At 34.1% G+C, this 129,812-nt stretch overlaps 7 protein-coding genes and 7 long non-coding RNA genes across 20 annotated transcripts; 8 read left to right on the top strand and 6 right to left on the bottom strand.

The window, feature by feature from the left end:
• Positions 1–929: 929 nt before the first annotated feature.
• Positions 930–3,200, bottom strand: LOC120329864 (uncharacterized). Of its 2 annotated transcripts, XM_039396655.2 has the most exons (7): positions 2,934–3,200; positions 2,714–2,853; positions 2,295–2,428; positions 2,029–2,102; positions 1,888–1,956; positions 1,729–1,809; positions 930–1,403 (listed from the first exon to the last, which is right to left on the bottom strand). In XM_039396655.2, exons 2-7 carry the CDS (start codon positions 2,831–2,833, stop codon positions 1,249–1,251), a joined length of 633 nt encoding a protein of 210 aa, XP_039252589.2. In that variant the 5' UTR covers positions 2,834–2,853; positions 2,934–3,200; the 3' UTR covers positions 930–1,248. The 2 variants fall into 2 exon arrangements, with proteins under 2 accessions (XP_039252589.2, XP_077974807.1); XM_078118681.1 differs by having other exon boundaries at positions 2,714–3,200.
• Positions 3,201–8,182: 4,982 nt separating this feature from the next.
• LOC144430581 (uncharacterized) lies at positions 8,183–11,359 on the top strand. Its single transcript, XR_013479618.1, has 2 exons — positions 8,183–9,480; positions 9,921–11,359. It is a non-coding gene; the product is annotated as an uncharacterized LOC144430581 (long non-coding RNA).
• A 5,844-nt stretch (positions 11,360–17,203) lies between these two features.
• On the bottom strand, positions 17,204–19,253 carry LOC144430717 (uncharacterized). Its single transcript, XM_078118758.1, has 7 exons — positions 19,128–19,253; positions 18,908–19,047; positions 18,488–18,621; positions 18,221–18,294; positions 18,080–18,148; positions 17,921–18,001; positions 17,204–17,595 (listed from the first exon to the last, which is right to left on the bottom strand). The coding sequence occupies exons 2-7, from the start codon at positions 19,025–19,027 to the stop codon at positions 17,441–17,443; spliced, it is 633 nt and encodes a 210-aa protein (XP_077974884.1). The 5' UTR covers positions 19,028–19,047; positions 19,128–19,253; the 3' UTR covers positions 17,204–17,440.
• A 2,996-nt stretch (positions 19,254–22,249) lies between these two features.
• Positions 22,250–24,798, top strand: LOC120330053 (uncharacterized). 3 transcript variants are annotated; one of them, XR_013479689.1, is made up of 3 exons: positions 22,250–22,323; positions 23,644–23,756; positions 24,197–24,798. It is a non-coding gene; the product is annotated as an uncharacterized LOC120330053 (long non-coding RNA). The 3 variants fall into 3 exon arrangements; XR_013479688.1 differs by lacking the exon at positions 22,250–22,323 and adding an exon at positions 22,332–22,571; XR_013479687.1 differs by lacking the exon at positions 22,250–22,323 and having other exon boundaries at positions 22,332–23,756.
• Positions 24,799–29,016: 4,218 nt separating this feature from the next.
• On the bottom strand, positions 29,017–30,904 carry LOC120329963 (uncharacterized). Its single transcript, XM_039396769.2, has 6 exons — positions 30,743–30,904; positions 30,325–30,458; positions 30,034–30,107; positions 29,893–29,961; positions 29,733–29,813; positions 29,017–29,408 (listed from the first exon to the last, which is right to left on the bottom strand). Exons 1-6 carry the CDS (start codon positions 30,860–30,862, stop codon positions 29,254–29,256), a joined length of 633 nt encoding a protein of 210 aa, XP_039252703.2. The 5' UTR covers positions 30,863–30,904; the 3' UTR covers positions 29,017–29,253.
• Positions 30,905–36,043: 5,139 nt separating this feature from the next.
• On the bottom strand, positions 36,044–37,909 carry LOC120330009 (uncharacterized). The gene is made up of 6 exons (XM_039396822.2): positions 37,770–37,909; positions 37,352–37,485; positions 37,061–37,134; positions 36,920–36,988; positions 36,760–36,840; positions 36,044–36,435 (listed from the first exon to the last, which is right to left on the bottom strand). The coding sequence occupies exons 1-6, from the start codon at positions 37,887–37,889 to the stop codon at positions 36,281–36,283; spliced, it is 633 nt and encodes a 210-aa protein (XP_039252756.2). The 5' UTR covers positions 37,890–37,909; the 3' UTR covers positions 36,044–36,280.
• A 5,299-nt stretch (positions 37,910–43,208) lies between these two features.
• Positions 43,209–45,833, bottom strand: LOC144430718 (uncharacterized). The gene is made up of 3 exons (XR_013479684.1): positions 45,736–45,833; positions 44,947–45,048; positions 43,209–44,583 (listed from the first exon to the last, which is right to left on the bottom strand). It is a non-coding gene; the product is annotated as an uncharacterized LOC144430718 (long non-coding RNA).
• A 729-nt stretch (positions 45,834–46,562) lies between these two features.
• LOC120330120 (uncharacterized) lies at positions 46,563–49,047 on the top strand. Its single transcript, XM_039396959.2, has 6 exons — positions 46,563–46,832; positions 47,008–47,127; positions 47,505–47,700; positions 47,811–47,999; positions 48,150–48,260; positions 48,602–49,047. Exons 1-6 carry the CDS (start codon positions 46,675–46,677, stop codon positions 48,818–48,820), a joined length of 993 nt encoding a protein of 330 aa, XP_039252893.2. The 5' UTR covers positions 46,563–46,674; the 3' UTR covers positions 48,821–49,047.
• A 5,097-nt stretch (positions 49,048–54,144) lies between these two features.
• Positions 54,145–59,451, bottom strand: LOC120330191 (uncharacterized). 3 transcript variants are annotated; one of them, XM_039397051.2, is made up of 8 exons: positions 59,054–59,443; positions 57,647–57,694; positions 57,077–57,303; positions 56,776–56,895; positions 56,191–56,386; positions 55,900–56,088; positions 55,635–55,745; positions 54,145–55,358 (listed from the first exon to the last, which is right to left on the bottom strand). In XM_039397051.2, the coding sequence occupies exons 3-8, from the start codon at positions 57,229–57,231 to the stop codon at positions 55,158–55,160; spliced, it is 972 nt and encodes a 323-aa protein (XP_039252985.2). In that variant the 5' UTR covers positions 57,232–57,303; positions 57,647–57,694; positions 59,054–59,443; the 3' UTR covers positions 54,145–55,157. The 3 variants fall into 3 exon arrangements, with proteins under 3 accessions (XP_039252985.2, XP_039252987.2, XP_039252986.2); XM_039397053.2 differs by lacking the exon at positions 55,900–56,088 and having other exon boundaries at positions 59,054–59,451; XM_039397052.2 differs by lacking the exon at positions 57,647–57,694.
• Positions 59,452–63,808: 4,357 nt separating this feature from the next.
• LOC144430699 (uncharacterized) lies at positions 63,809–64,933 on the top strand. Its single transcript, XR_013479674.1, has 3 exons — positions 63,809–63,967; positions 64,328–64,392; positions 64,763–64,933. It is a non-coding gene; the product is annotated as an uncharacterized LOC144430699 (long non-coding RNA).
• Positions 64,934–71,730: 6,797 nt separating this feature from the next.
• On the top strand, positions 71,731–72,779 carry LOC144430806 (uncharacterized). Its single transcript, XR_013479741.1, has 3 exons — positions 71,731–71,874; positions 72,130–72,194; positions 72,604–72,779. It is a non-coding gene; the product is annotated as an uncharacterized LOC144430806 (long non-coding RNA).
• A 3,188-nt stretch (positions 72,780–75,967) lies between these two features.
• On the top strand, positions 75,968–77,573 carry LOC144430825 (uncharacterized). The gene is made up of 4 exons (XR_013479745.1): positions 75,968–76,228; positions 76,452–76,516; positions 76,924–76,988; positions 77,398–77,573. It is a non-coding gene; the product is annotated as an uncharacterized LOC144430825 (long non-coding RNA).
• Positions 77,574–85,634: 8,061 nt separating this feature from the next.
• Positions 85,635–86,770, top strand: LOC144430720 (uncharacterized). The gene is made up of 3 exons (XR_013479685.1): positions 85,635–85,816; positions 86,040–86,104; positions 86,601–86,770. It is a non-coding gene; the product is annotated as an uncharacterized LOC144430720 (long non-coding RNA).
• Positions 86,771–94,479: 7,709 nt separating this feature from the next.
• LOC120329853 (uncharacterized) lies at positions 94,480–116,087 on the top strand. Of its 2 annotated transcripts, XM_078118513.1 has the most exons (18): positions 94,480–95,541; positions 95,620–98,769; positions 99,283–99,475; positions 103,763–103,860; positions 104,224–104,457; positions 105,144–105,231; positions 106,205–106,326; positions 107,262–107,442; positions 108,024–108,133; positions 108,367–108,713; positions 109,334–109,468; positions 109,594–110,321; positions 110,771–110,955; positions 111,410–111,636; positions 112,165–112,233; positions 112,621–112,699; positions 113,126–113,306; positions 113,766–116,087. In XM_078118513.1, exons 2-18 carry the CDS (start codon positions 97,862–97,864, stop codon positions 113,808–113,810), a joined length of 3,930 nt encoding a protein of 1,309 aa, XP_077974639.1. In that variant the 5' UTR covers positions 94,480–95,541; positions 95,620–97,861; the 3' UTR covers positions 113,811–116,087. The 2 variants fall into 2 exon arrangements, with proteins under 2 accessions (XP_077974639.1, XP_077974638.1); XM_078118512.1 differs by having other exon boundaries at positions 94,480–98,769.
• Positions 116,088–129,812: the final 13,725 nt, after the last annotated feature.

Below are 129,812 nucleotides of genomic sequence, written 5' to 3'. Positions count from 1 at the left end.
AATTTAGCTTTACCAAAAAAATTGTAAAAATTTCATTTAACTAAAACAGTGAATTTGACAATTTTCCTACTGATTTTCTACATTATTCACTACTCTTCAAGATAAATGCAAATTCTTCAATATTTCGTTATCAATGTAAACTTAATAAAATATAAGTATGAGTTTACTTAATAAAATATTTAAGAAAACTAAGAGAAGAGGCAATTGTTTTTTTAATATCTAAAATCCTTGATTTCAAGAAATTCATTGAAAGTAGAGTCGATGTCTTCATTGTTCTCTGGAATTATACATTTCTTTGCCTGGTTAATCTTGATGCTTATAACAAGCATCAAAAGTGAAATACACATGTTTTTAAGGTCTGCATTTTGTTTTACAATGGCTAAATCTTAGTTTTATCTTATTTAAACTACAAAATTAAGTCTTTTCATAACCCTGAAAACTTTTGAGAGTTTGTTGGCGAGTTATCCAAATTTACATCAATTTGTGACATTTCAGAATTATGTAATGAATAGTTGCAACGAAAAGTCTATAGATGCTGTAGCAATAATATTTCAATCGGAAGAGCGCGATTGATATCCTCACTTATCCAAGTCGCTTAATGATGCTATATTTTCTAAACAAGCTCTGTGAAATACGTAATTTTTTTTGTTCATACTGTCTGGCAATGAAGAACATACATTGTCTCCTGAAAGAAGAAAGGCAGAATGGGATCAATAGATTCACATTTTCAAGAACATGTTTATTCGTTTAGGTGCTTCATCCAATCCTATTTCTGTCCAAATATGGAAATTCTATCATATCCCAACGTTTGATGTTGTATCGTTGTAGTGCTATTTACACACACTGATACAATTACAAATATAAGCTTCAATGTATTTATAGGCGTACACTCTAATATGCTGTGATATCCACCCCAAGATACCAAACGGTAGTTTTCGATCAAATTTATTAATCATGAATTAATCTTTTTATCTTATCTCATCAAATTGTGGAAGATAAAGATGAATTCCTCTAGTTCAGAATTGCATTTAGAGTGTTAAAACATTTGCATCATGTCTTCATTGTATAATTTGCAACTTAAATATAGCACAACATAATTACGACAACAATGAAACTGAGAAAGACACGGCATAACGCCTAAAATTGCATAAAAAATGACTCCTGTAGTTTTCTTATTTATTCTAGAATATAGTAGTTGTACTAAATAGTATACTGTTCAGGGTTATAACTCAATATTGAAAAATCTCGTCAGTTCAAACTTTCCATCAACTCCGGATGTTCAACAATTTTAGAAGGATAAAGTTGTACAATGATTCCTTTCTCAATGAGCTTGTTCCACATTGAACTAATTTGATGAATAGTTGGATTTAGGGTTGGAAATGCCGACCAGACAACCCATTCACCTGAAAAGATATTGAGATTTGATATAAATCGCTCCAGAAATCTACATATATACAATTGGTTGATGTCCCTTTTTTAAAAAATTTTGTTGTCTTATGTTGCTTTTCCCCTATTCCCCACTTTACATGCAATGTGTAACTACCTCCACTAGTGAGTAGACATTACTTGTGAATGAACATCCTTGACTGGTTTTAAGTGATCAATTTTCATTACTCACTGAATATATTATTTACTCTTGAGTGAGTCTAATTCCGTTTATTGTGTGTTCTATCAATGCTGCTGAGAATAAATTGTCATTGAAACTAAATGAAAAGTGGCATAAAATACCTGAAAGACTGCAGAATGCATGGACTAAATAATTCTTTTTGTCGTATAGAATCAGATTATCACCATTGAACAAGGCATCATCTGAATATTAAAATGTTTCAACTATTGTTAATGTATTCACCATAACCATTTTAATCTGTAAATTCAATTATACATTACCTATTTTTTTAGCATTATTATTTGTTCCTCCGTCTTGTGTTAGAGTGTGTGAAGCCAAAACAGCTGGTTCTGTATCAAAATATTGAATTTCTTATTTATTATATTTCATTTTAACTATATAGTTATATCCAAAAATAATACTTTCGCTCTTTATCCCATAATAAACGCCGTCTATTCGTTTGGTCCGATCAATTGTAAAGGTTTGGGGAGGAGAACTGAAATAAAGTAAAATGTACAATTACATATCTTCTGTTTTCGAATGTATCTCTGATTTGGAGACTGAGTAGTTTGATCTGTCAATTCAAATGTAACAGAATTCGCTTATATACTTTAGTTTGAATATTGCAGTGTTTTAGTCATTTTTTCAGTTTTTTTTTAACTTTATTTGAAATAAAGTATAAACTTACTTTTCATGTAAATTAGTAACCACCATTTGCATTCCTTCATTTGTATTGGAGAAGTTCTGTAATTTTGTACCTATAACATCTTCATTCATGACCTCATCGTTGGTGTGTAGCACCAGATACCAGTCATTTTTAACCTGCACACAACAATATGGTTTGTAATTTCTACTGAATAATTTCATTATGCAAGAAGAGTTTTACTAAATCTCAATTGTTACCACCTGTGACACATTTGGAAAGTTGAGTGAAGTGAAGAGGTTGAAATCTCCAGATGTATTATTGTGAGATAATGTATCTTAAGTCCTAATGTTGTCTTAATCAAACTTTTGGAGAAAAGTGTAAGCGGAAACGACAAATCTTTTAAAAATATATATCAAAAACTGACTGGAAGTAAAGGTTTTACAATTAAATTATATACATACCTTATCCCAGTCAATGTCCTCATTGTTCTCTGAAATTTTACATTCTTTTGCCAGGTTAATCTCGATGCTTATAACAAGCATCAAAAGTGAAATACACAATATGTTTTTCAAGGTCAGCATTTTATTTTAAAGCAGCAAATCTTAAGTTTGAAAAAACACAAAATTAAGTCTTTCATAACCCGGGAAACTTTCTAGAGTTTAGTGAGTTATCCAAACTTACAGAAATCTGTGACATTTCAGAATTATATAATGATAGTTGCAGCGAAAATTCTATAGATATTGCAGCAATAATATTTCAATCGGAAGAGCGCAATTGACATCCTCACCTATCCAAGTCATAGTACAGACTGTTCGTTACAAGCATTGCATTCTGTACATATATTTGTGCGCTTGATGATGCTATATATTCTAAACAAGGCTGTGGGAAATGCGTAATGTTTTTGTTTATACTGTCTGGGAATGGCTGTGGGAAATTTTGTTTATACTGTCTGGGAATGTAGAACATACATCGTTTCATGGAAGAGGAGGCAGAAAGGGATCAATAGATTCACATTTTCAAGAACATGTTCTCCATCCAATCTTTTTTTTCTGTACAAATATGTAAATTCTATCATATCCTAATTTTTGATGTTTTATCATTGGAGTGCTATTTACACACACCTATACAGTAACAAATATAGGATGTAATGGATATATATATATACAGTACACTCTAATGTACTGTGATATCCACCCCCAAAACACCAAACCACTTTATATTTATTTAAATTTATTAACAATGAACTGATTTTTTTTTATCTTATCGTCAAATTTTGAAGGATAAGGATGAATTCCTCTAGTTCAAAATTCCAAACAAGAGCGTTGAAACATTTGTATCATGTCTTCATTGTATAATTTTCAACTTAATTCAAAATCGCCAGTCACATGTGTGAAATTGTTGACGCGACTCGGACAGGAAATCAATGATTATCAATCCTTAATAATGACTTATTATTGGTTTAGCATGTATTTCCAGTCATACATATCATCCCTGGCACTGTGATGTTTTGATAAATATGATTTTGACTGCACCACACTTGGCAGAGGTATCGAGATTTTTTAAACCTGAAAAAAACGTAAAATTAATGGTAATTTTCACGCGTAGCGGCGCGCATTAGAATGTTTACGTCTTTCTACGCGCATTTCCGTCGAAATAATTAACATTTTTTGCATTGAGGGGGGCGTGTGGACTAATAATTAGAGGTGTGACGTCATCAAAATTGCCAATTGAAGCCTTGAACTTAAAAATTCTGTAAATACAATCGTGGATTTTAGAATAACCATTTTTGCTATAATAGTGATTTTGGTGTTGTTCTGATGGAAAATAACACAAGAAAACATTGAAATAAAAATTAATTAATGAGGTATAATTATTAACCCTCTACTAGACACAAAATCTCGCAAGTTCAATAGAAATTTTGGAATTTTGACGTAAAAATTATTTTTTTTAGATGAATTCGTTTTACATATATTGCTGAATAGAGCTCTATCACACGCTAATAAAAAGCCACGAGTGAAGCTTTAGGGCCTAATGGCTGACAAAAAAATAACCAAAGTAAAATGGCACCAGAACGACCGGCTGGGGAGGGTTTTAAAATGCGCTGTTCGATTTTTAATTACGGGAATACTTTTTACGACATCGCGGCGGCAGTCCACTGCGGCAGATTGCCTCTACACGTGCTACGGCGTTTTGTACTTTGTGTGGATATATTTGAGCATTGCTCTCTTGTGGTAATTTATTTTCATGTTAATGACTTAATTTTAAATGAGTATTTTTATCAAATGCATTATATATCAAGTAATTTTATGATATCTGCTTATATTATTTAATTGGAAATGTTGTTTTACATAGACATTCCTGATGTATGTTATATTAGGGAACCTGAAAAATTGGGGGAATGTGGATTTCTGTATTGTAATGTGAATTATGATTATTACCTCAGTCATTCAGTTACCGTTACAATTATTTCACTCTGGCAGTGAGCGCTCAGCTGTGTAATTTAAATAGTTGTACTGAAATTCAACTAAACACTATCGAACACATTTATTATTTTATATTTTCCAAGTAGAGAATTTAAAATCCTACAATGGTTTTTTAAAGCATCATAAACAAAAATTATTAATTCCTAAATAATCATAATTCACATTACAATACAGAAATTCACATTCCCCCAATTTTCCAGGTTTCCTAATATAACATACATCAGGAATGTCTATGTAAAACAACATTTCCAATTAAATAATATAAGTAGATATCATAAAATTACTTGATATATAATGCATTTGATAAAAATACTCATTTAGAATTTGCAAGTCATTAACATGAAAATAAATTACCACAAGAGAGCAATGCTCAAATATATCTACACAAAGTACAAAACGCCGTAGCACGTGTAGAGGCAATCTGCCGCAGTGGACTGCCGCCACGATGTCATAAAAAGTATTCCCGTAATTAAAAATCGAACAGCGCATTTTAAATGAAATATCAGATCTCGCAAATAATTAAGGAATAAATAAAAGTCATAGCTTTATAGAAACAAAAACAATCTTTAATCACGGAAATTACAAAGTAATTGACACAGTAGTTAACGAGAAAATCGATTTGTTTCTCTACAAGAAGAAGAAATACAAACACCAAGAGGAACAAACAACAACAACATAATAACAAAACGATACATAGGTCTATTTCGTGTCCGAAAAAGCGTTTTACTGCATAACATTTTTACCTTTACGATTGTCTCATCATTCAAATATTAATTTTCTCATTTTAAACTCCGATTCAAGTAAGATATAATATTAATTTTTAAATTATAATCAAAGAATATTACGAATGATAATAATTCTTGCGGAAACCTATATTTTAAGTGAACAAATATTAAACCAAAATAGAGGGAACGCTGTATGAGGAACCAAGTTTTGCTTTACGGGGTAAAAATATGAATTTAAGATTTTTACATTCACATTAAATTAAAATTAAATGTCTTCAACATAATACTAAAACCATGATGAGCATCCATCTTTTTCGGGGTACAATGTAACGAAATTCTCCTGTTGAATGAACGTTTTCGGGCAAAAAAAAAATCACCCCACCGCAGTAAAAGAGAAATATTATAAAATTTCATCAGGACATTTTAAAACATAAATTAATGTCACTGCAAAAATTTCAAGTTGATCGTTGTTATAATAACTTATTCTACTCTTCTACTACACTTTTTTTTCAATTTCCGCTGTAAACCAACACAACGTAACTGATTTCGTTTATCTGTAGTTAGCGCCAATCACGTTGTGTGGAATACTCTTAACCCCAATGTTTAATGATTAGTAAATTTTCACAATAATGTACCGATGCAATGAAACACATACCAAGTAAATAAGTCCAACCCAGATTTTTCATCGAATGCTAATGAACAATGTTCCCCCTAATTTTTTGTAGTATGTGTGCGCAGAAATTTTGGTGTGTGCGCACTTATTTGGAAATGACTAATATTTGTGCAAAAACCAATGAAGAAATTTTGGCGTTCTAACCGGGTAATGGGTGGGCAACAACAAACTTTCTCAACCTGCCAACCGAGAACATTGTTACATTACATCGAAATACGTCTATGCACAGTAAATCTATGCGTGTGCGCAGCCTCTGAAAGTTGTGTGCGCGAGCACACGCGCACACCTTAGAGGGAACACTGCTAATGAATCATTCAATGTATAAACACCATGAAACATAACAAACAAATAATTCTATCTACTTATTGTATCAAACAAAATTGGTTAATTTTGTTATGATCTATATCACAAAAATAAAAATTAGTGTTTTTAACATACACACTTTAATCACAGGCTATTTTGCGACCCTATAACAGAGTAACAAATATCGCTAGGTGAATTTTGTAAACGTATTTTTAAGCGCATTGGAATTACAGAAAAACTACGGTTGCGCACAAGCAATAATGTAAAATTCAAATACACAGCTTGCAAAAAGAACTTCGCAAACTTGAAAAAAAATTACAAAATTATCAAAAACTCCGTACAGTACACTTCACGCAATACCTCCATACAGGTAAATTTTATAAAGTTATTTTTGAGCGCATTGGAATCACACGCAACAACATGTTTACCATCAAAAATCCACCAATTCCCATTATCTCTGTGCAACGCGAAATTATAGTACCGGTACGGTACCGGCACCTTAATCTAGCCCAGTATGTTCCCAAGCTTTTCCATTTAGGGGGGGTGTTTCGAAATTTAGGGGGTGGTAAATAATTTTCTATTTGAGATAAAACTAGGCTATTTGTATTCTTAAAAAAATGGTATGTATTTAAGAAACGATGTACAAGAGGGGCCCCCCAAGTTGATTGACGGCGAGCCAAAATCCACAGCAGAATAAAATTGTAGGGCCAGAAAAGGGCAGCGAGGAAAAGTGCGGGACGGCACGGCTGGGGTTCAGGGCGCGCCTAAGCGCCCTGAGAAAATTTTGAGAAATAGGCACCAAAATAGGCTCTAAGCTCGATTTTAGATACACCTAGCATCGCAGTTTGTTATGTAATGAAATCAATAATTATAATATTTAGCTGATAGAACTCCCGGGAAATAGATAATAAAGCAAGGCTTTCCACCGTAACTATATACTACTAGGTTTCAACAAGTAATTTGCAACTGATAGTGACTAATGAAGTTACTAGCTCATCTGGCATTGTATGAATGGCTACTTATGGCTTGTTTTGTTACACATTTCACATTTTTTTAACATGTTTGTTTGAACTTTGTATGAATTATGCAATGAATTAAATTTTGAAATACGCGCGTCAACTGATCATAATGTCGCATAATGTTGTATTCCTTCAGAACTGAAATATTTTGTTGGTAAGAAGACAAATCGCTGAAATTTGATTCTTTTCAATAAAAAAATAAAAACGCTATCATTCATCTAAAAAACGTCTGTTTTCGGTACCTAGTTTTCGTTTTGTGACATTATTAAGCTTTCCTAATATACGGCTGATATCTAAAATACTGCAGTGTGTAATCCTAATACCCATACGTATACATAAGATGCCGATATAATTCAATTGTTACGAAATAAACGTACTTAAACTGTGATAATGATGTAACAATAGACGGTATCTAAAACTCAAAATGTACCACATGAAGGGTTAAACTATTTCACTCAAGTTCGGCGGGCCATTTTAAATCGTCACGCGAGCCGTAATTGGCCCGCAGACTTCGGTTTGGAACCACTCATCTACACTGATGAATATGCCATAGGCGTTATATTTGAATACAATTATACTAGAGTTAGGAATTACAGTGTGGAATCTCACCTCAAAATTAGGGGGGGTGTTTGAAATTTTAGGGGGGGGGGTGTTCACCCCCTATAGGGGGGGTGTAGGGAAATCACTGATCTAGCCATAATTAAACAATCGATCAGTCAATCCACTACTACTATTACAGTGTTCATGTGGATTCAGATTGCGTTCAGCCAACGTTGCCAGTCAAGCAAACCAAAGCTTTGTTTGCTAATGTCAAGTGACCAGTACTAGATAAGACTAGGCTATAGCCTATAGCGGTAAATACAGAAATTTAACGTTATCAGTAACTTATATCGTGAGTCGTAAATTCTGAACTTCGTACAAGTAACGTGAGCTACGGTATTCTATCTCAACTAGATACTTTGGATTTGCCAAACTTCAGATCTTGTCAAGCTTTGTTTGCTAACGTTAAGTGACCAGTACTAGGCCTAGATAAGATGGGTCTCCTGCAGTACGCGCCGCAGATACTTATAGTTGGCCGGTCTCGACAATTTTTGCATATCTAATTTCTAACCCCCACATGACTACGTCATCCGGAAATTACATCACTGCATCACCATCGCGTCATAGAGCTTTCTAAATTCCTAAATATTCACACTTATTATATACCTGAGCTCTGGTTATTTTAGTGTGGAGGAGAATATATTTGTAATCGGTATTTTTTGGCACTTTAGCTTCAATTCCTTCCAGCTTTTTTACCCCCATAAAGGATTTTGGCCCATTCTGTTCTCAACAACTTCTGAATTTTTTGTATGGGATGCAAGGTGACTTAGGCCCAAGTTGCACTGAATAATTTTTTAGGGATGTAAGTTTCGGACATTTCATTTCTGATGTTCATGCTCATCATACTGGAACTTAGGACTCTTTTTTCAATATTTTGGGATTTTGAGCATTGGGGTTCTGACTTCTGAGCCATGCTCTACAATACATTCTACAAGGTGGTGGTCTTGAAATCCTGAATTTCTCAATAACAAAAATTTAAGCTGGACTTAGGCCCATTCTGTTCTTAACTTCTACAAAATATTATAGTCCTAAGTCCATCTGAAACTTTTATTATTTAGAAATTCAGGATTTCAAGACCATCCACCTTGTAGAGCATGGCTCAAAACCCCAAAATATTGAAAAAAGATGAATTTTCCAAAAATGTGACTTCGGTCCCTTCTGTTCTCATCCGGCGATATGCAATAATAATGGTAATAATAATGGTACATGTTTTTAAATCTAGTGCGTTGTATTTGGGTGTAAAATACAGTGCGAAATGAATAAAATAATGTCACCATTACAAACATATTGTTGAAAATAACTTTCTATTCAGGATGTTGATTTTCTTGAAAATGAAGATGATCACAGTATTGGAACTCACAAGTAGCTAATAGCAGAGGAACTAAATGGAAGAAATATAGCAGATGAGCAGTGAACAACTGATAGGTTGGTACATGTTTTTAAATCTAGGGCGTTGTATTTGGGTGTAAAATACAGTGTTGACTCTGTTGAGAATGAATGAAATAATGTCACCATTACAAACATATTGTTGAAATTTTTGATTCTATATAGCCTATATGTAGATGTATGATGATATCACTCTATGCTTTAAAATCATGAAGAGTTAGAACCAATACTTATGTATAGCCCATTTCTATTCAATAATTCGTCTATTTCAATATGACCTTGGTAAGAAGACAAACTGAAAAAATAGCTAGTCTGTGTTGTTCACCACTTTTATAAATTACTATCATAAAGTACTTGTCCAGTACAAGGACTCCAATTCAGTTGGAAACATTTTTATTGAATGTGTTCGAAGTTGACATGCGACCGTTTTTCTACTGCAAAAGACATACTCATCCAATCTTTTTTTTTTGTATTTTTAGATTGTAAGTCCATTCCAATGATGAACATTGGATCATCACTAGATCACAGTTCGAATGGAAGCTTCAATTACACAAAAGCAATTGCAGTGCTGGACTCTTGTTACAAGATTTTCAATCTACAAATACCATTACGTAGCAGAAAAGCTTGACATTCATCACAGCATGCCTGCTGCTTCTGCCCAATGAGCATATATACAATGAGTGGAAACTTGCAAAGATTTGCTCATTGTGGCATTGTCCCCCGCATTTTTACGTCGTCCAGCTAAATGGTTCGTTGCATATTAAGAAAACGCATTGCTCGCTGCCAAAATCCCTTGCTTCAGTCGAGTCGGGTGCGAAATTGGCCGTATTAACTTGACTTGAGGTCTTTAATTCTTCAATACATATTTGATTTTGGGTTTCGAAGTATGGTACGCTGAAAGCATACAACTATGAGCATATGCTTATTGGGAATGCATATCTATTAGACAGAAAACGTATCTACAGAACAGAATATGAACCAGTCGCCGAGAGGAGTGCGGTTATTTATGTATTTATTAATTGATATAACATGGGATTTACATATTTATCCAAGGGGAGAGGAAAGCCGAAAAGAAGGCCTAAATATATGGCGAACCACGGCCTCTCTCAATCATAGCTCTTTTTCCCATATGAATCACATGGTTCTGCGAGCTATTCGTTTACTTATTAAAAATACTGATTTTAACTATAAATTACTCTGGGATATCTTGCCATTGAAAACAAAAGCCAGAAATTGGAAGAAAAGCAGGGAATGAAATGTGTGTATTATGTAATGGAGAACCTGAGTTTTGATATTTATGAAGATTTTGTTTCAGATATATTAAAATTGATTAGAATACATTTTGTTATCAATATGATTCTTGCATATTATTTGATTTTAACGATCCTTTATATAGTCGTATAGATACTGTTGATTCGGATGCAATTATACTTTTGTAATCAATAGTGAGAAATATTTCATGACTGCTATTAACTATGTGAGCTATTTTTTCTGCAATGCAAAATATTTCCTTCGTCTGCTATTTACTATGTGAATTAATTTTTCTGTAATGTAAAGTATTTCCATAACTGCTTTTACTATGTGGGCTGTTTTTTCGGTACTCGTAGTATGTGTACCAGGTTAGGTTACGATTCTCCTTATTTTTGTTATATTAAAAGTTCGGGAATTGTCTGTGTTACACAAGTGAATATCCCCCTACCGATAGAATTTAGTCCATTTACACAACTTGATATAAAGTAGGCGAACAAAATTAGTTACCTTCATATTGGTACACATACTTCTGGAGCACCATTTTTTTTGTAATGTAAAATATTTAATATGTGAACTAATTTTTCTGTAATGCAAAATATTTTCCACAGCTTCTGTATTTTTTATATGTCACTTTTCATTTCATCGATAATACACATTGTTCATTCTTTGTGGAGTTTTTGGTAACTTTACAGATGGAATAAGACCGACATTCAGCTTTTTCCGTTTCACAACTGTAATACAAAAAGGTACTCTTGAAGTATGTAAACCCAGTTGGTAGACACCGGAACCATGTGTACCAGGTTAGGTTCTACTACATACAAACATTCCCAAACTTTTCAAGCCGCACCGCACCCCCTTTTTAGAATTGTGAAGTCTTGCGCCCCACCTCAAAAATAATTAGCTAACAATAATAAGCTACAAATAACAGTAGTAAGGCGTAAGTATGTTTTATTGGGAAAACATGTGGAAAAAAATAAATGACAAGTTTTGATATGCATAAAATTAGCCAAGTCCAGAAGTCAGTATTTTAAACTAATAGAGAGAGATAGTTTATTTCGTTCGTCAAACCATGAACATATATAAATTACAAGAGAGCTATGCTCAAATATATGGACACGTAGAGTCACATAATTTTGATGACGTCATAGCGAAAAAAAAAGTAATAGCCTTCTGGAGAAAATTTTTATCTTTAACCACTGAAAATTTCAAAGCAATTGGTCCAGTATTCGAAGAGAAAAGCGACTTTTTAAAAACGTGTCAAAGAACAAGAACAACATAATATTGAAACGATCGTTATGTCCACTACGTGTCCAACAAAGAGATGAGAGCTGAATTCACGGCGGTACCGGTACCTAACGTAGGTGCGGTACTGAGTTAGCAGTCAGCCAGCATCTTACCTGTACACTGTAGGCCATATACGGTAATTGATCACAGAACAGTTGTTCCCTTGCAAATTTTATGTTGTTTACACTTTAGGACAGATAATTGATCACAGAACAATTCTTCCCTTTCAAATTTTATGTTGTTTCCAGTAGACTCTCATCAAAACAAGAGAGCTATGCTCAAATATATGGACACGTAGGGTCACATAATTTTGATGACGTCATAGCGAAAAAAAAAGTAATAGCCTTCTGGAGAAAATTTTTATCTTTAACCACTGAAAATTTCAAAGCAATTGGTCCAGTATTCGAAGAGAAAAGCGACTTTTTAAAAACGTGTCAAAGAACAAGAACATAATATTGAAACGATCGTTATGTCCACTACGTGTCCAACAAAGAGATGAGAGCTGAATTTACGGCGGTACCGGTACCTAACGTAGGTGCGGTACTGAGTTAGCAGTCAGCCAGCATCTTACCTGTACACTGTAGGCCATATACGGTAATTGATCACAGAACAGTTGTTCCCTTGCAAATTTTATGTTGTTTACACTTTAGGACAGATAATTGATCACAGAACAATTCTTCCCTTTCAAATTTTATGTTGTTTCCAGTAGACTCTCATCAAAATAAACAAATATAGTAGGCTACAAGTGCTACAACGCTTGCATTACTGCACTGGTAGGACCGTGAAAGAATAAGTTACGGTAATTTCATTGTGGTAAGACACCGGTACCGGCACCAGTACCAGTATCGTACTTACGTACTGAGCTACCAGTACCGGTTAGCAGTCAGCCAGCATCTTACCTGTACACTGTAGGCCATATACGGTAATTGATCACAGAACAGTTGTTCCCTTGCAAATTTTATGTTGTTTACACTTTAGGACAGATAATTGATCACAGAACAATTCTTCCCTTTCAAATTTTATGTTGTTTCCAGTAGACTCTCATCAAAATAAACAAATATAGTAGGCTACAAGTGCTACAACGCTTGCATTACTGCACTGGTAGGACCGTGAAAGAATAAGTTACGGTAATTTCATTGTGGTAAGACACCGGCACCGGCACCAGTATCGTACTTACGTACTGAGCTACCAGTACCGGTACCAAACCTGTAGGTCTGATATTCCGTTCCGCATACGATAGGCTATAAAACTTGCACTGCAGCATTAGTAATACCGCGGAAGGAATAAGTCAATTTCACTGCGTTACGGTACCGGTATGGCAACTTACCAGTACCGACCTACAGTAGCTGTAGTACTGAGCAAGACAATCGATCGCGAAACCGCTTGAAATAAGTGTAAAACAGTGTTCCCATGAGTAAAAATAAATACCGCGAAATTTTGTATGAAATATCATATCTCATAGGATTCATATAAAATTTAAGAATAAATAAAAGTAATAGCCTTCTGGGGGAAAATATAATCTTTACTCACTGAAAATTTCAAAGCAATTGGTCCAGTAATCAACGAGAAAAGCGATTTTTTCATAACGATACCAAGAAGAAGACAAATAAGAACAAGAACAACAAAAATACCAAAACGATCGTTATGTCCACTAACGTGTCCAATAAACAAATATAGTAGGCTACAAGTGCTACAACGCTTGCATTACTGCACTGGTAGGACCGTGAAAGAATAAGTTACAGTAATTTTATTGTGGTAAGACACCGGCACCAGTACCAGTATCGTACTTACGTACTGAGCTACCAGTACCGGACCTGTAGGTCTGATATTCCGTTCCGCATACGATAGGCTATAAAACTTGCATTGCAGCATTAGTAATACCGCGGAAGGAATAAGTCAATTTCACTGCGTTACGGTACCGGTATGGCAACTTACCAGTACCGACCTACAGTAGCTGTAGTACTGAGCAAGACAATCGATCGCGAAACCGCTTGAAATAAGTGCAAAACAGTGTTCCCATGAGTAAAAATAAATACCGCGAAATTTTGTATGAAATATCATATCTCATAGGATTCATATAAAATTTAAGAATAAATAAAAGTAATAGCCTTCTGGGGAAAAATATAATCTTTACTCACTGAAAATTTCAAAGCAATTGGTCCAGTAATCAACGAGAAAAGCGATTTTTTCATAACGATACCAAGAAGAAGACAAATAAGAACAAGAACAACGAAAATACCAAAACGATCGTTATGTCCACTAACGTGTCCAATAATAAAAAAAAACAGATGCTCAGGTGTTTGACTGGGAGACAACGTTACAACATTTCGGGTCATTTAACAGGTTCGGTGTTAAATTCTTCAATACCTCTCATATACCTTATTCACTATATACATTATTCACAAGAATTTTTGATTTGGAAAGTACTAAATAATCATGTTTTGTCCTAAGATCATCATTTATTCAGCTGGTAAGTTGACATGTATTGCATATCAACTGCATAAAAATGGGTTAGCGAGGATACCTATTATTTGGAAAATTTGTCTACTAAAAATGAATGTAATAGGACATGGATTTTTTATAAGCAAAGATGGGGAAAATTCTATTATTATAGCACTTTAATTATAAACATTTGATAATAGTAATGAAATCATGAGTAGATTTCTTTATACACTATAATTTGAACACATCAAATTATAATACTTGATTATGACTGGCAAGTGATTTGGAGGATAGTAACACACAATAATACATGATCAGGATTTGACCCTTCTCCATCAGATATATATATATGAAATAAAGTGCTCATGTACATATCTATATTCGGCTACAGAGCACGTAACATAGAATGAATTTTAAGGCGAAATATTGATAATATACTGAAATAGCAATGATACCCAATAGGTTATTTTTAAATAAGTATTACCGGTACTAAAAAATAAATAAAGTGCTCATATACATATAGATATTTGGATACAGAGAAAGTATCATAGAATGAAATATAAGGCAAAAAACTGATAAAATACTAGAATAGCAATTATAATAAACATTATGATACTTTTAAATGAAGTATTACTAAAAAATAAATAATGTGGTCATGTACATAGATATTTGGATACAGAGAAAGTGTCATAGAATGGAATTTAGGGCGAAATATGGATGCAAGTATGATAAACAATTTGATATTTTTATAAAAAGTGTTACTAAAAATTAAAATAATAGATTATGGAGTTCCAGCAAGTGTGCTCATAAATAAAAAGATAGCAATTCATTTACCACAGTGAATTAAATTCATTACACATTACTACTTGCTATAACACAGCAGGCACATGATACTCATCGTGTTTTGAACATTTTTAAAGGTTTTGCTCGTTCTCCAGAACTCTCCATTTTTTATTTGTTTGTATTGTCAGATTGTGGACTTTTCAAAATAAACTATCTCTATCTATATCAATGAATACAATATCCCAGGTCCCCACTTGGCTGGTTCATATTCTGTTCTGTAGATAAGTTTTCTGCCTAATAGATGGTATGTATTCCCAATAAGCATTACAGTATGCTCATTCGTTCACTCAATGAGTGATTTTAATTACGGTAAATATAAAATAATATATATGATATAAATAAGTTCATATTCCATTTTGCCTCCATGATCCAGTATTTATTTTGTTCAATTCCAGTAGTAATTCATACCATAATTAGGTTATTTTAATAAATGCATTGATATAAAACAATAAAAATAAAATTAGTAAATATAAAATACATATCATAAACATATAATTTTCTTTTTAAATAAATTTTTCATAAATTTTTCAATTCCCTCTCAAATGGGTTGTTTATTCTATAATTCTCTATATTTTTCCACATATTATGGCCATTTTTATCTGCTTTTTGAGAAAGGCAAAATGTGGTGTTTTATTTTCGAATATAATAGAATTTCTCATGGTCAAAATTTTATATCTCACTATTGATTACAAAAGTATAATTGCATCCAAATCAACAGTATCTATATGACTATATAAAGGATCGTTAAAATTAAATAATATGCAAGAATCATATTGATAACAAAATGTATTCTAATCAATTTTAATATATCTAAAACAAAATCTTCATAAATATTTTTTGTAAATTTACAATACATGAAAATATGTGAAACAAACTCAGGTTCTCCATTACATAATACACACATTTCATTCCCTGCTATTTTTCCAATTTCTGGCTTTTGTTTTCAATGGCAAGATATCCCAGAGTAATTTATAGTTAAAATCAGTATTTTTAATAGGTAAACGAATAGCTCGCAGAGCCATGTGATTCATATGGAGCACAGAGCTATGATTGAGAAAGGCCGTGGTTTGCCATATATTTAGGCCTTCTTCTCCCCTTGGATAAATATGCAAATCCCATGTTATATCAATTAATAAATACATAAATAACCGCACTCCTCTCGGCGACTGGTTCATATTCTGTTCTGTAGATACGTTTTCTGTCTAATAGATATGCATTCCCAATAAGCATATGCTCATAGTTGTATGCTTTCAGCGTACCATACTTCGAAACCCAAAATCAAATATGTATTGAAGAATTAAAGACCTCAAGTCAAGTTAATACGGCCAATTTCGCACCCGACTCGGCTGAAGCAAGGGATTTTGGCAGCGAGCAATGCGTTTTCTTAATATGCAGCGAACCATTTAGCTGGACGACGTAAAAAATGCAGGGAACAATGCCACAATGAGCAAATCTTTGCAAGTTTCCACTCATTGTATATATGCTCATTGTTCTGCCAAATGAAGAATTTCCATTCAAAAAACAAAAAAGGCGTAACTTGACTTTCTCATTACGACTGTATTTATTTGCGACCTAATTTGGCCGAATATTTACTGTTTTAATAAATTGTTTAAATCTTGAAAACCTGTCGTGGTTTCATGCTTCCTTTGGGTGGTTATAGTACGTTTCCAGGCTTGCAAGAAGGTTGATCTTCTTATCGATTTGGGTGGGGTTGTTAGGGTGGAAATGTTAAACACCTACCCAAAGGGTGGAAGAAGTAGAAAACCTTGTGAACCAAATATTTCGGTGGGAATTCCCACTTTTTTCATTTAGAGTGTACGGTAGTTTTCGATTAAATTTATTAATCATGAATTAATCTTTTTATCTTTTCTCATCAAATTGTGGAAGATAAAGATGAATTCCTCTAGTTTAGAATTGCATTTAGAGTGTTAAAACATTTGCATCATGTCTTCATTGTATAATTTGCAACTTAAATATAGCACAACATAATTACGATTTACGATAACAATGAAACTGAGAAAGCCACGGCATAACGCCTAAAATTGCATAAAAAATGACTCCTGTAGTTTTCTTATTTATTCTAGAATATAGTAGTTGTACTAAATAGTATACTGCAGTGTTATAATTCCCATTAAATGAATTTCTGTTCAGGGTTATAACTCAATATTGAAAAATCTCGTCAGTTCAAACTTTCCATCAACTCCGGATGTTCAACAATTTTAGAAGGATAAAGTTGTACAATGATTCCTTTCTCAATGAGCTTGTTCCACATTGAACTAATTTGATGAATAGTTGGATTTAGGGTTGGAAATGCCGACCAGACAACCCATTCACCTGAAAAGATATTGAGATTTGATATAAATCGCTCCAGAAATCTACAGATATGCAATTGGTTGATGTCCCTTTTTTAAAAAATTTTGTTGTCTTATGTTGCTTTTCCCCTATTCCCCACCTTACATGCAATGTGTAACTACCTCCACTAGTGAGTAGACATTCCTTGTGAATGAACATCCTTGACTGGTTTTAAGTGATCAATTTTCATTACTCACTGAATATATTATTTACTCTTGAGTGAGTCTAATTCCTTTTATTGTGTGTTCTATCAATGCTGCTGAGAATAAATTGTCATTGAAACTAAATGAAAAGTGGCATAAAATACCTGAAAGACTGCAGAATGCATGGACTAAATAATTCTTTTTGTCGTATAGAATCAGATTATCACCATTGAACAAGGCATCATCTGAATATTAAAATGTTTTAACTATTGTTAATGTATTCACCATAACCATTTTAATCTGTAAATTCAATTATACATTACCTATTTTTTTAGCATTATTATTTGTTCCTCCGTCTTGTGTTAGAGTGTGTGAAGCCAAAACAGCTGGTTCTGTATCAAAATATTGAATTTCTTATTTATTATATTTCATTTTAACTATATAGTTATATCCAAAAATAATACTTTCGCTCTTTATCCCATAATAAACGCCGTCTATTCGTTTGGTCCGATCGATTGTAAAGGTTTGGGGAGGAGAACTGAAATAAAGTAAAATGTACAATTACATATCTTCTGTTTTCGAATGTATCTCTGATTTGGAGACTGAGTAGTTTGATCTGTCAATTCAAATGTAACAGAATTCGCTTATATACTTTAGTTTGAATATTGCAGTGTTTTAGTCATTTTTTCAGTTTTTTTTTTAACTTTATTTGAAATAAAGTATAAACTTACTTCTCATGTAAATTAGTAACCACCATTTGCATTCCTTCATTTGTATTGGAGAAGTTCTGTAATTTTGTACCTATAACATCTTCATTCATGACCTCATCGTTGGTGTGTAGCACCAGATACCAGTCATTTTTAACCTGCACACAACAATATGGTTTGTAATTTCTACTGAATAATTTCATTATGCAAGAAGAGTTTTACTAAATCTCAATTGTTAACACCTGTGACACATTTGGAAAGTTGAGTGAAGGGAAGAGGTTGAAATCTCCAGATGTATTATTGTGAGATAATGTATCTTAAGTCCTAATGTTGTCTTAATCAAACTTTTGGAGAAAAGTGTATGCGGAAAACGACAAATCTTTTAAAAATATATATCAAAAACTGACTGGAAGTAAAGGTTTTACAATTAAATTATATACATACCTTATCCCAGTCAATGTCCTCATTGTTCTCTGGAATTTTACATTCTTTTGCCAGGTTAATCTCGATGCTTATAACAAGCATCAAAAGTGAAATACACAATATGTTTTTCAAGGTCAGCATTTTATTTTAAAGCAGCAAATCTTAAGTTTGAAAAAACACAAAATTAAGTCTTTCATAACCCGGGAAACTTTCTAGAGGTTAGTGAGTTATCCAAACTTACAGAAATCTGTGACATTTCAGAATTATATAATGATAGCTGCAGCGAAAATTCTATAGATATTGCAGCAATAATATTTCAATCGGAAGAGCGCAATTGACATCCTCACCTATCCAAGTCATAGTACAGACTGTTCGTTACAAGCATTGCATTCTGTACATATATTTGTGCGCTTGATGATGCTATATATTCTAAACAAGGCTGTGGGAAATGCGTAATGTTTTTGTTTATACTGTCTGGGAATGGCTGTGGGAAATTTTGTTTATACTGTCTGGGAATGTAGAACATACATCGTTTCATGGAAGAGGAGGCAGAAAGGGATCAATAGATTCACATTTTCAAGAACATGTTCTCCATCCAATCTTTTTTTCTGTACAAATATGTAAATTCTATCATATCCTAATTTTTGATGTTTCATCATTGGAGTGCTATTTACACACACCTATACAGTAACAAATATAGGCTGTAATGGATATATATATATATACAGTACACTCTAATGTACTGTGATATCCACCCCCAAAACACCAAACCACTTTATATTTATTTAAATTTATTAACAATGAACTGATTTTTTTTTTTATCTTATCGTCAAATTTTGAAGGATAAGGATGAATTCCTCTAGTTCAAAATTCCAAACAAGAGCGTTGAAACATTTGTATCATGTCTTCATTGTATAATTTTCAACTTAATTCAAAATCGCCAGTCACATGTGTGAAATTGTTGACGCGACTCGGACTGGAAATCAATGATTATCAATCCTTAATAATGACTTATTATTGGTTTAGCATGTATTTCCAGTCATACATATCATCCCTGGCACTGTGATGTTTTGATAAATATGATTTTGACTGCACCATACTTGGCAGAGGTATCGAGATTTTTTAAACCTGAAAAAAACGTTAAATTAATGGTAATTTTCACGCGTAGCGGCGCGCATTAGAATGTTTACGTCTTTCTACGCGCATTTCCGTCGAAATAATTAACATTTTTTGCATTGAGGGGGGCGTGTGGACTAATAATTAGAGGTGTGACGTCATCAAAATTGCCAATTGAAGCCTTGAACTTAAAAATTCTGTAAATACAAGCGTGGATTTTAGAGTAACCATTCTTGCTATAATAGTGATTTTGGTGTTGTTCTGATGGAAAATAACACAAGAAAACGTTGAAATAAAAATTAATTAATGAGGAATAATTATTAACCCTCTACTAGACACAAAATCTCGCAAGTTCAATAGAAATTTTGGAATTTTGACGTAAAAATTTTTTTTTTTAGATGAATTCGTTTTACATATATTGCTGAATAGAGCTCTATCACACGCTAATAAAAAGCCACGAGTGAAGCTTTAGGGCCTAATGGCTGACAAAAAAATAACCAAAGTAAAATGGCACCAGAACGACCGGCTGGGGAGGGTTTTAAAATGCGCTGTTCGATTTTTAATTACGGGAATACTTTTTACGACATCGCGGCGGCAGTCCACTGCGGCAGATTGCCTCTACACGTGCTACGGCGTTTTGTACTTTGTGTGGATATATTTGAGCATTGCTCTCTTGTGGTAATTTATTTTCATGTTAATGACTTAATTTTAAATGAGTATTTTTATCAAATGCATTATATATCAAGTAATTTTATGATATCTGCTTATATTATTTAATTGGAAATGTTGTTTTACATAGACATTCCTGATGTATGTTATATTAGGGAACCTGAAAAATTGGGGGAATGCGAATTTCTGTATTGTAATGTGAATTATGATTATTACCTCAGTCATTCAGTTACTGTTACAATTATTTCACTCTGGCAGTGAGCGCTCAGCTGTGTAATTTAAATAGTTGTACTGAAATTCAACTAAACACTATCGAACACATTTATTATTTTATATTTTCCAAGTAGAGAATTTAAAATCCTACAATGGTTTTTTAAAGCATCATAAACGAAAATTATTAATTCCTAAATAATCATAATTCACATTACAATACAAAAATTCACATTCCCCCAATTTTCCAGGTTTCCTAATATAACATACATCAGGAATGTCTATGTAAAACAACATTTCCAATTAAATAATATAAGTAGATATCATAAAATTACTTGATATATAATGCATTTGATAAAAATACTCATTTAAAATTTGCAAGTCATTAACATGAAAATAAATTACCACAAGAGAGCAATGCTCAAATATATCTACACAAAGTACAAAACGTCGTAGCACGTGTAGAGGCAATCTGCCGCAGTGGACTGCCGCCACGATGTCATAAAAAGTATTCCCGTAATTAAAAATCGAACAGCGCATTTTAAATGAAATATCAGATCTCGCAAATAATTAAGGAATAAATAAAAGTCATAGCTTTATAGAAACAAAAACAATCTTTAATCACGGAAATTACAAAGTAATTGACATAGTAGTTAACGAGAAAATCGATTTGTTTCTCTACAAGAAGAAGAAATACAAACACCAAGAGGAACAAACAACAACATAATAACAAAACGATACATAGGTCTATTTCGTGTCCGAAAAAGCGTTTTACTGCATAACATTTTTACCTTTACGATTGTCTCATCATTCAAATATTAATTTTCTCATTTTAAACTCCGATTCAAGTAAGATATAATATTAATTTTTAAATTATAATCAAAGAATATTACGAATGATAATAATTCTTGCGGAAACCTACATTTTAAGTGAACAAATATTAAACCAAAATAGAGGGAACGCTGTATGAGGAACCAAGTTTTGCTTTACGGGGTAAAAATATGAATTTAAGATTTTTACATTCACATTAAATTAAAATTAAATGTCTTCAACATAATACTAAAACCATGATGAGCATCCATCTTTTTCGGGGTACAATGTAACGAAATTCTCCTGTTGAATGAACGTTTTCGGGCAAAAAAAAAATCACCCCACCCCAAATATCGCTAGGTGAATTTTGTAAACGTATTATTAAGCGCATTGGAATTACAGAAAAACTACGGTTGCGCACAAGCAATAATGTAAAATTCAAATACACAGCTTGCAAAAAGAACTTCGCAAAATTGAAAAAAAATTACAAAATTATCAAAAACTCCGTACAGTACACTTCACGCAATACCTCCATACAGGTAAATTTTATAAAGTTATTTTTGAGCGCATTGGAATCACACGCAACAACATGTTTACCATACACGATAAAATACTTCCACGTAAACACCACGGTAAGAAACATCAAAAATCCACCAATTCCCATTATCTCTGTGCAACGCGAAATTATAGTACCGGTACGGTACCGGCACCTTAATCTAGCCATAATTAAACAATCGATCAGTCAATCCACTACTACTATTACAGTGTTCATGTGGATTCAGATTGCGTTCAGCCAACGTTGCCAGTCAAGCAAACCAAAGCTTTGTTTGCTAATGTCAAGGGACCAGTACTAGATAAGACTAGGCTATAGCCTATAACGGTAAATACAGAAATTTAACGTTATCAGTAACTTATATCGTGAGTCGTAAATTCTGAACTTCGTACAAGTAACGTGAGCTACGGTATTCTATCTCAACTAGATACTTTGGATTTGCCAAACTTCAGATCTTGTCAAGCTTTGTTTGCTAACGTTAAGTGACCAGTACTAGGCCTAGATAAGATGGGTCTCCTGCAGTACGCGCCGCAGATACTTATAGTTGGCCGGTCTCGACAATTTTTGCATGTCTAATTTCTAACCCCCACATGACTACGTCATCCGGAAATTACATCACTGCATCACCATCGCGTCATATGGCTTTCTAAATTCCTAAATATTCACACTTATTATATACCTGAGCTCTGGTTATTTTAGTGTGGAGGAGAATATCTTTGTAATCGGTATTTTTTGGCACTTTAGCTTCAATTCCTTCCAGCTTTTTTACCCCCATAAAGGATTTTGGCCCATTCTGTTCTCAACAACTTCTGAATTTTTTGTATGGGATGCAAGGTGACTTAGGCCCAAGTTGCACTGAATAATTTTTTAGGGATGTAAGTTTCGGACATTTCATTTCTGATGTTCATGCTCATCATACTGGAACTTAGGACTCTTTTTTCAATATTTTGGGGTTTTGAGCATTGGGGTTCTGACTTCTGAGCCATGCTCTACAATACATTCTACAAGGTGGTGGTCTTGAAATCCTGAATTTCTCAATAACAAAAATTTAAGCTGGACTTAGGCCCATTCTGTTCTTAACTTCTACTAAATATTATAGTCCTAAGTCCATCTGAAACTTTTATTATTTAGAAATTCAGGATTTCAAGACCATCCACCTTGTAGAGCATGGCTCAAAACCCCAAAATATTGAAAAAAAGATGAATTTTCCAAAAATGTGACTTAGGTCCCTTCTGTTCTCATCCGGCGATATGCAATAATAATGGTAATAATAATGGTAATAATAATGGTACATGTTTTTAAATCCAGTGCGTTGTATTTGGGTGTAAAATACAGTGCGAAATGAATAAAAATAATGTCACCATTACAAACATATTGTTGAAAATAACTTTCTATTCAGGATGTTGACTTTCTTGAAAATGAAGATGATCACAGTATTGGAACTCACAAGTAGCTAATAGCAGAGGAACTAAATGGGAGAAATATAGCAGATGAGCAGTGAACAACTGATAGGTTGGTACATGTTTTTAAATCTAGTGCGTTGTATTTGGGTGTAAAATACAGTGTTGACTCTGTTGAGAATGAATGAAATAATGTCACCATTACAAACATATTGTTGAAATTTTTGATTCTATATAGCCTATATGTAGATGTATGATGATATCACTCTATGCTTTAAAATCATGAAGAGTTAGAACCAATACTTATGTATAGCCCATTTCTATTCAATAATTCGTCTATTTCAATATGACCTTGGTAAGAAGACAAACTGAAAAAATAGCTAGTCTGTGTTGTTCACCACTTTTATAAATTACTATCATAAAGTACTTGTCCAGTACAAGGACTCCAATTCAGTTGGAAACATTTTTATTGAATGTGTTCGAAGTTGACATGCGACCGTTTTTCTACTGCAAAAGACATACTCATCCAATCTTTTTTTTTTGTATTTTTAGATTGTAAGTCCATTCCAATGATGAACTCTGGATCATCACCAGATCACAGTTCGAATGGAAGCTTCAATTACACAAAAGCAATTGCAGTGCTGGACTCTTGTTACAAGATTTTCAATCTACAAATACCATTACGTAGCAGAAAAGCTTGACATTCATCACAGCATGCCTGCTGCTTCTGCCCAATGAGCATATATACAATGAGTGGAAACTTGCAAAGATTTGCTCATTGTGGCATTGTCCCTTGCATTTTTACGTCGTCCAGCTAAATGGTTCGTTGCATATTAAGAAAACGCATTGCTCGCTGCCAAAATCCCTTTCTTCAGTCGAGTCGGGTGCGAAATTGGCCGTATTAACTTGACTTGAGGTCTTTAATTCTTCAATACATATTTGATTTTGGGTTTCGAAGTATGGTACGCTGAAAGCATACAACTATGAGCATATGCTTATTGGGAATGCATATCTATTAGACAGAAAACGTATCTACAGAACAGAATATGAACCAGTCGCCGAGAGGAGTGCGGTTATTTATGTATTTATTAATTGATATAACATGGGATTTACATATTTATCCAAGGGGAGAGGAAAGCCGAAAAGAAGGCCTAAATATATGGCTAACCACGGCCTCTCTCAATCATAGCTCTTTTTCCCATATGAATCACATGGCTCTGCGAGCTATTCGTTTACTTATTAAAAATACTGATTTTAACTATAAATTACTCTGGGATATCTTGCCATTGAAAACAAAAACCAGAAATTGGAAGAAAAGCAGGGAATGAAATGTGTGTATTATGTAATGGAGAACCTGAGTTTTGATATTTATGAAGATTTTGTTTCAGATATATTAAAATTGATCAGAATACATTTTGTTATCAATATGATTCTTGCATATTATTTGATTTTAACGATCCTTTATATAGTCGTATAGATACTGTTGATTCGGATGCAATTATACTTTTGTAATCAATAGTGAGAAATATTTCATGACTGCTATTAACTATGTGAGCTATTTTTTCTGCAATGCAAAATATTTCCTTCGTCTGCTATTTACTATGTGAATTAATTTTTCTGTAATGTAAAGTATTTCCATAACTGCTTTTACTATGTGGGCTGTTTTTTCGGTACTCGTAGTATGTGTACCAGGTTAGGTTACGATTCTCCTTATTTTTGTTATATTAAAAGTTCGGGAATTGTCTGTGTTACACAAGTAAATATCCCCCTACCGATAGAATTTAGTCCATTTACACAACTTGATATAAAGTAGGCGAACAAAATTAGTTACCTTCATATTGGTACACATACTTCTGGAGCACCATTTTTTTTGTAATGTAAAATATTTAATATGTGAACTAATTTTTCTGTAATGCAAAATATTTTCCACAGCTTCTGTATTTTTTATATGTCACTTTTCATTTCATCGATAATACACATTGTTCATTCTTTGTGGAGTTTTTGGTAACTTTACAGATGGAATAAGACCGACATTCAGCTTTTTCTGTTTCACAACTGTAATACAAAAAGGTACTCTTGAAGTATGTAAACCCAGTTGGTAGACACCGGAACCATGTGTACCAGGTTAGGTTCTATCTACTACATACAAACATTCCCAAACTTTTCAAGCCGCACCGCACCCCCTTTTTAGAATTGTGAAGTCTTGCGCCCCACCTCAAAAATAATTAGCTAACAATAATAAGCTACAAATAACAGTAGTAAGGCGTAAGTATGTTTTATTGGAAAACATGTGGAAAAAAATAAATGACAAGTTTTGATATGCATAAAATTAGCCAAGTCCAGAAGTCAGTATTTTAAACTAATAGAGAGAGATAGTTTATTTCGTTCGTCAAACCATGAACATATATAAATTATAATATAAAAAAAAACAGATGCTCAGGTGTTTGACTGGGAGACAACGTTACAACATTTCGGGTCATTTAACAGGTTCGGTGTTAAATTCTTCAATACCTCTCATATACCTTATTCACTATATACATTATTCACAAGAATTTTTGATTTGGAAAGTACTAAATAATCATGTTTTGTCCTAAGATCATCATTTATTCAGCTGATAAGTTGACATGTATTGCATATCAACTGCATAAAAATGGGTTAGCGAGGATACCTATTATTTGGAAAATTTGTCTACTAAAAATGAATGTAATAGGACATGGATTTTTTATAAGCAAAGATGGGGAAAATTCTATTATTATAGCACTTTAATTATAAACATTTGATAATAGTAATGCAATCATGAGTAGATTTCTTTATACACTATAATTTGAACACATCAAATTATAATACTTGATTATGACTGGCAAGTGATTTGGAGGATAGTAACACACAATAATACATGATCAGGATTTGACCCTTCTCCATCAGATATATATATGAAATAAAGTGCTCATGTACATATCTATATTCGGCTACAGAGCACGTAACATAGAATGAATTTTAAGGCGAAATATTGATAATATACTGAAATAGCAATGATACCCAATAGGTTATTTTTAAATAAGTATTACCGGTACTAAAAAATAAATAAAGTGCTCATATACATATAGATATTTGGATACAGAGAAAGTATCATAGAATGAAATATAAGGCAAAAAACTGATAAAATACTAGAATAGCAATTATAATAAACATTATGATACTTTTAAATGAAGTATTACTAAAAAATAAATAATGTGGTCATGTACATAGATATTTAGATACAGAGAAAGTGTCATAGAATGGAATTTAGGGCAAAATATGGATGCAAGTATGATAAACAATTTGATATTTTTATAAAAAGTGTTACTAAAAATTAAAATAATAGATTATGGAGTTCCAGCAAGTGTGCTCATAACAAATAAAAAGATAGCAATTCATTTACCACAGTGAATTAAATTCATTACACATTACTACTTGCTATAACACAGCAGGCACATGATACTCATCGTGTTTTGAACATTTTTAAAGGTTTTGCTCGCTCTCCAGAACTCTCCATTTTTTATTTGTTTGTATTGTCAGATTGTGGACTTTTCAAAATAAACTATCTCTATCTATATCAATGAATACAATATCCCAGGTCCCCACTTGGCTGGTTCATATTCTGTTCTGTAGATAAGTTTTCTGCCTAATAGATGGTATGTATTCCCAATAAGCATTACAGTATGCTAATTCGTTCACTCAATGAGTGATTTTAATTACGGTAAATATAAAATAATATATATAATATAAATAAGTTCATATTCCAGTTTGCCTCCATGATCCAGTATTTATTTTGTTCAATTCCAGTAGTAATTCATACCATAATTAGGTTATTTTAATAAATGCATTGATATAAAACAATAAAAATAAAATTAGTTAATTTAAAATACATATCATAAACATATAATTTTCTTTTTAACTAAATTTTTCATAAATTTTTCAATTCCCTCTCAAATGGGTTGTATATTCTATAATTCTCTATATTTTTCTACATATTATGGCCATTTTTATCTGCTTTTTGAGAAAGGCAAAATGTGGTGTTTTATTTTCGAATATAATAGAATTTCTCATGGTCAAAATTTTATATCTCACTATTGATTACAAAAGTATAATTGCATCCAAATCAACAGTATCTATATGACTATATAAAGGATCGTTAAAATTAAATAATATGCAAGAATCATATTGATAACAAAATGTATTCTAATCAATTTCAATATATCTAAAACAAAATCTTCATAAATATTTTTTGTAAATTTACAATACATGAAAATATGTGAAACAAACTCAGGTTCTCCATTACATAATACACACATTTCATTCCCTGCTTTTTTTCCAATTTCTGGCTTTTGTTTTCAATGGCAAGATATCCCAGAGTAATTTATAGTTAAAATCAGTATTTTTAATAAGTAAACGAATAGCTCGCAGAGCCATGTGATTCATATGGAGCACAGAGCTATGATTGAGAAAGGCCGTGGTTTGCCATATATTTAGGCCTTCTTCTCCCCTTGGATAAATATGTAAATCCCATGTTATATCAATTAATAAATACATAAATAACCGCACTCCTCTCGGCGACTGGTTCATATTCTGTTCTGTAGATACGTTTTCTGTCTAATAGATATGCATTCCCAATAAGCATATGCTCATAGTTGTATGCTTTCAGCGTACCATACTTCGAAACCTAAAATCAAATATGTATTGAAGAATTAAAGACCTCAAGTCAAGTTAATACGGCCAATTTCGCACCCGACTCGGCTGAAGCAAGGGATTTTGGCAGCGAGCAATGCGTTTTCTTAATATGCAGCGAACCATTTAGCTGGACGACGTAAAAAATGCAGGGAACAATGCCACAATGAGCAAATCTTTGCAAGTTTCCACTCATTGTATATATGCTCATTGTTCTGCCAAATGAAGAATTTCCATTCAAAAAACAAAAAAGGCGTAACTTGACTTTCTCATTACGACTGTATTTATTTGCGACCTAATTTGGCCGAATATTTACTGTTTTAATAAATTGTTTAAATCTTGAAAACCTGTCGTGGTTTCATGCTTCCTTTGGGTGGTTATAGTACGTTTCCAGGCTTGCAAGAAGGTTGATCTTCTTATCGATTTGGGTGGGGTTGTTAGGGTGGAAATGTTAAACACCTACCCAAAGGGTGGAAGAAGTAGAAAACCTTGTGAACCAAATATTTCGGTGGGAATTCCCACTTTTTTCATTTAGAGTGTACGGTAGTTTTCGATCAAATTTATTAATCATGAATTAATCTTTTTATCTTATCTCATCAAATTGTGGAAGATAAAGATGAATTCCTCTAGTTTAGAATTGCATTTAGAGTGTTAAAACATTTGCATCATGTCTTCATTGTATAATTTGCAACTTAAATATAGCACAACATAATTACGATTTACGATAACAATGAAACTGAGAAAGCCACGGCATAACGCCTAAAATTGCATAAAAAATGACTCCTGTAGTTTTCTTATTTATTCTAGAATATAGTAGTTGTACTAAATAGTATACTGCAGTGTTATAATTCCCATTAAATGAATTTCTGTTCAGGGTTATAACTCAATATTGAAAAATCTCGTCAGTTCAAACTTTCCATCAACTCCGGATGTTCAACAATTTTAGAAGGATAAAGTTGTACAATGATTCCTTTCTCAATGAGCTTGTTCCACATTGAACTAATTTGATGAATAGTTGGATTTAGGGTTGGAAATGCCGACCAGACAACCCATTCACCTGAAAAGATATTGAGATTCGATATAAATCGCTCCAGAAATCTACAGATATGCAATTGGTTGATGTCACTTTTTTGAAAAATTTGTTGTCTTATGTTGCTTTTCTCCTATTCCCCACCTTACATGCAATGTGTAACTACCTTCACTAGTGAGTAGACATTCCTTGTGAATGAACATCCTTGGCTGGTTTTAAGTGATCAATTTTCATTACTCACTGAATATATTATTTACTCTTGAGTGAGTCTAATTCCTTTTATTGTGTGTTCTATCAATGCTGCTGAGAATAAATTGTCATTGAAACTAAATGAGAAGTGGCCTAAAATACCTGAAAGACTGCAGAATGCATGGACTAAATAATTCTTTTTGTCGTATAGAACCAGAATATCACCATTGAACAAGGCATCATCTGAATATTAAAATGTTTTAACTATTTTTAAATGTATTCACCGTAACCATTTTAATCTGTAAATTCAATTATACATTACCTATTTTTTTAGCATTATTATTTGTTCCTCCGTCTTGTGTTAGAGTGTGTGAAGCCAAAACAGCTGGTTCTGTATCAAAATATTGAATTTCTTATTTATTATATTTCATTTTAACTATATAGTCATATCCAAAAATAATACTTTCGCTCTTCATCCCATAATAAACGCCGTCAATTCGTTTGGTCCGATCAATTGTAAACGTTTGGGGAGGAGAACTGAAATAAAGTAAAATGTTTTTTTTTTACATACAATGTTTTTAAAATTACATATCTTCTGTTTTTGAATGTATCTCTGATTTGGAGACTGAGTAGTTTGATCTGTCCATTCAAATGTAACAGAATTCGCTTATATACTTTAGTTTGAATATTGCAGTGTTTTAGTCATTTTTTCAGTTTTTTTTTCAACTTTATTTGAAATAAATTATAAACTTACTTCTCATGTAAATTAGTAACCACCATTTGCATTCCTTCATTTGTATTGGAGAAGTTCTGTAGTTTTGCACCTATAACATCTTCATTCATGACCTCATCGTTGGTGTGTAGCACCAGATACCAGTCATTCTTAACCTGCACACAACAATATGGTTTGTAATTTCTACTGAATAATTTCATTATGCAAGGAGAGTTTTACTAAATCTCAACTGTTAACACCTGTGACACATTTGAAAAGTTGAGTGAAGTGAAGAGGTTGAAATCTCCAGATGTATTATTGTGAGATAATGTATCTGAAGTCCTAATGCTGTCTTAATCAAACTTTTGGAGAAAAGTGTAAGCGGAAAACGACACATCTTTTATATATATATTAAAAACCGAATGGAAGTAAAGGTTTTACAATTTAATTATATACATACCTTATCCCAGTCAATGTCCTCATTGTTCTCTGGAATTTTACATTCTTTTGCCAGATTAATCTCAATGCTTATACCAAGCATCAAAAGTGAAATACACAATATGTTTTTCAAGGTCAGCATTTTATTTTAAAGTAGCAAATCTTAAGTTTGAAAAAACACAAAATTAAGTCTTTTATAACCCGGGAAACTTTCTAGAGTTTAGTGAGTTATCCAAACTTACAGAAATCTGTGACATTTCAGAATTATATAATGATAGTTGCAGCGAAAAGTCTATAGATACTGAAGCAATAATATTTCAATCGGAAGAGCGCAATTGACATCCTCACCTATCCAAGTCATAGTACAGACTGTTCGTTACAGGCTTTGCATTCTGTACATATATTTGTGCGCTTGATGATGTTATATATTCTAAACAAGGCTGTGGGAAATGCGTAATTTTTTTTGTTTATACTGTCTGGGAATGTAGAACATGCATCGTTTCATGGAAGAGGAGGCAAAAAGGGATCAATAGATTCACATTTTCAAGAACATGTTCTCCATCCAATCTTTTTTTCTGTACAAATATGTAAATTCTATCATATCCTAATTTTTGATGTTTCATCATTGGAGTGCTATTTACACACACCTATACAGTAACAAATATAGGCTGTAATGGACATATACACTCTAATGCAGTGGTCGGCAACCACCGGGCCGCGGCCCATCGCCGGTCCGCGGAAAGGTCACTGCCGGTCCGCAGAGAGGTGACACAAAAACGAACAAGGCCGTAATATAACCTCTACAATGTAACCATAAACCCTACGACTAAAAACAGCACCCAACAATAAACCAGACAAACACCAGGGGTCGGCAAACTGCGGGCCAAATGCGACCCGCGTACTAATTTGTTGCGGCCCTCGAACGACCCGACATTTAATACATAAAACAAAAATTGATCCCAAATTTATTATGGTCTCTACACGGATTTATGTGGTGACAAGTGCTGCTGTACGGCGCTTGGTATGTTACAAGTAGCGTCAGTTGTATGTCGTTCGAGTTAATTTTAATTTTTAAAATTTGAAAATGAGGCTCGAGCATTTCAAAGTGCTTGAACGGTTAAATATTTTTCTTTCTTGCGCATTCAAAAACCGGTTTGCTCTATATGCCCAGTCAGCATCGCAGTTGTTAAGGGTTTCAATGTTAAACTCGTTACGAAACGAGTCGTCGAAAACCCGGGACTAGGTAATCTGTGCGACAGTGCAAAACGTGTAATTTGCACGTTCGGAAGAACATATGGCCTTGAGCAGCTTTATCTGAAATGCATTCCACTTAGATTAAATATCGTACTCGCTTGTCAGATCATCATTTGGACGACAAGTTGTTATAAAAACATCATCTTTTACATTGATATTAAGTAAATAAAAACAATGTATTGTTGGATAATATATTGAAAAAAACGACACATACACATCTCATTGGGACAGGCTTTCAACAGAGCAAGGGCAGTAATGCGAATGCGTCAGAATTTGAAGTTTAATTAATGTAATATTGCGGCCCGCGCGCTACCGGTAATGTATATATTTGGTCCGCAAGTACATGAAGTTTGCTGATCACTGCACAACACTATTGAGCAGTATGTCTGACTTTATAAACAAATGCCATGTCAGTATGTCGCAATATTGCTGGGTAAATTGTTTTCTCTACGCCCATATAAGAATGTCTCTCATCAGTCCGAATAAGATCTCCCCAACAAAATGATACAGGCATTGTTAACTTTCTCGAAATCTTACTAATGTGAGGCCTGGTTTTCAATATTGATTACTACAAAAACGAAATATCGAAGTGTAAGAAACCACCCGTTTCGTGTGTCAATGTCGACCATATCTCGAATATGGATACAGTTGATAGTCATCAAACAAATACAGATATCGGATTAAATAGCATCACCGTCGTTTTTAGTATATTGTCAACAATCAACATAAATTTCCTGATGCGTATAACTTATTGCATAGGCTTTTGGTCAGACTTTACCGGTCCGTCACTTGAAAAAAAGTTGCCGACCACTGCTCTAATGTACTGTGATATCCACCCCCCAAAACACCAAACCACTTTATTTTTATTTAAATTTATTAACAATGAACTGATTTTTTTTTATCTTATCATCAAATTTTGAAGGATAAGGATGAATTCCTCTAGTTCAAAATTCCAAACAAGAGCGTTGAAACATTTGTATCATGTCTTCATTGTATAATTTTCAACTTAATTCCAAATCGCTAGTCACATGTGTGAAATTGTTGACGCGACTCGGACAGGAAATCAATGATCACTTATTATTGGTTTAGCATGTATTTTCAGTCATACATATCATCCCTGGCACTGTGATGTTTTGATAAATATGATTTCGACTGCACCATACTTGGCAGAGGTATCGAGATTTTTTAAACCTGAAAAAAACGTAAAATTAATGGTAATTTTCACGCGTAGCGGCGCGCATTAGAATGTTTACATCTTTCTACGCGCATTTTCGTTGAAAAAATTAACATTTTTTGCATTGAGGGGGGCGTGTGGACTAATAATTAGAGGTGTGACGTCATCAAAATTGCCAATTGAAGCCTTGAACTTGAAAATTCTGTAAATACAATCGTGGATTTTAGAGTAACCATTCTTGCTATAATAGTGATTCTGGTGTTGTTCTGTTGGAAAATAACTCAAGAAAACGTTGAAATAAACATTAATTAATTAGGAATAATTATTAACCCTCTACTAGACACAAAATCTCGCAAGTTCAATAGAAATTTCGGAATTTTGGCGTAAAAATGTTTTTTTTTAGATGAGTGCGTTTTACATATATTGCCTAATAGAGCTCTATCACACGCTAATATAAAGCCACGAGTGAAGCTTTAGGGCCTAATGGTTGACAAACAAATAATCAAAGTAAAATGGCACCAGAACGACCGGCTGGGGAGGGTTTCAAAATGCGCTGTTCGATTTTTAATTACGGGAATACTTTTTATGACATCGTGGCGGCAGTCCACTGCGGCAGATTGCCTCTACACGTGCTACGGCGTTTTGTACTTTGTGTGGATATGTTTGAGCATTGCTCTCTTGTGATAATTTATTTTCATGTTAATGACTTGCAAATTTTAAATGAGTATTTTTATCAAATGCATTATATATCGAGTAATTTTATGATATCTGCTCATATTACTTAATTGGAAATGTTGTTTTACATAGACATTCACAATACACGATAAAATACCTCCATGTAAACACCACGGTAAGAAACATCAAAAATCCACCAATTCCTATTATCTCTGTGCAAATATATCAAGATATAAACATACGATTATAAACCCTGAAAAAAAAAAAATCATTACACATTACAATCATTACACATTACTACTTGCTATAACACAGCAGGCACATGATACTCATCGTGTTTTGAACATTTTTAAAGGTTTTGCTCGCTCTCCAGAACTCTCCATTTTTTATTTGTTTGTATTGTCAGATTGTGGAATTTTCAAAATAAACTATCTCTATCTATATCAATGAATACAATATCCCAGGTCCCCACTTGGCTGGTTCATATTCTGTTCTGTAGATAAGTTTTCTGCCTAATAGATGGTATGTATTCCCAATAAGCATTACAGTATGCTAATTCGTTCACTCAATGAGTGATTTTAATTACGGTAAATATAAAATAATATATATAATATAAATAAGTTCATATTCCAGTTTGCCTCCATGATCCAGTATTTATTTTGTTCAATTCCAGTAGTAATTCATACCATAATTAGGTTATTTTAATAAATGCATTGATATAAAACAATAAAAATAAAATTAGTTAATTTAAAATACATATCATAAACATATAATTTTCTTTTTAACTAAATTTTTCATAAATTTTTCAATTCCCTCTCAAATGGGTTGTATATTCTATAATTCTCTATATTTTTCTACATATTATGGCCATTTTTATCTGCTTTTTGAGAAAGGCAAAATGTGGTGTTTTATTTTCGAATATAATAGAATTTCTCATGGTCAAAATTTTATATCTCACTATTGATTACAAAAGTATAATTGCATCCAAATCAACAGTATCTATATGACTACATAAAGGATCGTTAAAATTAAATAATATGCAAGAATCATATTGATAACAAAATGTATTCTAATCAATTTCAATATATCTAAAACAAAATCTTCATAAATATTTTTTGTAAATTTACAATACATGAAAATATGTGAAACAAACTCAGGTTCTCCATTACATAATACACACATTTCATTCCCTGCTTTTTTTCCAATTTCTGGCTTTTGTTTTCAATGGCAAGATATCCCAGAGTAATTTATAGTTAAAATCAGTATTTTTAATAAGTAAACGAATAGCTCGCAGAGCCATGTGATTCATATGGAGCACAGAGCTATGATTGAGAAAGGCCGTGGTTTGCCATATATTTAGGCCTTCTTCTCCCCTTGGATAAATATGTAAATCCCATGTTATATCAATTAATAAATACATAAATAACCGCACTCCTCTCGGCGACTGGTTCATATTCTGTTCTGTAGATACGTTTTCTGTCTAATAGATATGCATTCCCAATAAGCATATGCTCATAGTTGTATGCTTTCAGCGTACCATACTTCGAAACCCAAAATCAAATATGTATTGAAGAATTAAAGACCTCAAGTCAAGTTAATACGGCCAATTTCGCACCCGACTCGGCTGAAGCAAGGGATTTTGGCAGCGAGCAATGCGTTTTCTTAATATGCAGCGAACCATTTAGCTGGACGACGTAAAAAATGCAGGGAACAATGCCACAATGAGCAAATCTTTGCAAGTTTCCACTCATTGTATATATGCTCATTGTTCTGCCAAATGAAGAATTTCCATTCAAAAAACAAAAAAGGCGTAACTTGACTTTCTCATTACGACTGTATTTATTTGCGACCTAATTTGGCCGAATATTTACTGTTTTAATAAATTGTTTAAATCTTGAAAACCTGTCGTGGTTTCATGCTTCCTTTGGGTGGTTATAGTACGTTTCCAGGCTTGCAAGAAGGTTGATCTTCTTATCGATTTGGGTGGGGTTGTTAGGGTGGAAATGTTAAACACCTACCCAAAGGGTGGAAGAAGTAGAAAACCTTGTGAACCAAATATTTCGGTGGGAATTCCCACTTTTTTCATTTAGAGTGTACGGTAGTTTTCGATCAAATTTATTAATCATGAATTAATCTTTTTATCTTATCTCATCAAATTGTGGAAGATAAAGATGAATTCCTCTAGTTTAGAATTGCATTTAGAGTGTTAAAACATTTGCATCATGTCTTCATTGTATAATTTGCAACTTAAATATAGCACAACATAATTACGATTTACGATAACAATGAAACTGAGAAAGCCACGGCATAACGCCTAAAATTGCATAAAAAATGACTCCTGTAGTTTTCTTATTTATTCTAGAATATAGTAGTTGTACTAAATAGTATACTGCAGTGTTATAATTCCCATTAAATGAATTTCTGTTCAGGGTTATAACTCAATATTGAAAAATCTCGTCAGTTCAAACTTTCCATCAACTCCGGATGTTCAACAATTTTAGAAGGATAAAGTTGTACAATGATTCCTTTCTCAATGAGCTTGTTCCACATTGAACTAATTTGATGAATAGTTGGATTTAGGGTTGGAAATGCCGACCAGACAACCCATTCACCTGAAAAGATATTGAGATTCGATATAAATCGCTCCAGAAATCTACAGATATGCAATTGGTTGATGTCACTTTTTTGAAAAATTTGTTGTCTTATGTTGCTTTTCTCCTATTCCCCACCTTACATGCAATGTGTAACTACCTTCACTAGTGAGTAGACATTCCTTGTGAATGAACATCCTTGACTGGTTTTAAGTGATCAATTTTCATTACTCACTGAATATATTATTTACTCTTGAGTGAGTCTAATTCCTTTTATTGTGTGTTCTATCAATGCTGCTGAGAATAAATTGTCATTGAAACTAAATGAGAAGTGGCCTAAAATACCTGAAAGACTGCAGAATGCATGGACTAAATAATTCTTTTTGTCGTATAGAACCAGAATATCACCATTGAACAAGGCATCATCTGAATATTAAAATGTTTTAACTATTTTTAAATGTATTCACCGTAACCATTTTAATCTGTAAATTCAATTATACATTACCTATTTTTTTAGCATTATTATTTGTTCCTCCGTCTTGTGTTAGAGTGTGTGAAGCCAAAACAGCTGGTTCTGTATCAAAATATTGAATTTCTTATTTATTATATTTCATTTTAACTATATAGTCATATCCAAAAATAATACTTTCGCTCTTCATCCCATAATAAACGCCGTCAATTCGTTTGGTCCGATCAATTGTAAACGTTTGGGGAGGAGAACTGAAATAAAGTAAAATGTTTTTTTTTTACATACAATGTTTTTAAAATTACATATCTTCTGTTTTTGAATGTATCTCTGATTTGGAGACTGAGTAGTTTGATCTGTCCATTCAAATGTAACAGAATTCGCTTATATACTTTAGTTTGAATATTGCAGTGTTTTAGTCATTTTTTCAGTTTTTTTTTCAACTTTATTTGAAATAAATTATAAACTTACTTCTCATGTAAATTAGTAACCACCATTTGCATTCCTTCATTTGTATTGGAGAAGTTCTGTAGTTTTGCACCTATAACATCTTCATTCATGACCTCATCGTTGGTGTGTAGCACCAGATACCAGTCATTCTTAACCTGCACACAACAATATGGTTTGTAATTTCTACTGAATAATTTCATTATGCAAGGAGAGTTTTACTAAATCTCAACTGTTAACACCTGTGACACATTTGAAAAGTTGAGTGAAGTGAAGAGGTTGAAATCTCCAGATGTATTATTGTGAGATAATGTATCTGAAGTCCTAATGCTGTCTTAATCAAACTTTTGGAGAAAAGTGTAAGCGGAAAACGACACATCTTTTATATATATATTAAAAACCGAATGGAAGTAAAGGTTTTACAATTTAATTATATACATACCTTATCCCAGTCAATGTCCTCATTGTTCTCTGGAATTTTACATTCTTTTGCCAGATTAATCTCAATGCTTATACCAAGCATCAAAAGTGAAATACACAATATGTTTTTCAAGGTCAGCATTTTATTTTAAAGTAGCAAATCTTAAGTTTGAAAAAACACAAAATTCAGTCTTTTATAACCCGGGAAACTTTCTAGAGTTTAGTGAGTTATCCAAACTTACAGAAATCTGTGACATTTCAGAATTATATAATGATAGTTGCAGCGAAAAGTCTATAGATACTGAAGCAATAATATTTCAATCGGAAGAGCGCAATTGACATCCTCACCTATCCAAGTCATAGTACAGACTGTTCGTTACAGGCTTTGCATTCTGTACATATATTTGTGCGCTTGATGATGTTATATATTCTAAACAAGGCTGTGGGAAATGCGTAATTTTTTTTGTTTATACTGTCTGGGAATGTAGAACATGCATCGTTTCATGGAAGAGGAGGCAAAAAGGGATCAATAGATTCACATTTTCAAGAACATGTTCTCCATCCAATCTTTTTTTCTGTACAAATATGTAAATTCTATCATATCCTAATTTTTGATGTTTCATCATTGGAGTGCTATTTACACACACCTATACAGTAACAAATATAGGCTGTAATGGACATATACACTCTAATGCAGTGGTCGGCAACCACCGGGCCGCGGCCCATCGCCGGTCCGCGGAAAGGTCACTGCCGGTCCGCAGAGAGGTGACACAAAAACGAACAAGGCCGTAATATAACCTTTACAATGTAACCATAAACCCTACGACTAAAAACAGCACCCAACAATAAACCAGACAAACACCAGGGGTCGGCAAACTGCGGGCCAAATGCGACCCGCGTACTAATTTGTTGCGGCCCTCGAACGACCCGACATTTAATACATAAAACAAAAATTGATCCCAAATTTATTATGGTCTCTACACGGATTTATGTGGTGACAAGTGCTGCTGTACGGCGCTTGGTATGTTACAAGTAGCGTCAGTTGTATGTCGTTCGAGTTAATTTTAATTTTTAAAATTTGAAAATGAGGCTCGAGCATTTCAAAGTGCTTGAACGGTTAAATATTTTTCTTTCTTGCGCATTCAAAAACCGGTTTGCTCTATATGCCCAGTCAGCTTCGCAGTTGTTAAGGGTTTCAATGTTAAACTCGTTACGAAACGAGTCGTCGAAAACCCGGGACTAGGTAATCTGTGCGACAGTGCAAAACGTGTAATTTGCACGTTCGGAAGAACATATGGCCTTGAGCAGCTTTATCTGAAATGCATTCCACTTAGATTAAATATCGTACTCGCTTGTCAGATCATCATTTGGACGACAAGTTGTTATAAAAACATCATCTTTTACATTGATATTAAGTAAATAAAAACAATGTATTGTTGGATAATATATTGAAAAAAACGACACATACACATCTCATTGGGACAGGCTTTCAACAGAGCAAGGGCAGTAATGCGAATGCGTCAGAATTTGAAGTTTAATTAATGTAATATTGCGGCCCGCGCGCTACCGGTAATGTATATATTTGGTCCGCAAGTACATGAAGTTTGCTGATCACTGCACAACACTATTGAGCAGTATGTCTGACTTTATAAACAAATGCCATGTCAGTATGTCGCAATATTGCTGGGTAAATTGTTTTCTCTACGCCCATATAAGAATGTCTCTCATCAGTCCGAATAAGATCTCCCCAACAAAATGATACAGGCATTGTTAACTTTCTCGAAATCTTACTAATGTGAGGCCTGGTTTTCAATATTGATTACTACAAAAACGAAATATCGAAGTGTAAGAAACCACCCGTTTCGTGTGTCAATGTCGACCATATCTCGAATATGGATACAGTTGATAGTCATCAAACAAATACAGATATCGGATTAAATAGCATCACCGTCGTTTTTAGTATATTGTCAACAATCAACATAAATTTCCTGATGCGTATAACTTATTGCATAGGCTTTTGGTCAGACTTTACCGGTCCGTCACTTGAAAAAAAGTTGCCGACCACTGCTCTAATGTACTGTGATATCCACCCCCCAAAACACCAAACCACTTTATTTTTATTTAAATTTATTAACAATGAACTGATTTTTTTTTATCTTATCATCAAATTTTGAAGGATAAGGATGAATTCCTCTAGTTCAAAATTCCAAACAAGAGCGTTGAAACATTTGTATCATGTCTTCATTGTATAATTTTCAACTTAATTCCAAATCGCTAGTCACATGTGTGAAATTGTTGACGCGACTCGGACAGGAAATCAATGATCACTTATTATTGGTTTAGCATGTATTTTCAGTCATACATATCATCCCTGGCACTGTGATGTTTTGATAAATATGATTTCGACTGCACCATACTTGGCAGAGGTATCGAGATTTTTTAAACCTGAAAAAAACGTAAAATTAAGGGTAATTTCCACGCGTAGCGGCGCGCATTAGAATGTTTACATCTTTCTACGCGCATTTTCGTTGAAAAAATTAACATTTTTTGCATTGAGGGGGGCGTGTGGACTAATAATTAGAGGTGTGACGTCATCAAAATTGCCAATTGAAGCCTTGAACTTGAAAATTCTGTAAATACAATCGTGGATTTTAGAGTAACCATTCTTGCTATAATAGTGATTCTGGTGTTGTTCTGTTGGAAAATAACTCAAGAAAACGTTGAAATAAACATTAATTAATTAGGAATAATTATTAACCCTCTACTAGACACAAAATCTCGCAAGTTCAATAGAAATTTCGGAATTTTGGCGTAAAAATGTTTTTTTTTAGATGAGTGCGTTTTACATATATTGCCTAATAGAGCTCTATCACACGCTAATATAAAGCCACGAGTGAAGCTTTAGGGCCTAATGGTTGACAAACAAATAATCAAAGTAAAATGGCACCAGAACGACCGGCTGGGGAGGGTTTCAAAATGCGCTGTTCGATTTTTAATTACGGGAATACTTTTTATGACATCGTGGCGGCAGTCCACTGCGGCAGATTGCCTCTACACGTGCTACGGCGTTTTGTACTTTGTGTGGATATGTTTGAGCATTGCTCTCTTGTGATAATTTATTTTCATGTTAATGACTTGCAAATTTTAAATGAGTATTTTTATCAAATGCATTATATATCGAGTAATTTTATGATATCTGCTTATATTACTTAATTGGAAATGTTGTTTTACATAGACATTCACGATACACGATAAATACCTCCATGTAAACACCACGGTAAGAAACATCAAAAATCCACCAATTCCTATTATCTCTGTGCAAATATATCAAGATATAAACATACGATTATAAACCCTGAAAAAAAAAAAATCCAACAATATAACTCGTACCCATTAAGATGAAATTAAAACGACAAAATACCTTCATTCCGATTATAAAGACGCACTATTCCGCAACAATAATAAACATACTATCAAACATTCTGTAAACACCAACATAAACAACTTCCTAAAAATCAGTAATCTTTATCTCCGAAAATACATGCGAAAGCTCGAATATACGACCATGTGCACTGAAAATCCCATACCCCAATATCAAAAATTAGTGTATTGATTCTACATAGATACCAAAAAGCTGAAATATAAACGATGATTTTCACACAGATAAACAACAGTCATAATTGACTATCAAAAAATTAGAGTAATCTAATACACCGATTCTAATTTCTAATGGCTAAAAATGTCTGAAACCCAGTGATTTCCAGCGATCATGTAGTATGAACGATTAAATAATTTGAATCTCTCATTGCCGACCATTGAATATCCTTCACATTTTGCAAATTATGGCCGTATAAAGATTTTCATATTCAGTTAATATAATACTACCATAAAGTCCCACTACCATTTTTTTTACTCCTTTGTTAAAAGTCTACATCCATTTTACAAAGCAAAAATGTAAAATCATAACTCGAACTCAAATGCCAACATGTCCATTGATTTGATTGTCGAGTTATGTTTTTCAAAACCCAAATGCGCAGCGCAAATACTTGCAATTTTTCTGCCACGGCGAGTAAGCAATTCGTTTGCTTATAATAGACATCAGAAAAATTAAGGTTAATCTTGACGACAAATTACTTCTGATAAAAAACAATCTGAATCGTTTCACTTGCACTAATCCCTATTAGACAAACAATCCAAATTCTTTCGTACGCGAATGGTTACAAGCTCTATCAGCTATCCAATTAATTACCGGTGACGCCAAAGTACAAACAATCGCAAATCTTCTCTTTAGCGGTTTCAAAGATTGAACGATAAGCAAACAAACTTTTTCTCTTACGTTCATTTCAAACTTCTTTACCCTGAAATCTCCTCGGCCAAGACAGCAATAAAAATAAACTAACTGACCACTGCCGAGTTTGGACCCATCGGACCGGAGCCATAGGACTGGACCCATCGGGCAGGACCCATTGGACCCAGCGCCTCTGGAGCACATGATCCACTACTGACAATGGACACCATTTTGTGCCATTTGCTATCGTTAATCTAGCAAGACGTCTTATGGGAATCTTGTACAAACTACTGAAACAAACTTATTATTTTCACTAATAATTTAAAAAGCGTTTATAAGGAGAATTCAATCCGAACACGTTGATATCATATGTTTGCCAAATCACATTTATAGCGCATTAAATTGTTTTTGAAGTCAACTATTTCAATGGGGAGTTGTATCCGAGGTAATATTGGTCGTCATACTTTTTAACCATATGACAATGGCATTCCTTATTATGTTGCAAATGAGCAGTGGTCTTTCGATAAAATTAACCGGTCGACCGACTCGAATCAACAGTGCCAGAAGACCGAATGACATTGCACGATTGTTGCGGCGGCATATTATAGGGTCAACTCGGTATATCGCTACAAAGTTCATGAAAAAATGATAAAAAATAATGCAGCTTTAAGTTTGTGGCCAAATTGAACGCGAAGGATGATAGTTCTAAATTATATATATATTATATTTAAATACACATACTGGCTTCATTCCAGTATCTATTACAATGTTTCCCAACCCGAGTCCGCGATCTCAAATGAGTCCGCAGAGCGTTTGAATGAGGCCTCAACGAGCAATAGCGTTTTAGAAAGTTAGGTAATAGTATATTTCATGTAGGTGTCTAACCTTTTTAGTATCGCGAAATTCATTGCGGGGCAAAAACGTTTTTACCAGACTTAAGTACCAGCCAAGTTACGATTTACGTTAGTATTTACATAAAACATAAAAGGCAAGTTTATTCACATAAAATTAATCGAGTCAACAATTACCGAGGAGGGCTGATTGAAATATTCGAACAGCAAACTATTAGAATACCTGGTAACATGAGACTTAGACAATCGCACTGAATCAAACGATTGGATTGCAACGAACTTGCTGTTTGTGACAAAAACACAAGTTTACACGTACTTTTCGCCTACGTTAAAATTGAGTGTTATATTTGTGCTTTTTTTTTTATCTATTTGTTTCCTGCAACTCCATTGCTCTTATTGTGCGCCAATGTCGCATGAGTTCCCATCTTTTAAGTTGTCCATTTGGAAAAATTTGAAGCACCGATACAAATAACAAAAAAGTAACATTTCAAAGTATTCCGAGCGGATATAATAATTTGAATATGAAATACCATAAAGTGAAGTCCATCAGATTTTAACGGATACGCAGTAACAACATTTCAGTGGTTTTGTTTTGAGGCAAAAATAACATAGACTGGGTAGATAAATACAAACAGAAAAAAGACGAATCCAGGAGCCAGCCATAAAGACTTGTTCGATGGAGTATTTTTTTCTACGGAAGCTAGCGTTCTTGAAATTTCAATTGAAGGGGAAACTCAATAACATTTACAGTCATTACTTCTTACAAGAGTATAACGAAAATTTAAAGCCTACTATAGTATCTGTGAGCCAGTCAATTGCGTGAGCAAATTCAATGTACCATTGCAAGCATTGATAAAATTATCACTTGTATGTATTGATTTTTTTTATCTCGGCGCGCTGTTTTGAAAAACACTGTACATATGCAACAATGTCTCATTGCCAACTTAAGAAAAAGGCTTTACCTGAATAACTTATGTGACCCAACCTAAAGTAAAAAGTATAGGAAATGTAAACACGTGTTGAAATAAACTTATTTTTAATGTTCGTATCATATAAATCACTTTTTAGTATTTAAAAAAAAATTGGCCCAATATTCCGGTAATCTTGTTGTTGCACATATACCGGAAAATTATAATGGGAATAGTTAAACATAATCAATGGTAACACTTTTCACATAATTGTATATTTCACAATGGTGACTTTAGCCTTGCTCCCAACAATCAATCTCGAGCTCATAAAACAATAACATTTGACGTTCCAGCAACATTAAACCAAATAAAAAACAATAAATAAATAGATACGCACTGGCAGAGTGAATATTATTAAATCAACAGCTGCGTTTAAGTACCACGGTAAAGGCAATTTAACTTCTGTAAAGCCGAGTAGATTTCGAGAAATCAACTCAAATAACTATATAAAATACGATACTCCTGTCTCAAAATTTCATGATATCAGTGATGTATTAGTTTTGAATTAGTTTAGTTGACGAACTGCTTGTCGAATCGTTGATATACACTCTAATAAAGGTTTACGTTACAAAAAAAAAAAGAAATTGAAGAATGTTCGGAAACAAATCTTAATTTATTTTCAAAAATACAATCTAGGTCCTCTAGGATCACCAAAAACAGGTCACGCAAATATTTGGCACTTCATTTGAACATATTCTTCAGCTTTTCTTATTTTCTACATTTTGGCGTCTGGGAAACAAATTATGTACCCTATTATCACGACGGTGTGCATTGATGAGTCCCTGTTTAAAGGGGATTAAATCTTTTCCTAAACAATTTTTTTTTGTTGCTACAAATGATTAAAACACGTCTGAGAAAAATATCAAAATACACTTATTCATTGATTGTTGGTAAACATGAACCTATTAGATTCGATTTATAAAGTCTATTTCAAATTAAAAACATAAAATAAAAGAGTCCCATAGTAAATATTGCTAGTCTAAAGTGTTTTGGTTGGTTATCTCTAAGGCTCAGACCAGAGATTATATGCTACTTCAGTGGCCAGATAAGCTGTATATTAGCCATTATATAACATTAACGTGTAATATTTACCCCTGTGTGGCGACTTGGTGTCATGTTTCAAATTTATTTTCTCCAGCAGTCTATGGTCGATATTTCTTTGTACAGCAATGAGTGTCAAAGCATGTATTAGATCTAAATATGAATACTTGATAAATAAATATATGTACAAAATTTTAATCCATTAAAATATGTAATTCGTTTCATATAAAAGGTTTCGCGTATGCCTTCAATTTCGTACAATGAGGCAAACTGCTTTACGCTGAAAATTGCTGCGAAACAGGTGTTGATAACGTGATATCCATAGTAGTAACAGAAATAATAAGAATACTTTTTAAAACACTGTTGAGAGTAAGTGACTGGAACCTATATACTGATATCGATCCACATCATGAATGCAACAGATTACTAGCATCCACCAGCGGTACGCTTGTGAAACAAGAAATAGCAAAGCAAAATGAAAAAATAGTTTTACTTATTCGGGTAACCATGACCCGCTTCATTAGATCGGTTAACTTTGTATGCTTATCTAAATATTTTACAAATCTCGTCCCACCTTCAAATAAAAATTTAGCAGAGTTGAATTTAAATTTAAATTGGATTTCATATATGTGATTGCGATTTTGTTACGGGGGTCCATTCTTCAACCTTTTAGATTATGTTTTTTAATTAACTCCGCAATTATCGACCGACAAAATCTTGATTCTAGGGACCCCTCAAGTTTAATAATTCGCCACTTATTAAACATTATACCAAGAATAGCAAAAATTACAGCAGCGCCTTTATATATCTATTTTATTTATCAAAAAAACATGTGCTTACCCTAATGTTGCGTCAAAATAATCAACGACTACGTTGAATAGCCCAATATTTTACGAAATAGATAACCGTTCGCCATCACCCACCTCACTGACTGGTTGAGAAAATCGAAGCGCTTCTCCTCATTCCCGCCCAAACTGATTAGCGATATCACATAGTTAATTAACTGTTATTAAATTAGAAAACGGGCGAAGAAATTTGAGTAATTATCCGGGTTACGTACGCCCGGCGATATCATGCGTCCGTAGAGGTTTTGCGGTATACTCCATTTGATGAGAATTTTACATAATGTGCATTACTGTGTTTTTGGACGCTTATCGACAACGGATAATTCCCCGGTTGCGGTTATCCCATTATAATTTTGAAGGTTTTCGTGTTTGCTAATACACACTATGACATTCACATACTTTGGCATTCACTGTAAGGCGCTTGAAACGATATCCGACGTCTATGTATATGTATATATATCAATCACCAGGATCAATAAGGCTTTGAAAAAATAAAGAAAAGCTACTCGCGATAAATATCCTTGTGCCTAGAAAAATACGTATTATTATTACCGTTAGCACTATCTTCAAAATATCAATACAAAATAGAATTTTTGCTTGCGGCCCGTGAGGTTGTGCTAGATACAACTGCGGCTACATTACTCGTGCGCTTGGAACACCCTGGTTTTATACTATTGTTTTCACATACTATACATCATCGAATAATTGGACCGTATGTCGTGTTGTTCACTCTACCAGTACAGACATGACATGACGAAATTTCTTTTTTTCAGTTTCATGTTATGATTGAATATTCAATTGCCACATGCTACATGGAAATGTCCGTGTAACGTTTAATCAATTCATTAAAACATTGCTACAGTGAAAGTCGTTTAATGAGTTCAAATTTTTTTGTTGGATTCACTGTTACAATAGGTAATCCTAGAATACCGATATGACTGACGACTCAGCGCTCACAATTGTTGACTTTCAAAACTGCGGCCCAGAGAAATATGACAAATCAAAACAAAGTATGAAAGCTGCTAGTAGAAAAATATACGAAGCATTATCTACAAAAGGTTATGTTTGCATCCAAAACTGCGGAATTGGAAGGTAATATGGTTTTATTCCTGACAACTTACTAAACTATAAAGCCGTTGAAATGTTGCTAATCATACGTAAAAAGTATCTATGTGATATGGTATGGCTATAGTTTATGTCAGTCTAGGACTTAATGCTGATAATGACAATATCTAATTCTGTATGGTTCACTTTTTTTTTATTTCAGTTCAGAAATAACGGATATTTTTGAAAATGCAAGCACATTTTTCCGCCTGGATAACGATATAAAATTGAAGTATCGGATGGACCAGGACATCATTGGTTATGTACCGTTCGACGGCGACATGTAAGTTCACCCTAAATCATTCTCGTGTATATAAATTTAACCCACCACTGTATCACACTACGGCCACAATCGTGGTATAATTTAGCAATCATATAGAATTGAAATGATATTTGCAATATGTGCAACTCTGATAATAACATATCTATCTTTAATTATGCTACTTCCGAAAATTTTACTCGCTGAATTCCCAGAAACTAACCTATATCACATATATACAAAATATTTGCGATACTAATTAACAACAATGTGTTCCAAATTTTTTTATATAATTTTCATAAAATTGATTAGTTTGGATATATTTGATCTGACAACGCGACTGAAAAAGCATGATATTTGAATTGTTTTATTAAAATTGTATTCTCTTTTTTTCACAATAGGAAGTTTTCACACGTCCTTCCCAATGGGAAAGAAGCTCTATACGTTACCGGGGCAGGATTTGCTCTACCTAATATGAATTGGCCGTCTGACCAATACGTGCCAGATTTCTCCGAAAACATTAAAGAACTAGGAGAAAAACTGCGTAAACTGGCAAACTTGATGATGGATATTATTGCTGAAGAAATGCAATTGCAGGTGATTTAAGAGGACAAAAGTTTTAAAATTTGAATATTCATATCAATATCAAAATATTATCTATTTCAATTATTTAAAATACACTGTTTTACTCAAAATTATTTCATCAGGATCGGCAATATTTTAGAAAGCTGACTAGTCGAATGAATCAATCAGGAAACTACACAATGATTCGGATAAATCACTATCCACCAGTTGATGATAATCAAAAACTACCACAGGGTACTTGTAGACTTGTTGAACACACTGATCTCACTTTTATTTCTTTTATATTTCGGAATACTCAAGGTGGCTTACAGGTATTTGAGGAGTATTAAATGTTTATTTAGAATTATTTGTTGACTGATACCAGTTTAATAATCTAATCAAGATATATATCCTTAAATATTATGTTTCTTCCAATTTTCGTAGTTTAGTACCATTTTTGTGAATTTTGAATGTAATTTTAGATGCTTGACAAAAATGAAGAATATATTGACATCCCATTCGTTCCGAATAGTATGCTTATTATTACTGGTGATTTAATACAAAAATGTACAGGAGGAAAGATACCTGCAATTGTAAGTAGCGTGTAAGATTCTAATATGTAGGAATATTCGATAGTAATTGGAAGTGGTAAAGAGTTTCGTCACTCAGTTTTTGTTCAGTATTCCATGATTTATGTTTTTATGTAAATGTCATGAAGACATCGCATTCCGACACACATACCGATCCTAAGAAGATCAGGATTGTAAAGAGTTGTTAAATCACTCTGAAAACACTATCCTATACACATGCTTATTTCACTTTGCCGTACGCACTTGGCGAATTTTGTTCGACTTTTTTAACTATGTGACGTTATAAATCCACATCAACAAGTAAAAGATCGTAATGTAAGAATTGACAAAATTGAAATTTCTAGAAACATCGAGTTGTCGTGTCAGACAACCTAGATATGAGAAAAGACAGAATTTCGATGAATTACTTCGTACGTGCAAACAACGAGGTTCCCGTTGAGGATATCGAAATCGGGTCAACCGATTTGGGATCCAGCAATTACCGCTGGACGGCGGGCGCAAAAACCATGGGAGAAATTATTCGGAACGAAGCCAAATGGAGCTACGGAGTAAAGGCTACATAGATATAGGATTGTAGAATCCACATTTGATAGCATTGATTGTATATTTGAAGTAATCAATTTTTATTATGTAACATGCATTGCATATTTCACGTTGTGTATAAATTGTATTTGCAAAAGCTGGCTATTTAGCTTTCTTCCAATATATTATATTATTATACTGATTTTTCATGACTTCTGGACAGCCGTGTTGAATGTATTGAGAAATTTTGACGACGTTTGTCATACAAGTGAATAAATACCCAGTATAAATAAATAGTATTCTGTACCATAACTCAGCTCAGGGGTGTGCTACTTTTAATACAGGAGGTCCAGATACACATAACTGGTTAAAACCGAAGGGCGCACCTTTATTCAACACAGGCTTTCCCGTAGTTGCAAGTCTGTAATAGCTTATCCAACCTGTCAGTACTCATGCCTGAAAAATTTCGCTGTAGGAAATCTCGCCGCAGGAAATTTCGTCGCATAAGAAAATTCGCCGCATAAGAAAATTCGCCGCAAGAGCATTTTGCTGTAAAACAAGTATTTGTGATAAAAACAGTTAGGTTTGTAGAGTTAGGGTATGGTCTTAAATAACGAATCTTTTTTAAATAAAAAGGTACTTCAAAAACCTAACTGTTTTTGGACACGTTTGGTGGCCATAACGATCGTTTCAAAATTTTGTTGTTATTGTTATTTGTCTCCGTCTCCATTTTAAAAAAATCGCTTTTCTCTTCGAATACTGGACCAATTGCTTTGATATTTTCAGTGGTTAAAGATAAAATTTTTCTCCAGAAGGCTATTACTTTTTGTTTTGCTATGACGTCATCAAAATTATTGCCACTGGGTGGCGCTACGTGTCCATATATTTGAGCATATCTCTCTTGTTTTCACAAATACTTGTTTTACAGCAAAATGTTCTTGCGGCGATTTTTTATGCGACGAAATTTCCAGCGCGAATTTTCCTAGGACCGTCAGTTGTTGAATCATGTTTCTTAGGGTTAGACCAAGGTTACCAGAACATAACCATTTTCTTTTTTATTTCTCGCATGAACATAAGATAATTTGGAACCAGTTTCTTCCATTTTTATACTTCATTATTCGCCAGACTGAGCATTATACGTCATTCAGATCTTTATATAACGTAGCAATTCGGTTATTGATTACCGTCAAGAAGTCTTTAAAATAGTTCAGATTGTGAAAATTTTCAGTGGAGTATATAATAGATAGTGTCATGAGTATCATAATACAAGTTTGATACAGTTTTGTAATTGGTAAATGTTTCATAATGTCGTCACCATCGAAACCGGACTTTTGTCTTTATCAATCATCATTTTATTTTTGATACGCAAAATACATTTCACAAAAAAGTTCAATCAAAATAATGATAAACATGGAATTAGGCTTGCAGTCAAAGTCTAAAATGCCAGCAGACGTGTCGTTAAGTCATTTATTTAAATATTCCGCGTTATTTGAATTTTAGGCTGTTGGAATAGAAGTAACACATACAGAGGCAATAGTTATACAATAAAACGGTATGCCAAGTTTGCGTTAATTATATTTTATTTTTATATAAAAATATCAAAATAGACAAAAACATGATATTTATTTATTCACAAGATGCTGTTACCTAATTCGGTATCCAATCCGGCAATCCGTACGAAATTATTAATATTTTTTTGTAACTCGTTTGTATATTTTTTCATTTTTACCAATAATATATAATGTTTTTTTTTATTTTAATCTTTTTATGTCCTCGTGATTGTATGTATGTGTGTGTGTGCGTGTGTTTAATTAATTTAATACTTTTGGGTGAGCGAACACGTACCACTTCTTTTGACAACGCCTTTCAATCTGAAATCTGTACGTTATAAACTTTACTTAAGGTTTTGTTTGCTTTCCTGCTTATAATCAGTTATATATATATATATTCTGTTTTTTTTTTTATCAATTATTCCATTGTCTAATATGCTGAGCATGGAGTCGAAATGATCTTATACTTCTTGAGAAAGCTTCCAACTTTCGCTAATCACGAGATTCGCTGGTATGCCGTCGCGTAGATGATATAACTAATTTTCAATTTTGTTGACGTCGCCACACAAAACGTCGAAGTGAAAAACAAATCTCATGAAGCCCACAGAAATTTTTGAAATAAACATTTTTGTATTAAGTTTTGAACCTCCGGCCAAGTAACCAAGTCTGTTATCTGTAACTGACCCACTTCAAACATGAATTGTATCCCATAGTAAAGTGATTGTCTGCGACATCTGTCGCAACGCTGTCTGTTTAAGAGAGAAAAATTAACACACCAATGCTACCAATTATGACCTCCGACTATCACGAAGAATTATTGACAATCATACTAAATAAATTAGATTGTTTAATTAACTTTAGAATAAGTATTTTTTTTTAATGTTAAAATTTTACTCAACGTTAATAATGCACTTGAAACGATATAACCTATTTTATTTTCAGTGGTTAAATGTTATTTAAGTATTTTTCGCTATAAGGCTAAACGTTTAACCTTTTTAAAAAATTTCTGTGGGTCCTATGTGATTTGTTTTTCCCTCGAAATTTTGTGTAATGACTTCATGGAAATTAAATATTTGTAGCGGTTCTTCGACCTCACTCGTGCTACGCGAAAGTTTTTCGACAGCACTGGTCAGGTAGACTACTGCTTCGCTTGTTTCGAAGGATAGTCCTTTAATTTGCACCTTCTGTCATTTATTGAAATTTAAAAAGGCGCTAATTAACCTAAATTTATATATTATTTTGTATTTCAATTCATGTTGAATCTGGAAGCATGAATCTTCATCGACACAAGACATGGAAAAGCTAGGACAGTCCGGGTACGATCACGTCGGGTTCACCATTTATGGCATATATTATTTGTAAATGAATGGGATGTTACCGTATATTGCTAATTTGTAGATTGTCTCTGACTTGCAAGTTACCCGTTTACCCTTCAGCTTCAACGCCCACGTGAATGAAGGAAACTTTAGAAAACTCTGTTTGATTTTATTCTCAGATTTCCACGATACACAGAATATAAATCTTATAACATTTATCCCTACTAGCTTTGAATGGTATTCATCGTCTTCCCCTTGAAAGATAACGAGTCCTATTTATACGTCCATCATAAATCTTAACGTGAGCTCGTGATTCACGTTATAAACAGAAACTCCTATTATCTCAATAAGGGTAATTATGTACATCGTACGGATGGGAACTTAGATATAATTATTTCAATCAGTGCCAAAGGTCTTGAGAATATAAATTTCAATTTGATAATGACTGGGTGGAACATGTTATGTTCTTAAAACTGGTGTAATTTGATTCCTACGAAAATCTTTGTTCGAATTTTGGGAAAAATTAACTTTGTTTTGATGATTTCAACATGAAATGGGGTACATTTGGGGGTTAGTTGCTATACCGGTACCCTGATACAAGTATCCGTAAGTTACCTACCGTGGCTGCTCCGTAGTTCCAGTTTCGTTCAGGATATATATGACTTTCGGGGAATTGTTGGTAAAACAAATTCGTTTTCATATATTTGAGCAATGTTTCTCGGCCCGCGGGCCGTACTTTTTCCACCCCTGCTCTACATCGTTTCGGATACCATCTCTGGAAGATATCGATCTTTAGATCGGTAAGTATGTTGATGGGTATCTGTCTGTTAGATGCACGCGATATCTCACGAAGGCGTGGTTGCTCCAAATATCGCATGTGCATTTGCTATGTCGTATAATTAGCGAGTTATTTTTTAATTAGTGATGGGACACGCGGTGTCACTATAGAGTCATGAATCGAAACCGCAGTTTCGATCGATGGGTCTTCGGTCTCCGACCGATATTCTCGTTTGATATATCCCCGAACAACTTTTATTTCGTATTTGGCCAGTTCTTTTCCTCGGTTTTCCGTTCCGGTATTTTTTTCTGTTCCAAGGTGCCACATTGCGTATTCTAAAATACGTCATATCAATCTTTTACACCTACTTACAATGCCGCCATATAGCTAACACCATCAACAAATTGCTCATCAGCTCAGCTTCAGGTACCCTTCTCACTCTTCATACATCACCTTTCCCGCCATGCCTATCCCAACCTGCTAACCATATTTGAATTCCCCTTGTCCAATTGCTCGTAATTTTAAGAAAGATAATGTAGTAGGATTAGTACGAATGATCATTCATTACATGCTTTTCTTCTTGATGAACAGATTTAATTTACTCCGTATAGAATCCAATTTAAACCTTGTTGACCTGGCTTGTTATAGCCGGCATGCAAGAATTGCAATAAAAGGATCGTTGGAGATTTTGGTTTTCACTAATTACGACCGCGATTTTCTTTGACGTCCATTGCAACTTTACAATTCCCTTATATATGAAGATCACTTCCAAATATTGTTCCATATCGCTGTGAATTGTATATAATACCAGTGTATTTAGCGTATGTTTGCGCTTTACATCTCCTAGGAGTTAGGCAACTTGTATATTAGTATTAGTTATTTAAAAAAATATTGAGGTATTTATTGCAAACGATACTACGCTATGTTTTATACATTTATTCAGCGCAGTTTCACAACCTCAAGCAAGTTCAAATGACACAAAGGCTTCTGGTAACGCAAGCCAGGCGTGGAGGACAGAATTCCATAAAAAAATACAATATATATTTATTTTACTAGCTCATACTGTAAGATACCTTAAAGCAGCATAAATAAATCAAGAGAGCTATGCTCAAATATATGGACACGTAGCGCCACCCAATGGCAATAATTTTGATGACGTCATAGCAAAAAAAATGATAGCCTTCTGGAGAAAAATTTTATCTTCAACCACTGAAAATTTCAAAGCAATTGGTCCAGTATTCGAAAAGAAAAGCGATTTTTGAAAAATGATGGAGACAAATAACAATAACAACAAAATTTTGAAACGATCGTTATGTCCACTAAACGTGTCCAACAAGATTGTAGGTAATAACTGATGCTATCACTTAACTATGATATGAAGTGAAATTGTGTGATTCAATATGCGGTAACTTCAGAAATACTCAAAAGGCCCGATCTTAATTGGACCACCCAACCTTTGTTGCTTTGACTTTATTGCAGTGATGGGCATCAGTGGGTCAGTCTATTCCAGCAGTAACCACTATTTAATGTATTTAAATGGCCGTCACTCCAAATAGTAACTAAATCAATAAAAACAAACACAAAAAATAGAACTTACAAATAACAAAATTCCAGAGGTGATTGACAGAGGTGCTGCGCTCACTAAAAACACAAAAGAGAGAGCAACCTGTGGATGAACTCACTGATGCCAGATTGTTGATCGGAATAGACAGCCAAGTGGCCTCAATTAAATATATTTGGGACTCGTGTGTTATAAAGCACGGGAATAATACATGCAATTAGTTATTAGAATCAAATTTTGGATAATAAATCAATTATGTAGCCGAATATGAATCTACTGCGCCTATAAACTTAAATGATTATCGGAAGACTGGCACGACTACTGAAAATAGACATAACGAAAGACTTGTCTAGGACAAGACTTCCCAAACTAGGGGCCGCAAAGAGAATACCAATTTTACACAAAATACTATATATCTAATGTACTTTTTTAGGCGCTTGATTCGACACACAATTATTAAAACTGGCGTAAAACAAAAATCTCACGATTCCGAGTGAATACATCACCATACTGTGTTTCCCCGAAAATAGAACATTGTCTTCAATTTTCTTTCAAAAAATAACAATACAGCTTATTTTGGGGGGATGTCTTTATTTTCAAAAACAAAATTACAAAGTAGAGAACTAGAAGATTTTGAAATATATATACAGAATCAGAATATGTAAACCTATTTCCATTTACTTATAAATAACATGTTTTTAGTTAAAATAACTGCTAAACATCAATTGATAAACACCTAAAAACTGAGTAGGAACGATTTCTTGCTATCGACTAGGTCAAAATTGTTTATGCACTATTTATTTAATTAAATCCCCAATAAGACATGATTCAAAATGGTAGCGATGATTGGGTAATTTTGGCTTAACAACAAGAAAAGAAACACGACTCAAATATGCATAGTTTCCTACTATGAGGTTAGATATGCTATTCTAGACAAGAAAAACTCCAGTTCTGTAGAATTACCTGGAGATTCAATTTTCAGATGTTAGATTTATGACTGCAAATTCGTCAGACATACAAAACCAATCCTCATGAAATAGCTCACATTGGTATATATATGTTTCTCTTATTATTTGTGTGTTAAAATAAACAAAAATCAAACACCGCCATTGTTAATCTTGAGCTAATCGATATTACCTTTTTTCTACACTGGTAAAATTATGATCTGATTAACTAATATTCCCTACACTCGTTCTCAATGATTTCTCCCATCGTTTTTGCGCCGGATGTCCAACGATAATTGCTGGATCCCAAATCGGTTGACCCGATTTCAATATCCTTAACGGGAACCTCGTTGTCTGCACGTACGAAGTAATTCATCGAAATTCTGTCTCTTCTCATATCAGGGTTGTCTGACACGACAACTCGATGTTTCTAGAAATTTTAATTTTGTCAATTCTTACACCACGATCTTGTAGTTTTTGGTTATATATAGTTGAAGGTTACGTAGTTGAAAAGATAAAAAAAATCGTTCAGTGCATATGTTAAAGTTTAATAAACATGTGTCGGAATGTCGCAATGTGCGATGTATTGCATGACGTTTACATAAAACATAAATCATGGAATACTGAAAAAAAAACAAGTGACTGAACTCTTTTACACTTCCAGTTACTATAGGATATTCATTCATACGTCTAAGACACTACTTACAATTGCAGGTATCTTTCCTCTTGTACATTTTTGCATTAAATCACCAGTAATCATAAGCATACTATTCGGAACAAAAGGGATGTCAATATATTCTTCATTTTTGTCAAGCATCTAAAATTACATTCAAAATTTACCAAAACGCTACCAAACTACGAAAATTGCAAGAATCATATTATTGAGTATCTATCTACATTTTGACTAGTTTATTAAATTGGTATCAGTCAATAACTAAATTCAAAAAAAACATTTAATACTTCTCAAATACCTGTAAGCCACCTTGAGTATTCCGAAATATAAAAGAAATATAAGTTAGATCGGTGTGTTCAACAAGTCTACAAGTACCCTGTGGTAGTTTTTGATTATCATCAACTGGCGGATAGTGATTTATCCGAATCATTGTGTAGTTTCCTGATTGATTCATTCGACTAGTCAGCTTTCTAAAATATTGCCGATCCTGATAAGATAATTTTTTGTAACAAAGTGTATTCCAAATATTTTTTTATTTCCATTATTGATATAAATTTTCAAATTTGATATTTTGTCCTTCTAAAGTCACCTGCAATTGCATTTCTTCCGCAATAATATCCATCATCAAGTTTGCCAGTTTACGCAGTTTTTCGCCAAGTTCTTTGATATTTTTGGTAAACTCTGGCACGTATTGGTCGGACGGCCAATTTATATTAGGTAGAACGAATCCTGCCCCCGTAACGTATAGCGCTTCTCTCCCGCTAGGAAGGACGTGTGAAAACTTCCTAATGTGTGAAAAAAAGAAAATACAATTTCAATAGAAGAACAATTCAACTATCATCCTCTTTTATGTGACTTGTCAGATTAAATATATCCAAACTAATCATTTTTTTTAAAAATTATGAAAAAAAAAATGTTGAAGCACTTTGTTGTAAATTAGTATCGCAAATCATTTTGTGTGAAATTTGGGTTAGTTTCTGGGAATTCAACGGATGACATTTTTCCGGAAGTATCATAATTAAAGATAAACATGTTGTTGTCATAGAGACATAGATGCACATAATTCAAACATCATTTCTATTCTATATAGTTGCTAAATTATGCCACGGTGGTGGTAGTGTAGTACGTTGTAGTGAAATTTTAAATACACGAGAATGTTTTAGCACTAACTTACATGTCGCCGTCGAATGGTAAATAACCAATGATGTCTTGATCTACTCGATACTTCAATTTTATATCGGTATCCAGGCGGAAAAATGTGCTTGCATTTTCAAAAATATTCATTATTTCTGAACTGAAATTTGAAAAAAAAAAGAACGATGAAAGATTAGATTTGGTTAGTATCAGTATCAAGTATCAGTATCTGACATAAAATATGTCCATACCATGTCACATAGATACTTTTTACTTGTCAGCAGCAACATATTCTAACGACTTTATAGTTTAGTAAATTGTCAGGAATAAAAACATATTACCTTTCAATTCCGCAGTTTTGAATGCAAACATAACCTTTTGTAGATAATGCTTCGTATATTTTTCTACTAGCAGCTTTCGTACTTTGTTTTGATTTTTCATATTTCTCTGGGCCGCAGTTTAGGAAATCAACAATTGTGAGCGCGTCTTCAGTCATATCGGTATTAGGAGATTAACTATTGCAACAGTGAATCCAATAGAAGAATTTGAATTCCTTAAGCGACTTTCACTGTAGTAATGTTTAATGAATTGATTAAACGTTACACGGACAATTGTAGGTAACATGTGACATGTTTAATAATTACGTGAAATTAAAAAAAAAATGAAAAACTGAAGAATTCAAATTTTTTAGCGACCTTTACAGTAGTAAGGTTTCAATGAATTGATTAAACATTACACGAACAATTCCAGGTAACATGTGACTAATAGTTAATCATAACGAGAAATTTAAAAAAGAAATGTCGTATTTTGTCATGTCTGCACTGGTATGGAGTGAGCAACATCACACATGGTCCTATTATTCATACTGTACTCGTATAGTATGTGTATACAATAGTACAGAACCAGACTACCTCAATCACACGAGTAATGTATGTTGTTTTCAGCACAACCTCACAAGCCTAAAGGTAAATAAATTTGTTAAATTATAATTTGTTTCATTAGTTTGAAGATAGTGCTAGCGGTAATATGAATACTTATTGTTCTATGCCAGTGTTTCGCAACCCGCGTCCGCGGTCCCAAATGAGTCCGCAACGAGCCAGAAATTCACTTTGAGCCGCAAACGTTTTTACGAAACTTAACCATCAGCCAAGTTACGATTTACGTTAGAATTTACATAAAACATAAAAAGCGAGTTTATTCACATAACATTGATCGAGTCAATAATTACTGGATACTGAGTAGGGCTGGGCATATATTCGAATATTCAACTATTAGAATAGCAATTTACTATTCGAAAATTTGATAACAGGTGACGCGACAGGTCACTTGCGCATCGCTCAATCAAACGATTTGATTTCACATCTTACCTGCGGATTTCCGACGAAAACACGAGTCTGCGCACGCGTCGATAGTGTTTCTCGCGAGCCCGAACAACGAGGAATAACTTTTTTCTGGTAGGTGTTAATACTTAATGATGGCAACCTAAAATTTCTAACTTGAAAAGCAGCACTACAAAATACTAAAAATAAAACGGAGAACACCATAAGTTTTGTTTTATGATGGTCCGCGACCGATTAAAAACGCTTTTCAGACATTGCAAATCGCAAAATTTCGGATGCCACCGTAGTAAACGTATCAGGGCATTTACCCTCAGGATTCTTTTCCTTACTGGCTCCACGGATTGTCATGATATTTTTTGAGCAGTATTGCTTTATTTCGTCAACACAACCGCAGATTAAAATGATCACAATTAAATTAATATTAAAGCAAGGCGATGAATATTTTATTTGATTCACTAATATAATTAATTTAATTATATTTGTTACTTTGGTTATAATTATATTAGTCACTTTAATTATATTTTTAATAAGTACTAAATGAAGTTGTACTTTCTGGACATTTATGGCAGATACTAGGATTTTCCTAACGGCGATAACAAATTCGCAAGATCGGAAAAATACGTATCAAAACTAAATATAATCGAGCAATATATTCTCACATTATTATGTTCGCAGATTGCCGTGGCATTTTAAAGAAGTTATGTTTTCATCTTGTCATAAGTCGACGCAACCGCCATTTATAAACTAAAAAAGTCGGATTTTTAAAACCCCTTGCTTGATGAGCAATCGAGCCAATTTCGTATACCCATTTTTATTCTTGTCATACGACCCGCAAAATTTACCCAATATACAATAATTATATATCACTGTAAAGGCCTTTTTGAGTATTATACGATAGATATCACTGGAGGACCGTAAACTGAAACCCGTGTTGATGACGTCTCTCGAAACGTCAAAAAATACCAAAAAATTTTTCACCTCTCTCATCCTGTCATCTGTTGAACGAGTGAATATCTTGTAAAGCTCAAATGCGACTATACAGTTGACTGCTTATTGATTTACTCTTTTATAAAATACTAGTACTGCGCTGATAGGGCAAGTCATTCGAGCGTAATATAAAATTTTCGCTTGGTAAAGTCACCGCATCGGATCAGTCCAGGATATGATTGATCGATCGTTCTGTTGTTTATTTGTTCTTTATCGTGCTGTGAGCTTTTGTTAGTCATAATAAAACATTCAGTGCGCAACGCTAAAGTTTATTGAATTTTATTTCTTGTTGTGCGTCGTTTTTCTATCGCAGCGCGAAGTACACGCTTGAAATGTGAGCGATTTTTTATCCCTTGCAAATGTCATATAACGTTCATTCTTATATTGCTGTTTTATTCTTTATGTTTAATCTCAATCTTATTTTGGTGGGTGTGCATAACGTGTTATATTGATGAAATATATATTTTTAAACATAAAAAATAATGTAATTGAAACTGATTAGCTATTTTGGGAATTGGACATTGTAGATACTGAAAATTACATTCGTTTTTGGAATGTTTAGTTTTCAGGACTGGTGCATATAGTAAAGTTGCAAAATTGCGTATGTCCCCAAGTCATAGACACATTTCTGCCTAAGTCACAGTGCGCCATTATGACGTCACTTAACTGCGTCATACAAATTAACTTAAATCCGGCTACGATCAAAAAATTGAACCATGGCAAATTATTGACTCTCAATGGCATAACAATATCATTAGAAAGTTTTTTACGTTTTTCTCAAGACTGCTAAAAATGACTCACGCAATTCGGTTTTTAGCGTGACGATATATACATAGACGTCTCCTCGGATATTGTTTCAAACTCCTCATGTGAATGCCAAATTATGAGGATATCATAATGTGTATTACCAAACATGAAAACCTTCTAATATAAAATGTGGCAACTGGGGAATTATCCGTTGTCCACAAGCGTCCTACAAAACAAAGTAAGCTGAATATCGAGTCCCGAGTTGAGCACGTTTTTATTATATTTTCAAACTTTCGGAAGTCGGAGACAAAGTTGAAATGTCTAACTATTCGGAGTTGTAATTTCAAACTTTTACTGGAGATAAACAAAGTCGAAATTTCCGATTGAAACTAAGAAAGCAGCAAATTGAATAATCAGTCTCAAAGGCTTCATAGGCTTATATACACTTTATAAAATACGTTTATAAAAGATTTTCAATATTAATTCTTGTTAAGTAATTTATATGGACGTCATAGACCGAATGATATAATTAAAATCGTTGTCCGGGATCAATTTAAAACTAGAATTTCAAACTAATATTGCTTAAGGGCAATCCAAGTTGTTGTTTAGCGCTGTTGCGCTTGTTACGATCATGGTAATTAATATATTATGCCGAAATACTTTTTCAAATCGGAAGATGTTTTGGGCTAATTTCAAGTTTCCCGAACTGAACTGTAAAAAATGTTGTCCAAATTACTAATATTGCCTACAGCTTTGCCGATGACGAGGTTACGTTGGTTTATTACACAATTTCTTTCCGTCGTCATTTTGCGATATCTTGGCGACGACTTTCGCGACATCTTGGCATCGAGCAATCACACTTTTCGCTTTTTCGTCTTCGATTCATCGCGAATGCGCTCCACCAAATCTCGCAATATTCAGAAACCTAAAAATCGGCACCGTGCTTTTTCTGTTCTGCGTGCTTTTCCTGATTAATATGACCATCCATGTAAAACGTTATGCATATTCCAGTAAGATATAAACTTGTTGCGACACTGCAGGTGGTCATGAGACGCACAAAAAAGCATGGGCCGTAGAGATCTTTTCCAGTATTTTGAGCAGACACAGTAGTATTTTGAGCCTGGTGCCAAGTTACCTACGACACTCTCATTGTAATGTAAATTCATTTCGTTTGCGGCGTCGATCAACTGCAGACAGATTCATATGATGAATTCGATGAAAAAGAAAAAGCTTGATTACAATTGTGATTCTACTCTACTGTCCGGATTTTAAAAAACGAACCACTGTCACAATTTTGGATCTCTTGATAACGAATACCCATCGCTGAGTAATCGAGCAATCGAACTGTTGTCCGTATTTTCAACCAGTAACTTATGCTTTATGCGAAAAAAAACACTTTCATCACTAGTTTTAATTAAAACGAAGCAAAGAAATAGTCTGCACGCCGCTGCAGAGCTTCTTGGAGGCCTCGTTTGCAATCCTATATTGGAAACGAAACAGCAGCAAAATTCTCACTAGAGTTAATTGTGTTTGTACATAAATAGGCATGTACATGTCTTTTATGTGAGATGTTTTATGCGTGAGTTTCTCACGCATAATGGGTGCCCAACACTGATTTTCATTACGCAAATATATGGTATTATTTTATGTTCCACCCATTTCAATTGTTGGCCGTCACATTATTTGATAGTTTTTCTTCGTGTGAAATGTTTATAAGTGCGCCTATTTTTCCTAAAAGCATATTGAGTGCCCGACATTGCATTATATTACGCAAATATATCTTAGTCTTTTCCTTCCGGTCATTTCAATTTTTTACCGGTCCGCGAGTAGGTTACATTTAATTTAATTTCACCGGTCCGCCAGGGTAGAGAAAGGTTGGGAACCACTGCAATAGAACACAAAGTATTGTGTGCCAAATGTTTAAAGCGGAATATACGAGAATTGGCCGAAACCGCAAATGCTCGAAGAGCAATTTAATCTGGCGCGGCCCAGGATTATGAGAACAGACATTTTTCGAATGGCATAAACGCTGAATTAGAGATTGTTGTGCTTATTGTATTGAAATCATGTAAAGAAATGAATATTGCAAAATTACAATCTGAAAAATAAACTAGATAGCGATCAGAAACCGCCGACTTATCGCGGCGTGTATCTTTCGCTCTCACTCATTAGTGTGTCCCATCACTAATCAATCAATAACTCGCTAATTATACAATATAATTCATCCAAAATCAATAGGCTTCTGATACAAGATATGATGAATGCATTTGCAAAATTTGGAGCGGATTCATCCTCGCTTTAGTGAGATATCGCGTGTATCTAACAGACAAAGACACAAACAGACAAATACATATCAACATACTTACCGATCAAGATCGATAAGTAATGAATTGATAACCTTGATAATTTTTTATTCCATCACGCTATTATTGTAAAGAGTTTCCTCTATATAGCAACAGGTTTTCAGATGACAAAGCTCAATAAATTGTTTTAAACGAGCATTTTTTGCATGAAAAGCTACACAGAATCGCACTCAACTAGACTCAAAAAACTCACAGTTTATTGCAAAAATGTATAAAATTAAATTCGCTAACAGTAAACTACTTGTGAACGGAATAAAGTGGAGGCGAAGTTTTTCGAAATAACCAAGCCTGAGGGTTCTCGTTATTTTAGAGAAGAGTATATATATAGAAGTACTATTATTCCTGAAGACACTTCCATCTCTAAATATCACTATTTTATCCTAAAGCAACAACAACATCCGAATGGACAGCCATATTTTAGCAAAAGCACCGACCTCTTTATTTCTAATTTATCTAATTATATCTAATCTAATCTAATTATATCTAATCTAATTATATCTAATTTATAATTCTAATTTATTTCTAATAATGTATCGGAGTGGCGTAACTTTTGACACTAAGTTAAAAGTTCATACATAAGTTTTCAAGATTGATTACGATGCTCCTTTTCGATTCAATGGAATAAATTTTATCAACCCCTCTTTACACCATAACAAACGAATTTCTTCACAGACGGCATATTCTGGAAAATATAATTATACAGAAAAAGATTGGAAAAAATTCAAAGGCTCCACTTAGACTTAGTGCGAGGGGCGTAATAGTTCTTATTTTTTGCGAGATTATGAATCTAGTCAATGAAATGGAAATATGGATATTATTGATATGAAATTAAATTTGGATTTCTTGATTTATATGCACGGATGTATGGAATCCTTGGACTGAATTCAAACTAAAAACTTTATTTTTTCATGTTTTATGTTCTCTCAATATTTGTTTTTCTTCGATAAGTAAATGGCTACGTTGTTAAAAGAGAATCAAAGACTCCATTTTAATTTTTCAAAATCATAATCTCAATAATTATAGCGCCATATGTAAAATCATATCTTCAATTATATCAATTTTATGACTAAGATAGTCTTCACATTATTATTGGTGTCATAGATATAAGTATATGAAATAAATTCCGAATCTTTTCTTAACTGAAGGTTCTCGTTTTTGCAATTGTGGATCGTTCATAAAGGTAAAAGCGATTAAGAAATGTGCATAGATAATATGTAATTTTGAAATCAATTAGTTTTTGACGTTGAATTGAACACCTATTGCCATTACATTTGTTAGACAGATTGAAGAAAGATAAAAATTAATGGAAATCGAACAAGCTTAATTCAATTAATTTTTCCTATTCAAGTGATTCCGCGAGACTATTAATATATTTATTGTTAAGTGGATATTATGCATCCCATAATTACTTCAGTCATATATACTTATTGAGAAAAATTGATTCATTTGCAAGATAATTGATGAGTCTCAATCCAAAGAAACATGGCTAAATAGCAACCGATCTTATCTATTGAAGAGTCACCACCCCAGATTAGGCGAATTAAATTGACTCTTCTTTTAAATCGATAACGATTATTCATTCAGGTAGAAAGCTTTCCATTACTTGAGGAAATAAAGAGATAGCTGTATAAATACAGCGCATGATTTCATAGAAACATGTTACAAACTGGCAGCAAAGCAAGATGAAACTTGGATATTTTGCACTTTTCGTTGTATATGCCGCTATGGTAGTTGAAGTGACACCATTTGATACCGGCGAATTTCCAGCCCCTACAAATAACAATGGGGAAACAAGGTAAGCAGTTATAAAATAGGTCATATTCAAAGAATGGTACTCCTGAAGTATGCGCACCAAGATGTCGCACAACCTGAACCTAACCTGGTACACAACCTGAGTTCAGGTTATGCGCCATCTTGATGCGCATACTTCAGGAGATCCCAAAGAATGGTATATATATATATATATGTATAAGCTTGAAATTTAATTCTTGTTGTCAGATTTTAAGCAATCTTTCATTTTTTCCAAATCAATGATATTCTTATCTTTTACGCACATACTTGAGTCGAAATTAAATGGCTCCAAGTGCAAACACTATCATCTTCGTACACTCTTATTTTCGATGACTTATTCTTATACTGTAATACTTTCAAACAGAGGACCGTCGCCTGTGAATTGGGCAAAGAAAAAACGTTCAATTTTTCACGACGACAATTTTGCTGGTAAGATTCTAAAAAATCGTCTCCGAATGAATTTCTTCCTTTTTCCATAAAACAATTAATAGTTTTATATGTAATTGATATGTTTTGTCGAATTAATTAAAAATTTCTCAATACAGGCAAATTAAAATTAACAAAGTCCAGCTAGAATACGATTTGAATGTATATTCAATTTTCGATTCGAACATTTTTACGATTTGGAACTTCATTTTGGAAATGCTGAATTAAAATGATTCCTTATTGACACCGTTGTGTTATGACATTCTCACGTAATTCAAATTGAAGATTGGAATATTGACTTAGTGGAGTCTTCGAATTGATGATATCATTTACATCTGATTGTGTTTTATAAATATGCAAATACGTGTTACAGATTTTCTTGCTGATTTTGAGGACATGGATAAAGGAGGGCCAAGCATAGGATGATCGAACGGTCGGGAATTCAAGACAGCTTTCTGTGAAATTTTGAAATCAACTGAAATTTATTGAATGCAATCGCATTGTCATTTTTATTTTTAGATCAAATAAACTTGAAACATTACAATTTTTGACATAAATATATCATTCTCTGCTGCTGAAGCAGGGTGATTAGAATTTTATCAAATGGAACAAGGACCAGGGTAAACCATGGACCAGAAATTTAATAGGAATAGTTCTCTAAACTTTAAAGAAGGTTATTTCAGGCCTAATAATTGATTGTGAAACACAGATCTCTAAAATCCCCAAGCAAGTATTTTTCTGATATATATATATATATATATATAAGTCATGTCAATAAAATTGTTCAGATTGCAATTTTTGTTTCCACTTAATAGCGAAGCCACGCTACCTAGGTGGAAATCGATTAAAATGACCAGCAATACTCAATGAAATCTCGTATTGTTGATGAATATAGAAGTTGCATCTAGACGATTAATATTTAGAATCACAATAAAATAATCAGAATTTCGCCGCCACTTTGTTGGACTCAATATATATATATATTCATTTCCTAAAATATTTTCGAAATATCCACCGAATAAAATTTGATAATTCGAATGTCAGAAAACATTTTCAGAAGCGCATACTTCAAAAGTACTCATGTGTAAGTCACTGACCAGCGCTTGTGTAGTATCACTTTGCCACATTTGTTCTGAACCTTTTTGGCCGTATTAAAAAAAAATATTATTATTTTTAAAATTTAGGAAGTGGGTTGCAGACTCGATTTCATGTGCGAAACGCGCACATCGGCTTCTTTTAAAGGTAGGCTATTATTACGTGAACAAGAGAGTAATGCTCAAATATATGAACACGGAGACCAAAACGAAGTAATATGAAATTTTTGTATTACCAGTAGTCTACCTTATATATACATCAAAACAATCCCGCGCTTCGATGTCGACAATATCGATGAAATGCGATTGCGGAATTGCAATACAGTGCGCAATGATGATGTATTCACACAGAACTTCAATGTACAAACGAATCCCATTAATTCTACAGAAATGTTTGAAATAAATAACATTGAAGATCTTATAACGACAACAACAATATTTAACCACTGAAAATTCCAAAGCAATTGGTGCAGTAATTGAAGACATAAGCGATTTTTTTCAACGACAACAAGGATACAAAGAGGTAGAGGCCTACCGATTTTCCCTGATCAGGAGAACAATGATTATGTAATTCATTTTTAGGATAGGCTTTACTTATTTATCTCGGGGATAGAAAAGGCGATTAGACGGCTCAATCATATGGCGCATCACAGCCTCTCTTCCGGTTACCAGCCATCTCGAGTATGGGATTGGTTAGTTTTATCTTGGTGTTAACAGTGCTCGTTAAGAAATACCGCTTAGAGCCTAATAAATCACTGGAGACGGAGCTTACTTCGAGCTTCTAGTTGGGAAACCAGTGGGAGATCGAATGAACTGTAAACTAGTCGGTTACGCGGGTCGGTTACGCTTTCCTCCGCCATCAAAGTTAATGCGTTATCAATTGACACCTAGTCCTAAACGACTATTTCAATATCCGATTCAGTGCCAGTGTTAAATTTTTGTCAGTGTTTAGTCACTATGTTAGCCAAGTTTATATTTCGTTGAAAATGTTTACTGCTTACTGATGTGTGTAGCGCCACGATAGTTCTTTTTGTATAATTCTACTTTGAGTTATTTTTCGTATAGTATCCAACAAAATTGAAAATCTTTAGAAAGAAAAAGCAACATATTCCAGTATCTAGAGATGTGGCCCTATACCACTGGACGAAAATTTCCTGTTTAAACCAGTTATGCACAAAAATCACTCTCTGAATGGATGTATCCCCGAGCATCGATTTCCTTGTTTTATCCGTAACAATTACCAATCAGCAAGGATTTTAAGATGATGTCACAATTACAATTTTTGCAGCAGCTCAGACGTTTTGTTCACTCAGACAGCATTGCCTCGTTTTCGCGTTTTTCCCTTTTTTTTGTCAGTTTTCATGTGAATAGCCGAAAATTAGTTGCAAATGAAGTAATTTATTTGTCGTTATGTTTTTCGATGAGATTTAGCTAATTTTTTTTTTATATAAAGTGCAAAGTATTCATTTTCGTCACCACTTTACCTACATCTGACTGACATTTTTTGCAATGCATCGCATTTTTGATGCCTTGCTTTCTTTCGACAAGGAAGTTGTCACATCATCCTGGTCATTTGCAAGACAGACTGTGTCTTCGTTTTCACAATTATTTGTTCATTTTTATCGAATTTCTTCGTCCTTCAGAAAATATTTCGATCGGTCATCAATGAACAGGGCTAGTTTTCGAGCTGCAGGAGCGTCGTCGTCGTTAAGCATCTAGTCTGAACAAAACCAACCGTGACGCCCGCCACTTGGAGGTGCAACATCGCCTTTGTTTGTTTATTATACGGCGAGCGGAGTTGGACATCTAGTAGTAGTATATATTTACGGTCCAGTTACTACAATATTCAAAATTTAGTCCCGAAAAATTTGGGTGAGCGAACGCGTACTACTTTATTATCAATACCTTTTCATCTAAAATCTGTACGTCCCAAACCTTACTTACGGTTTTGTTTGCTCTCCCAATTCTGTAATCAGTTTTATTTATTTTGTTCTTATAAATTGTTTTATCGTCTATTATGCTGATAATGGAGTCGAAATAAAATCATAAAAGCTGCGAATAGACTAGTCTACAATTTTCTGGGGTCAAGGGTCGGTGAAAAGATCCATTAACCGTTGACCAGCGGTAAATCCAAATCCGATTTTGAGCTTAGCGCAACTTTGCAGTCGAAATCAGTGACCTGGCAGTCTGGTGATTGTTCATGCTGAAGTTTATTTGTAGGTTAAACTTTTGTTCTGCTCTTACTTGTGGGCTAATAACACTACTAATTCAAACATGCAATTTGTTAGTTACCGTACTACTTAAACAGCGGTTAAAAAATGTCATTTTTGGGAAAAGAGGACTTAGCACTGTTTGGTTTTGAGGCGTCGATATAGGAAAAACATGACCTTATGATATTTCCATTTGCCAGTGTTCATTTGGAAAATAACTTTTTTGATGCAATGATGGTGAACTTTATCAAAGCGATACTTTTATTTGTTATTCCTTCAAAAGCACTAATTTTTCAAATGTCATTAATTTCAAAATTTCTTCAATCCAACTTCTTAACTAAACTTACGAAGTGACTTTAAACTAAACCATTGCAGCATTGTACACATGAAAATTAATTGGACAACTACAAAACTATTGTATAGCTTTGGATGAAAAAGTTTTTCCGCATTGTGTATGCCTGGGATTATCCTAGTAGAGCGACTAAACAGATATTAGATTATAATTATGATTATATAGAGTCCAGATTAACAAAAATTAATTCCCACATATTACCATATTTCCCGGCGAATTTCTGGACCTAAATTTTTGGCCTGATTTTAGGGGGGCCTATTGGGCGAGTATGATAATTTTAATTTTTTCCAGGTGTGCTCATTATTCAGTTATTCAATTAGGACCATAAAATATCTACCGCGATAGCATCCCTATAACGTCCCCATCAGGTGAGTTTAAATGAATCATCGTTCTCGTGCTGTGAATCTGGAATTTCAATGCCGTGAATACCATATTTAAAGTTGCCGCATTGGTGTGTGCATCACGAGTGAACGGCTATTACCGATACACATGAGATTGCAATTTGTGAAAATTGTCAATTGTTTTTGTCAGCGTGATCACAAATTTCCCTCAGCATATGTTTTGTGCCACAAGGACACCTAAAATTACTTTATTGTTCTCAAACAACCACAGCACTTGTGAGAAACGAGTTATTACATAATCATGTGTGACAAGATGCTAAGATAAACAAAGAAGTGAATTCGTGACTCAGATTTTCTTGATTGAAAAGGGCATTATAAAATACTAAAAAATAAAAAACACCATTTAAGTTTTATTCCAGGATGGCCGGTGACAGATTAAAGATGATTTTTGACATTGCAAAAACATTTTGTGTTCGACGGGGCGCGACCGACTATGATATATGTATAATAATTAATGTAAAGTATATTTAATTCATTTTTTGAAATAAATTTACTCTGTGGGATATTATCGCTGACTTAAGGTTTTTTTCTCAAGGTGATATCTTTGAAATAATGAGTGACAGCATTGCGATGGAGCGGAATGAGTGTTGCATCAACAGCTCAGATATGTTTTTTAATTTGCAAAAATACGAATCAAAGCAAAATATAATCGTACATGTTTATGTCCACGGATTGTGTTGATATTTTGGAGCAGAGATACTATTTCTATTGTGGCAATCGCAGATTAAATTGATCACTATCAATAAATTAATGAAGCAACACATTTCGTTTCTGGAGATTTCGAGAGGATGAATAATGTGTATGTTTGATATATACGCTTTATATGTTTTTTTATTGCCCTTAATTAAATTGTACTTTCCGGGATTTTATCGCATATCTTGGGATTTTTATAGTGGCGATAACGAATTTGCAAGAGCCCAAAAGCATGTATCAAATCTAAATATATTCAGGCAGTTTATCTCACATTATTATATCCACATATATAGAGACGAAACAGCAGCAAAATTCTCACTAGAGTTAATTGTGTTTGTACATGATTTGGCATGTACATAATTTTTATGTGAGATGTTTTATAAGTGCCTTTCTTGCGCATAATTGGTGCCCAACACAGATTTTCATTACGCAAATATATGGTATTATTTTATGTTTCACCCATTTCAATTTCTGGCCGTCACATTATTTGATAGTTTTCCTTCGTGTGAAATGTTTATAAGTGCGCCTTTTTTTCCTAAAAGCATATTGAGTGCCCGACATCGCTTTATATTACGCAAATATATGTTAGTCGTTTCCTTCCGGTCATTTCAATTTTTTACCGGTCCGCGAGAACATTTAATCCAATTTTACCGGTCCGCCAGGGTAGAAAGGTTGGGAACCACTGCAATAGAACACAAAGTATTGTGTGCCAAATGTTTAAAGCGGAATATACGAGAATTGGCCGAAACCGCAAATGCTCGGAGAGCAATTTAATCTGGCGCGGCACAGGATTATGAGAACAGACATTTTCCAAATGGCATAAACGCTGAATTCGAGATTGTTGTGCTTATTCTATTGAACTCATGTAAAGAAATGAATATTGCAAAATTACAATCTGAATATTAAACTAGATAGCGATCAGAGACCGCCGACTTATCGCGGCGTGTATCTTTCGCTCTCACTCATTAGTGACACCGCGTGTCCCATCACTAATTAATCAATAACTCGCTAATTATACAACATAATTCATCCAAAATCAATAGGCTTCTGATGCAAGATATGATGAATGCATTGGCAAAATTTAGAGCGGATTCATCCTCGCTTTCGTGAGATATCGCGTTTATCTAACAGACAAAGAGAAAAATACTTATCAACATACTTACCGATCAAGATCGATAAGTAATGAATTGATAACCATAATTTTTTATCCCATCACGCTATTATTGAAAAGAGTTTCCTCTATAGCAACAGCTTTTCAGATGACAAAGCTCGATAAATTGTTTTAAACGAGCATTTTTTTGCATGAAAAGCTACAAGTCGCACTCAACTAGACTCAAAAAACTCTATTTTATCCTAAAGCAACAACAACATCCGAATGGACAGCCATATTTTAGCAAAAGCACCGATCTCTTTATTTCTAATTTATCTAATTATATCTAATCTAATTATATCTAATCTAATAATATCTAATTTATAATTCTAATTTATTTCTAATAATGTATCGGAGTGGCGTAACTTTTGACACTAAGTTAAAAGTTCATACATAAGTTTTCAAGATTGATTATGATGCTCCTTTTCGATTCAATGGAATAAATTTTATCAACCCCTCTTTACACCATAACAAACGAATTTCTTCACAGACAGCATATTCTGGAAAATATAATTATACAGAAAAATATTGGAAAAAATTCAAAGGCTCCACTTAGACTTAGAGCGAGGGGCGTAATAGTTCTTATTTTTTGCGAGATTATGAACCTAGTCAATGAAATGGAAATATGGATATTATTGATATGAAATTAAATTTGGATTTCCTGATGTATATGCATGTATGTATGGAATCCTTGGACTGAATTCAAACTAAAAACTTTATTTTTTCATGTTTTATGTTCTCTCAATATTTGTTTTCCTTCGATAAGTAAATGGCTACGTTGTTAAAAGAGAATCAAAGACTCCATTTTAATTTTTCAAAATCATAATCTCAATAATTATAGCGCCATATGTAAAATCATATGTTCAATTATACCAATTTTATGACTAAGATAGTCTTCACATTATTATTAGTGTCATGGATATAAGTATATGAAATAAATTCCGAATCTTTTTTAACTGAAGGTTCTCGTTTTTGCAATTGTGGATCGTTCATAAAAGTAAAAGCGATTAAGAAATGTGCATAGATAATATGTAATTTTGAAATCAATTAGTTTTTGACGATGAATTGAACACTTATTGTCATTACATTTGTTGATAGATTGAAGAAAGATAAAACTTAATGAAAATTGAACAAGCTTAATTCAATTAATTTTTCCTATTTAAGTGATTCCGCGAGACTATTACTATATTTATTGTTAAGTGGATATTATGCATCCCATAATTACCTCAGTCATATATACTTATTGAGAAAAATTGATTCATTTGCAAGATAATTGATGAGTCTCAATCCAAAGAAACATGGCTAAATAGCAACCGATCTTATCTATTGAAGAGTCACCACCCCAGATTAGGCGAATTAAATTGACTCTACTTTTAAATCGATAACGATAATTCCTTTAAGTAGAAAGCTAAAGCTGTATAAATACAGCGCATGATATATAGAAACATGTTACAAACTGACAGCAAAGCAAGATGAAACTTGGATATTTTGCACTTTTTGTTGTATATGCCGCTATGGTAGTTGAAGTGACACCATTTGATACCGGCGCAACTCCAGCGCCTACAAATAACAATGGGGAAACGAGGTAAGCAGTTATAAAATACGTCATATTCAAAGGATGGTATATAAATATATATATGTGTGTATGTATGAGCTTGAAATTTAATTCTTGTTGTCAGACTTTAAGCAATTTTTCCTTTTTTTCAAATCAATGACATTCTGATCGTTTACGCACATATTTGAGTCGAAATTAAATGGCTTCAAGGGCAAACACTATCATCTTCGTAAACTCTTATTCTTGATGACTTATTTTTATATATACTGTAATACTTTCAAACAGAGGACCGTCGCCTGTGAATTGGGGAAAGAAAAAACGTTCGATTTTTCACGACGACAATTTTGCTGGTAAGATTCTATAAAATCGTCTCCGGATGAATTTCTTCTTTTTTCCATAAAACAATTAATAATTTTATATGTACTTGATATGTTTTGTCGAATTAATTAGAAATCTCTCAATAAAGTTATCCATATGTATACTGTAGTTAGAGCTGTCGATTATGGAATTACGTTGGCTGACATTGTATATAGAGAATATTTTAAAAATTTCGTCGAGTCCCCACCAAAATTATTCAATCGTAAGCTCCATAGATCAACCAAAATTTAAAAAAAAGTCTAGCCAGAAGACTATTCAAATATATTTACATCTTCACATAATTCAAATTCAAGATTTAAATCTTGACTTAATGGCGTCTTCTAATCGATGATATCATTTACATCTGACTGTGTATTATTAATATACAAATACGTGTTACAGACTTCCTTGCTGATTTTGACAACATGGATAAAGGAGAGCCAAGTGAATGATCGAATGATCAAATCATCGGCAATTCAAACAGCTTTCTGTGCCATTTTGAACTCAACTGAAATTTATTGAATTCATTTACATTTGTTTTCTTAAATCAAATAAACTTGAAGATTTGCAATTTTTGAGACAAATATATTATTCTCTACTGTTGAAGCAGGGTGATCAGAGTTCTGATCAAATGTTACAATGATCAGGTTAATTCAATAGAAATAGTTCTGACAGACTCTAAAGGGGTTTGGTTCAGGCCTATTTTTTTTATAGCGCAGATCTTAAATCTCCGATCAGATGTTTTGCGAATGCGCCATGTTATTAAAATCTTTTAGATTGCAATTTTTTATCCCTAACGTTTTCACATAATCGTGAAGTCACGTTTCCTCGGTAAAAATCGATTAAAAAGAGCAGCAATACCCAACGAAAGCGATAAATATTTAGGAGCACAATAAAATAATCAGACTTTCACAAACATGCGCTGAATAAATGCATAAAACACAGCGCAGCATCGTATTTTTGTGAATCGTTTGCAATAAATAACCAAGTGTTTTTGCTAGCAACCAATACTAATATGCAAGTTGTCTAGCTCCTATAGGAGATGTAGGCTAAAGGGCAAACACACGTCAAATACATTTTTAGTATGAACAAACACAGCGATATGGAACAATATTTGGAAGTGACGGTTGGTGAGTGCGTCGATTCCCAGGACACTGGAATCGTTCAGGGTGTAGCATTTGCTCTTGAATTGATTGGCAACTGGTGTTGGTGCTTCGAATATCCCTGATGTGGTCCGAGATTCTCGTCTTCAATTTTCTGTCGCTATCAGGGATATTCGAAAAAAGCCCCAACATCAGTTGTCAACCACTTCAACAGTAAAGGCCATACCATGAACGATTTTAGTGTCCTGGGGATCGACGCACTCGCCAACTGTGAGCTATACATAAAAAAACAAAACATTTCAGGATGAGAAAATGAGATACAGGTAACCACGAAGAATCAACGTGAAAGATTGAAACTTAAGAACTATAAAGCGCAGGAACATAATATATAACCTAGGCTACTTGATTCCATCAGAGGCAATAGTACACACAGTATTGCGTGCCAAATGTCTGTCTATTGGAAAGTCGCGTAATCGAATTATGGGCTGAAACCGCAAATACTCGAAGCAATTCAACTATTTTGTGCGGACCAGGATCACTAGAACAGACATTTTTCGCATCGCATAAATGCTGAATTAGAGATTGTTGAGCTTATTGTATTGAAATCACGTAAATAAGAGAATAGTGCTAAATTACAATCTGGAAAAGAAATGAATTGTTAACCGAGTTTAAACACATCACGCTATTATTGTATAGAGTTTCTCACTATAGCAACATCAAGAATAAAATTATGAATTTCCAGTTTTCTTCTATTCTCCAATATGAAAATTGTATCCCACGGCAACAACAACAACAACAGAATGGACAGCTACCTTCACACGAAAAAATCCTCTTTATTTCTAACAATGCATCTGTACATACATATGTTTTTAAATTGATTATGATGCTTCGATTCAATGGAAAAAATTTTATCAACCCTTTTTACAACATAAAAAATGAATTTCTCCAGAGACAGCATATTCTGGAAAATATAATTATACAGAAAAAGATTGCAAAAAATTCAAAGGCTCTTCTGAAAGCGTAGGGCGTAAAACTGCTTTTTTGCGAAATTGTCAATCTAGTCAATGTAACGAAAATATGGATATTATTATTAAATGTTATTATTAAATTAAATTTGGATTTCTTGATGTATATGCGTGGATGTATGGAATCCTTGGACTAAATTTAAAATTAAAATATTATTTTCCATGCTTTAACGTTGCCTCAATATTTGTTTTCTTTCGATAGGTATATGACTATGTTGTTGAAAGATAATCAATGACCTCTTCTTATTTTTTAAAAGCACAATGTCAATAGTTATAGCGCCATATCGTCACGCTAATAACCGAATTGCGTAAGTCATTTTTAGCAGTTTTGAGAAAAACGTAAAAAACTTCCTAATGATATTGTTATGCCATTGAAAGTCAATGATTTGCCATGGTTCAATTTTTTGATCGTAGCCGGATTTAAGTTAATTTGTATGACGCAGTTATGTGACGTCATAATGGCGCACTGTGACTTAGGCAGAAATGTGTCTATGACTTGGGGACATACGCAATTTTGCAACTTGACTATATGCACCAGTCCTGAAAACCAAACAATCTAAAAGGCGAATGGAATTCTCAGTATCTACGATGTGTAATCTCCAAAATAGCTAATCTGTTTTAATTACAATATTTTTTATGTTTAAAAATATATACTTCATCGTATATAACTATATAACACGTTCTGCACACCCACCGAAATAAGACTAAAATTAAATATAAAGAATCAAGCAGCAATGTCCCCTATATAAAAGCCAACTAAGTTGAATTGGACTCAGACAGTGAATATCACAAGTGTACGCCTTCCTATACTGTAGTAAAAATTCAAATTTATATGCGCTAAGCTAGAATCTGAGATGCAAAAACTTAAAAATCCGTAGTCTAGGTTATTTTGCCTTTGTGACGTCACAATAGTCCTGTGGTAACAATGATAGTTCATTATGACGAAACAATTACGTAAATGTGCATGTCATACAAAATCTCCAATTTTATGGGTTTCGGAATTCTTAAAATAAAATCTGAGTTAACAGACAGTGCACAGCATTACATAAATACCAATTTTACGAGAAACTCAAAACCGCCAAAAATGACTTACGCAATTCGGTTATTAGCCTGACGATATGTAACATCATATGTTCAATTATACCAATTTTATGACTATAAGATAGTCGTCACATTATTATTAGTGTAATAGATATAAGTATATGGAATAAATTCTGAAACTCGATTTAACAGAAGGTTTTTGTTTTTGCAATTGTGGATCGTTCATGAATGTAAAAACGATTAAGACATGTGCATAGATAATATGTAATTTTGAAACAATAAGAAATTTTTTGACAATGAATACATTACGCTTATCATCATTACATTTATTAAATAGATAAAAAAGAAGAAAGATAAAAATTAGCTAAAATTTAACAAGCTTTATACAATCAATTTTTCACTTTTAATTGATTCTGTGGCTATTACTATATTTATTGTTAAGTGGATATTATGCATTCCTTAATTACCTCAGTCATATGTACTTATCGAGAAAAATCGACCTATTTGCAAGTGATTGAGCAGTTTCAACCCAAAAAAACATAGCCAAATAGCAACCGATCTTATCTATTGAAGAGTCACCACCCCAGATTATGCTAATTAAATTGACTCTACTTTCAAATTGATAACGATAATTCATTCGAGTAGAAAGCTTTTTATTACTTAAGGAAATAAAGAGATAGCCGTATAAATAAAGCGAGTGATTTCATTTGAACATGCTACAAACTGATACCAAAGCAAGATGAAACTCAGATATTTCGCAGCAACTGTTTTTGTTGTTTATGCCGCTATGGTTGTTGAAGTGACACCATTTGATACCGGTGCAACTCCGGCGCCTATAAATGACCACGGGGAAACGAGGTAAACAATTATAAAATAAGTCATATTCAGAAGATGGTATATATATATATGAGCTTGAAATTTAATTCGTGTTGTCAGACTTTAAGCAAACTTTTAATTTTTCAAAATCACTGACATTCTACTCATTTACGTACGTACTTGAGTTGAAATTAAATGGCTGCGAACACTATTATCGTCGTACACTCTCGCTTTTTATCTCTTACACTAAATTACTTTCAAACAGACGAACACCGCCTATAAATTGGGCAAAGAAAAAACGTTCGATTTTTCACGATGACAATTTTGCTGGTAAGATTGTATAAAGTAGTCTCCGAGTATATATATTTTTTATTTTTTCCATAAAAACCGTAAAATTTTGTTTTTGATATGTTTCGTCGAACTAATTAAGAATCTCTCAATAAATCTATCCATATGTATACTAAATTTAGAGCGGTCAATTATGGCATTACGTTGGCTGACAATATATAGAATTGTTTTAAAATTTTGTCGATTTCCAACCAGAAATGTTCAATCGTAATCCCTACAAGCAAATTGAAAATTAACAAAGTCATATAGTATAGTTAATTAAAGTATATTCAATTTTCGATTCGAACTTTTTTACGATTTGGAACTTCATTTCGGAAATGCTGAATCATCTTCGTAAACTCTTATTCTTGATGACTTATTTTTATATATACTGTAATACTTTCAAACAGAGGACCGTCGCCTGTGAATTGGGGAAAGAAAAAACGTTCGATTTTTCACGACGACAATTTTGCTGGTAAGATTCTATAAAATCGTCTCCGGATGAATTTCTTCTTTTTTCCATAAAACAATTAATAATTTTATATGTACTTGATATGTTTTGTCGAATTAATTAGAAATCTCTCAATAAAGTTATCCATATGTATACTGTAGTTAGAGCTGTCGATTATGGAATTACGTTGGCTGACATTGTATATAGAGAATATTTTAAAAATTTCGTCGAGTCCCCACCAAAATTATTCAATCGTAAGCTCCATAGATCAACCAAAATTTAAAAAAAAGTCTAGCCAGAAGACTATTCAAATATATTTACATCTTCACATAATTCAAATTCAAGATTTAAATCTTGACTTAATGGCGTCTTCTAATCGATGATATCATTTACATCTGACTGTGTATTATTAATATACAAATACGTGTTACAGACTTCCTTGCTGATTTTGACAACATGGATAAAGGAGAGCCAAGTGAATGATCGAATGATCAAATCATCGGCAATTCAAACAGCTTTCTGTGCCATTTTGAACTCAACTGAAATTTATTGAATTCATTTACATTTGTTTTCTTAAATCAAATAAACTTGAAGATTTGCAATTTTTGAGACAAATATATTATTCTCTACTGTTGAAGCAGGGTGATCAGAGTTCTGATCAAATGTTACAATGATCAGGTTAATTCAATAGAAATAGTTCTGACAGACTCTAAAGGGGTTTGGTTCAGGCCTATTTTTTTTAAAGCGCAGATCTTAAATCTCCGATCAGATGTTTTGCGAATGCGCCATGTTATTAAAATCTTTTAGATTGCAATTTTTTATCCCTAACGTTTTCACATAATCGTGAAGTCACGTTTCCTCGGTAAAAATCGATTAAAAAGAGCAGCAATACCCAACGAAAGCGATAAATATTTAGGAGCACAATAAAATAATCAGACTTTCACAAACATGCGCTGAATAAATGCATAAAACACAGCGCAGCATCGTATTTTTGTGAATCGTTTGCAATAAATAACCAAGTGTTTTTGCTAGCAACCAATACTAATATGCAAGTTGTCTAGCTCCTATAGGAGATGTAGGCTAAAGGGCAAACACACGTCAAATACATTTTTAGTATGAACAAACACAGCGATATGGAACAATATTTGGAAGTGACGGTTGGTGAGTGCGTCGATTCCCAGGACACTGGAATCGTTCAGGGTGTAGCATTTGCTCTTGAATTGATTGGCAACTGGTGTTGGTGCTTCGAATATCCCTGATGTGGTCCGAGATTCTCGTCTTCAATTTTCTGTCGCTATCAGGGATATTCGAAAAAAGCCCCAACATCAGTTGTCAACCACTTCAACAGTAAAGGCCATACCATGAACGATTTTAGTGTCCTGGGGATCGACGCACTCGCCAACTGTGAGCTATACATAAAAAAACAAAACATTTCAGGATGAGAAAATGAGATACAGGTAACCACGAAGAATCAACGTGAAAGATTGAAACTTAAGAACTATAAAGCGCAGGAACATAATATATAACCTAGGCTACTTGATTCCATCAGAGGCAATAGTACACACAGTATTGCGTGCCAAATGTCTGTCTATTGGAAAGTCGCGTAATCGAATTATGGGCTGAAACCGCAAATACTCGAAGCAATTCAACTATTTTGTGCGGACCAGGATCACTAGAACAGACATTTTTCGCATCGCATAAATGCTGAATTAGAGATTATTGAGCTTATTGTATTGAAATCACGTAAATAAGAGAATAGTGCTAAATTACAATCTGGAAAAGAAATGAATTGTTAACCGAGTTTAAACACATCACGCTATTATTGTATAGAGTTTCTCACTATAGCAACATCAAGAATAAAATTATGAATTTCCAGTTTTCTTCTATTCTCCAATATGAAAATTGTATCCCACGGCAACAACAACAACAACAGAATGGACAGCTACCTTCACACGAAAAAATCCTCTTTATTTCTAACAATGCATCTGTACATACATATGTTTTTAAATTGATTATGATGCTTCGATTCAATGGAAAAAATTTTATCAACCCTTTTTACAACATAAAAAATGAATTTCTCCAGAGACAGCATATTCTGGAAAATATAATTATACAGAAAAAGATTGCAAAAAATTCAAAGGCTCTTCTGAAAGCGTAGGGCGTAAAACTGCTTTTTTGCGAAATTGTCAATCTAGTCAATGTAACGAAAATATGGATATTATTATTAAATGTTATTATTAAATTAAATTTGGATTTCTTGATGTATATGCGTGGATGTATGGAATCCTTGGACTAAATTTAAAATTAAAATATTATTTTCCATGCTTTAACGTTGCCTCAATATTTGTTTTCTTTCGATAGGTATATGACTATGTTGTTGAAAGATAATCAATGACCTCTTCTTATTTTTTAAAAGCACAATGTCAATAGTTATAGCGCCATATCGTCACGCTAATAACCGAATTGCGTAAGTCATTTTTAGCAGTTTTGAGAAAAACGTAAAAAACTTCCTAATGATATTGTTATGCCATTGAAAGTCAATGATTTGCCATGGTTCAATTTTTTGATCGTAGCCGGATTTAAGTTAATTTGTATGACGCAGTTATGTGACGTCATAATGGCGCACTGTGACTTAGGCAGAAATGTGTCTATGACTTGGGGACATACGCAATTTTGCAACTTGACTATATGCACCAGTCCTGAAAACCAAACAATCTAAAAGGCGAATGGAATTCTCAGTATCTACGATGTGTAATCTCCAAAATAGCTAATCTGTTTTAATTACAATATTTTTTATGTTTAAAAATATATACTTCATCGTATATAACTATATAACACGTTCTGCACACCCACCGAAATAAGACTAAAATTAAATATAAAGAATCAAGCAGCAATGTCCCCTATATAAAAGCCAACTAAGTTGAATTGGACTCAGACAGTGAATATCACAAGTGTACGCCTTCCTATACTGTAGTAAAAATTCAAATTTATATGCGCTAAGCTAGAATCTGAGATGCAAAAACTTAAAAATCCGTAGTCTAGGTTATTTTGCCTTTGTGACGTCACAATAGTCCTGTGGTAACAATGATAGTTCATTATGACGAAACAATTACGTAAATGTGCATGTCATACAAAATCTCCAATTTTATGGGTTTCGGAATTCTTAAAATAAAATCTGAGTTAACAGACAGTGCACAGCATTACATAAATACCAATTTTACGAGAAACTCAAAACCGCCAAAAATGACTTACGCAATTCGGTTATTAGCCTGACGATATGTAACATCATATGTTCAATTATACCAATTTTATGACTATAAGATAGTCGTCACATTATTATTAGTGTAATAGATATAAGTATATGGAATAAATTCTGAAACTCGATTTAACAGAAGGTTTTTGTTTTTGCAATTGTGGATCGTTCATGAATGTAAAAACGATTAAGACATGTGCATAGATAATATGTAATTTTGAAACAATAAGAAATTTTTTGACAATGAATACATTACGCTTATCATCATTACATTTATTAAATAGATAAAAAAGAAGAAAGATAAAAATTAGCTAAAATTTAACAAGCTTTATACAATCAATTTTTCACTTTTAATTGATTCTGTGGCTATTACTATATTTATTGTTAAGTGGATATTATGCATTCCTTAATTACCTCAGTCATATGTACTTATCGAGAAAAATCGACCTATTTGCAAGTGATTGAGCAGTTTCAACCCAAAAAAACATAGCCAAATAGCAACCGATCTTATCTATTGAAGAGTCACCACCCCAGATTATGCTAATTAAATTGACTCTACTTTCAAATTGATAACGATAATTCATTCGAGTAGAAAGCTTTTTATTACTTAAGGAAATAAAGAGATAGCCGTATAAATAAAGCGAGTGATTTCATTTGAACATGCTACAAACTGATACCAAAGCAAGATGAAACTCAGATATTTCGCAGCAACTGTTTTTGTTGTTTATGCCGCTATGGTTGTTGAAGTGACACCATTTGATACCGGTGCAACTCCGGCGCCTATAAATGACCACGGGGAAACGAGGTAAACAATTATAAAATAAGTCATATTCAGAAGATGGTATATATATATATGAGCTTGAAATTTAATTCGTGTTGTCAGACTTTAAGCAAACTTTTAATTTTTCAAAATCACTGACATTCTACTCATTTACGTACGTACTTGAGTTGAAATTAAATGGCTGCGAACACTATTATCGTCGTACACTCTCGCTTTTTATCTCTTACACTAAATTACTTTCAAACAGACGAACACCGCCTATAAATTGGGCAAAGAAAAAACGTTCGATTTTTCACGATGACAATTTTGCTGGTAAGATTGTATAAAGTAGTCTCCGAGTATATATATTTTTTATTTTTTCCATAAAAACCGTAAAATTTTGTTTTTGATATGTTTCGTCGAACTAATTAAGAATCTCTCAATAAATCTATCCATATGTATACTAAATTTAGAGCGGTCAATTATGGCATTACGTTGGCTGACAATATATAGAATTGTTTTAAAATTTTGTCGATTTCCAACCAGAAATGTTCAATCGTAATCCCTACAAGCAAATTGAAAATTAACAAAGTCATATAGTATAGTTAATTAAAGTATATTCAATTTTCGATTCGAACTTTTTTACGATTTGGAACTTCATTTCGGAAATGCTGAATCATCTTCGTAAACTCTTATTCTTGATGACTTATTTTTATATATACTGTAATACTTTCAAACAGAGGACCGTCGCCTGTGAATTGGGGAAAGAAAAAACGTTCGATTTTTCACGACGACAATTTTGCTGGTAAGATTCTATAAAATCGTCTCCGGATGAATTTCTTCTTTTTTCCATAAAACAATTAATAATTTTATATGTACTTGATATGTTTTGTCGAATTAATTAGAAATCTCTCAATAAAGTTATCCATATGTATACTGTAGTTAGAGCTGTCGATTATGGAATTACGTTGGCTGACATTGTATATAGAGAATATTTTAAAAATTTCGTCGAGTCCCCACCAAAATTATTCAATCGTAAGCTCCATAGATCAACCAAAATTTAAAAAAAAGTCTAGCCAGAAGACTATTCAAATATATTTACATCTTCACATAATTCAAATTCAAGATTTAAATCTTGACTTAATGGCGTCTTCTAATCGATGATATCATTTACATCTGACTGTGTATTATTAATATACAAATACGTGTTACAGACTTCCTTGCTGATTTTGACAACATGGATAAAGGAGAGCCAAGTGAATGATCGAATGATCAAATCATCGGCAATTCAAACAGCTTTCTGTGCCATTTTGAACTCAACTGAAATTTATTGAATTCATTTACATTTGTTTTCTTAAATCAAATAAACTTGAAGATTTGCAATTTTTGAGACAAATATATTATTCTCTACTGTTGAAGCAGGGTGATCAGAGTTCTGATCAAATGTTACAATGATCAGGTTAATTCAATAGAAATAGTTCTGACAGACTCTAAAGGGGTTTGGTTCAGGCCTATTTTTTTTAAAGCGCTGATCTTAAATCTCCGATCAGATGTTTTGCGAATGCGCCATGTTATTAAAATCTTTTAGATTGCAATTTTTTATCCCTAACGTTTTCACATAATCGTGAAGTCACGTTTCCTCGGTAAAAATCGATTAAAAAGAGCAGCAATACCCAACGAAAGCGATAAATATTTAGGAGCACAATAAAATAATCAGACTTTCACAAACATGCGCTGAATAAATGCATAAAACACAGCGCAGCATCGTATTTTTGTGAATCGTTTGCAATAAATAACCAAGTGTTTTTGCTAGCAACCAATACTAATATGCAAGTTGTCTAGCTCCTATAGGAGATGTAGGCTAAAGGGCAAACACACGTCAAATACATTTTTAGTATGAACAAACACAGCGATATGGAACAATATTTGGAAGTGACGGTTGGTGAGTGCGTCGATTCCCAGGACACTGGAATCGTTCAGGGTGTAGCATTTGCTCTTGAATTGATTGGCAACTGGTGTTGGTGCTTCGAATATCCCTGATGTGGTCCGAGATTCTCGTCTTCAATTTTCTGTCGCTATCAGGGATATTCGAAAAAAGCCCCAACATCAGTTGTCAACCACTTCAACAGTAAAGGCCATACCATGAACGATTTTAGTGTCCTGGGGATCGACGCACTCGCCAACTGTGAGCTATACATAAAAAAACAAAACATTTCAGGATGAGAAAATGAGATACAGGTAACCACGAAGAATCAACGTGAAAGATTGAAACTTAAGAACTATAAAGCGCAGGAACATAATATATAACCTAGGCTACTTGATTCCATCAGAGGCAATAGTACACACAGTATTGCGTGCCAAATGTCTGTCTATTGGAAAGTCGCGTAATCGAATTATGGGCTGAAACCGCAAATACTCGAAGCAATTCAACTATTTTGTGCGGACCAGGATCACTAGAACAGACATTTTTCGCATCGCATAAATGCTGAATTAGAGATTGTTGAGCTTATTGTATTGAAATCACGTAAATAAGAGAATAGTGCTAAATTACAATCTGGAAAAGAAATGAATTGTTAACCGAGTTTAAACACATCACGCTATTATTGTATAGAATTTCTCACTATAGCAACATCAAGAATAAAATTATGAATTTCCAGTTTTCTTCTATTCTCCAATATGAAAATTGTATCCCACGGCAACAACAACAACAACAGAATGGACAGCTACCTTCACACGAAAAAATCCTCTTTATTTCTAACAATGCATCTGTACATACATATGTTTTTAAATTGATTATGATGCTTCGATTCAATGGAAAAAATTTTATCAACCCTTTTTACAACATAAAAAATGAATTTCTCCAGAGACAGCATATTCTGGAAAATATAATTATACAGAAAAAGATTGCAAAAAATTCAAAGGCTCTTCTGAAAGCGTAGGGCGTAAAACTGCTTTTTTGCGAAATTGTCAATCTAGTCAATGTAACGAAAATATGGATATTATTATTAAATGTTATTATTAAATTAAATTTGGATTTCTTGATGTATATGCGTGGATGTATGGAATCCTTGGACTAAATTTAAAATTAAAATATTATTTTCCATGCTTTAACGTTGCCTCAATATTTGTTTTCTTTCGATAGGTATATGACTATGTTGTTGAAAGATAATCAATGACCTCTTCTTATTTTTTAAAAGCACAATGTCAATAGTTATAGCGCCATATCGTCACGCTAATAACCGAATTGCGTAAGTCATTTTTAGCAGTTTTGAGAAAAACGTAAAAAACTTCCTAATGATATTGTTATGCCATTGAAAGTCAATGATTTGCCATGGTTCAATTTTTTGATCGTAGCCGGATTTAAGTTAATTTGTATGACGCAGTTATGTGACGTCATAATGGCGCACTGTGACTTAGGCAGAAATGTGTCTATGACTTGGGGACATACGCAATTTTGCAACTTGACTATATGCACCAGTCCTGAAAACCAAACAATCTAAAAGGCGAATGGAATTCTCAGTATCTACGATGTGTAATCTCCAAAATAGCTAATCTGTTTTAATTACAATATTTTTTATGTTTAAAAATATATACTTCATCGTATATAACTATATAACACGTTCTGCACACCCACCGAAATAAGACTAAAATTAAATATAAAGAATCAAGCAGCAATGTCCCCTATATAAAAGCCAACTAAGTTGAATTGGACTCAGACAGTGAATATCACAAGTGTACGCCTTCCTATACTGTAGTAAAAATTCAAATTTATATGCGCTAAGCTAGAATCTGAGATGCAAAAACTTAAAAATCCGTAGTCTAGGTTATTTTGCCTTTGTGACGTCACAATAGTCCTGTGGTAACAATGATAGTTCATTATGACGAAACAATTACGTAAATGTGCATGTCATACAAAACCTCCAATTTTATGGGTTTCGGAATTCTTAAAATAAAATCTGAGTTAACAGACAGTGCACAGCATTACATAAATACCAATTTTACGAGAAACTCAAAACCGCCAAAAATGACTTACGCAATTCGGTTATTAGCCTGACGATATGTAACATCATATGTTCAATTATACCAATTTTATGACTATAAGATAGTCGTCACATTATTATTAGTGTAATAGATATAAGTATATGGAATAAATTCTGAAACTCGATTTAACAGAAGGTTTTTGTTTTTGCAATTGTGGATCGTTCATGAATGTAAAAACGATTAAGACATGTGCATAGATAATATGTAATTTTGAAACAATAAGAAATTTTTTGACAATGAATACATTACGCTTATCATCATTACATTTATTAAATAGATAAAAAAGAAGAAAGATAAAAATTAGCTAAAATTTAACAAGCTTTATACAATCAATTTTTCACTTTTAATTGATTCTGTGGCTATTACTATATTTATTGTTAAGTGGATATTATGCATTCCTTAATTACCTCAGTCATATGTACTTATCGAGAAAAATCGACCTATTTGCAAGTGATTGAGCAGTTTCAACCCAAAAAAACATAGCCAAATAGCAACCGATCTTATCTATTGAAGAGTCACCACCCCAGATTATGCTAATTAAATTGACTCTACTTTCAAATTGATAACGATAATTCATTCGAGTAGAAAGCTTTTTATTACTTAAGGAAATAAAGAGATAGCCGTATAAATAAAGCGAGTGATTTCATTTGAACATGCTACAAACTGATACCAAAGCAAGATGAAACTCAGATATTTCGCAGCAACTGTTTTTGTTGTTTATGCCGCTATGGTTGTTGAAGTGACACCATTTGATACCGGTGCAACTCCGGCGCCTATAAATGACCACGGGGAAACGAGGTAAACAATTATAAAATAAGTCATATTCAGAAGATGGTATATATATATATGAGCTTGAAATTTAATTCGTGTTGTCAGACTTTAAGCAAACTTTTAATTTTTCAAAATCACTGACATTCTACTCATTTACGTACGTACTTGAGTCGAAATTAAATGGCTGCGAACACTATTATCGTCGTACACTCTCGCTTTTTATCTCTTACACTAAATTACTTTCAAACAGACGAACACCGCCTATAAATTGGGCAAAGAAAAAACGTTCGATTTTTCACGATGACAATTTTGCTGGTAAGATTGTATAAAGTAGTCTCCGAGTATATATATTTTTTATTTTTTCCATAAAAACCGTAAAATTTTGTTTTTGATATGTTTCGTCGAACTAATTAAAAATCTCTCAATAAATCTATCCATATGTATACTAAATTTAGAGCGGTCAATTATGGCATTACGTTGGCTGACAATATATAGAATTGTTTTAAAATTTTGTCGATTTCCAACCAGAAATGTTCAATCGTAATCCCTACAAGCAAATTGAAAATTAACAAAGTCATATAGTATAGTTAATTAAAGTATATTCAATTTTCGATTCGAACTTTTTTACGATTTGGAACTTCATTTCGGAAATGCTGAATTAAAATGATTCCCTATTGACGCCGTTGTGTTATGACATTCTCACGTACCTAATTCAAATTGAAGATTGGAATCTTGACTTAGTGGAGTCTTCTAATTGATGATATCATTTACATATGATTGTGTATTATAAATATACAAATACGTGTTACAGATTTTCTTGCTGATTTTGAAGACTTGGATAAAGGAGGGCCAAGTATAGGATGATCGAACGGTCGGAAATTCAAGACAGCTTTTTGTGAAATTTTGAAATCACCTGAAATTTATTAAATGCATCTCATTGTCATTTTTATTTTCAAATCGAATAAACTTGAAGCATTACAATTTTTGACATAAATATATCATTCTCTGCTGTTGAAGCAGGGTTTATCAAATGGAACAATGACCAGGGTAAACCATCGACCAGAAATTTAATAGGAATAGTTCTCTAAACTCTAAAGAAGTTTATTTCAGGCCTAATATTTGATTGTAAAGCGCAGATCTCCAAAATCCCCAAGCAAGTATTTTTCTGATATATATATTATAAGTCGTGTTATTAAAATTGTTCAGATTGGAATTTTTGTTTTCACTTAATAGTGAAGCCACACTTTCTCGGTGGAAATCGATTAAAAAGACCAGCAATACTCAAGGAATCTCGTATTGTTGATGAATATAGAAGTTGCATCTAAGCGATAAATATTTAGAATCACAATAAAATAATCAGAATTTCACCGCCGCTTTGTTGGACTCAATATATAAATATATATATTCATTTCCTAAAATATTTTCGAAATATCCACGGAATAAAATTTGGTAATTCGAATGTCAGAAAACATTTTCAGAAGCGCATACTTCAAAAGTAGGGGAGGGTGGGGCACGGTGGCCCATGGGGCACAGTGGTCCAATCCACTCACTAGCGACACCGGTGGTCGTACCGGGCACGTGACCAAACTGAAAAAAGTCACGGTCAAGCCTGTCCTTTAGGAAATTTATTTGCGCCGGTAGGTCGTATTGGAAAAAGTTAGGAGACTTTCGTTGTTTTTAGGGGGCCAAAGTAAAAATAAATTGCCGGAGTATTTTCTTCTAAACTGCAGCCCGCATGTCTTTTGTCGCCCATATTGGCATGCCAGGTAGATGCCCCACAGTGGCTTATGACGGGGTATAAGATAGATCGGCACTCTAGCCTCCTTGTCGTGAGAGGGTCAATTATCCCATAATGGTGGGCTTGGGCACAGTGGGACATCAACCACGAGTACACACTGGGACGTGTCCCACTGAACCCCTCCACAGCTCTGTAGGGTTTGAGAGACCTAGAGTAGCCTACCTTCTGTCCCCGCTCCTGCTTGCTAGTTGCAATGTTGGATTGTCTTCCTATTTCAGAGCAATCCTAATTGATTTAAATAAACAACTAGCAAAATGCCACGTAAAAGGAAAAGAAAAACCTTCATAGGACAGATCGATCCATTGGTAATGAAGAGAGCAGCAGAGCAGGTAATTCATGAAGGCAAAAAACTGCGTACAACTGCAAGAGAAAATGTCATTCCCAAAACAACCCTATCAAGGTACGTCAAAAAACTGAAGTTTATGTCAGAAAGTTCTGTGTCCGACTCAGCGCCCTCAGATAGCCTCGAGTATTTTCGTCCTAACTACACGGTAAGAAGAATATTTTCGGATGAGGAAGAAGGTGAGCTTTCGAGTTATCTGCTACAGGCATCCAGACACCACTACGGGCTTCGAAAAGACGAGGTTCGAGAGCTAGCGTATAAAATGGCAGTTAAAAATGGAACAAACATTCCGCGGTCATGGGTTGAGAACAGTAGGGCAGGAAGCGACTGGCTGTACGGATTCATGCAGCGTCATCCTAAACTCTCTCTGCGCAAACCAGAAGCCACAAGTTTGTCGAGAGCTACCAGTTTCAACAGGAAAAATGTTGGCGAATTCTTTGATAACCTTGATTCCGTTATGAAGCGTAACAAGTTTGAGCCAAATTCCATATATAACATGGACGAAACCGGGTTAACTACCGTTCAAGTGCCGTCCAAGATCATTGCCGAAACAGGTATAAAGCAAGTGGGAAAGATTACTTCGGCCGAAAGGGGACTTCTTGTGACAATGATAGGAGCAGTCAATGCACTAGGAAACTCCATACCTCCGTGCTTCATTTTTCCTAGAGTCAACTTCAGAGAACATATGCTGAGAGGTGCGCCACTTGGTGCAGCTGGGTTTGCAAACAAATCTGGTTGGATAAATTCAGAAATCTTTCTTTCATAAATGAAACATTTCGTAAAACATGGAAACTGCACACCTTCAACTCCCGCACTATTACTAATGGTCAACCACAAGAGTCACACCACGATTGATTCTCTCAATTACGCAAAGGAAAATGGTATGGTTCTCTTCACATTTCCACCCCACTGTAGTCACAAACTACAGCCTCTGGACAGGTCTGTATATGGGCCGCTGAAACATTACTACAATAACGCCGTTGATGCGTGGCTAACTCTTCCAGAACATGCAGGCAAAACTCTAACGATATACGATATCGCCGGAGTTGCTAAAACAGCATACGTTCGCGCGTTCACGCCTGAAAATATTCAGTCGGGATTTCGGGTGTCTGGAATATTTCCGTTTGATCGAGATATATTTGGCGACCATGAGTTCTTGTCTTCCTTTGTTACAGATCGCCCAGAACCAAAAGTAGGTGATAGCGAAGAGTGTCAGGCTGCGCCAAGCAACGCCGATGTAAGCTCTTTGCCTGGGACCTCCGGCACTACTGCACATTTCTCACCAGAAGATGTCAGACCGTTCAACAAAGCCTGTCCGCGAAGAAAAAGGTGTGGGAGAAAGAGCTCAAAGACGCTTGTTCTCACGGATACGCCGGTGAAAGAGGCTTTAACAGCTAAATTGACTACCTCACAATCCAAAATCAAAAGCTCTAAGAAGTACCCCAAGCGAAAGAAGGCTGCGGCACCTGCTGAAACGAGCAGTGATGAATCATCTGTCCCCTTGAATGACGATAGCGATCTGGAAAGTGAAGTTGATTCGCGTGTAGACGATGGTGTAGATCTGGTGGCAGCTGTAGGGGATTTTGCCATTATTAAATTCAGTAGAAGACGTGGTGGAAACGCGTTGCATTACGTCGGTAAAATTCTTGACAAGGACGACGACGAGAAGGAATTTGAAGTTATATTTATGCGAAGAATCCCGTCGAAAGCAACAAATTCCGCTTTTGCTTTCCCCGAAGATGAAGAAAGCACATTCGGGCTGGATGAAGAAGATGTAGTCTGTCGCCTTGAAGCTCCAGTTAAAGTTGGCGGCACGGCAAGAGCTTCCAGACACTACCGATTTAGTGAAGATCTCACACAATGGAATATCCAGTAGCTTTGAAGGACGAATAATGGCTCGATATTTTAGCAAAATGTCTTTCCTGATGGTGTTTTGTTCTTTATAAATTATTTCCTTCTGAATGTCCCACTGTGACCCAACCACCGTCCCACTGTATACCGACGTCGGGGCAGAGTGGGACAAAAATTTTTTTTTTCAAAAAACCTGGCTCACAGGAAAAATATTCCCATTGAGCAAATTCTTTGGTAAGAAATAAAAAGTTCGTTTCTCTTACAATGTAGTCATATTCTTTAGAAGTTGAAATAGCGTAGTGAATAGTTCGAAAATCGCCAAAGAAAAAATGAGGGCCACTGTGCCCCACTCTCCCCTACTGACGTGTAAGTCACTGACCAGCACTTGTGTAGTATCACTTTGCCACATTTGTTCTGAACCTTTTTGGCCATAATAAAAAAAAAATATTAATTTTTAAAATTTAGGAAGTGGGTTGCAGACTCGATGTCATGTGCGAAACGCGTGCAAAAATTTTTGTAGTACCAGCAGTCTACCTTATACACCAAAACAATCCCGCGCTTCGCTGTCGACGATATCGATAAAAAACGATCGCGGAATTGCAACACAGTGCGAATCAGTGCACAAACGAATCCCATTATTTCTACAGAAATGTTTGAAATAAATAACAGTGAAAATCTTATAACGACAACAACAATATTTAAGCACTGAAAATTCCAAAGCAATTGGTGCAGTAATTGAAGACATAAGCGATTTTTTTCAACAACAACAAGGATACCAAGAAGTAGAGGCCTACCGATTTTCCCCGATCAAGAGAACAATGGTTATGTGATTCATGTAATTCATTTTTAGGATAGGCTTTACTTATTTATCTCGGGGATAGTAAAGGCGATTAGACGGCTTAATCATATGGCGCATCACAGCCTCTCTTCCGGTTACCAGCCATCTCGAGTATGGGATTGGTTAGTTTTATCTTGGTGTTAACAGTGTTCGTTAAGAAATACCGCTTAGAGCCTAATAAATCACTGGAGACGAGCTTACTTCGAGCTTCTAGTTGGGAAACCAGTGGGAGATCGAATGAACTGAAAAATAATTCGGTTACGCGGGTCGGTTACGTTTTCCTCCGCCATCAAAGCTTATGCGTTATCAATTGACACCTAAACGACTGTTTCAATATTCGATTCTGTGCCAGTGTTTAATTTCTGTCAGTGTTTAGTCATTATGTTAGCCAAGTTTATATTTCGTTGAAAATGTTTACTGCTTACTGATGTGTGTAGCGCCAAGATAGTTTTTTTTGTATAATTCTACTTTGAGTTATTTTTCGTATAGTATCCAACAAAATCGAAAATCTTCTATAGCACTGGGCGAAAATTTCATGTTTAAACCAGTTATGCACAAAATCACTCTCTGAATGAATGTATCCCCGAGCATCGATTTCCTTGTTTTTTCCGTAACAATTACCAATCAGCAAGGATTTTAAGATGATGTAACAATTACAATTTTTGCAGCCGCTCAGACGTTTTGTTCACTCAGACAGCATTGCCTCGTTTTCGCGGTTTTGTCTTTCTTTTTGCCAGTTTTCAGGTGAATAACCGAAAATTAGTTGCGAATGAAGTAATTTATTTGTAGTTATGTTTTCCGATGAGATTTAGTTCAGTTACTACAATATTCAAAATTTAGTCTCGAAAAATTTGGGTGAGCGAACACGTACAACTTCTTTATCAATACCTTTCCATCTAAAAGCTGTACGCTTCAAATCTTACTTAAGGTTTTGTTTGCTCTCCCAATTCGGTAATCAGTTCTATTTATTTTGTTCCTATAAATTGTTTTATCGTCTATTATGCTGAAAATAGGGGTCGAAATAAAATCATAAAAGCTGCGAATAGCCCACAATTTTCTGGGGTCAAGGGTCGGTGAAAGATCCATTAACCGTTGAGCAGCGGTAAATCCAAATCCGTTTTGGAGCTTAGCGCAACTTTGCAGCCGAAATCAGTGCTCTGGCAGTTTGGTGGTTGTTCATGCTGAAGTTTATTTGTAGGTTAAACTTTTGTTCTGCTCTTACTTGTAGGCTAATAACACTATTAATTCAAACTGTGAAACTCAATTTAACAAATGGATCATGAATGGAATGTGGACTAAAATTTATTTTATTTGTTTATTTATTTTTTACATATTTATTGAAATCACTCAATGAGTGAACCAATTAAAAAAAAAAAAAAAAAAAAAAATTCAAACATGCAATTTGTTAGTAACCGTACTACTTAAACAAGGGTGAACAGTAAAGTAAAATATTAAATAAAAAGATATTTCCAAGTCGCCCGATGTTACCGATGTAGACTATGGGTCTTTCAGTCTTTTCTCCTTTACGGTACCAGTCTGCCAGTACCGGTACTTGCGTGCAGTGTTGTAGCCATCAACCCAATCTTCCAATTCAACAATCGAGAACAGAATTCAAGGCTGTGAATTGCAGACTTTCTGCCCTCTTGCAGTCTGGCATTGCCAGATCGCAGGATTTTGTTACGGTAGGTTCAGAACCCAAGCAGTCTGGAAGTTGTCTTCACAGCCTTCAAGTCTACCTGTATTTTATTTTTATATCTAAACATCATTCTTCAATCTGATTTAAAGTAAAAAAATGTTAATTTTTGATAATAGTCTACTGTAATAAGTAGGGCTGTCCAAGCGAACCAAATATTCGAAATCGAATCGAATCGCAAATTATTCGAATCGTTTTTCGGCTAATTTTCGAATCGCTAAAATTAGGTACCGGTACATAAAGCGGAAACCACCTTTACGGGATGTTTTTCATCGGGCAAGGGGCGGCGCTCCGAGCTCAGACCACTCTCGCTCCCGGCTTGCTTAATTGGTTTCCCGGTATTTCTCTCGCCTTCATTTTGTGATAAACATGTCATTACTAATGCCCGCCCGGTGGCACGTGATTAGCCATTTCATGCGTGGTCATCAAAACAAGGTATAGTCGATCGTGACGTTTTTGAGAGAGAACAAGGAGAAAAAGGAGACAATTTAGAAAACGATAGTTCTATAAATAGAATCGATTTGAAGCTGTTGAGTTAGTTATCATAGGAACATGGTACAGGCAACTCAAAGCTGAAACAGGTGTTTTGGGATCCTTATGATGGCAATACCTTCTTTAAATGGAATTTGTAATTTCTCATGATGGCATTACTGTATTATCCATCTATATACCAAGACAAATAATTGCACTCTTGCATTTTGATGGCTGTTGTACACTAACAATATTATAGTCCTCAAATAATATTGTCATCAAACTAGCTTGGAATTTTTAAATGCAATTTTTATCTATATTGATGGTTGTTATTATTTTGCTGACATTTACACAAAAAAACATAAAGACTAGTGAATAGGATTAAAATAGCATCTACAGGCTTTATATGTCCTACTAAAACTGAATCCATCAAAATTGATCAGTAGAGGTTGCGCGAGACTAACTCCCAATCCTTTCTCTATGCTTTTGCGCTAGTGGATCCGTATGCATGTAATGCAAGGATGCTGTAGCAGGAATAAAATACCATAATATGCAATTCAAGAGTCCTGCTGCACACTAACACAAATATATTTCTGTAACGTTTCGTCTGACCAAAATCAGACTTCCTCAGACAAGCAGTTTACAACAATGACAAGAAAAGAGCAATCATTCAGTTTAAATATGGCGATAAATAAATTTGTTTGAAATTAATTGTGAGCAAACAATGAAAAAACAATTATTGATATTCAGAAACAGATTGCGAAATAAAAAAATGCAACCGGTTCTCAGCATGGAATAATTGTTCCGCGGCGTGCTTGATTTCACAATAAGTTTCACTAGAACATTTATCAATGTGTTCTAGGCTCAGATCTTGATAGCCAGGGTCCTTATAATGTGATTCTTTTAAAGGCATAGAGAAAGGATTGGGAGTTAGTCTCGCGCAACCTCTACTGATCGTTATATTAGCCTTTTTCGCGTGACTTCTGTATCCGAATGGATCCTGCCAAACTCCGGACTCGACAACTACCACAAGAAAAGAATTTAGAAGCAATACTAAAAAGAATTCAACGCCTTTAAAAGAATCACATTATAAGGACCCTGGCTATCAAGATCTGAGCCTAGAACACATTGATAAATGTTCTAGTGAAACTTATTGTGAAATCAAGCACGCCGCGGAACAATTATTCCATGCTGAGAACCGGTTGCATTTTTTTATTTTGCAATCTGTTTCTGAATATCAATAATTGTTTTTACATTGTTTGCTCACAATTAATTTCAAACAAATTTATTTATCGCCATATTTAAACTGCATGATTGCTCTTTTCTTGTCATTGTTGTAAACTGCTTGTCTGAGGAAGTCTGATTTTGGTCAGACGAAACGTTACAGAAATATATTTGTGTTAGTGTGCAGCAGGACTCTTGAATTGCATCAAAATTGAGATTGCAATTTTTAAATAGTGCAATTTTTACTCTTAACACTCAAACAGTTTTCGAGACCCAAATTTTGGAGTTCTCCAATTTTTTTGACCAGTTCATACAAGCGTGTGATCTCCTTTGATGTAACTGCACATACGTTACCACAACATCGAAGGGCAGGCGCGCAATAATATTCGATTATTCGGTTCGATTCGGCGAAAATATTCGATTCGATTCGAATCAAAAAATTATTCGATTTTGGACAGCCCTAGTAATAAGTGAGAAATAAATCATGAGGTTTTGTCTGTTAAAAGAAAGTACCAGGGATCATATGGGAAAAACATGACCGCATGACGTTTCCATTTGCCAGTGTTCATTTGGAAAATAACTCAGTGATTTTAAATTTTCTTTAAACCCAACTTTTCAACTAAACTTCCAAGGTGACTTTAAACTAAACCATTGCAGCATTGTACACAGGAAAATTAATTGGACAACTACAAAACTATTGTATAGCTTTGGATGAAAAAGGATTTCTGCATTTTGTATGGCTGTGATTATCCTAGTTGATCGACTAAACAGTTATTAGATTATAATTATGATTATATCAAGTCTAGATTAATAAAAATTAATTCCCACCTATTACCATATTTCCTGGCGAAGAAGTCGCTTTTCTGGACCTAAATTTTTGGCCTGATTTTAGGAGGGTCTATTGGGCGAGTATGATAATTTCCATTTTTTCGAGGTGCAGAGGTGTGCTCATTATTTACAGATTTAATTAGGACCATAAAATATCTACCGCGATAGCATTCCTATAACGTCCCGTCCTCATCAGGTGAGTTCAAATGAATCGGCGTTCTCGCGCTGTGAATCTGAGATTTCAATGCTGTGACTACCATATTTGAAGTTGCCGCATTCGTGTGTGCATCACGAGTGAACAGCTAATACCGTTACACATGGGATTGCAATTTGTGAAAACTGTCAATTGTTTTTGTCAGCGTGATTTCACTCAGCATATGTTTTGTGCCACGATAATTACTTTATTGTTCTCAAAAAACCAACGGCACTTGTGAGAAAGAGTTATTACATAATCATAAGAGTATTACATAATCATGTGTGACAAGATGCTAAGATAAACAAAGAAGTGAATTCGTGACCCAGATTTTCTTGATTGAAAAGCCACATTATAAAATACTAAAAAATAGAAAACACCATTTAAGTTTTATTCTAGGATGGCCTGTGACAGATTAAAGATGATTTTTGACATTGCAAATTGGAAAAACATTTTGTGTTCTACAACTACCGATGGGGCGTGACCGACTATGATATATGTATAATAGTTTATGTAAAGTATATTTAATTCACTTTTTTAAATAAATTTACTCTGTGGGATATTATCGCTGACTTAAGGTTCTTTTCTCAGGGTGATATCCTTAAAATAATGAGTGACAGCATAGCGATGGAGCGGAATGAGTGTTGCAGCAACAGATCAGATATGTTTTTTAATTTGCAAAAATACAAATCAGAGCTATATATAATTGTACATGTTTAAGTCCACGGATTTGTGTTGGTATCGCAGATTAAATTGATCACTATTAATATATTAATGAAGCAACACATTTCGTTTCTGGAGATTTCGAGAGGATGAATGTGTATGTTACATATATACACTTTATATGTATATTTATTGCCCTTGATCAAATTGTACTTTCCGGGATTTTATCGCATATCTTGGGATTTTTATAGTGGCGATAACGAATTCGCAAAAGTGCAAAAGTATGTATCAAAACTGCACACATTGCTGTGTTACGTTGAGCACAATTACATTAAAATTGAAAGACAGTTTGAATTCCGTAGTTGTCATGAATTGAATATTACGCTACAATAAAAAATTAATAAGGGGTTATTTTAACGAATGCGTAAACACCTCCACCGCTCAGAAGCCGATACAGGGTAATTTGAGATTCCGATTTTACTGCCTGTCTTATTGAGAGGTTATATGCAAAAACCCATTTTTTCAGGCTTATAACCAGGCCTCGTCCTATTTACCAGGTAGACTTATTCGCCGGGAAATACGGTATTATCTTCATTCATAATATCACCAACTCACGTCAAAAAAGCAACAAACAGCTTCAAAAATTATGATTGATAGCAACACATTAAGCTGTTAAGCATCAAGTCCTACATTATTAGTATTATGGTAATTATATAGCAATATCAGATTTGCTATCTTCTAGCCTATTTTAGATTTGGGAACACTTTTTAAGACTTTTTCTCTCACTACGATGCTGAACAAGCAGGGCACCAAAACCCCTTTTCCATCTTTGTCTAAATGTCTGTCTCCCCTTTTGGTGAGGTCCTAGAAGTTGGTGTCACTATGTGATAGTCACTGGCCCATCACTGTATATGTTACTTTTTTGCTCGATGTTTAAAGCATTTTAAATTTGACAATAAATCGTATAGGTCATATTTTTGTATTGAAAAAAAAAATTAGCAGTTAGGTTAGCACTCAATTTTTCAGTGTTTGTACCAAAGTTGTAGAATTGTTTAATTTTTCATCGAAATTTCATTAAGAATGAGTAAGCATAGTCATGCTAGACCTGGAATATAGTAAAAAATGGCATGTCACTCATTACTCCATTGTTATGCTTCGTTTTGATTCTTGTTTGCCCACTTCAGCTAAGCAAACAATTTTTCAGGTAAGATATGGTGTGTTGTCTGGACATGAACTGTGGTCTTTGTTATAAAAGCATCTTTCAAATTATAGGAGTGATGATTTGTACTTATTCTGTGATTGTTGACAGGCGATGTTTGATCAAGTATGATTTATTGATAAACCATAGCTTAAGGATCTAATTTGTCAACAAGCTATGTGTGCTTAGGGATATAATTGATTAATATTGGATCGAACATAATATGTAGCAGTGTTGCCATAGAAACAGTATAAACATATAACTAAAAAATCAAATTCATGCTGCAAATTAGTTATAATGCATCATTTTTTCAATTTCTTGAGTTTCCTATGAACGCTGTAGTCAGTGCTTTTGTAATGTTCTGTTTTATTTATCTCTTTAATGTTGAAAACATGAAACCGTTTTTCGTTCATGTCTTTTGTCTCTTGAAAAAAATTATATTCAATTACGTAACACAATAAATTGTTACAATTGTGATTCAGAATCTATTGTGTTTCTTCCAACGCTTTGTTACAACGGGGTTTGTCAGTATCTGTCTGTGGCTATTTTAAAACTTTGTTATTTTAACGGATGTGTTGAAGATTTGTTTGAACTATTTTTTAGTTGAGATTATGACTCATGATTCATGAAGGTAGTTTTTACTGTGGCCCATGCAAGTTTGATTGTAAAATTTTCATCAGACTATGTCTTGTTTTGTGTTTTTAGATTTACTGGGCAACAGGCCTTGCACAACGTAATGTAATGGTATCTAGGCCGTAGTGAAATGATTTTTACGCTGTTATGGGTAATACCCACGTGATGTTTCACACGATAGTACTACGTTTCGTATTATGTCAATACAAGCTTGTAAGAGTCAACAAAACGAGAGAAATAAGTCAATAGTCTCCCCTATCAACCTCAAAAAAGTCTATTATCATCCATTTTATTGACCTCCCAGGCGGTAACCATAAATTATCTGAATTGTTCGTCACGATGTCTAGTTGTTTATTCGAGTGTTTGAAAGAGGCAGGACTTGAGTGCTATTACTCCACGCTTCAACGTAGAGGATTTGACACAGCTTTCAGTCTTCTATACCTTCCACCTGCTGAACTACAAGACGTTGGAATTACGACTGATTTCGATAGACAGAGGTTTTTACAACTTGTTCAAATTATTGCGTCATTTCATCAAGGTGGTGAACTTTCACCTCGTCGCCCACTTTCACCGTCCAGAAGTCCAAAAGTGAAGGATAGGACTTCTTCACCGAGAAGAAATTTAAGGACGGGAACAGACAGGCGTAGTTACCAAAGTTCAGATTCTAGTAATACATCAGAGGAATTACCTACTGGATATACATTTTCACCAAGTAGAAAGCAGCAAAACAGTATTGATAATCCACTGTTAAAGCGTGATAGGCAAAGAAATGTAAACATGCCCGTACCAATTTTGACGACAAACAGACTGCACAGGACTGGGACAAAATTCAGCCCCACTATGGAAGGTATTACATCTCATCTAGATGCTTCAGTGCAAAGGTCAAATGCATTTAGGGACCATGATGTTGTTGAAAATCATTCTGATTATCAAGACGGTTATAATAATGTCGCACAACCTGAGAATGTTCCTCTGCATATAAATTTCAACAACAATCGACCGTCTGTGCTACAATCACGTGCTGAAGATTCAGATGAAAATGTAATTGTTGCAAAAAATATCAGAATGTCCACAGAGTCCCTGAAAATTCAGAAAGTAATGCGTACAAAGGGATATAATTATGGGCTTCCCAGAGATGGTCATAAAAATAATGGTGTCACTGGTTTGACACCTAAAATGACGAGGTTTACTCCAGCAAGAAAATCACCATTTTCTAGAGCAAGACCTCATTCATCACCAAGTCCCAGGTAAGTCGATGAAAATTATTAAAAAAAAAAGATTAACCCTGTGACAGCGTGGAAGAAAAATATTTTACATGCAAAATGAGTTTAAAATACTTCAAATGCTCGCATGTAACCAGGGCGTAGTAAGTCAACATATTACGAGCATAGAAAATCATATTTCATACCTATTTCATTTTTTCAGTTAAACATGAGCCTAATAATAAGAACATATTCCAGATTACAAATTATTTTTTATAGATCAAGTTTGATATATAGATTATTTTTTTTGATAATCTCTATATTCCTGCAAAAGTTAGATTGGCCATTACTCTTTATTTTTTTGGTTAACTGAAATGCGCTGAATTATTTTCATTTGAAACGGGTGTTATTTTGAAGACTCATTGAAATGTGGCATATCCAATTATTCAGCTGTATCAATAGAATAATATTATAGATAGAAACAAGGCAGTTAGCTACAAATACCAAATTATTCGATGTTCTAAAGATGTCAATATCGAAAAATACTTTGTCTATTAGAGATTTAAATGGATTGCCACCAGGCCAATGTCGGATCACAGTTTGTGTAAGAAAACGTCCCATTCTTGAACCTGAATTCAAATCTGGAGAATTTGACGTTGTAACCTGCAATGACGAAGATGGTGGTAAAGTTGGAGGTCTCATTGTTCATGAACTAAAGCACACTGTAGACATGTCTGAATTTGTACAACAGGTTAGTTGGAAAATTTTAGAAAAATTGATTTTGGTTTCAATATTTTAAAACAGGAATTACCTTAGTATTTGTATGGACACATAATTAAGGATAATTTTTTGTTTGTTAGTAATTTCTTTGTTGAACATTGCCGTTTAATAAAGATCAATATGAGGTTTGATTTATCTAAATTTTATCAACATGAAACTATGTTGACTTCTCTTGATCAAACAAAGATATCTAAGCCTAACAGGAAAGATTACGGTCCTTTTAAATAAGAGATGCTTACATATCGGCATATATCAGTAGTCGTTTCTTTAGGCCTCTTTCAAGCGAAAGGTGTGATTTAGCACCATAAATAGAATAATATTCTCTAATTCATATTTATAAATCGCCATACATTAAACATATTGGTCAAAAATAAAAATAACAGATAGACAGTATTTGATTTATTGATGTACATGTTTAATAAATGAGCCTAAAAAGATCAGGTCATGGTTTTCTATCAAAATCATTTTATTTATCACATTCCTGTCTTATGAGTAGGGGTGGGCAAAATCGAATATTTTTTTCGAATCGAATTGTTCGAATATTTTTTACGAATACCGAATAGTCGAATAACGAATATTTTTTTTTAAATACAATGGGGGTCCGTCGGAGGTCGATACTCCCTTCGAAAATTAGAAGAAACTTTGAAAAATCGGCAACAAAGCGTTTTTTATTTACTGGTTAAATTCATCAAAATCGCTAATTGTTTTTGTCGCAGCGATCCTAAAGTTCGTAATCTGTATTCCCGCCCGATTCATTTTTTTGAAAGTATTAATTCTTGCGGGTCGGCGAACATCGAAGTTTTATATATTAGGTATACCCGTGCGTTGCCGTTGAAATTTTTTTAAAACTGTAAAAGTTTCCAATAACGCGTGCAATAGCATTTTGCTATAATCGCGGATTGTTATTATCAGCGTGAGGTGGTATTTAGGCCGTAAACAACTTTATGTTGGTTTTATCTTCTCTAAATCAAAAATTTTCCACAGCGTTGTGCGACGTTAACGATGATAATTTTTTTATTTTTGTACACACATGGAATTGCGAATCCGGCGATAGTTTAATTAATATACGTTCATCGGCGGCCAGTTTCTGGGGGCATCGCAAATTTTTTGATTGAAAAGCGGCAATATAAAATACTGAAAATAAAACTTCAAACAATATGAGTTTTATTGAGGCCTGCGACAGTTTAAAACCCCCTTTTTGACATTGAAAATCGCAAAATTTCGTGTGTCTCTCGCACACATTATGTTTGGCCGGCGTTTAGAAAACATATCATCACTAAGATCGACGAAGCACTGTTAATTGTGGGCGGGATTGTCCATATTATCCATTACTTCAAATTGCCGTCGAAAATTTTCTTTTCAACATTATAAAAGGTTTGAAACGGACAACTTTCCCCGGGTTGTGATGATATATATAAGATAATCAATCTAATGTATATTCAATCAATTTTTATTGTGCTAAAATAAATTTTAACCTGAGATATTACAGCAGATTTATGGATTTTTTGATGTTACAAGTCCTGAAAATAAAGAAATCAAAGCTTTATATATTCGAGCAGTTTACCACACTTTATGTCCGCAGATTGCCGTCGTATTTTAAAATTGTGAAGATTTTATTTTGTCGACTCAACCGCTGGTTAAATTGAAGACAATAATAAAGCAAGACATTTTAAATATGCCCTTATCGGTCACAAATTGATTACTTTGCACAACAGAAAACTCATTATTCATTGCAAAAGTCGGCTCTTTTAACAAGTGGCCTAATCGCGGCGATGAATATGTATTTTTGATTAAACTATATATTCTATATGTATTTTCATTGTACGAAATGAAATTGTACTCTACGGGATTTTATATCAGTTATTGAGATTTTTCTAACGGTGATAACGAGTTCGCAAAATTCCAAAAATACGTATTTAAATTAAATACACCCGGCAGTTTATCTCATACTTTTATGTTCAAAGATTGCCGTGGCATTTTGGAGAAGTAATGTTTTAATTTTGACTCAAGAAGAAGCAACCGCGAGTTACGTTTGACATAATTAAATTAATATATAAAGACATTTTGGAATCCCGTAGTTGTCATGGATTGATCATTTTACGCAACAGAAAAATAATTATACGCTGAAAAAACGTCTCTTTCACGAGCGCGTAATCGCGGTGACTGTTGAGAATTTCCGATTTTTTAAATACATCGTCATACGTTTATAATTTACAGAACAGAAAGTTCATGAATTAAAGCAACGGTGGGGACCTATTTTGCAAAATAAGGAAATGAAACGATACGTTAGGCCGGAAAAGAAATCAAATAACTTCATAACGCAAAGAAAATTTGTCGCTTTTGTATGTTAGCGAGCGCTGTTTCTGAATTCTCGCGCAATTCACGATTCCGAATTCCGTGTTGAAGCAAAGCGGCGCAGGTCACGTGTACCGGGTATTCGAATAGTAAAATGCCATTCGAATATTTTGATATTCGATATTCGTTATTCGAATATTTTGCCCAGCCCCACTTATGAGAAAGCATTTTTTATTTGTTTTTTTGTTAGAAACCTTTTATAGAGCACAATTATATGTCGAAAAATAATATATGCCAAAATAACTTTTTAATAATACTTTTCTGAAATATGCTAATATCAGTTATCATAGTAATTTTACTTAGGATAATATTGTTTCCCTACTGGAATTCAATTACCAAAATGTTTCCATGGCCAAATAAAAGCAGTTTCTGACTCATTTGAAGAACGAACAGTAAAGAAAGGAATTATTCAATAATATATTAATTATATTATCAATATGCTTAGTATTATTGGGTAAGATACATTATTAGTGCGTTTACTTTTTAGGGGCCAAATGGTACATTAGCCTCATTATCATGCCGGGCAACAGATGTACTGTTTAGGCGTCCCTAGAGATTGAAACCAAACACTCAAGGCATGTGGTGATCTCAAGTTGTTGTGTATTATCTATCTATGAAGATTAGATATCCCCATTTATGGTGATGTAAACGACATTAATAATAATGCAAGGAACATTTACCGGTTACATTTCAATTCTTTCCTAAATAAGTATATTCGTTGTTTTAATCTCTTGATTTTAGGGAAGGTTTAGAATAGTTATTTTACTTTTTTTTAAAATCTATCATTTTGAGAATTTAAAATGTCTCAGTATTTAACCAAAAGGCCTTCATTCAATTTTTGAAAACTGTTAGAAACAAGAAATTAATTAAATTATTGCTCATCTTAATTTTCATGCTTTTCCCAATTTTAACGCATTTGATATATTGATCTTTATTCATTCTTTGCTGCACATAGCTAAATTTAGAATATATATTAAAATTGTATATGGGCCATTCCAAGCAAAAGTTGAATTCCATCAATTTTTTTAAAAGTGTAGAGAAATTAATTTTTTTGTATTTTTTATATCAAAAGACATCGAAATTTTTTGAACTGCATTCATTTCACCGAAAAAGTTAAAATTTCACCCAGTTTTTTGATGGTTTATAAAAAATGGCCTGAGATGTAGAAATTTTGGTATAATTGAGATATTTTGTGATGATTCGTGACACAAAGTGTTAGATTGTGTGATACAGTTATTTCATATGAAATAGACGCACTGGACTTAAGTTAATAAAGTTTAAATGTTTGCAGTGCTGTAGGACATTTCTTAACCCATTTAACAATTTATTACCAGAATTTTAAGAGATGATAGAGGCCGCTGTTCCGAAGTGGAAAAATGTCCTGTAGTGTCACGTCCTGTCGTGTCACATACAATATGCACACTATTGGCATGGATTTACAGTGTTACATTAGGTAACTTGAGCAACACATAGATGGGCCCTTCAGCTACTGCACCAGAAAATATTATGGGCTCCTGCTGTATCATCGCAAAAATTTACAGCACAACACAATGTACTGTTAATGCATGGTGGATTTGCCGTCCTGTAGTGTCACACTATATTTTACTTTATTTTTTATAACTACTAAGTAAGTCTTGGGTGTAACTTTTGTGCAATTTTTTCCATATTCAATAAAGCAACTGATTGGACAACGAAACAAAACATGTAGCTGAAAATGTGAAAATATATTTCATCTAACAAAATGCAAAATTTCTGGAATTGTCCTGTAGTGTCACTTGGAATAGCCTATATTAGAATAGCTGTTGCTGCATTTTTTGTATATTTTCGTTTGCAGAAATTTTTCTAATATTTGATTTATTATTAAAACTGAAGTTTCTATTAATCTCCATTAATATTGTTTTAGAATATTTTTCAATTCGATAAAGTATTTGCCGAGCGAGTAACAAACAAAGACGTCTACGAGGGTGCTGTCAAACCGATGGTCGATTGGACGATGACACAGTAAGCTATTAAACTCTTCTCAGTGTTTGATAAACACTCTACTAGCGTCGATAAACACTTTATATCTAAAACGTGATTGACTCCACAAATTTTATAATCACTCACAAGTATAATAATACCATATTAATGGTTTCTGAGGTACGATAATAAATATTTTTATATCGTGGTTTGAAGATTAATACTTATTCTACCTCCTTGGGTAATGGATTTTCCCGAGCTAAATATAAATAGAATGCCAATGTCACCTTTAGGGCGGATAAAAACCACTACCAGGTGCACTGTCTGCTAATTTTGTTTGCTTTACACCAAAGTTTACTTGCAGCTTTCCCTTTGATATCGTAATAACGATCTTTTATTGTCCAGGAATCATAGAGCAACTTGTTTTGGATATGGGCAAACTGGAGCAGGGAAGACACACACTCTTCTTGGTGATGATTCCGAACCTGGCGTCTTTTTCTACGCTGCTAAAGATGTTCTTTCACGGTTAACAAGCCAGCACGGGAGAACTAATCGTGGAAAACGTGGTTTTTCACTTTGCGTCAGTCTCTATGAAATTTATTGCAGTCGCATATTTGATTTATTAAATGGCCATAACAGGTGGGTACCATTTGTTTCTTTGTTACTGATCAGTGTGACATTTACAACATGACCTTTGTATTATTCCCAACATCTCTCTGAAAGTTCAATAATAATTCTTGTTTGTTCAGATGTCTGACATCTTTTTGTTTTGTTTTTCAAAGTGAAACTAAACAGAGTATTGTGGATTTTTTTTCAATATCACAAATTACAATATTGTTATTTTAATGAGACATTTTATAGTGTTACTGCCTGAATATTAAAACTGTTATTTGGCTCACAAAAAATTCCCTTTTTTCATATACCGTTTGTTGAGTTACAAACAGTGGGGGCCGAAACATAATAAACTACTATTTCCGGAGCATTCCAAAGCAATATTTTTGACAATGAAATTTGAATACCCATATATGTAAAAATCTAGTCAAATCTAGCCATTTAATGAGTTTGAATTCGGGAATGCAAAATAGTTATAATTAATTGAGCAATTTGTCTATATCTTCTATAATTTTCAGAAAATCAATATTAGTCTTTTTGTCTAAAAACCTAAAAACAACAATTTTTTAAATGAAAGTATTTTAAATTATTTATAAATTAAAAAATAAATAATACTGAACATAACTTAGTCTAAATCAATTCAACATTTCTTTGATTATGACATCGTTTTTGAAGCATTTCGAATACTGATTTCTAATCACTATTGTTTTCAGACTACAAGCTCTAGAAGATAGCAACAAGCAGATCCATATTCATGGTTTAAAATCTGTAATCGTTAGCAGCATGCAAGCATTGCAAGAGGTATTTTAATTTTTTTTAACTGTGTTGTAACTCTTTATGATAAGTTTTCATATTTCTTATCTATCTGTTTGATGAAGATTTTAAATTTTATCATTTTTAAATTTACAAAATGCAAGATGATATTTTGAATAAAATTTTGTTGGGAATTTATTTTGTCTGTGACAGTACATTTTCAACAAAGGCTGACATTTCAACACATTGTGAAATTAATATTAACCGTGGCATAAAGACTGTACGCGTGTAAATGTATATTCACCATTGACACCTGATATACCCGATATGTTTTTCTTTGTTACAACATCCCTTGTCATTACTTTTCCTTGAATACAATAACAAACTATTGTTATACTTTGTGTGGATTGATTTCCAAGCGTCGTTGCTGAAGTGCGTATTGATGGATTGATATTTTTTTTATAAATGTTTTAAAATGTAAGGTGGGGACATGGGATTTGAACCCAAGATGTGTAATCTTCGATGCCAACGCAGTTAAGTCTATCGCTGTAACGATTAGGCCAATGCTCAGCTTCAATTTATTTCACATTAGCGGGGGTCAATTTATGATTTTTTTTATTGAACATTCTTCATCAAAGGCTTTTTTCAGTTTTTTGATGCCATTTAATAATTCTGTAATATCCATCTTAAAGAATACATATGTTTACTTTTCGACCATTTATTGTTGTCTTGTCTATATATTTAAATATAAAATTTTACAATACTAGAAATCAATTTTGTTTTGTTCCTGTCTGCATTGAACTTCTTGTACTTCTGCTTTCCATCTCTTTGTTGTAAATTTAAAATTATGAAAACATTTCTTGTAGCACCCAATGCTTATGATGTAAATACGGAATAAAACCTTTGAGGGTATGAGATATCAAGTTTCATATTGGAGACACAATGTCTGTTATATTGTCAGATTGCCAATATGAGTATAATTATTACACCATTGATAGAAATTTCTTCGTATATCATTCAGGTTGTTCATCAAGGACTGAGCAGTCGTAGTGTTGGTGTAACGGGAGCTAATCAGGATTCATCAAGATCTCATGCAATCGTACAACTTACAGTTCGAGACACAAACAATTCTGAATTCAGCAGGTAATGTACCAACACAAATTTTTATGGTTTCATAGCTCCTAGCAAGCAATTCAGGGGTAACCCTTGACTTGAAATTGTGTATAGTATTCAGGGCAGTGGTTCCCAAAGTTGATTGATCGTGGGGCCAGAATTAGAAACGAAAGGATATTCGCGAGCCGGGAGAGGGTAGTGCCCACAACCACAAGTGGCCATTACAGCTGCTGGTACGTATAATTACGATAGCGGTATAATTGAATTGTTAGGAACATAATATATGTGTCTAAACTGATAATAACGTAACTGATAATTGGTGGTATTTAGAACACAAAAAGATGAAAACATAGAGTGTTAAACTATCTTACTCAAGTTTTGGCGGGCCATATTAAATCGTTACCCGGGCCGTTATTGGGCCGCAGGTTCGGTTTGGGAACCACTGATTTAAGGTGTCCGCCTGATGGGACCTTTCTAATATTATGGGGTGAATTTTTTTTTAATTTTATATGACGTTGCTCTGAACAAGGCTCTGCTCATACAGCCACTATTTTAAAAGCAGCTACTGTATTTTGGAAAGATCAGAATCGTCGCGGTTCGGCATTGCCTGCCCAATTTATGAAACCCTGGATGAGTTGACGGGCGTGGGATTTGAACCCAAGATTTTGATCTGTGATGATTTGGAGTCAAATAACCTTTTTCCACTAAATTGCAAATATAGTTTTATTATTCGCTGTTCTATTAAGTTATCCTGTTTTGTCAGAAGAAATTAGAATATGACCTAACAAAAAATTTATCAATCGTTTAACCATCCTTTTAGCAACTACCTCACATATACATATTCAAAATGGGAAGTGAGCAAGGAGAAAGGCTCACCAGTTCAATATACAATATCCTAGTACTTCAGTATTTCATAATTAGGTAATACTTGTTTTTCATGTTTATAATATTCATTACTGTTTCAGGTTGTCATTTATAGACCTCGCTGGGAGTGAACGTGCATGTGATGCTTTAAAAGATTCTGATAAGCAGAATAGATTGGAGGGAGCTGAAATCAATCAAAGTTTACTGGCGTTAAAAGAATGTATCAGATCTCTTGATCTTGCTTTGGCGCACACACCTTTTAGGCAAAGCAAGCTGACACAGGTATGCTTTCTCTTTTAAATTGATACCACACGGGGACCCAAAAAAATTGAACCCAGGTCATTTGGAACATATTCTAGTGGGTCTCAAACAGAAGGCCGTATACCACAATGCCCCAAGGGGGCGTAGACGATTTTTTGAGGGGGGCGAGAAGCTAATAAAAAAATTTAATTGTTAAATTTGATCTTCCCTGCCACATTTGTTTTTAAAGCTTTTCATTTATTTCATTATTTAATTTTCATTTATGTATTTTCAGCATTTCTTTCGAATAAAACATACTTTCGCCTTACTCTCTGTTAATTTGAGTTTATTGTAGGCTAGTTATTTTGAGGTGGGCCGCGAGACTTGACAATTGAGAACCGCTGTTCTAGAGAGAACATAAATTTTGTGCAAAGCGTCTTAGATTGCAGAAATTTTTGGGTACAATCATACACAAACAGAAGTTGAAGCGGGAAATACATTTTCTGTAATTCCTAGAAGTAATTAGAAAATTTATGGCTTCTGTTTTTTTGTAAGTTTAAAATTGTTACTATTTCATATTTGTTGTTGTTGTATAGAAAACTATTATTTTTCTTTATTACTAGGTCTTGAGAGACTCTTTCATTGGCAACAGTAAAACTTGTATGATTGCCAATATTTCTCCTTCACATGGAAGTTTGGAACACACAATGAATACACTGCGATATGCAAGCCGGTGTGTAAATGTTAAATGTTTTTTTAAGATGGGTTTTGAGCAAATTCATAAGAATAATGGCATGATTTTATTTGTTTTTTATTGAAACAAATGTCATAAAAATGATTCCTTTGAGCAGTATGAGATACTAAATCAAGTTATTTCGAAAAATTAATACATACACCAACATAATACAATACCGGTACCTTGAATTTTTTGGAAAATTTTAAATTTGTTTATTTGCTCGTATTCAGAGTTAAAGAATTGCATCGTAAACCAGGATCGACTCCAAGGCAGCAGCGTTGTCGCTCAACAGCGAATTCAAATCGTTCTGCACAGAGACGTCCGTACACCGCAGATCCAACGTTTTCACAGGCACGGCCGAGCAATACAACATCGCGTACTCCTACATTACAGATTTCGCGTTCTGTATCTATTGAGAGCAGTATGCATGTCATGGACTATACTACTGCGTTCACAGGGAATGGCAGGGAGATTCCTAGGACTCCTCCTCCTACTAACTCGAACAGTATGCTGGATTCAACCACTTCAGCACATGAAACGCCCCAACCAAGAGGACAAAGCATAGATCTTAGGCTTGGTAAATATATTTATTCGCAGAACTTTGCATTTTTGCATGTAAGTTTTTTATGAGATGTTTATTTGTGGCTTTCTCTTCGAAGAAAGCCCTGTACAAGCAATTTGTAAGGAGTTAATAATTTTGGAAGACAGGTTCTGTTTTGAGTGTAACCTGCAATATCAATAACCGTGGGCCCAGAGAGCAGTTGGGGGGGGGGGACTGTATTTCTTTTTTCCTTCACAAAAAAATTCCTGTTCTTCATAATTTCATCGCTTGATAAGGTTATTTCACATTGATGTTCTCACTTTGTTGATCATCAATTTTTTGAACATAATTGGGTTTTGAATATAGCAGTTAACATAACACTCTCAATGCCACTGGAATGGAAAACAGGGGAGCCATGTTAGCTAAAATTCTCTGAAAGGGGGCCATAAGCCATAAAATGTTGGGAACCACTGCCCTAGGTCTTCGTACCTATGAATGATTTATAGCGGTGACACAGATAAAAGACATACTATTTGAGAAACAAAGTATAATAGGGCAATGAGGTTATTTCACAGCTCTTGTTATGATTATCTTTGACAAACAAATAATTCAGCTTCATAATACCTCAACAAAATGCTCACATTTTGTACAAACAGGTGGTAGTGAATCAAGAAATGTTCCTATGCATAAGAAATCGTCTATTTTTACACCTGAATCAATCGCTGCAAGTTCTACACCTAATAAAAAACCAAATTTGCAGAAAGAACGCGCAAACAGGCATGTCCTAACAGGTAAGCTTTTATATTAAATGGCTTGATATATAAGCAGTTTGCCATATTTTTATTACCACTCTTATACCTAGTAGGTATGTTATGTATTGATTTTGTGAAACTCAAATTTTTATTTCAATTTTAAGAAATTTCTACAAATGAAACTACAACGTCCAATAGTACACCCACCTCAACACCGAGATTTTTAAACGATACTGAATTGGTAGGCGGAGTGCCTGTTACATCCAGTTATACAAAGAGTAAACAAACACATTTACAACAACAAATCGAAAATATTTCAAATGAGAGAAAACAGAGTCCGAATACAACTGAATCAACAAATGAAAGAATAACTTCCGTTAGTACCTCAAGAACTTCAAAAGAAAAATCATCGGAAAATTATTCCAATTCAAGCTCTGTAGCTGTTGAGCATGGTTCATCGCACGAACAGAATCCAACTACATCTTTAAATTCAAATCAAGAAACAATTTTAAATTCCACCAATCCAACTGGAAAACATAATTCAAAAACTTCCCACAGAAGTATTTCTGAAAGTGAAATCTCTGATACCGATAAATTATCATCGAATCGGCGAAAGTTTGAAGCGAAAAGTGAGAGGAGATCTTCAACGAGCGCTTTACCAAACACAAATGAAATTGTTGCTAAGAGTATTGTTTCTAAATCTCAGGATGTTACTTCAGTTAAGGTGCTGCCAGAAAGTACTAAAAATCCAGGACTTCCATCACCGCAGAAATTCTTAACACATCTCAAAGACAAACACAGTATAAAAACAAAAGCGCTCAAACTTCAACTGAGGAAAGCAAGGCACAGGGCGCAAATGGAAAATCGAGGATCTGAAGCAATAGAAGATGAGGTAAGTATTGCTATTTTGAGACACACTGCTCTGTCGTTTCTCAGTTACATTAGGTTCATGGAATAGTCAATACACATATTATCAAAGTTTATCATGTGCATAAATTTTATGCTTTGGAGATTCACAAACCATCCTATTCTCTATTGTTTACCCTATTACTATTCAAGTATTGGTTGATGTATAGGCCAGAGATTGAGCTTCTTTATTCCCGAGTCAGTGCGTGTGATCTTGCTCGGAGCAAATTTTCTCAAAAAGTTGTGTACCGCGTATGTCTGCTAACTATCAATATCATAATATGTATTGTCTCATTTGATAATAAATAGAAGGGAATTCCCACAACATCCTGTCATGGAATTTTAACTGCCTACCTGTTGCCATTATTGAAACTCCCAGGCTCTGGCTATATGACTAAGCAATCATATTATTGTATTCATCTTTTGAAAACTTAGGGGCAAAGCAGTGATCATTCAGCATCAAGTTCATCAAAAAGCAATCCGTCTACATCTTCTTGTTCTACATCTCGTAGCAATTTAACTTCCAATGTACAACGACATCATCAAGAATTGAATTCACAAATCGAAGCATCTAATGCTGTGGGACCGGTTATTGTAACAAACGCACAAACTCCACCAAGGTATGAGATGGTTTAAATTCATTTGATTGGTATGAATTTTGATTTCGCTTTCCATTTGATCATTTGGATGACATCGCCATTCATTTGTAGTATGTTATTATATGTTTCTTTTCAAGTCATGCACTCAGAGCAACGTTCTGTATCAGCAACGGGTGACATATCTGGGGCTACAATATTCTGAAAAGAGACTAATTATTCTGGTTTAATAACATTTCTTACCCATTTTATTACCTTTTTGTAAAGTGGTGTCAGTGGGATTTGAACCCAAGATTTTTAGAATGTGGTAGGTTATCAAAATTATGTAGCATAGTGGGTACAGTACAAGTAACTACTTGATAATAATCTGGTTAAATTTGTTTCGAAATTAAAAAAAAAAAAACCTTTAATGTATTATGATTTCTTTCACCACTAAGTTTTTTGGACGCAATTTTCTTAATATTTCTTCTAAATCTAGGTTACCTTCACCTAAGTTGGATCGGTCCCTGCCACGTCGTAGTTCCAAGGTACTGTATGGGTCATCGTCTCGCAGTGCTTCACCAGGTACAGGTGGACGTAATACTCCAGATGAAAGAAGCTCAGTTTCATCCAATCCAGCAACAACGACAGGCCTTACCTCAGCTTCTGAACTTCACGCTCGTCTAGATGCCGCTGCTGCCTCTTTGAACAAACATAGCGACAATGGTTTGTATTCTGTCGTTTTGTTCTTTAATTTTGGTATTACTTACAAGTAATAGTAATTATTCAGTCTTGTTTAGATTTTTCAAAAAAATTTCCATAAAATCTACTCAAAGCAAAGCTACTCACACTCTCTCTAAGTTGATGATCAGTCTTGTTTATATCGGTAATTTTTCTTTACAAAAAAATCTACTAAAAACGACCCTACACGCACTTATGCGAAAGTGAAGCACAGTCTTGCTTAGACTTGTACTTTTTTTTTTACAAAAAAATCTACTCATAGCGAGATTACACGCAGTCACTCGAAAGTGAGTATCAGTGTTGTTTGGATCAGTGATTTTTTTTTCAAATCTACTCAAACCAAGGGTACTCGCACTCGCTCAAAATTGAAGATCAGTCTTTTTTATATTTATTGGTAATTTTTTTTTACAAAAAATCTACTCTTAAGAGAGGTTACATGCACTTACTCGAAATTGAGGATCATCCCTTTACATATTAACCGTTGAAAATTCTAAATTATCATATGTTTTTCAGATGATACCAGAACCTCTGATTCAGAGAAGTCATTGTCTTCATCAACAAAGAATAGAGCTATAATAAGAAGTATGTGTTTTTATTCTTTTTAGCTGAAGAATATTAGGGATATATCTTATTGGTGACATTGTCGAATAAACTGAGCTGAGACCAGAAAGTGGTATCGATAACAGCTGGGGCGCTGTGATAGCCTAATGGATAAAGCTTCAGACTTAATTGTGTTGGCATCGCAGATTTAAAAAAATCTTAGGTTTAAATGGCCCCCCATCTCACCCATGGTGTAGTAAATTGGGAGGCCAAACTGGAAAGTTCGGACCCTTTCAAGTAATACCAGTTGCTGCTTGTGTAGTGCATTGTTCAGAGCGAATGGCGTGAATAAGTGTTTGTGCATACATGTATAAAATGATTATTGTATAAAATTTAATAGTATTCAAACTTTTTTATATTTTCACTCAGAATCAAGAATATCATCGTCCTCTGACAAAGAAAATTCAGATGGAAGAACAAAGCATGAAGAACGTGTTCACAGAGCACAGTAAGTCTCTCTCACTTCATATTCCATATTTTGACTACCAAAATATCGGATGGAATTTCAGTAATTTAGTGGCCCATTTATTTGGATTTAAATAGCAAGAACAGTTGCTCCTCGCCCTCAGGAGCGCAGCCATGATTTTTCAAAAGATGGTTTCGGAATCGGGAATTTCCTGGTAATGGCTTCGGAAACAATTGCCGCTGTTGCTTAACTTGTTATTGAAAGAAACGACTTTTTCAGTGTATGATGTATTTTGTGGTGAATATTCAATGCATGACAAATATAAAAGTCCTGAGATATAAATTTGATTGTGTTTAATGCAACTTGTGGTTGCATCAAGTGTGCATATAAAAATATTATAATAACTATATTCATGCTTATAGAAAATTTTTTGGCACTCATACAATTTCTATTTCTTGTTTTTCCCAGGAGTGAGGTTATTATCGCACACCAAGAACATATTTCAGAAATATTGAGAATAAGTATCGAAGAAGAAAGACTTTATCATGAATTGAGGGATCAGTGGGGACAAGGAACTCCATTTGAAACATACACAAAGTCTTTAAGAAAATTACTCACCAGAAAAACACAAAGTATAGAAGCCTTGAAGGTTAGTTTTATCTTGTAATTTTATGAGAGGGATGGCTCAAAGCAGTGGTTCCCAAACTTTTTCTTCATGCAGCGCTGAATTATCAGGAAAAAACCTTCCAGTGCACAATAGAGACAGACACTGCGCAACAGAAAACAAACGACATAGAAAGATAAAATTGAATTAATTGATTCATAAACACAGCATTAAAAATAGAAAACAATAATACATTTCTAATGAATACAAATGGAAATCAGTCGATCATATATTAGTTATGTCCAACAACAATTTTTGCGCACACTTGGCTTTTATTTTGAACCTAAAGTTTTATGAAAATATATCATATTTATATTTTTGCTGTAACAACAAAAAGATTATGTGATAAAGGTAACTTTTTCAAAGTCTCCGACTGTTTGGACATATCTTAACTATTTGTTATATTGGATTATACGATGCCTACCACAATATATCTTTTTGCAGGTACAATTGGCACTCTATGAACGTGTCTGTAATGCTCCTACGTGACTTTTCATCAACCGAAGTCTTCTTTTGTTACAGGTCAATCAAATAAACCAGGAAATTTAATACTTTTTTTATATAAACCATTTTTCATTGTTTTTCACTAAGCCATGTAGTTGAGTTTTGGATAATAATTAGGACAAGATTATGTTCATTTTGGCTGTAACATATTTAGTAGAAGTTGTTTTATATTAGAGGACTGTAGTTTTAAAAACAATCGCAAGCATGAGTTTAGTGTACACCAATGAGATTCAATATTAGTGTAAATATAACCGTATTTACTGCAGTTACTTCATAACAAAAGTGAGTTTAACAAGTTTTTGTTAAATTAGTTATTACTTATTAAATTATGAGTATATTTCTTGTTCATATAACACAGTGGTTCTCAAACGGTGAGGCGCTTCCTGCAATTTTTACAGGGGTCGTGAAGCTGAAAAAATAAACATATTTGTTATATTTGATCTTGCTTGGCTTATTTTGGATATTTATATCCATGTATTTTCAATGTGTTTTTTGAATAAAACATATTTTCGCCTTACTATCTGTTATTTGTAGCTTATTATTAGCTAGTTATTTTTGAGGTGGAACGCAAGACTTGACAAATTCTGATAAGAGGGCGCAACTTAAAAAGTTTGAGAACCGCTTATCTAGTGTTTTTTTGCCTTAAATTATTCTACATATTTTAATTATTGTTGCATGAATAAAAGATAGTTATATATTCATCTGTTATTATTTGTATGATTGAAAAATTTAATTTTCTCCAGTACCTTGTGATTACAAATCACAATGTGAAGATGATATCTGGTTGTGATTTGATCTTCCAGGTAATGAATCTCTGATTGAATGTTTACTTTTTGTTACTTTTATATATCATTTATATCTTCACGTAGTGCTATTATAAGTCCATTTTTCTATTCTGTGTAGAAGCATACCATATGCTTCAATTATTTTTGCCTGTATTTGATTCAATTTAAAATACACAAAATTGGACTATTTGTTTTTGTAATTCTAAATATTTGGCCTCAATTTATTCAAGTGTTTGCACTCACTTTTCAAACTGTGTTCAATAATTTAGTATTTTTTTTGATTATTTAAGAAGTTGCCAAATCAAATCGTCTTACAACTAGAACCTTATGTTGCACATTAACACTTTTTCATCTTGATGACTAGAAATACTGACTTTTTAAAGCGATATTTGGGATCATTTGGAAACAGAAGGATATTAAAAAATCATATGTTGAAATAATGAAACCATAATAGTTTTTGCATCTGGAATCATAACTGGCAAACAATTCTCAAAGCAGACCTTGACTAGAAACTAGCCGGGAGTCTGCAGTTCTGCTTTTGATTAAATTCCCTTATGTACTTTTCTCTTCTTCAGGATAAAGATGAAACCCTATCCCTAATAAAATTTGTACAATGTACGACTGCAAATCCATGTAGTCCCTAGTTAAATTTAACTGTAATAACGTTGTAGGGTAAAATTTGGTGTTCAAATCAACCCATGCACACCACCTTACCCAAGATATATTGAATTGCGTGGGCAGTGCGGAAACCCTAAGATTCTGGTTCTATCTAAATAATGAAGCTCCTTTGCTTGTTTGCAGAGCTGTAACTAAATTTTATTATCTATTTAGCAACTGAATATATCATCTTTATTTTCGACTTGTCCTCCCATTATATGCGAATATAGGTATTAAAACATCAGTTGCTGGGTCTCTATATCTTCCAATAATATGTATTTCAACTTAAAGCTCTTATATAAACCTTAAAGTGGAAGTATTTATTTGGAATCTTTCAACCGTTCAATATGATTCTCAACTTGTTTCCTTTTTCTGATTTGCTTTGACAGATTACTAAAAAATTGTATAATATTTCCATCGGTTGCTCATTTTTTCACAAGGAATGTTCTGCAGTTCAATTCATTTTTATTTTTGCAAGTTTGAATACCGAATAAGTTATTTATGTCTATCAGTGCTCCACTATTTTTTTTTATTTGAAAAAATTACTGTGTCTTGTTGATTTTGGTACTCTTTTCAAAACCTTACAAAGCTAGTGAAAATTTGATATTTTAGATTTATTTTTGTTACAAAAATGTATATCTTCAGTTTTTTATTTCAATTTTTTGTTACTTTATATTAATATTATTAAATATTTGCATTAAGTAGGGTTATACGGTAGTTCAATATTGTTTTGAACAATCTTTTGAATGAGTTTCCCGAATATTTTTGCTCTTGTCATTTCGTCGATCGGAAAATATAAGTTTATTCATGCATTGTCAAAGTATGGGTCACAGTTGGGAGATATATGTCAATCATCCATCGGCAAATTGAACATCGGTGGTCCTGTTACACAGATCAGTGGATTTCTGGTAGAAAGAAAGCAAATTGTGTGATAGCGAAGTTACTCTTGGGGCTTGGGGAAGAACGGACGCCACTCGATTTTGGGGTTGTGGGGTCTAGGAAAATATACAATTGACTCTCCGAGAAACTTAATGTTTGATACCAAGAACTTCGTCGTATGGAAGCCTCGTTTCATACAGTGTTAACAACGCTTAGCGCACATATTTCAAAAGTTTTATTCATGCAGCTTTTTCAAGGTTGCGGCGGACAAGTAGCGGTTATCCTGTCCATTCCTGGCAAAGGCATGAATATATACAAATATTTCGTGATCTCTCTTGCTTTCATTTTACTGTGCCTTTTCTGAATGACTGATAGAAAAACGATTTGATTGTTTTTGTGGGAAATTTAGCTTCTATTATCACCATTGGATATATAAAATTCCTACTACGGCAATTACGAATCCGTGGCGTTAAAAAATAAGGGAAAATAATTCGGGGAAAACGTGTTAAACTTTGATTTACAGCCCTGACGAGATTCGACTGTTTTCCCGGCCACAAAGGTCATAAATCTCATTCCATTCGGCCGTGGCGCCCTCTAATGGGTGGAAACAGGTTACTTGACAATACCTTGAAAATAAATACAATGATATCAGAACGACTGAACATCGTTGCGATTTGGCTTTTTAACGACTTCCGAAATTTCCGTGAGGTATTTATCACATGACACGAAATCGTCAAAACTTCTTATTAACTGTGGAGTTCCTCAAGGCTCAACTCTTGGAGTTTTATTTTTTCTCGTGTATGTTCATGACCTTATCGCATTAATTTTTTACCGATTCTTGCGCATAGGTGGTGCGACTGGTTTTCTTAAATGCATGGGATTTCGAAATGAATTCTGTAATAATCTGAAAGGATGTTGGATTCATCAAGTCTGTGTAATCATCGTGATTTTGCATCCGAGGAAATTTGGGAGTGCGACTTATGTTCCGACTCTCGTCGTACATAAACAGAGACAGATAGTTTTTTAACTCAAACTGCACAGCACTAATCAATATGCCATATACTTTAAATAGCGTGCCAGTTTGTGTTTCCAGCGTAATGCAAGGGGGCTTTTCAGCAGTGGCGTTCAGGAGGTTCGGACGAAACCTGTTCTTGTTGAAGACGTTAGACGACCGCAGCAAGTGGGATACGTACGCCGCAACTGACAACTAGCCATATATGCGTCGTTTCGAAAGTTTCATATTGGATTTGTGTAAAGCGTTTTATTTTAGTGCATCTCAGATAATCACATAAATATATTTTCTGAAATGAGAGTAACCTGCTGTTACAGAGTTACAAAAGTGAACCGGTTCTAAAAATTTCGAATCCCACCAATGATCATTTTGTCACTGACAAAGTTCCACTGATTCCATTCTCGATATTTATTTCGTAGTATCTCAAAATAAGAGAATTTTGGGTGCGTTGCAATCCAGAAGAGAAATATTTATGATGAAGTAGTACAAGATTCGAAATCTCTTTCATTGAGTGAACGTTCTATAATATATTGAATATACTAGGCTTTTGTAGTTGCTTCGTTTATGTGGTATTAGAATTTGTGTCATTGTTGCTATGCGTTCTATCATCAAGCATATATACTACATAACAGGGCGTCATCAAATATATTTGTGAATTATGGTGACAGCACATTTGAACCTACGTACATTTAAACCCGTACATCTGAACCCGTAATTTGAACCCAGGACAATTGCACCTGTATACTATTGCACCTACGGACATTTGAACCCATACATTTCCACCCGTGGATTTTAGCACCCGCATATAGATTGAACCCGCGGACATTTGAACCCGTGTACGTTTGCAACCGCGTACATTTGAACCCATGTACATTTGCACCCGCGGACATTTGAATCCATGTACGTTTGCACCCGCGTACATTTGAACCCATGTACATTTGCACCCGCGGACATTTGAACCCATGTACATTTGCACCCGCGGACATTTGAACCTACATACATTTACACCCGCGTACAATTGTACGCACAGACATTTGCACCCATGAACATCTACACCCATGGGCTAGATGTCTTTACATATACACCCTACTAGCGTCTTTACATATACACCCTTATCCTTATATGCTATGTATATACTATAGTATATAGGATTGGAAGGTACACTTAGGATTCTTTCTCCAAATGCATACGTTGCGAAAACAATCAATATTACCATGGAATTCTCGATTATATACTCGAAGGCTTTATTACAACTATTTTCTATATATTTAAATTATATTATATTATACTCCGTCTGTCATTGTCATCGCAATTGTCGATATCATAAGACTCGATGGACAAAATGTTCCGCTGTCGAATGCGAGCCAAAATTGGGGAGTATGATTTGTGCTTTGAACGGTCGACGACTCTTGAAGAGCGCGAGCAAGGATTTTAATTGATGTGTTAGTTCGATCCCGCGCAAAGTTTTTCCTCGCATCAATGCCCTTTTCCCCTCGCAGATAGTTCGATCCCGCGCAAAGTTTTTCCTCGCATCAATGCCCTTTCCCCTCGCAGACAATTCCAAACTGTTTCTTCAGGACGTTGCAGCTGCGAAGATGACAAGTCCCTTTGCGAAAACGAGTTGGAAACATGGCGCCTACATTTTCCAAGACCACAAGAGGAAACGACTTACTGATTTACAAAACCCACGAATATTGTGAGCGAAATGTTCGGGTTTCAGATGCTACTCATTGGCGCTGCCGTCAGTTTAGGAAATTTCGATGTAAATCGACTGTTGTTACGATCGGTGAAAATGTAATAAAAGAACTAGGATATCACAGTCATTCTGGCGACAGCATTAAGACTGGGTTGGGATCATCTGTGCAACATTAAAAGAAGCAGCATCAACACCATCAAATACATCGACAAGATATATTTTAGGTGAAGTATTGAATAATAGATCAACAGATGTACTAATGCGCTTGCCAGGCAAGTCGACTCTGGAGGCCAATATACGCAGAGTAAGGCGACAGAAAAATTGTTCACGTACGAATAAATTGTTCACGTACGAATCCTACAAGTGCAAGCTTTGATATTCCGAGCGAATATTTAGATATCATTTTGCATGACACTGGCCCGGAGGATCGTCATCGGATAATGGCCATTGGAGATCGATCACTACTTGCACATCTAGATAGTGACACATATCTTGGCGACGGTACATTTGATGTGGTGCCCGATATTTTCTTCCAGTTGTATACAATTCACTGTAAAGTGGGCGCATCCTATCCACCATGCGTATATTTCCTATTACGAGACAAGCGACAAGAAACATACGTTCAGATGTTGGAAGTGTTGAAAATCATTTTCCCAAATGCTAACCCCACCAAAATCATTGTTGATTTTGAAATAGCAGCTATCAATACATTCCATGCACAATTTCCTCTGGCCGATATTAAAGGATGTTATTTTCACCTGTCACAAGCTATAATTCGAAAAGTTGGTTCTATCGGATTAAAAGAGAAGTTTGAATGTTTACCCTTTTTCAATCTGAAAATTAGAGGTTTGGCAGCTCTGGCTTTTGTTCCCATTAACGAGGTTGCCGAAGTCTTCACCTTGCCTTGCGACACCTTCGAAGATTTGCCAGAATGCAATCAACTTTTGCAATATTTCGAATCTACCTACATTCGTGGACCTCAAGGGGGTTCACGTCCAAGAGAAGCAAGATTTCCCCCTCGATTGTGGAACTATGCCAAAGAGATTGAAATGATGCCTTCGGCCCCAAGAACAACAAACGCTGTAGAAGGATTTCACAACGCCTTACAAGGAATGTTCCGATGCAAACATCCGAGTATATGGGGTTTGCTGAATGGCCTACGAAAAGACATTGCGGTCCACATTTTGACTGCGGCAAATGCTCATGTAGGAGTTACGGCCCACCAAAGATCAAAGTATGTACAATTTGCTGTTAGGTTGTCAGTTAAAGTTTTTTCATATGGAACTGAAACCGACAAGCTGAGGTATATCCACTCAATAGCTCAAATGCAGTCTATTTGATTTTGACTTTGATCGTGATATCGTAAAATTTCGTTTATCGTCATTATTTTGATTTGTTGTTTAACTATTGTATCATAATTGATAAATTCCTATTTTGTAAAACGTCCATAGCTACTCTATCTCAAAATTGATCGCCCATTCGACACAAATTTGTGAGTGATAACTTTATTGAGATATTAAAATAAATGTAATCCGTAACCTATGACGTCGTTTGTAAATTGCAATATCATATTTAACAGACCTTATATGCTGAATATGTTCGATTTACTCTAAATAGTGTAAACAGCAAAAACCATTTTTGGCCACGATAATGATTTTAAAACTTCTTCACTTTCGCATATTCAACATATTTACATGACTTACGATTTCTATGTATAGTTTTGTTCTGACATTCTAATGAAACAATACTTCAATAAAACTGGCATTTGGCTATGAACATGTTGTTACAAAAATGGCATAGTTTCATTATCTTAATTTCATATTTTCTTAGAAACGAAGAATCTGTGCGTTTATTTATTTATATACAGACAATAGTATTCAATTTATAGATTGATTTTAGGAAAAATGACAAAACCTGATTTGAGACAACACTTATTTTCAACAGTAAAGCGTGGTCGTGTATGCATACATATAACAATTTTGTAAACATGCTAGCAAGAAAACATGAAGTGGCCACAGAGCTCCCAAATCCCATGCTGGACGGGATATCATAGTAGGCGTTTTCGGTGCAATAATTTCAGAACAAACTTATAGGAGTTGACCACTAAAAATATTACTGTAGAGCTAGAGTTTTAGTAGGACCCTCATTTAGGACTTCATTGGTCTGTGAGATATTTGTTCCGTATTAGCCCTGGTTTCAGGTATTTCAACGAAATACCGCTTTCTAGGTCATCGTCTGTTTTGGAGATCGCGGCTAACGAATGAGATAAGGATTTACAAATGTCAATGTAAAAAAAACAGCAAAAGAAAAAAGACCTTAGCAGAACAATGTTATTTATATCATTAAGAGACGTTTATCTCTCGGACTACAATGACACTCAAAAATGCTTGCTTCGTAGAAGCGGGTAAATGCATATACACCAAAACTAACTACAAGTGAAACAGTGTTGAAATTTAGAATATTGAGCTTGCGCCTGTAACATGAAAATTATTTGCGACTGGAAATTGCCGTTGGGGCAAACATTTTTTGTGAAAATGTACGTGGGTTCAAATGTACGCGGGTTCAACTGTACGCGAGTTCAAATATAATATACGTTGGTTCAAATGTCCGTGGGTTCAAATGTACGCGGGTTCAAATAAACGTGGGTTCAAATGTCTGTGGGTGGAAATATACATGGGTTCAAATGTCCGCGGGTGCAAATGTTCGTGGGTTCAAATGTCCGCGGGTGCAAATGTTCGTGGGTTCAAATGTACATTGGTTCAAATGTCCGCAGATGCAAATGTACATGGGTTCAAATGTACGCGGGTGCAAACGTACACGGGTTCAAATGTCCGCGGGTGCAAATGTACATGGGTTCAAATGTACGCGGGTGCAAACGTAGACGGGTTCAAATGTCCGCGGGTTCAATCTATATGCGGGTGCTAAAATCCATGGGTGGAAATGTATGGGTTCAAATGTCCGTAGGTGCAAATGTCCATAGGTGCAATAGTATACAGGTGCAATTGTTCTGGGTTCAAATTACGGGTTCAGATGTACGGGTTCAAATGTACGCGGGTTCAAAGATAATGGAACCGTGAATTATATTTGTGAAGTCTGGACTATAGTTAACCAGTTGCCCACCTGAATGAAATCCTCCAAAAGCACACAAAGTAGCCTACGCCACGATAAGTATATTATCACAAGATATTTCCAGCTCTTAAAATGACGAACTGGACAGTGCGTGAAACATGTGTATATATGCATAATACGTCGCGGTTCTCTGAAGACATAGTGTTCGCTGTGAATCGCGTTTCTCACTACTTTTATGGTATATATATATATCACTGAAGCGTGATAAAGGACAGTCTTTTATTCCAAAATTTATGTTTTATATCCTCACCACGTTTTTTTGTACTAAATTATTGCCACGGTGCTAGGAAGACTGTTATTTTATTCTTTCTATTATTATATTCTTTCTATTTTATTCTTTCTATACAAATATTTCGTGATCTCTCTTGCTTTCATTTTTCTGTGCCTTTTCTGAATGGCTGATAAAAAAACGATTTGATTGTTTTTGTAGGAAATTTAGCTACTATTATCACCATTGGATATATAAAATTCCTACTACGGCAATTACGAATCCGTGGCGTTAAAAAATAGGGGGAAATAAATTCGGGGAAAACGTGTTAAACTTTGATTTACAACCCGTACGAGATTAGACTGTTTTCTCGGCCGAAAAGGTCATAAATCTCATTCAATTCGTCCGTGGCGCTGGAAACAGATTACTTGACAATACCTTGAAAATAAAATAAATACAATGATATCAGAACGACTGAACATCTTTGCGATTTGGCTTTTTAACGACTTCCGAAATTTCCGTGAGTTATTTATCACATGACACGAAATCGTCAAAACTTATTATTATCTGTGGAGTTCCTCAAGGCTCAATTCTTGAAGTTTTATTTTTGCTCGTGTATGCTCATGACCTTATCGCATTAATTTTTTACCGATTCTCGCGCATAGGTTGTGCAACTGGTTTTCTTAAAGGCATGGGGTTCCGAAATGAATTCTGTTATAATGTAAAAAGATGTTGGATTCATCAAGTCTGTGGAATCAACGTGATTTTGCATCCGAGGAAATGTGGGAATGCGACTTATGTTCTGGCTCTCGTCGTACATAAACAAAGACAGATAGTTCTTTAACTCAAACTGCACAGCACTAATCAATATGCCATATACTTTAAATAGCGTGCCAGTTTGTGTTTCCGGCGTAATGCAAAGGGGTCTTTTCAGCAGTGACGTTCAGGAGGTTCGGACGAAACCTGTTCCTGTTTAAGACATTAGACGACCGCAGCAAGTGGGATACGTACGCCGCAACTGACAACTAGCCATATATAGATGCGTCGTTTTGAAAGTTTCATATTGGATTAGTGTAGAGCGTTTTATTTTAGTGCATCTCAGATAGTCACATAAATATATTTTCTGAAATGAGAGTAACCTGCTGTTACAGAGTTACAAAAGTGAACCGGTCCTAAAATTTTCGAATCCCACCAATGATCATCTTGTCACTGACAAATGTCCACTGATTCGATTCTCGATGTTTATTTCGTAGTATCTCAAAATAAGAGAATGTTGGGTGCGTTGCAATCTAGAACAGAAATACTTATGTTGAAGTAGTACAAGATTCGAAATCTCTTTCATATAATATATTGAAAATACTAGGCTTTTGTAGTTGCTTCGTTTATGTAGTCTTAGAATTGGAGTCATTGTTGCTATGTGTTCTATCACCAAGCTTATATATATATATATATATACAGAAAATTTGAGCAATGCGAATAAAATATATTTCATTCAAACTAGTTCATTCAAATGTTACTGAATCAGAATATTTTATGTGGAACTGCCACAGATTTGTATCGTCACAACATGAATTGATTTTTTTGCGTGTATCCTGTGCGTCCTCTGACTCAGAGAATCTTCACCCAAATTATAAACAGTTCATTTTGACGTAAAGTAAACATAGAAGGATAGAACAAAACAATGAGTAAGATTCTACTCAAGAACTATGAAATGAAAAAGGGCCTTGGGAGGCATAAAAGCAGCCCAATAGAATATAGACTATAGCAGCATTCACATTGCAGCTATGTGAACAACAGTTCATTCTATTTTTGGTTGTTTCATTGAAATAAACTTCTAATTTTTGATAATATAGTTGAGATGTTTTGAATAAGGCGTTTTAAAGAACCTTTGTTTGATACATATAATACAGATGAACTTTTATACAAAGCAAACCCATATACGAACAACACGTTTTCCTATTTGTTACAGGTAAATTAGAAAAATCACGAAGCGTTTATGGTCATAATGAGCATGATTTCAATTGTTGAATTACTCATACTATTGTCATCAATTGCACTGATAACAAATGCAAGTCAGTTACAGAAAAGCTGTATTTCAGAGGGCATGGAAATCGATGCTGGAAAGGTACGGTGGAGATGAAGATAACAACTCAAATTGAGACTAAATTATAGAAGTGTGTTGAACCCACTTGTTTTTGCTGATTTTAATGAAAAACATGACTCTTCAGGTTAATATCGAAGTAATAACTTCCAATCCGTTATTAGTCAAAACCATTTTCGTGTAACTAGTATTAAATTCTAATCAACCAATGCTAACATACACCGTGTTTCCCAAATATAAGACAGGGTCTTATTTTAATTTTCTTTCGAAAAATAACACTAGGGCTTATATGGGAGGATGCCATTTATCAAAAACAAAATTACGAAGTAGAAAATTACGAGATTTTCAAATATACAAAATATGAAACCCGATATCCATTTACTTAAAAATAACACGTTTTCATTAAACAAAAAACTGCCATTATTCAAAATTGACCATATCATCATCCTCTGGAATGTCATGCCAGTCACTAGATTCATAAATTCCAATGAAGATTTTACTCATTGAACCTTTTCCTTTCTCACGCGTTTTAGTTTAACCATTTGAAACGTGTAAGAGAGTTTTCTTGCCTTCGATTAGATCAAAACAAATTTCACGCTATCGGCTAGATCTTATTTTAAGGGTAGGGCTTGGATTAAAATCATTTTTAAATTTGGGCTAGGTCCTATTTTCAGGCTATAGGACTTATTTTCGGGGAAACACCGTAATTTAGGTTTTTCCCATTTTGTAGTTATCAAAAACTACGTGGTATTCTGGACTGATGAAATAACGTCTATGGTCTCTTGTGCCAGATTCACTAATATCACGTCTACAGAAACTGGATTCCAAGCTGTTTCAAAGGAAAATGGGTCCAGGTAAATATATGAAAACAAAAAGCAAAATCTATGGAGTATAAATGTGTTACAATAAGTAAAATATTATTGAAAATAGCTAAAATTAAAAATAAATTATTTACCTACTATTTACTTGTCCAAGAGTTACGAGTCTATTGCCTCGGATCTGATAGCATACTAATTAATAATGCTTTCCGATAAATTCTCGAAAACACAATTATAAAATTAGATAACAGGTTGCATAGAAGGACAATTTTTGTAACACCGTTTTATTTGCCAGATATGTTGAATTTGAATTTCATGTTGACTATGAAGGAGATGGAACTTATCATATTAGGAAAGCAGACGATGGTATGTTGTGTACACAAAATGTATCCCAATTGAATGCTTTCAAAACGTCGTGGAAAGTTATTGATTAGCATAACAATAAAAAGTACTAGTAAACTCTTTTATTATTTTCCTTCTTATTTAAGACATTTGTTAATTTTTTGACACAAATTGAACGTTTGCAGAATTTATTCACCTCGAGCACGGAGAGGAAATGAAAGGCCTTGCGAATGAAGCGGTGTCAAATATGGGTAAAATTACTAATACATGTACATATATAATATTCGATATATAGATAAATTATTATTCTTTTGTTGGTCTGCAATTAAACTCATTTAATTCTATTTGTTTTAATCAGACAACCTTTTAGACAATGCAGCTATAGTTTTTCTTTCTGACTATGAAAATTATTTTGCGGCTTTGTTATGTCCACTCGACAAAGGTATGAAAACTTATATCAAACTTTTTAAGTACTGGAAGATATTGTAAATTAAATTACCAAGTCGAAGTATTTGTTGTTGCATCATGAACGAGTACAAATACCGGAATATAAATACTCCTTCCATTGAGTTCAAACGTTTGTTCTCTACCCATTGTGGATATGAACAGCAGTCTCGTTTTGCCTTAGCTATATATATATGCAAGGTCTGGTGATATCAGAATCTTATCGAAAAAACTTGTGTGCTTTACTTTGTTCAGATCATCAGGTGATTCGTGGATTTTTTCCAAGTCCAAATCCAACTTTGTGACAGGTTGCAGCCTTCATTAACACCTGCATGATGTCGCAATATCTGCAAAATTTTCTCCTTCAACATGTCCAGTAACTGATTGAAGTCATTATTTGAGCTAACCAACTATTATTTATCAATGTTAGTTACATATCTATATATATATATATATACTAATTTCATCAACAGTCCTCGATGTTTGCTATTATTCAGAATATTGTATTTTAAAAAATAACGCTGATTACGTTGTTTTATAATTATCTAAATATATTTTATCACACCACTATATGAATGAAAATAATGACTAACTCGTAACCTGTAAGATAATATCACTATTTGACAATTTAGCCATTGATAAAAAAAATGCTAAAAAATACGTTAAATATAATTACTATGACCAAATTAATTGTTAATTAGGTTTTGATTTGGGTATTTTGAGAATTTCGAAAAGTATTGATATTACGTAAAGCGAACTCGCCACGAATTAGCTTGGTTTGGGACAAGATTGTGTTGTCAGTTTAGTTCATGCGATGTGACTGCTATACGTTTCTTAAAATAGACGCCGTCGGTAAAAAGTAATGGTCAGAAGGATTGGCAAGATTTACACACAAGACATTCAAAGATTCTCACTTTTCTTTTTATTCACGTTTCTATTGCAAAATATACTAATAATTTTAAAAATTCGAAATCTTCTTTACGGTCGATAGAGTATAGTCAATGATTCTAGAAAATTCATTCCAGTATATATAAATGCTCTTATCCTCTACGTTCATAATGGTCTCCCGACAGCTTATGCATATACGTACGGTTTCACAAAACATTTTCATGCTTCCGAGTCTTATTCCTCTGTTTTAAATTATTCCTATTTTTAAATGTCAATTTGTCGTACTATTTTCAACTTGACAAGCTGGATATTCATCAAGTACATCCGCTTGCTGTTGCCAATCTCCGTTTTTTTTTCAGAGCTCCAGAAGTATATGCACCAAGATAGCGCACATCCTGAACATAGCATTTGTACCAGGTTATGGTTCAGGTTGTGCGCCATCTTGGTGCACATACTTCGGGAGCGGCGTTTTTTTGATCCTGCCTAAATATAATTTTATCAAAATATTAAACCACATTACAAAATATCATTTTGTTTTAAATTTTAGCATGAATATCAATCGAAAACAAATTTAGCACTTTGCCTTAGCCATGATCCATCACAATTATATATACCAGCTTGTCAACAGGATTTCGCAAGTAAAACCAGAGCCAACTTATTTTTAGAATGAGAGCTAAAAACAGACAAAGTTATTAGTAGATTATCAGTAGCATTGTGCATTTCTTTATATTTATATATTTATTGGTATTTGTTATTCACCATATACTTTCTTTTCATAAAGTGGGTAAATCATTATTTACTTATAGCCTAATAAACAAATAGTGATATATAATTATCTATGATTTACCCTATGTGGGATACCTTGTGACATCAAGATGCCAAAGATCAGATGCCCAATCAACGAATGTGAATTTGAAACAGAGGATGAGGCCTCTATTGTTGCTGCATTGCTTAATTTACACGCTACCACACACAGCGCACAAAAAACTCAACAACCCACAACCCAAGTTGAGAAAGTAAAACGTCCGACCATCACATCTGCTAGCTCAACTGAAGAATGGACATATTTTGAATCAAGATGGACAGACTACAAAGCTGCCACAAAAATATCTGGCCAAGACATAATTTTCCAACTATTGGAATGCTGTGACGATCCACTGCGCAAAGATCTAACTCGCACCTCACCTAATCTTACAGGAAAATCAGAACAAGACATACTGAACGCTATCAAAGGAAAATGCCATGATCGCCAGAGTCAAGCTCGCCAACATGAAACAAGACAGAGACGAACTTGTAAGAAACTTTGGCGCCCGCATTCGTGGCCAAGCGACAGTCTGTAATGCAGTCCCTCATGCAGTCAAGATGTGAATTATACAGAAGAAATTATGCGCGACATCCTCTCTAGAGGAATAGGTAACTCCGACTTTCAACTAGATCTTCTTGGGGACCCGAACCAAAACATGACCCTGGAAGAAGTCTTCAAATTCGTCAAAGCCAAAGAATCGGGCAACAGATCCGCCTTCAGACTGTTCGATTCCCAGTCCACAGACGCCATCAGCTCATATCGGAAGAGGCGCATTCAAGTCAAGCCCACATCCGATAAGATGCAAGCCACATGTACTTACTGCGGAGAAACAGGACACGGCAAAAGTTCTCCACTGAGAATCAAATAACGTTCCTGTTAGGCTTGCACGTAATTGACAAAAACCAATTCCGTAATTACGGCAAAATCAATTACTTAATGACCCCGTTATTGCGATATTTTTCCACGCATTTAAACCTATCATAACAACCAATTGAATCCACTTCTTTTCCGAATGGGACATTGAAGTTGGGTTTTCATATTCTTGGCAGTACTACACGCCGGCGGCAGATGTTGAAGACAAATATCAAGGAGTGAATTCAAATTAATTTTATTCTGATTTTTATCTTTTGTGTCAGCTTTGGTTTTCCTTTATCACCTTCGCAAATTAACCGTCCTATTTTTATGCGATCAATTTTATTTTATCATTACCGACACTGGTATACGGATATTTATGGAAACGATAGTTTTTTAAAACCATCTTAGTACTGAATAAAAATACAGGTTTCTAATTTATTAACCAACGACGAGCGTATTCTCTCGTTTGATTATACTTGCGATTTCCTCGCGACGAAGACTTGTTTTTGCAGCGTCTTCTGCATTATCCGACATTACTGCCTTGTTAGCATTTTATAATAATAATTATTGATGTGACTTATTGACGATATTCCGATTACCATGCTTCATTTTACATTTAATCATTTCGCGGACTGAATGTTTATAACATTATTTGCGATAAATTTATTTCAAATATTATTTATTTGAGTATAATTTAAATATCGAACTTATATGATATGCCTTCTCCGAAAATACAAAGTTATATCGCTGCATTTTGTGACATTTATTTTACACTCACGACATTTATTTGCTCAAGTCGGCGATTCTATCGGCCAAGATTGACACAAGTTTGGTCGAGTGCCGGTGGTATTCAAGTCGACGATAAATCAAAATAAGTTGCCGCATTTGGTAAGACAGTTAATCATATATGGCCGAAATATTGAGAGGAATTGTGAAAAACATCATGAGCAAGGCCAAGTCCGGACTGATATATAACGATAAAACCGTTAACAGAACATCAAGATTTTGTAATAGAAAATGGATCTCGCACAGAATAAACACACTGGCTCATATTTGATTATATATGATAGCAGTTAAATTTTTAGCGGTCCGCGAAGAATCCGTCGTTTTGCTGTTTCTCTGCCGTCTCAATCGCTTTACCGATGCCGAGAAGACGAAGTTGCGTTGGTTCATTACGCAATCTCTCTTTTGTCGTCATATTGCTATTTGATAAGCGCGACATTAATTATCACGGCGAGGTATTGGCGCGAGTGATCAATCGCTCTTTTCGCTTATTTGGTTCCAATTCGTCGCGAAAGCTCTTCGTTAAATTTTACAAGATCGTCGTGTTGAAAGGTTATGGATATTTTCCTGTTTATACCCCAAGTC

Source organism: Styela clava, chromosome 12 (assembly GCF_964204865.1).
Source record: "Styela clava chromosome 12, kaStyClav1.hap1.2, whole genome shotgun sequence".
Classification (NCBI taxonomy): domain Eukaryota; kingdom Metazoa; phylum Chordata; class Ascidiacea; order Stolidobranchia; family Styelidae; genus Styela; species Styela clava.
The sequence above is the reverse complement of the archived record's forward strand: the minus strand, read 5'-3'. Positions and strand labels throughout refer to the sequence as shown.

What these genes read in the sequence shown, in the direction of transcription:
- LOC120329864 (XM_078118681.1), bottom strand. Translation starts at nt 2,833, where the DNA reads ATGCTGACCTTGAAAAACATATTGTGTATTTCACTTTTGATGCTTGTT. An exon ending in GTTACTAATTTACATGAAAA is followed by an intron (nt 2,103 to 2,294) that starts GTAAGTTTATAC and finishes ACTTTATTTCAG; the next exon opens with TTCTCCTCCCCAAACCTTTA. An exon ending in TAATAATGCTAAAAAAATAG is followed by an intron (nt 1,810 to 1,887) that starts GTAATGTATAAT and finishes TTTAATATTCAG; the next exon opens with ATGATGCCTTGTTCAATGGT.
- LOC144430717 (XM_078118758.1), bottom strand. Translation starts at nt 19,027, where the DNA reads ATGCTGACCTTGAAAAACATATTGTGTATTTCACTTTTGATGCTTGTT. An exon ending in TAATAATGCTAAAAAAATAG is followed by an intron (nt 18,002 to 18,079) that starts GTAATGTATAAT and finishes TTTAATATTCAG; the next exon opens with ATGATGCCTTGTTCAATGGT. An exon ending in TGCATTCTGCAGTCTTTCAG is followed by an intron (nt 17,596 to 17,920) that starts GTATTTTATGCC and finishes ATATCTTTTCAG; the next exon opens with GTGAATGGGTTGTCTGGTCG.
- LOC120329963 (XM_039396769.2), bottom strand. Translation starts at nt 30,862, where the DNA reads ATGCTGACCTTGAAAAACATATTGTGTATTTCACTTTTGATGCTTGGT. An exon ending in TTATGGGATGAAGAGCGAAA is followed by an intron (nt 29,962 to 30,033) that starts GTATTATTTTTG and finishes ATTTTGATACAG; the next exon opens with AACCAGCTGTTTTGGCTTCA. An exon ending in TGCATTCTGCAGTCTTTCAG is followed by an intron (nt 29,409 to 29,732) that starts GTATTTTAGGCC and finishes ATATCTTTTCAG; the next exon opens with GTGAATGGGTTGTCTGGTCG.
- LOC120330009 (XM_039396822.2), bottom strand. Translation starts at nt 37,889, where the DNA reads ATGCTGACCTTGAAAAACATATTGTGTATTTCACTTTTGATGCTTGGT. An exon ending in GTTACTAATTTACATGAGAA is followed by an intron (nt 37,135 to 37,351) that starts GTAAGTTTATAA and finishes ACTTTATTTCAG; the next exon opens with TTCTCCTCCCCAAACGTTTA. An exon ending in TAATAATGCTAAAAAAATAG is followed by an intron (nt 36,841 to 36,919) that starts GTAATGTATAAT and finishes TTTAATATTCAG; the next exon opens with ATGATGCCTTGTTCAATGGT.
- LOC120330120 (XM_039396959.2), top strand. Translation starts at nt 46,675, where the DNA reads ATGACTGACGACTCAGCGCTCACAATTGTTGACTTTCAAAACTGCGGC. An exon ending in CAAAACTGCGGAATTGGAAG is followed by an intron (nt 46,833 to 47,007) that starts GTAATATGGTTT and finishes TTTTTATTTCAG; the next exon opens with TTCAGAAATAACGGATATTT. An exon ending in CTGAAGAAATGCAATTGCAG is followed by an intron (nt 47,701 to 47,810) that starts GTGATTTAAGAG and finishes TTATTTCATCAG; the next exon opens with GATCGGCAATATTTTAGAAA.
- LOC120330191 (XM_039397051.2), bottom strand. Translation starts at nt 57,231, where the DNA reads ATGACTGAAGACGCGCTCACAATTGTTGATTTCCTAAACTGCGGCCCA. An exon ending in CGGAAGAAATGCAATTGCAG is followed by an intron (nt 56,089 to 56,190) that starts GTGACTTTAGAA and finishes TTATCTTATCAG; the next exon opens with GATCGGCAATATTTTAGAAA. An exon ending in GAGGAAAGATACCTGCAATT is followed by an intron (nt 55,359 to 55,634) that starts GTAAGTAGTGTC and finishes TAAAATTTCTAG; the next exon opens with AAACATCGAGTTGTCGTGTC.
- LOC120329853 (XM_078118513.1), top strand. Translation starts at nt 97,862, where the DNA reads ATGTCTAGTTGTTTATTCGAGTGTTTGAAAGAGGCAGGACTTGAGTGC. An exon ending in CATTCATCACCAAGTCCCAG is followed by an intron (nt 98,770 to 99,282) that starts GTAAGTCGATGA and finishes TTTGTCTATTAG; the next exon opens with AGATTTAAATGGATTGCCAC. An exon ending in GCATGCAAGCATTGCAAGAG is followed by an intron (nt 105,232 to 106,204) that starts GTATTTTAATTT and finishes TATATCATTCAG; the next exon opens with GTTGTTCATCAAGGACTGAG.